The sequence below is a fragment of the Siphateles boraxobius genome, unplaced genomic scaffold, assembly GCF_051911475.1.
Source record: "Siphateles boraxobius isolate OS27281-9 unplaced genomic scaffold, OSU_SipBor_1 9, whole genome shotgun sequence".
In the NCBI taxonomy this organism is placed as follows: Eukaryota; Metazoa; Chordata; class Actinopteri; order Cypriniformes; family Leuciscidae; genus Siphateles; species Siphateles boraxobius.
This window is the reverse complement of record NW_027509219.1, coordinates 14,615,957-14,737,852: the sequence shown is the minus strand read 5'-3', so window position 1 is coordinate 14,737,852 and position 121,896 is coordinate 14,615,957. Positions and strand designations below refer to the sequence as shown.

The following is a 121,896-nucleotide window of genomic DNA, read 5'->3' as shown; positions in this document are numbered from 1 at the left end:
ATCTGTTCCAACCAAATAAACAAAAAATAAAACAATATTATCTTTTACAATTTAGGTCTTGCTGAAAGTGAACTGAAAACAGACTTTTAATTTACTCTGAACTTTTAACTTCACGTTAGTTGTAGTATTTGTTATTTTATAGGTGTGCAATAAAAGGGGATTGTTGTGTAAAGTTACAATAACTGCCCCATATTCATGATAATACAACTGTCTAATAAGCAGAAGATGCTCAAAGTTGTCCATCGTGTACTGTACTTCATAAAATAATAATAATAAATATCCTTTACAAAACAATATGTAGGCAAAAGAAAAAAATAAAGATAAACAAGCCACTCATACAGTATATTTATATCAGTCTGTTTCAATATATATATATATATATATATATATATATATATATATATATATATATATATATATATATATATATATATATAGTATAATAAAATTTGTAAAACACATTTTTAATAACCTGGACATGTCCGTTCATGCCCAAACCTTGCATTCCATTAAACACTGCCTGACAAATAAATACATTCCTGAAAATAAAACACATACTTCAATACTTCTAAATTGCCTATACTGTAAATATAATTTGTATATATCATTGCTGTGCAAGAATCAAAGGTGACCAAACAAATGATCCTGGCCCCACTGATATGTGCAATACAGGTTTGAGCAGAACTTATAAACACTGGCACACTATCTAACTCCACGCATACAGTTGCTTTAGTTTGCTTACAGTTTTCTGTGGGACCTACTGGCTTACAAGGAAGAAAATGTACAACTTTTATCAGTCTCCATGCAAGAAAATCACAAATATCTCACATATCTGGACAGGCATGCTTCAGGTCGTTCTTCATCACATTTATTTATTTTGTTCTTTTGGTGAGTATTACGTGTAGTCTCATGTGCTTCAATTCGTCATTGGTGCTAGACACAACTTTGGGTCCCTTGAAATCCATAGTTGCTTTATTCTCCTTCAAACTATGGTGGCTTGGAAGGTTGAGATTGAGTCTTGTAATGTCCCTCGTTCATAAGGCAGAAGAAAGCAGTCCGAAGTGTTGGAGACTCCATTGAAATCCATCAACCAGTGATGCACAATGTGGCTTTGCTACTTTATTCAGATCAGAAAGTTCCACCACAAGGTTGCCAGTATTTAGCAACAGGAAGTATCCCAGCCGTCCCGGCTTTTCTTATTAAAAGTAGTCCTGCTGTGAAGTACAAACTGTGAAGCCATACCGTAGGCTATGTTTCGGTCTATATCCGATTCTATGGAGTGCGGCAGGCATGGGAGTAGTGCTACAGGACAAGACAGAGAGTGACTGCTGTGCTAGTTTGGTATATAGACACGTGGAGAGAACTGGTTTGGGACATCGAGGGCTGTATTAGCTTTAGATTGCTCCACACCCGTCCTATATTACATTTTCAAAGAGCTGCATGGAGTTCATGATGTTTTCGTCCTGGAAAGCAGAAAGAAACAGTTATGACCGTTTTTTATGTTTGGTTGGCATCAACTTTAACCTTTTCCCTGCCATTGATGGAATTTTCCGGCTTTCACTGTTATATGGTAGGGGGCATGATTCAAGTGTTGATAAAAAAGAATGCATGAAGCTAGAATAACATGTTTTTGTTTGTTTATTTGTTTAAAAGCAGAGGCTTTGTTTTTTTGTTGTTGTTGTTGACATATTTAGATATTCATTCATTCATACCAACAAAATGTTCTGGAAGCCATATAAGTTTTGTGAAAATGATCAAAAATGCTGGTGTTGGCTTGCAACGACATTGAATGGAATGTGATCATTTTCATAAAATGGATTCACAAACTATTTACAAATATTTTAAAATTTAAATGAATGTGATGATATATAAAAAAAGATTTTAGAAACATTTTACGTACATTTTCACATTGAATTGGAAGCAATAATTGACGGATTAAACTGTTAACACATTTTGCACTGAATTGAATGGGATCATTCACAAAGAAAAAGTTATATGGACAATGTACTGTACGAAAAATCTGAATGAGATAATTTACATAAGAAGCATTTAACAAGCAATTAACATACATTTTCCATTGAACTGAAAGCGATCATTAACATGACACCGGTTTTATAAACTATTTACTCAATTTTCACATCAAATAGAATGTGATCATTTAAAGAATGTATTTTTTTTTAATTTATGTAAGAATGGCTACAAACATTTCAAACCAAAGTTTGTGGGTAAATACTAATAACAACTTACTTTCTGACAGGTCTCAATAAACTCCTCAATGGTGACCACACCATCTCGATTTCTGTCCATTTTCTATAAGAAAGTTATAAAGTGTACGATATTAATGCTCTAGTAAGATTGTGTTTGTTGAGTGTCTGCATATACATAAATGTGCTTGTTATTGGTACCTGGAAGAACTTTTCCACATGTTCAGATGGAGCTTCATCTCGCACACTGGGGTATGTGTACCTGCCCATCATGTCGTAGATCGACTTCATGATTAACAGCATCTCCTACATGCACACAAACACACACATGCCACTTATTAATCTTTGAGTCCGCTTGACAAAAGAATCAGTGATAGAACCTCTGGAGCATTACAGGCTTAAAGGTTTGGCGAGCACCTCTTTAGTGATGTAACCATCCTTGTTAATGTCGTAAAGGTTGAAAGCCCAGTTGAGCTTTTCGGTGACGGATCCTCTCAGCAACACGGACAGACCAATCACAAAGTCCTGCCAATGAGAGCAGCCGAGTCAGGGAAAAGGTAATAAAGGGTAATAAAGAAACACTATAGCCCCTTTCACACGGAGCGTTGATCCCAGAAAATTGCCATAGAATTGCTGGAGTGCCTTCTGTGTGAACGTGAACAAGTCCCGGGATTGATCCCAGGACGTGGACCTACAGTAGTAACATTGCTGGGATCAGTCCTGGAATTCACCCTGTGTGAACAAAAGGCAGGACCAATGCCGTAATGTCGTAGTGATGACGCTGAAGCTGAGATTGTTTGCCAGCCTATTTGGAACGGTACGCGATGCGCCATTTTATGATCGAATCAGAAAAAAATGCACAAGCATGGTTTCTCTCGAGAGAAGTTGCAGATCATACGCAAACTTAAAGTCCCCATGAAATCAGAAGTTTTTTGGCTTTTAGTATGAATAGTTTTTTTAGTTAGCCTTACTGTTATCTATAAGCTAGTGTGCTTCCAAAACAATGGCAAAATTAACATTTACAAGATATAAGCATTCAAAACAGTCTCTCACTTCCGCCAATCAAAATCTCTCTAGAATCTCAAGAGTCCCGCCCACTACATTATAAATAGACGCTGAAGCTGCGGCTGAAATCGGTCACTTGTTTGCACATTTACTATTTTCTACATGATGAATGGCACATAATGCACTATCTAGGGGATAGGGAACGATTCAGACATTGTAAATATGCTTTCCATTGGGGCAAATGAAGTTTGGTTTCACGTTAGTGTCACGTGAAATGCAGCAGCACACACAGTCTGCTCCGGTCCAGAGACACAATAGCACAGAGCGGATCATGTGATCGGGTCGGCGCAGACCAGAAAACGTATCAGACCCATTTGAATTCTACTCATAATGCTATATTTTAAAAGTGATTTGGATATTAGGAGGAGAAATGGTTAAAGATTAGGAGGAAACTGCAGCTTAACCAAGTTTAACGGCTCCGGCGGAGCTGTGATATAAACTTAACATTATTGGCCATTTTTTTAAAAAGGGGAGGAGTTGTTTGATATATCCCAGCCTGTTTTCCTGTTTCAGTGGAAATTACGTCAACACATTGAATAATGCTGCGACATTCAAGGCACTTCAGCAGGCCATAAAGACATTACGGAGACATTACATGTCACATCCTGATGTCCAGTGTCTTTACGGGATCTTTACGTGATGTGTGTGAACTCATGCACAGATTCCAGAAAATTACTGGCAGTGTGAATAAACAAAATCAAACGATCCTGGGACAAATCCTGGGACACATTATCAGTGTATTTTCCGGAATCTCTGTGTGAAAGGGGCTTATGAGTAAAGGAATTCTCACCTCAAAACGAATGGAGCCATTTCTGTCAAGATCAAATGCGTTAAACAGGAAATGGGCGTATGTGGTGGCATCTGAGGGAACAATGAAAAATAGATCAGTAAGATATACAACTTCAAATTAGCCCCCAATCTGAATTCATGGTAAACCAATATACAGATTTACTGATTTAGTGAAAAACATTTGTATTTACCCCCTTGGGGAAAGAACTGAGAGTAGATGGTCTTGAAAGTTTCCTCATCAACCAAACCACTTGGGCACTCCTTAAATGGAAAGAGAGGCACATCTAATTAAACATCTAATTAAACAGATAATGGACTAATTCTCACTGTGCCACATCGGCAGCTCATGAAGGCTTTAAATAAGAGCATTGTGCTAATTTTCTGCCCTATATTGTACACATCTGCTTATGCAAACAGAAAGAACAACATTTTCAATCCCAAAGCTTTTCTTTAAAGATAAACTGTCATTTTTTAAAATGAATTATACTCCTACTGTTTGTGCTGCAGACATGAATGATAACTCAATCTTGCTCCTTGTTGAGGATAGGTGTGCTAATACCTTTTAAACAACCTGGTTGAGTTATCACCTGTTGGACAGTAAAGTGGGTGAAAGAAATGCACTTATGTTAAAGGAGGAACTCAAGTCCATAGTATTTTGGTGTAGACTCTATTGACTTAATGGGTCAGTGAGAAATCACCTAGCAAGCAACCATCCAAAATACTTGGGAAACAACCTAGCAACAAACCATCAACCACCCACAGTACCCAAGGAAATACTTGCCCTGGCAAAACCCTAGAATTTTCAAGAAATAAACCACCTAGCAATGCCCTAGCAACCGCCCAGAATACTCTAAAACACATAGCAATCCCCTCGCAACCGCATAACACACTAACAACGATCCAACACAAACACCCTAGCATTGTGGTCATTAGTTGAGTGGTTAAATTAGAAAAATCTGGATTTTTTGCAGTTCTGTTCAGAGTTAGTCATACAAAAATGAAATCATTTTTCTTTAAATTTAGTGCTTTGTTAAAATTCAGCGCTAAACACATCACTTTTTCCAACATTCTTCTAGTAACATTAATAGAACATTCGTTCAGAGTTATTTGATATCTTTAATAATGTTCTCAAAAAGTTAGCAAAAAAAAAAAAAAACATTATTTGTGGAACATTTTTTTCTGAAACGTTTTAGTTGGACATTCATCAAATGTTTTTTAAAATGTTACTTCTGTAATGGTTATTGTTTTATAATTGAAATTGCAAAATGGCCTATAACTAAATAAACTGCAAAATGTTACGTTTTCTAATACATTTATTTCATGCATGGATTCTTTTGACGGTGCTTTACGAGCTTGCAGCGTCATCTGCGCGACAGTTTGCCAGGGTTCAAAGCGCCAATTTCGAGTAAATTTTGCCATTGAAATGTGTTACTCGCCAGTTACCCAGTAACAATTTTTATGAATTTTGTCAATGCATAGTTGTGAGAATGTGACATGGTTTAGTTATTGTTGTGATGTAATTATATAAATATATAGTCTGACGCACTGCATTTGTTTCAGAGTAAAGCCAAAGCACAGCACTGTGTTTATTTTCAGTTTCAATTCACATTAAATGCTAGTACCACTCTGCAAGTGTTGTTTGTTTGAGTCACTTATAATTTGCTTTTGGAAACCCAACATGCACCAACAATCTTCCCAAATTCATAATGTTAACAAAGAGCAGCGTTAAGTTCTCCCAGCGGTTTTCTGCCAAAATAAAAGCTCAATGGTTTAACGTTTGAAAGCAAAGAAATTAAGACAACCATACATTTTAGTATTACAATTTTACTGTTGTTCTGTAAAATAAATCAAAAATCAAATACTAATAATTATATGTTGATGTTATAAAAAACTATAATAATAATAACAAATCCATTAATACTTTTATTATAACATATAGGCCATATAGACCAGCGTCATTGTATTTGCGAGACATCAAACCCGCTAGATTTAAATAGCCAGTAACAGCCTCCAATGTTTTAAAACTACTTGCTTGACTTGCTTGAAGAAAAAAAACTTCCAAAAAAGAAATGGCTGAATCGTGGTCAGTGGACGAGAAGCGCAGACGTTCCTCATGTTAGTTGCCGAGGAGCGGATAAACTATAACGATCAGTCATAATCCCACCCACTTTGAAGCGGTACTAACTGGAGTGGAAAAGCAACCGAGCTAAAGCGAACCGAGCCGTGCCGCGCCGTGTCGTACATCGCAGTGGAAAAGCGAAGCGAGCCGAACCGTGCCGCGCCGAGCCGAACCGTACTGAGCCGTACCGAGCCGTACCATGCAGTGGAAAAGCGCCAAGAGTTTAGATTAAGTCAGGATTAGTCCTTACTTTAATTAGGGCATCTAAGTAGTTTTTATAAACACACCTTAGAAAAAAACATTACTGGTGTGCATCTTGAGACAAAACAATGGAAGTGACATATTTTAAGATATGTCAGTGTAAGTTGCTTTCCGTTAAAACAGCTCAAACATGCATTTTAGTCTGGGACCGCATGTCCACTAAAGTGTTTTTAGCCAGCTGAAAACGCTAAGCGTTCTGCTGAAAACGCCTAGCTGTGGGCGCTTGAGAGCATTTTGGCAGTGGAGCATTTTTTTCAGTTGAGACCCTTTCTTGCTATGATACGGAATATCCGTGGAAGTGTTATATTTCTCATTGCACAGATAGTTTGTTCCTGTGTTTCTATATAAAAATGTCTATACAATGTAAAGTATTTGCTTTGGCTCTTGTTTTAAATTATTTTTTTCCGTTATTAAGCTTGTTGTTGTCATCTATTGACGTTGTACAAGCAGGATGTGGCGGTTGGTTGGTGTTGTATTTGTCCCGCCCCACCTCCACAGTGATTGGACGGCTGGGTAAAAAGTGACAGTAATGAGCATTGCGTTTTACCCAAAGTTGAACATTCTTCAACTATCGGTGACCGGTAAACCGCTCAGCGTATGAACGTGAAATAGATGCTCAACCTAAAAAACAGGCACTACCATTGAAAACAATTGGAAAAATATGCTAGCCTCGGGAAATACGCTTTGGTAAACACAATGCCTAAGCCTTGACTGTGAAACCGGGCGGATCAAAAAAGTTCAAAGTTGTAAGACAAGGACGGGTATTGTTCAAACATCATTTACAGCTTTGATGAAAGGTTTTGAATTGTCGCAATCCTCAGTCACCAGACCAGTCACCTCGCACTACAGTTCCCATAATCCCTCCTGGCTCACACATGCGCTCACTAATCTAATCATCACACCTGTTCATTTTCATTTCATTATCTCGGTGTATTTAGTTCCTCTGTTTTGAGTCTTTGGTTGTTGGTTGATGTTCGTGAATGTTATGTTATGGCTGTTGGTTGATGTTCCTGAATGCTATGTTATGGCTGTGTGCCTTTTTGCAGGGTTTCTTTTTGTTTGTTTTGTCCTTAGCTGATAACATGCCTGTACCTTGCAGCTAGTGATGGGAAACCAAGGCTTTTTGAGGCTTTCATCAAATTGTGCCCAAAAACGGTTCTTTACTCGAAGCTTTTAGCATATCACAATTGTTGGTGCATTTGTGACATCTGGTGTTCAGGCTTGTTTTGTCCACCATATCTAACAAATCCCCTCAGCACCAATTTTTTTCAAATCAGTTGTTCAGACCTTCTGATACTGCATTACGTTCGAAGTTTCAAACGTCATTAATCGCGTGGTATTGTAATTTTGATGCAAACATCGGTACAGTTTGTAATACAATAGTTCTTTGAAAACTGTGTCGGAGCCCCGGTATCAACCGCCCCATCACTACTTGCAACGGTCTTGATAGTTTGACCGCTGACCAAACACAGTAAATACTGAGCTACCTCAACAATAACCCTTATTTTCTCCCTCTCATTACAGACACTTACATTTTTGAAGCCCCTATAAAGCGACTGCAGCTCCTTCTTGGTGAATTTGGTCTGAGCCTGCAGCTGCTCCAGACCCTCAGGCTGATGTCTCACCGTGGACAGCTCTAGGTCACTGTCACTGCTGTCTATGGGAGCGAAAGAGGAAAAAAGAGAGAGAGGAAGAAGGGAAAAGCAGAGAGAAAAAGAGGGTAGGGGTCCGGAAGGGGTGAGTGTATGGGATGCAGGATGAGATGGGGGGAGAGCATTTAAAAGTGATTGCGAGGAGAGGGAGAAGAGCACTTTCTTTTTCAATTTGATTGACTGCTGATGTCAATGTGAATTACTTTAATTTAAAAGTTTCCATACTATGACACTAAAGCAATTATAATGGGTGGATTTATAATTGGTGGGTTTAACTATTTGTTTGTTCTCAGCTCTGCTAGTGTCTGGCTACGACTTCGCATACAGTCATCAATCACATAATGAAGAAAGAGCTAAAAAAAAGAAGGTAGATAACTAAAATAATAGGCCGATGCTTACACTCACCGTCTTAACAAAACAGACAAAAAGTGAGATAGGGTGGTAAGAGAAGGACAGAAAGGGAGAGAAAGAGGGAGAAAGAGAGAAGCAGTCAAGTCAGCCACAAAAATTAGAACAAGAATCCCCAAAAAAGATGGAGGTGTTCAAATAATCAGTGTTATTGTTAACAAACTATTAAAATAGATTTTGTTAATTGAAATAAAGTTGACATAAAATAAAAATATTAAAAACTTGAAAAGAACTTAAAGTTGAAGTACTAAAACTGAACTAAAAATAAACTAAAGCTAAGCATAAACAAAAAATTACAAAAGTACTAAGTACAAAACAACACTGTAAAAACAATCTATGATCAATAAGTTTTGACAACAATTATCAAAATAAGCAATTTTTTTAAATAAACTTTTTTAATGTTATACAAGATTTAACATTTTTTTTAAGCCAGTTTAATGTAATTTAAGTTAAAATGATTAATTTCCAAGTTGACTGTATATAATGTAAGGCAGCAACCTTTTTTACAGTGAAAATTACTAAACTCATTCAAAATATTAATAAATACTATAAAGTATATAAATAATACTACACACTAAATAATACTAATACTAAAATCTCACTGCAAATAATGAAGCTTTAGGGAACAAAGGATATTAAAATTAATTACACAAATATTAGCTTTTTAAGCTTCAATATAACAAAAAATTTAGATTTATGCTTATTACAATAAAAAAAATTGTTATGGGGTAAGAAAAATCAACTAAATTCAAGGTAAATTATCTGAATATTACATGCAATTTTGCCTCTCAAAGTAATTCTGTTTTAAGGAAGTTTAGATATTTTAATAAAATGCCAAATTTAATCACATATAACCTATAATATTCTTTCAAAATGCCAAATTTAATCACATATAACCCATAATATTCTTTCAAGTTCATGTAAATATATGACTTATAAACAATATCAAAAGGCTTCATTTTCAACCAACCCCTGAAATGACGTTTGCTAGTGACTCTCTCTCTCTCTCTCTCTCTCTCTCTCTCTCTCTCTCTCTCTCTCTCTCTCTCTCTCTCTCTCTCTCTTACCTGTCTCAGTTATGTCTATGAGTCCGAGCAGATGCATGAGTTTGAGAAACATTAAGACCAGGCAGACGATGCCCACGGTCTGTAACCCCTCAGTCTCCCACCTCACACTCATCCTGACACTCTGTCCCTCAACACTCACTGCACGTCTTCCAACACTTGTTCTTCCAGGTTAGTCCTGTTTTAGACCGTTAATTCCACACGCTTCATGAATGAATCATAAAAATCGGGTAAAGCCGATAACATGTTTGAGGTACAAAGACGGGCAGAAGTCCCGTGTCGATAAATATCTGGTCCACCTTTACAAAAAGTCAAAAAAACATGGACCATGTCTCAGCCTTGTGTCCAAAATGATTCTGAAGTCCAGATATATGCTGGTATCCCTCCTCTCTCATTATTTCTTTGCCTCTACTCTTCTCACATCTATTTAAAAGTTCACTCTGACACAATTTTCAGAGGGAATTGAGAAAACTCCCACTCAGGAGACAAGTTTGTCCCAATTAGATTTAGACACAACCTTAACGTGAATCTTGAACTTGGAGGTGATGATAAAAACTATGCTTTAAATGAATAAATAGACTACATACATCTTTCAAATGTTCCCTGACACAAGTAAAAAGATTTTATGCTTTTAATAGGGTTTTATTCTGGAATGGAATTTAATATTATTCCCTTTTACAAAGTCTTGATTTTGATTTGGGGACTACTAGAATAGTATACCCTGCTTTCATGCTTGAATGTTCAAAAACCACATTATTTTTCACATATTTTACACTGTTGCAGCACCTCTGTTTCCAATCTGTCTGTAATGCTCTGGGATGCATTTCCCAAAAACTTCGTTAGCCAACTATGATTGCAAGTTCTTTCATTACCAATACATCAACGATTTGGTGTTTCCTGAATCCATAGTTCCAATGAACTATGAGCTACAATGAACTATGAGTTCCAATGAATGTAAACAACATCACAAACTTACATGGTTGGAACTACAGCTTTTAAGCTGTGGTTAGAAGCATACTGTATTTCTTGTTAAACTGATATATGGAGTTAAATAGACCATGCTTTTGGACACTAAGGAAGGAAGTCGTACTATGTTTGTTAGGCAGTGAGTTACGTTGTTGTATGGGAAACGTAGCCCTGTTTAGTTCCTGTTACTATGAAGCCCCTCCTTTTGAAAAGCGTAGTGTGCTCTGATTGGTGGGCTGGATCAGTGTTGTGATTTGGTCTATTGCTTCGAGCGTGTTTTGGAAATGTCACATGGAAATGTCTTATGGTAATGATTTTAGGAAATGTCTCTACCACAAGACACTACTACCGCAACTCAAACTGGCCTCATTCCCTTTATGTTGCACATTACTTGGGCTGGAATTATTCAAACGAGGAATATTGTGAAACTAACGTTCCCAGAAGAAAACTCAAGGCTACAGTCGAGGCATTTCAGGGAGTTCAGAATCAGAAGCAGTGCTTACTGATATAGAAAATAAAGCCCTTTGTAACTTTGCAGAAAATGAAAGTTGAAAATTTAGAAAAGCACAATAGGTTCTCTTTAATATATTTGAAAGTAGTTGGAATAGATACACACTCATAAGGTGCCCTAAATCCTGCTTCCCTTGCCTTGTGAACCAGTTTCCCACGGCTAATTGTTCTCTCTGTATTTCAGCCTTTGTGATATGACCGTGATCTACAGAGACTGTTCTTCATTTATCCTCCTACCTCGCAGCCTTATTCACTGCTCACTTGCCAAGTGCGAGCTTTAAGATTTTGTATTGCACAACAAATTTATGACAGCAGTGCAGAAATTTTCAATTTTCAGAGGGAATTAAAAAAATACAGCTTCTAAAGTTTTCAGTTTTGTAAGATCATGAACAGTGTAAATGTATTTTAGAAGTCAAAGGTCAATTAATCTTTACCATTAAGGCCCATTAACACCAGCTGATGATATTGTTCTGTTTATTCCGAGTGTGTTCTTGTCTTCCACTTCAAATGCTTGAGCTTTTTATAGCAGGATGGATTCTGATTGACTGTCAATGATTTAGTTGTTCATCAGCTGGATAAAATCGTTCTGAAAGTGATTCCAATGATATCGTTTCTCTGTACCGTTATTGGTATAGCTGTGGTGTGAACTCTGCTATTCTTTATTGAGAATGATTTTTAGAACTGTATCTTTATCGTTATCTTTACAGTTACCCTTGAACGGGCCTTTAGAGTGCTTGAACTGAGTCCTTCAAGTAATGTCATCAACTGTGATATAGGGGTCTTTCTAAACAGAAGGGTTTACAAGAAGGGTTTACAACCATGAAAACCAAAATATCTTTAGAGAGTATGAAAATTAATCAAATTAATCAAAATTAATTCAATTTTAAAATAATGATATATTGCATTTGTAATTATTAATATAGCCGCAAACGGCAATCATCAGGGTCCAAGCAAATGGTCTACAACTCTACTTTATTTAAGCCACAAAAGTACAAACCATAGATTTTCATTGTTTTCACTTGCCAACTTAATTGTATTTTGCAAATATAATTTTTTTTTTAATTTTGATGGCTGCAACAAACTGCAAAAAAGTTAGGACAGAGGCATGTTTACAAATGTCACATCAACTTTCCAACACTTTTAAATTGTCCGGTAATTTAGGATAATATATGTAGCAGTTTTGCTAGTTACATTTTTGGCCATCTCGTCTGATACAAGACATCTGCTCAACAATCTGTGGTCATCATTGTCTGTTTATCCTTTTTACGATGGGCCATACATTTTCAACAGGAGACAGAAATGGACTTCAGGCAGGCCAGTGAAGCACATCCACTCTATGGTGCAGTTTCTAATAAACCACTCTGTAGTAGCACATGCAGAATGAGGCCTGGCATTATCTTGCCTCCCAGGAAAGATGTCATCTTTATGGCAGTCTCTGTACAATCCCAATATGTGCCTCCACGTCAATGATATCTTCACAATTATGCAAATTACCCATGCCGTTTGCAATGATGCATCCCATTACCATGGCAGATGTTTGCTTTTGCACCAGTCGCTGAAGAAAGTCTGGATGGTTCCTTATGTCTTTGGGAACATACACCATTACATTATCTATTAATCATATATGATGAAGTCAAAGAGTGCTACAATTTGTGATTCCTATACTATAAATCCCATTTGCCATCAATAGAATTTTTTTCAGAATCAGACTTTTCAAACCATTCTTAACCAGCCAAACCTTAACCCCTTGGTTTCAACTCACAACTTGGTAAATTTTCCTCATCTGAGTTTGAGATCACATAAAGAAACATCGCCCTCTGGTGGCTGATGGTTCAAATCTGCGGTGCACTATTTGCATTAGGCCTATATACTATGAACAGACACAAGGAAGTTGAATAAATAAGAGTTGACAGATCAAATTCCTCTCATGCAACAGAGCCGGCACATATTGATCATTAAGCAGGCTTCCCTTCACAAGTAATACTTCACCGTCTCTGATTGCGTATTAGATTTACACAACCAGAAACCCAATCAGAAACCCAAAATAAACTTCACCGTCCTGAAACACTGTGTTCAGGAATAGTCAGAGCTGTAGTAAGTGATGCCACAGAGCTAAAATTAGTCCCCTGCTGATCCGTTGGGTGGTCCGGCTCAAGGGCCAATAATGGACAAAGATTTATGTATAGATTACTTGAGGCACTCAGACCCTTCCAGCTGATGAAGTGTTTATTTGCATCAACAACGGGCGACATGTTGCATCACTGGATGAATATATGACCTTCCTAGTGCCTGTGCTTTATATCCCTGCAGAAAAACCAGCCTACATTGGTTTGCTGGTCTCAGCTGGTATTATCTGGTCTACCCTGATTTCCCAACCGGACAGCTGACCAGTCGCCAAAACCCCTTGAAAATAGGCAAACCATTCCAGCCTGATATGGTTTGGAGAAAAGCTAAGATCTTATTTTGGAGCTAAGGGTCTTATCTAGCGAAATGATCAGTCATTTTCTTAAAAATAAATAAATAAATAAATATATATATATACTGTAAAGTTTTTTGTAATGAAGGGAGAGCTGGAACCAAATGCAAATTAGTTTAATAAGAAAACAAACATAAACAAAGCCATAACAGAGACCTGGGAACTGAAAACAGAATGAGACACACCAAAGTACATTCATTTCTTTGTTTCGCCAGATAAGACCCTAACTCCTCAGCTGGGATCGTGTAGAGCCCTTTAAAGCTGCATTGAAACAACATTTTTTTGTTGAAACTACTGAAGTGAACTAATCCTTTAAGCCACAGAAAGTTATTAAAATAATTATTGTAAAATTATGTTTGAAATTAATCTAGTTTTATTTTTATCAGGACATTGATAAGACAGAATTGTTCTCATATGTTCATGATTTTAATCAAAAGTGCAATTCAAAGCACCTTTCAATAATGCCATTGATTTCATTTGTAATTTTTTTTTAAGAAAATAAATTACTGAGCACACCTTTAATAACTAAAATTGTAAATAAGTTTAGGTTGATGCTTGTCAATAACAGTGACCAATTACTTCTGTTCCTGAAAGTCAAACAGAAGAGACACAAATGTCAAGACCATTTAAGGATATCGATCAAAGATAAACAACTGTACCAACAGATTAACCAGCCAATAATATGAATGTTAAAATATGACAAACAGATGCTAAATATTGCACATCATACTAGGCCAATCTTTTCATTCCTATTTATGTCTTGATAGTTTGAAGTAATTCAAGACAACAAAAATGCGACATGACACAGAGCACGTCCACCAGACAACAGAAGGAAATGTGGAAAACAGTGTAGAACATAAGAATATCTCCAATCTCAAACTTTGTGACTGCAGAAGAATTGCATCTACAGTATATGAAGGCACAGACTCTGATCCGTATACTTTAGAAATGTATGATTGGATATGATCTTGTGATGAAGCAAGGGGTCAGAGGGAAATGGACAATGCCCTTCAGGACCAGAGTCCAAAGGACCCATTTTTAGGTAACCGTAAAGAAAGCCTATTCGATAAAACATACATAATGAATGAAGGGTAATGTTAGACTGGGTTTTGATTCAGGGAGAGAGAGAGAGAGAGAGAGAAAGAGAGAGAAAGAAAGAGAGAGAGAGAGAACGTGTGTGTGGGTGTGTGTGTGTGTGTGTGTGTGTGTGTGTGTGTGTGTGTGTGTGTGTGTGTGTGTACGTGTGTGCGTGTGCGTGTGCGTGTGCGTGTGCGTGTGCGCGCGCGTGTGTGTGTGTTCAGGTATACACTACATTATGGGGACAAACTATACCCACAAAGATGGCAATATCGAATAATCCCTGTCCTTGTGGGGGAATTGTTTTTTGTTCCCCATGAGGAAAACAGCTTATAAATATGTCTTTTGTAATTGTTAAAATGCAGAAAGTTTTCTGTGATGGGTTTAGGGTTAGGGTTAGTGTAAGGACATGGAATATACAGTTTTTACAGTATGAAAACCATTATGTCTACGGAATGTCCTCATTAAACATGGAAACCCAATGTGTGTTTGTGTGTGTGTGTGTAAGAGAGAAAGAGAGTGAGAGAGAAATAGAGAGATAGAGAATGAAGTATTTCTTACACCAATATAAGAGTCTCAATAAGTTCCTTGTCTTTGAGTATGTTTTAAATAAGAAAAACATACTAGCACATCATAAACCTAAATAGCAAAACTCGTCATCAATAACGGACAAACCCAAACATGTGTATAATCTATTTGTTATAAAGCAAGTCCATGAATACATTTTCAAGATTTTAGTTTACATTTTAACAAATGTATAAAGGGAAATCTGTATTTCTTATATATATTTTTTCTTATTTAACTGGGCACCATCTTACAGTTTTTCCACCATTTTAATCACCATTTGGCCATCATTATTTAATATGTTATATTTTAAATGCATTTTAAATGGTCAAGTGCAACATTTTAAGCACAAATAAGGCCATAGAAACAGAAAGCATATTAATTATGAAAGAATAGACAAAATACTGTTTAAATTTTTTTTAGATGTATAGCATTTTCACTTTTAAAGTCAAATACTAAAACAATATACTACTTAAGTGAGGACATGTGACCTTCAGTTATTTTTATAAATACAATAATATAATTATAATTTATAATTAGCAAATAAGATGAAGTTACCTTTTATTTAGCATTTAGGAATTATTTCTGCATTTGAGAACATCCCAAAGGGGAGGTTTTGTCAGATTTGAACACATTTAGGAAAGTGCCCACAGTCCCACTTTAACACATGATGTAACAGGTATGTGTTGTGCTCATATTTGCCATACAGTAGAGCAAAAATTGTGATAAAATGCTTAAAACTTCAATTGATCTTCTACCAGCCAAATAAGACCCAGTGACCTTCAAAACTCACAAGCAGGAAAAACTCAACAGTAACAATCTATTATTGCATGATGTGAGAGTGCAATACCTTTCCTTTACTTTAGCACAAACATCACAACATCGGATATGTTAACGCTATCTATCATCGGGGTTCACCTGACGCAACCCCGGCCCCAAGGGCCTTATTGGTCAAGCATATCACCATGACAACAAAGGGGAGGACCCCAGTTCTAGAATGCTCCTTACCTTCCAGCGACATGGGCTCCAGAATGCCGAACTGTTTGAGAACAGCCACAAACAGAATGATGACCACTCCGATGGCAAACAGCTCCATTCCCTGAATACCCATGGCTGCGATGAATTACGACTCTTGGCACAAGAACTTCTGGAACTACTGGAAGTGAAAGTATTAATCTCTGTACTAACACAGGATAAAGCCAACTGGCCGTTATAGCATTGCGCCAGATGCAGGACGTCTCAAAAGGAAAGATTCATTTCAGTAGTTCCTCTGAAAAATATTTAAAAGAAAAACCAGGGGATATTTTTGGCAGAACGTCAAGCTAGCATTGTGTATGAGAAAAAGAGTCCGGTCTAGTTACACTTATTTTGGAGGTGAGAGGAGAAGTCAGTGTTTCCATGTTAGGTCATTTTTTTCTTGAAAGCCCCATCGAATAAATAAAGAGCTGGATTGCAGTTCTCGTACACAGTCCAGATGTGTAAAAGCCATCCTTGGCCGCAAATGTTATTTGCAAGTGTCAACAACAGACAAGAGCATTTTTGTGACGAAGTGCTGCAGCGATGCTGTGATATTCAAGATTGTTGATCCAAAGGTGTAGGTTTCGGTGTAAAGCAAGAGGCACAAGAGAACGGAGATTCATTCCACAGATCTAGACGAGTGCAACGTGGAATTGTGACTTGGGAGCAATGGACTAATTTAGCTGTTAAAACGATCATATTTCATTTCAAGTCCTAAGTAGCTCTTAAATCCGGATTTTGTCGATGCTGACATGGAAATACGAGACTAATGGGCACTCTAGTGCATCAAATATGAATAATAGTCCATGCAGAAGTCATTAAAGAAATACTCCGTTTAGTTATATGCAGGATCAACATCTGGCACTGCCTTGGTCAATGCGACAAGAACTAAGGTGGCATCTCGAATCCTGATCCAAAGCATTCGGCGGTCTCCTGCGTGTTACGCCAGGTTGGTGCAAATCAGCAAAAAAAAGAAAAGAAAAGAAAAGCTAGAAGTTACTTCCAGTGGCAGCAGTAAAAATACCCCATTACTTAGCAAATTGGGTGGATCCGTCTTTAAATAGGTGCAAATCCAGTGAAGTTAACCTTAACGAAACCTTTCAAATGGCCCATTAAGTTCGGTGATAAGTCTTGGGAGTGGTCCCGAAGAATGCGGTCTCTCGTCTCTCCTCCTTTTCGGGGGTTCTGCCATCAGTCAAGCGCCCTCATCTTTTCCATCATCGGTTTCCTCAGAGTCAGCATCAAGTGCTTTTGTCTCTTCTTTCAACTTGCACTGTACAGTTCAGGTTCTTCCTCCCTCCCTCCCTTGCTTCTCCTGCCCTCTCTTGTCCCGTAATAATCTGCAATGGGCAGTTTATTTTCACCTCTCTGTCCATCCCACCCCTCCTTCCGTATCTCTTCTTCTCTGCTCATCTATGACCACTCCATCCCTTCTTTTATCCATCGCTCACTTTCCAAGCCTTACTAACCCTGACTGCAAAGTCAAACCCCTGTGACTACTGGTCCCCTTTCCCTGACCACAACTCCCTCTCTCTCTCTTTTCCTTCCTTGCCTTCTGTCTGGGGACTTGGGGAAAAGTCACATTTCCAAACAGGGCAGAAAGCCGAAGAGAGGGAGAGATACAACGGGGATCAGATTCCAGGGACGCCCACCCCTACCGATTTCCCAGCCTCAATCCACCCACATATCTGTTCCATCTGGAGCACTTTCCCCCTCTCTCTCCTTCCTCTCGAGTGAAGCAGGGCAAGGCCTCTGCATGGAATGGGACAACAGGAGGAGACAACATTAGCTCACAGGTTTTCCTGTTTATAGCATAGCGGGAGAGAAGAGGAGAGAGCTATAATGGCTCAGTTAGACAAAGGAATCAATAAAGTCTTAATGGTAGCTTTAAGTCAACCAAACACAATGTGAGATCAAATACTGTTTCTACTGCCAGCATCAGCCCATCTCTCACACCTCCCCCTCCTTTTTTGCCAAATAGATGTTTTTCTAGTTAAAAGAGCCATAAAAAGATTATAAATGTCAGACATGACAACAGGACCAGACAAAAAATAGGAACAGGATGCTAAAATGTAAATATTTAAAATGTAATGGTAATCTCTGGGGGAAATCTAAATATCTGAAATGTCATCTTCAGATTATAATGAATGTTACGCCTCAAACTGAAATACACCCTCCAGATACAAATTCATAAAAATCCTAAAGGAATGCCAATGAATCATGATTTGGAAACAATAATCAGAGACCAACCAACAACAAAAAAACATGAATTTACTGCATCCAGTAGAATCCTAGTGGATTATTATTAAATGTACTTTTATTTTTGGATTAGTTCCAAATTATGATAGAAATGACATTAAGATTTTGATAAGAGGTTACCAACATAAAAATACCAATTACATTTCCATCATAATTTGGAAACAATAATCTGAATTAGTGAATTAATTAGTGAATGAATGAATTTATAAATTAGTGAATGAATGTTAATACTTGTTCCATTTTTACTTGTTCCATTTTTACACTACATTTATTCATTTCATTTAGCAGACACTTTAATCCAAAGCGATTTACAAATGAGAACAATAGAAACAGTTAAACTAACAATAGGACAACAATATGCAAGTGCTATAACCTTTCCAAGTTTAATCTAACGCAGTATTTTTTTCAATTTTTTAATATTTATAAAGAAAATAGATATAGAATAGAAGATAAAGTGTTAGTATTAATGGATCAAGTGTTGCTGAAAAAGATTTGTTTCTTGAAAATGGCCACGGACTCAGCAGCTCTGATTGAGTTGGGCAGGTCATTCCACCAGCATGGAACAGACCAGAAAAAGGTCTGAGAAAGAGAGACCTTTGTGCCTCTTTGAGATGGCACCACAAGAAGGCGTTCATTTGCAGAGCGCATTTCTGGATGGCACGTAAGTCTGAAGTAAGTTTAGGTAGGAGGGAGCAGAGCCAGTTGTTGTTCTGCAGGCAAAAGTCAGTGACTTGAATTTGATGCGAGCGGTAAATGGTAACCAGTGCAATTTTGTGAGAAGAGGAGTGACGTGTGCTCTCTTCGGCTATTTAAAGACCACTCTAGCTGCAGCATTTTGGATCAGTTGCAGAGGTTTGACAGTGCAAGCTGGAAGACCTGCTAGGAGAGCATTACAATAGTCTAGTCTGGATAGAACAAGTGCTTGGACAAGGAGCTGTGTAGCATTCTCTGATAGGACGGGCCTGATCCTCCTAATGTTGTATAAGGCAAATCTGCAGGATTTAGCAATGTGGTCTGTAAAGTTCAATTGACCATCAATCACAACTCCAAGGTTCCTGACTTGACCTTGAAGGAGATGGATGACGAACCTAGCTGAATGGAGAAGTTGTAGTGTTGTGTTGGGTTGGCCGGGACCACAAGCAACTCTGTCATCGCAAGGTTTAGCTGAAGGTGGTGGTCCTTCATCCAGCCAGAATTTTTCTGTCAGGCAGGCTGAGATGCGAGCAGAAAGCATCGGATCATCAGGCTGGAATGAGAGGTAGAGTTGTGTGTCATCAGCGTAGCAGTGATAGGAAGCCATATTTCTGAATCACAGATCCTAGTGATGTCATGTAGATGGAGAAGAGAAGTGTTCCAAGCACTGAGCCCTGAGGCACCCCAGTAGCTACAGTAGATGTGCCTCAGATAGAGAGGTAAGACTTGAACCAATATAGTGCAGTTCCCGAGATGCCCTTCGTCTTTAAAATTAACAGGAGGATCTGGTGGTTAACTGTATCAAAGGTAGCAGACAGATCCAGCAGGATGAGAACTGAGGATTTGGAAGCTGCTCTTGCCAGTCTCAGAGCTTCAATTACTGAGAGCAGGGCAGTCTCAGTTGAGTGTCTGCTTTTGAAACCAGACTTGTCATTGTCCAGGAGGTTGTTCTGTGTAAGAAAGGAAGAGATCTGAACAACTCGTTCAAATGTTTTTGCGACGAATGGAAGAAGGGATACCGGTCTGTAATTTTCCAGGTGTGCTGGATTTTGAGTTTTTTTTTTTTTAAGCAGTCAGGTTACCCAAGCCTGTTTAAATACTGTGGGAAAAGTACCAATGTGAAGAGAGGTGTTTATGATGTGCGTGAGTGCGGGTACAACTGAGGAAGAAATAGCTTGAAGTAGATTAGTGGGGATAGGATCAAGCGGACAGGTAGTAGGGCGATTGGAAAAGAGGAGTTTTGAGACTTCTGCCTCTGAAAGCAGAGAGAAGGAAGGTAGAATGTGTGTGTTAGCTGGTAAGATGTGTCAGTTTATGGTTTGGTAAATTGGCCGCTGATTGTGCTTGTTTTATTTATGAAGAATGTGGCGAAATCATCTGTTGTTAGGGTTGATAAAGGAGGAGGATGGTTGAGAAGACAGGGGAAGGTTTTGAAAAGCATGCAATAGTCAGAAGAATTGTTAATTGTGATTGTCATTTTAGCAGAGAAGGAAGAGAGGAGGGATTGATAAAGAACAAGGTAAGTAGGATCTTTCGATTTGAGCCACGTCCTCTCTGCACCCCTGAGTTCAGAACAATGTTACTGTTAGTATCTAGTGTTGAGAGCTGATCAGGTGGAGGAAGTGTGGATGAGACCAAAGAGGATAGGCGAGAGGGTGAGGGTGAGTGTAGGTTTCGCCGAAAGGTGACCTGTGGAGGAGTTTTTGTTGTGTTCTGAGGCAGGTTGAGGATGAGAGTGAGGAGGAAGTGATCTGAGGTGTGCAGCAGAGTGACCAGTGTATGGTCAATCGAGCAGTAGCGCGTGTAAATAAGGTCTAATTGGTTACCTGATTTGTGAGTAGCCGCAGTAGATACTTGTTTAGGATCGAATGAGGCAAGCAGAGTTTTGAAATCAGCAGCCTGAGGTTTTTCTAAGTGGATGTTGAAATCCCCAAGAACTATGAGAGGAGTACCATCCTCAGGGAAGGATGAGTAGCACATGAAGCTCCTCCAAGAAACTGCCAAGTTAACCTTGTGGACGATAGCCAACTACAAAATGGATTTTAATAGGCCTAGTGATGGTAATTGAATGCGATTCAAATGAGCTGTTGTCTCACAGAGATAGAAAAGGATAAAATTTCCAGTCGTTTGAGATGAGAAGACCAGTACCTCCACCCCTTCCGTTTGATCCAGGTCTCAGTCAAGGCCAATAGGCTGAGACCTGAATGACTAGAAATAGATATAATGAAATCAGCTTTGTTTACAGTGAACTGGCAATTCTTAAAAACATTTTAAACTGTGGATTAGTTCCAAATTAAGATAGAAATCACATTAGGATTTTAGATAAGAGGAGAAAAAATATGCAGTAAAATCCTATAGGACTCTTATTTGACCCATTTTGACCTTGAATTTCGGAATAATAGATAAAATCAGATATAAATCATCCAATCTAAAAATTCTACCAAAAACAAATAAACACACATATTTTTTCCCCACTATGTCTCTAATGCCTTAATTTTCACTGTTATAATACATACTCTGACTAAGCACTTGTATTAATGGCTGGCGTCAGTGCTTGTTGTTTAGGAATTAATGTTGAGCTTTTAGGAGGACGGGGCAGGTTCCAGTAATGCCATTAGAAGATGAACACTTCTTAACAGGAGCTAAAGCAGGAGGCTTTTGCTGACAACACACTATGCAGTGGCGTCATGCCCATTCAAAGTGGGCACGTGCCCCCTCAGATTTTTCCTCCCTGATAATTTTTTGGTCTGAACTTTATTCCTATTATGCTCCATAATTACCAGAGCCTATAACGACTCAAATGTATTCTTCTGGATGTGTAATAAATCGGTCAGCATCAGCCCGCCCCTTTTTCCTAATATGGTATCTGCGCGTGTATCGCTCTAGAATCTTTGCTGTGTATGTGCAAGAAACTCGCTCCTCTCGCACGATGAGCTGGCAATGTTTTACAGATGGTCTTGAAGTGGTAAGAGGGCAAAGCAACAAATCGGCATTGAATTAGTTATCGGATGATATTAAAAGGTAGTGGGATTATTTGTGGTTGACCTGGAAATTTTAACTTGATCAAAAAGTTATGGATTTGATATTAGCTGCGAATTCAGAGCATTAACTTAAGTTGTGTCAGTGTAACGCTATCGATAGCTAGTCTAACCGTAAACTAGTTGGCTAACGTTACTGCCTGCCATACAATTTGTACTCTTAACAAGTTCCTTATTTAAAATATAATAATGAGCAGTGTAACTACAGTATTTCTATGATTTTACTAAAGTAATGTTACATATTACATTGGATTTGATTACTTTTTTACATTTCTGTCAAAGATTGACCATTTTCAAATAAACAGGGTAGTGTTAACCTTATTCAGCACTGAAATATGTCAAACTTCTTTCAAAGTCCTTCATCACATATTAATATTAAAATAACTTATGTTCAGAGCACCTCAGCACCTTTATGTACCTTTAATGTGAGATCGTTCTTAGGTCACATACCAATTTAAAATCATAACATAAAAACTGCAATGGTACTGTTTTTAAAATCATGTGTAGTAGGCCTAAGTGTAAAGTAAGTGTGTGTGTAAACATGCTTTAATGAAGTAGACTTCAAAAGCTTTTGAATTTGAGCTTACAGTTCTTTCATCAACCTGTCTTTTACATAAACTTACAAAATAGATACTTTAAGTTAGTCCTCAGATAGAGGAGGGTTGCTGCTAGCTCCGTTAAGGTATTTCTGTCCCTCCCAAACTGCATTGAAATTGTATGTTTAGCAGCCAGAATTAAATTTTTTTTAAACCCCTCATAACATGATCCATATCACCCGTCAGAAAACAATTGCAACTTCTCAGATTGTGCCCCCCCAGAATTTTGGCTTGCACCACGCCCCTGACACTATGGACTAACATAACTCATAATTTAACCTAATCATGGACATCAGGAAAACAATGGTACGATCTGAAATTTTAGCACAGATACAAGGGAAAGAAAATCTAAACCTAATTTGAACAAATCCACCCATCTCTTTTAATTTCATGCGTTAAAAGAAGGCGTTCTTTCGAGTATTAATCTAATGCACTCCGATTACAAATGGCAAAATCTGGATTTATCCATCAGTGCTGTAGTATTCAATCACAGCAAACAAATCAGCATAAGGCTATTACTACGGAGGAATAGTCTGGCAAAGCGATCCGTCAATGTATACAAACACTGCACTTCCCCTCTACATGTTCAGTAACTCTGCACGTACAGAAATGAAACCTGATATAAGGCAGCCGGTCCTCTATCTAATACATAAGCACTCTGAAGCCAAACCCAGCCCTGCTCTATGAGTCCTCAAACTCGACAGAAGAGCTCTCTCTGTCTCTCCATCTCTTTTAATGAGGTGTGATGGATCGACTTTTTAATGATAAAAACACTCTGGAATGCACTGACGAATAGGGTGAATTCAGGTTGATCGAGACATTTTTCCCCAGTCATCTAAATGACAAAAACAAACAAAGTTCAGGAAAAGGGGAACTTCCAACCCATTATTACCCTGTATTGATACTGTTCTATCATTGTGTTTATTGTTATAGTAACTTACTGTTTTGTGACATCTGGAGTTCTCTCAAAAATTACACATTCATACTCAAAAATGATCCAACAAATTTTACTGTTATTGTGTATTGTGTACCAAGTATTTAGATCTCTGTGTTCGGGTAACATATTACGTCTAGATATAATGTCTGTACAGTATCTACTGTATTAATAACTTAGATGTTTTAAGTAAAGCATGCACTTTAAAAGCATGGTTTAATTAAGTTATATTGTTTGAGTTAAATGTGCTTGAAACAGAGAATTTGCAAAGTACACTTCAACTCTACAAACTTTAATTGGCCAAGTTAGTTACTTATTTTCTTTGTTAATTTTACTCAACTTAGCTAAGTAGATTTGACTTAATTCCATAAGTGGAATTTACTTAAAAATATGCGTGCAAAAACGTAAAAAAAGTAAATTTTACTTATTGATTTTTTCATTGAATAATGTTAGCAGATGGTTGACATTCACTCTATTGCATTAACAGAAAGCCAGTTAATATAAAGATGTTTAATACAAGGTCTTTTTCCAAAATTAAGTTTCGATAGCATTTTTATGCCGTGATCACGGGGTCATGCGCACATACTAGACCGTCTAATTCTATTGTTTAATTCTGAGGAGAACTTCTCAGCCTTCCGTTCGAGAAGAACCTCACTTCAGATGACTACGTACGTACAGGGCCCTCTGCTGGACAATACACATCACTGTGCAAACCTTATCTATCTGTCTGTCTCTCTGTCAGTCTGTCTGTATGTATTCAGTGAGAAGGAGTGCTCTGAAAGTTTAAGGTGGAGTCTCTTTTTGCTCAAGGGTAAAAAGCCCCATTGAAGCTTTTAGAAGTAAGAAGCATTGTCAACATTACTTAAATTTCCTATTGCAAGTGAGTAGCAATTATTTTTGTTCAATAATAGTTTTTTTTCTTCTAAATATCTTCTAATGAAGCTCTAGTCCCAAAGTATTAAATGCTCTATGTATGCTTGTTCTCGTGGTTGGTTTGAATATGCTGATATACTTGCTTCCGTATAATTTCGTTGATTGCTATCTACAAAATATCCAGAGGATTTCTTACGTTTCAAGAAATAAAGACCTAAAAATACAAATTCTGTCATGATTTACTCACCTTTATTTTGTTTCAAACCTGCCTTTCTTTCATCTGCGAAACACAAAATTAGATATTTTAAAGAACGTTAGTGTCCAAATGATATTGACTTTCAACAGCAAAGGGAAAAAACAACAACATTGTTTTTCAAAATATCTTATTTGTTCAAGAGAACAAAACAAATGTCATACAGGTTTGGAACAACAGTAGGGTGAGTAAGTGATGACATAATTTGTATTTTTGGGTGAATTATTCCTTATTAACATAATACATTTTTGTTCTCAAAACGTGATATTTGCTTGATTATTACTGAGAAAAACTGTCCATTTAATTTTTGTTTATCTTAATTTTCCTCAAGTGTTTTGGACAACAGAGGCACCAGCATCCGCACACAATGAAGCTTTATTAGGGATACGTACGTACAGCACATACTCATACGTTCAACCTGTCATTCTCAGCTTAAAATAGTCTATAGTCATTCTGCAGTATTTCAAGAGCCACAGTCTTTTGAAATAACACTTAACTATGGTGAAGATGTTGATGCACTATGAGAAAACATACAGTAGGGTACAAAAGTCTGAGAACAGGCCTACTTATTCATCATAATGCTTCTTTGTTTTACTTTTTAACGATTCAAATACTGTATATTGAGTGTATAACAAGGCCATGAGGTTAAAATCATGACTGCAATGATAATCGGTTTTATGAATTATTCTTTCCAGAGTGGATCAATTATGTGCTATATTGCATATGTGCTATGGTGCTGATTGTACTTTTGTATCATTGCTTTCATGGATATTGCAAGAAATGCAGGCAAACAGGTAAAATATTATTATAATAATTACAATGATTAACGTAAATCTTAACACAGAAAATAGTAACTATTCTTTTGAACAGCAGAAGACACATGGGAGGAGGGTGGCACTTCTAATCCAGACTGCAGCACAGAAAACACAAAGGCAAGAGTTCTTTAACTTCAAATTCATATAAACTAGAGTCTGTGGGATTGATCGGTTCTTTTGTGTTTAGGATTGGCGCCACTCATCGTCAGCCGTACTCCAAGAAAATAACAGTGTTAGGATGAGCTCCGTCTACCAGAGCCTCATCACCTCCTCCTCTGAGAGACAGTCAATCTATGAGAGTCTTGGTCAAGAGGAAACTCCATTTACAGACATTTATGCGAATTTTGAGTAATGGCAATGCACAGACCCAAATGGCTTATTGCTTTCATAAAACTGAAGCAACAGCAAACATAGATAAAAGACATCAATGTTCAACTAATAGCCAAATGTATCAAAGAATTATTGACATTTAAGAGTCCAATGTGTAATGTCTATGTGTGTCCTATGTGTGTGTTTATAGTCATTTTACAATTGACTGTGGCTCAAAACGACCAGTTTTATAGCTAAATACGCATGTAGACCAATTTTAATACATCGTTTTATATACAGTATGTGGCGAACAGGACGGCCGAGGGACGTGAGAGAACGGCGCGAGGCCGGTGGTGTGATTGCTGATGAGCAACACCTGTGAAGCACACCGGTCTCGCATCTCTCACGTAGGAGCGGAAGCATAAAGGAGGAGCGACGACGTTGATGATCGAGAGAGGAACAGGCCTGTATTTTAGTTGTGTTTTGGTTTTTGTATTTGTGTTTTATTTTAGCCAGCAGTCGTCCGCGAGGGGCTGATGGCCGTTATGTTTATTTTGGGTAAGCCAGCAGTCGTCCGCGAGGGGCTGCTGGCGGTATTTTAGTTTGTTTATTTTAAATAAAGATTATTTTGATTGTTCGCCGGTTCCCGCCTCCTTCTTCCCTGAACATTGCTACATAGTATAAAATTAAAGTGTTAAATTGAAAGCCTAGTTATGACCCATAAATCTATTTCTAGAAAATGCTACTTCTATTTGGGAAGGTAGACAAATAAAGCCTGGAATTTTTTTTCTTTTTAAGAAACATTTTTTAGTCCTTTTCTTCATTGATAGAGGGATAGAGGCTTTTTTAAATCATTTCCCTCTTTTGGTCTACGCACCTCACATGGACAGTTTTGCTTTTTTATAACTAAATGTCCCCAGCACTTGGGCCAAAGTGAGTGTGTGCTGAAAATATCAAAAAAGGAACCAAAAGCAGACAGCTGTATATATATATATATATATATATATATATATATATATATATATATATATACACAATTATTTTTTTATATAATTAAATAAAATATCATAACACTATAGCAATAAAATTTGCTTTTACATAGTAACAGAGAATTACACATATGAAGAACCAATCATATTACAGGAAAATGATTTAATAATTCATGTCACCTTTGCCATGTACTTATTTAAACTGTTGTACTCTTTTGGTCGGTAGGATTCGCTAAGGTCTTTCCGGCCATTATTGAAGCAAATCCCAATGAGTTGTCTGAAGTCTGTTCCACATATTTTAGTAATAATCATATTTTTTTAAGATGCTTCACTTCTGCAATAATCAGTGTCTTATTTAAAAAGGTCTATATTCCAAACCCTTCATGAATTACATTTAAGCATTTAAGTTAAGATCTAAATTAAACTAAATTTAACTAAATAACCCAGTGGTTGCATGTGACAAAACATTTTTTCTCAATGAATAATTCTCTCTATTAATACTAGTTCAAACAACTACATGCATAATAATAATATTAATAATAATAGTTGTTATCTCAACTTATTTTCTTGTGTCAAATCAACTTAAATAATTAATGTGCTTCAGATAAAATAATATGTTGAGTTCTATTCATTAAGCCAATCTCCTTCATTGGATTAACTCAAATTTTTAATTTCAATGAACTAAAATGAAGGCAACCAGGTAACTTACTTTTTTAAGTTAGACCAACATGTTTCATTTTTTTTTTACAGTGAGCAAGCATGATATGCTGCAGGACGCTGCTTGAGTCCATGCCAGCTATGTATCTGCATTTCATCCATATTTATTCTATATAATAAACTGTATACATTTACAATGAAAACCAGAAAAAAAACTTTTGATGTTTTCTAATAACTTTACAATGAAAGTAACAATAATGGGTCTTTAACATGCCAAACTGAACGGGCTTTGGGTATCAAACGATTAAAAGTGACAAAACACAGACGGCTCAAAGACAGAGTATTGTTTTGATAAGCGTTACCTGAGCGATGATAGCGAGCCGTACTGTGACGACAGTCAGCCAGGAAGCTGGGTCGAGAGAAACGCCGACGCGCTTCTAAAGAGAGCGTTGCCATCACGCTCCCCATTATAGACTGATACAGAAACCACACTAGATATGCTAAAAACAGGAACCACAATGAGCATGAACCAACAGCTGTTCTCCAAGAAACCAGATGACAACCTGTGTGTGTGTGTGTGTGTGTGTGTGTGTGTGTGTGTGTGTGTGTGTGTGTGTGTGTGTGTGTGTGTGTGTGTGTGTGTGTGTGTGTGTGTGTGTGTGTGTGTGCGTGTATAGTGTGTGTCTGGTGCAAAGGCACATTGAGCAGTCTGTTTGGTGACTATGGGTCAGACACTCAGATAGATACATGTGAGGGAGAAAGACACTTCAAAGACAAAGTGCTACAATGACCTTTCACTTAAAACACAACACACACTCTTTCTATCCTAGCTGTGGCCTGTGTTTGAAAATTTTCCCTCTCCCACCATGACCACCCCACAGAGGTGAAAATATTAATATGAGTATATGAATAAAACAGATGTGCTTCAAGACCCCTGCGTTGAGCACAGATCAAAGCGTCTTTAAAAATGGGCATGGGCAGTCAACAACAGTGATAATTAAAGCACTGTAACTGCAGTGGTAGACTATATACTGCATACCATGCATACAATGAATAATATTCTGAATGTTCCAATCCAATCTGCCTGAATCATAATCATACACTATTCGTTCGTTGGCCAGAGGAGAACTGATTAAAGTTTTTAAAAGTTTTTTTTTTTCCCAAAAATTTTCAGCATCATTCCTCCAGTCTTTGATGTCATATGATCCTTCAGAAATCGTTCTAATATGCTGATTTGGTTCTTAAGAAACATTTCTTATTATTATCAATGTTAAAAATAATTGTGCTACTTCCCAGCAAACAATTTTTGGTTTCAGGAATGTTCTTGGAACCCAAAACTAACTAACATTCTGGCAACGTTCAAAACATGCTAGGAAAGTTTTCATTATGAAAATAGAATGTTTTGTGATTTAATACGATTGATTTCAGGGTTTAGATTAAGCCAGGATTAGGCCTTAATATTTTAGTGGAAACCAAGATACATTTTTTAGGATTCTTTGATGAATAGATAGTTAAAAATAGCAACATTTATTTTAATTTTATAACATTATAAATGTCTTTACTGTCACTTTTGACCAATTTAATGCATTCTTGCAGAGTAAAAGTACTAAATTCTTTCAATTAAATCTTACTGACTCCAAACTTTTGAATGGCAATAAACTCTTGACAGAAATAGTGTGTAATGTAATGGACTGCACTGTCCACTGTGAGGGGCTAGTGGATGCTGGTTTGTGATACATTTACACAGTCACAAGTCTCTTTCCTGTCTTTTGTGTCCTCATTGGCTGACCTGGCTGAAGGCCACAGAAACATGAGACAACAGATTGAGTCGATCTGACTATTTAAGGCACATATAAATGCTTAATTAGCAAGACTTATGATCATATTCTGTTACTAAATCTGCACTGCCCCTGCTGATGCCGCAATTTATTTTCCTGTCGCAGTCTTTTTTAAAAGTAGACTTGCAAGCAGTCAAGACAATATAGCTTATTTCAAACAGATATTTGTTGACAGATTTCAGAAAATTAAAATATTATCAAACTGATTCTTTCTAAGATTGTCCATTACTCTATTATCTTTCCATCTTGTAAAAACCAGACTCTTTTTATGCGAACAGAAAATCCTTTAAAAGCTATTTTTCACTCTTTATTAATTACATTTTCAGTCAAATAGTCATGGGATTTTAATGGTACGTTCTCAGAACTTTGGCTAACGTTCGGGCAAGGTTCTCTCAAAGTTCTTCCAGTAACGTTAATAGAAAGTTCCTTCAAAGTTATCTGATCTTTATAATGTTATCAAAACTTAGCACAAAACATTATTCATACATCAGTTATGGAACTTTTCTTTCTGAAACTTTTTTAGTTGGACGTTCATCTAACACTTTTTAATGTTACAACTTTGTCCAGAACGTTTGCATAACCAAGAAAAACAAACTTTTAAAAAAAGTGATTTTTGAATGTGCAGAGAACATTCAGAATGAATGAGTTCATGACTTAATGGCAATGCTGGCAAAACATTCTTAGAACATATTTTTGTTTGTTAGCTGGGCCTGATCTATACAGAGCTTAAAGACACCAATGTGGAAGATTTGTGAAATGTGGCTAACATTTTCTGAAGATTTATAATAATAAGGCCCAATATCATTCATCTCCATTTAACACATTTTACCATGCTAAATCCATTCCACAGTCTTCTGCAGATTTTCAACACAAAATCAGAGAAGAAATTACCAGTTTCTGTCTTGGCTTGGAAATGATTCATTCCCTCCTGACCCCAGAGTTCACATCTCTATACGACATGTGCAAAATGGAAATCAAATAGAGGGATTTTTTTTTTACATAATGTGTTTTCTCTGAGCTGGTTAGAACACTCTGCCAAAATGTATCTTTTTGTATTCCTCAGAAGAAAGAAAGGAACCGGTTTGGAACAACATGAGGGTGAGTAAGTCTCAGTAGTGTCAAAGGAAAAGACAGGACAAATTGAACTGGACTAATTCGATTATTCACCTGGAAGACTAGAGCATCTGTCCTTTGACCAACAGTGAGACAGAACAATGTTTTGGTACTTAGTGAAAGTTAAAGGACTCGTGTTACACACACACACACACACACACACACACACACACACACACACACACACACACACACACACACACACACACACACACACACACACACACACACACACACACACACACACACACACACACACACACACACACACACACACACACACACACACACACAGCCAGACTGTTTTACACTGAATCAGAGTCCAGTGAAGAACGGACCAGCACAATTACACCATTAGCAGATGAAAACATCCGATAAAGTGATTATAGACCTGCCTGTCCAAAAATAATGTGTTCATTTTATCTCATGCTGCAACTACACCCACCCTAAATGAAAAGCCCTGATCAGTATGTTTTCCACTTTTAAAAAAACAAAACTATGTGGCAAGATGGTAAAAAACAAATTATTTTTTCTCAAGTAAATGTATCTCAAGGATGTTTAGACATTTTCACTCGAAAAAAAGAAGAAGAAAAAAACAAGATTAAACACGGTCTCAGATCTGTTATGAGAAACAATTGATAGCTCCTAACAACATAAACCTTCAGTTGTGCAGAAACTTCATAAAGTTCAGTGTAAAAGAGTGAGGAGTCAAAATAATTTTAAAAGAATGTAAAAAGACAGATCACAGCAAAGGAAGTACCTTGGGCAAAAGAACCGGTGACCAAGCCGAAAAAGCAGCTCAGCATGCTGGTCAACTCCTTCTGACAGTCATTCTTAAAGTCGTTCACCGCATCCATGTCTCTCGTCCTTCAGTAACGTCTCTTGAATGTCTCAACAGCTGATCGAACAGTCACTGTTAAACTACTGTAACTCACACAACGGAAAAAGTCTATTAAACCATCACCAGAAGACAGACTAAAAACTTCACCTCAAAAACAGTATGACATCAAACTTCCTCCTCACTTAAAAGAGAGTTCCCAGATCACAGGTTTTTCCCAGTCAAGATCAAATTTAGAAGAGGAGTTTCCTTTGGGCTGCTGTGATTGTCAAATTAGTCTTTACCCATTTCTTTCTTAATGAATCAACAAATCCATACTAACTTCCTGAGATCCAGTGCTGGAGGGTTTTGCTGCGAAGTGCAGAAAAGTCTCAATGTGACCCAATGTAGAACACACTGCTGGTTTGCTATCTGGATAACGTTACACCTCCCAATCCAGACGTGGACAGTAATCCAAACCAAACAGCTAGTGAGGTCTTCAGTGTTCTGACGGAGTTCTGCTGTATATATCTGAACATATCCTGGACTGTCTAGGAATTAAAGCTATGAACAGGAAGTGTCACTGATCAGAGAGAGAGAGAGAGAAAGAGAGAGAGAGAGAGAGAGAGAGAGAGAGAGAGAGAGAGAGAAAGAGAGAGAGAGAGAGAGAGAGAGAGAGAGAAAGAGAGAGAGAGAGAGAGAAAGAGAGAGAGAGAGAGAGAGAGAGAGAGAGAGAGAGAGAGAGAGAGAGAGGGGATGACAAGCAGAATGCTCAAGTTTCGCAGGACGCATGTACAGTATGCTGTACACTAAGAAGACATCAAATAATCTAACAAAGTGGAATTTAAACAAATGATGCTACAACTTCTCAAAACTAACATTTTTTCAATTACTTTTAAGTCAATTTCCCTGAAGTTCAAACAGGTGTCCTAGCAGAGTTCACATTAAAAATGAATTTAATCCACAAAATGTTGACATTTTGGAACTTTCCGAATACCAAATACTTATATATATATATATATATATATATATATATATATATATATAAACAAACATGAATCTTACTTTAAAGAGGTCCTATTATGCCCTTTTATGAAGTCTTGTTTTAGGGTTGTCCCTGAATATATTTTCATGCTTGATTGTTAAAAAAAAGCGCATTATTTTTTTCACATATTTTTCATTATTACAGCTCCTCACTCCCCAGTCTGGTTTAACGTGTCTTTTTCAAAGAAGTCCCTCATTCCGTAATACTTAATGTCCGTTGATTTGGTTAGCTGGCCCAGTGTGCAGTGCTTCAGCGCATGTTCGGGAAATGTCACACCCCTTTTTAACCGCGAGCTCTACTCAGATGTAAATATTAACGATGACATCAATTTCAAACCATTTCGAGCCCGATTCAGACCCTCACAATGTTAACAAACAAGAAGATTGTGCTGAACGTACTTCAAGCATGGACTTTGCAAGCACAGATTACACAGGACATTTCAGAGTGGTATGTTTTTTTGTAATTTTCTTATAGATATGTTGTAATCCTCCATTTCATCATATTTGTTGGAAAACTGTGGTAATACAAACAGTAATCGATCACAAAATCATGGATAATGTTCCTAAGGGGCGTTGAACAGTCTTACAAAAGCAAGAGCTTACAAAAGCTACAGTGTACACTACATCAATACTGTAATGTTAGCTAGCAGGCTAGCGGAGGCAAAGCTTTACATCATAGCTATCAAAGCAACTACATAACTCTTATAGTTAGAACTGTTAATAGACAACACAGCTACAATAATAAGACATACTTGCAAGTTGTGATCCATAAACAACAGATTGTGTCGACAAAATGGGAATTGCTCCGTCTTTCAGGAGAAGCTTTTGTGTGTATAGCCTGCATAGTACTCTCTTCTGGAAGCTGTTCTCCATAAAATGTGCAGCACACAGACAAACTTTGAGGTTCACTGTTCATGTTCAGATGTTCAGGGTGTAAAAAACAGTGACAACTCCTCTTCATCTTCTCTAAAGCAGCCCAACATGGCCCAACCCCCTTTGTTGCATGTTCCTGTGGGCAGGGTTTATGTAAATCTGAGGATTTGTGATGTCACCAACCCGGGAAGAAGCTCGTTGTAATTCTTACCAGCCGTTCCAGCTAGTCCTTAAAGGGGGGGTGAAATGCTCAGTTTCACTCAATCTCATGTTAATCTTGAGTACCTATAGAGTAGTATTGCATCCTTCATATCTCCAAAAAGTCTTTAGTTTTATTATATTTATAAAAGAAAGATAGGCTGTACCGAGTCTTTCCGGAAAAACCCGAGCGGGTGGAGGCGTACCGTGTGGGCGGAGCTAAATAATCACGACACGAGCGCGCGAAGCTTTTGCGTTGAGAGCGTCTGGAAGCTGTGAGTGACATCCGAAAATAAACCATGCCTAACAATCAGATTCAGCCATACATTTTTGATCCAGAATCAGATCCTAGGGCTGAGATTGAAGACGACCAGCAGCATCAGCAACGACTACAGCAGGACGTCTCTATGTGGTGTGTAGGCCTACTGGAACGGTATAACTTATAACTTATAACTTAAACAATATAAGGGCTCGTTCATACAGAACGCGTTTTTGCTCACAAAAACGTGAGATGGGCAGTGAAATGGGTGAAAAACATAAGGTCTCGAGCGTTTTTTTAAAAATAGAAATGATTTGAACTTGAGCGCAGTGTTTTTAGAACACCATGTCATGCGCGAGTTTTACAACATTTGTGTGTTGTAAACAGACAGACTGGTTTATGAGGACATGATTTATTTTTACAATAAACAAACTGACACCTACAGTGGCCAGCTAAACAAATGTATTTAAACACACACCATACATCGCATGCTCCATAGATACATTAACTGTATGTGATCATGTTGTTTACTTTCTGTGCTTACACGCCGATAGTTAACAACTCACAGACATTTGAAGCAGTTTTACTCACCGCCTGCGGTTCCAACGCACGACCGTGAACCTTTATCGTTGGGACTGCTCCATCTTTGAGTATTAGGCGATCTGCAAATCCGGCGTTGAACTGGGCCTTGTTTATAAAACTATTACTGTCGAAATGAAGGGAACAAACAAAAACACTTGCACAACTCCGTTGCTGCTCTGGAAGAACAAAATCCATCCACAGGTCCCTTAACGCTGGGTTCTTTGGAAATTTGTGCAATGTTGTCTTGCCCTGGCCTTAAGACCCGTATAAGGAAATTCCGGCGACTCTGACGTCACACAGGCCCGTATTCGAAAAAAAACTTTCCGAAACTTGTGACAAACCGGAAGGAGTATTTTTGGAACAGAATTACTCCATCAAACTTACAACTTCATTTTTGAAACTTTGTCCATGTTTAGCATGGGAATCCAACTCTTTAACAGTGTGAAAAACTCACTATGCATGAAACAGCATTTCACCCCCCCTTTAAAAAGTGATTTCTGTAAAAGAAAATATCTCCCTTTGCATTGAACTTTGAGCGTCATGCTCAAACAGCAACATTACACACTAACAAAAGTAAAAAAAAAAATCAAGGACCCCTTTAATACTTTCACTTGATATTACGTTCTCTTGCTTTAATAACTATTTCATGATCCGATGTATTGATACATTTTTAAGTGTGGTTTAAGCTTTAAATAGTTTTTAGAGCTACTGTAGATACAAGGCCACTAGTTTGATTCTGAGACACTTCTCATCCTTCGTCTCTTATTTCACTCTTCCAATAGCCCTCTCTGATTTCCCCATTTGCAAGCCAATCTCTGATTTCCTGATCCTGCCTATAGAGAGCCACTTTCTTTTAATGGTGCCACAAACTGTTTCAGTGTCTCTTTCAACACTCGTATGAGTGATTCTCTCAGCTCTTTCAGCAATCTTGAGAGCAAAAAAAAAAAACCGATTAAATCAATATAGCATAATGACTTACTAATATATCACATATTAACACTTCATTAAATATTCATAAGCATTCATAAAAGCATTGTCTTCAAAAAACGATGTGTACAACATGATTAAAGTCTTTGTTCCATTTGAGCTAATGCATCACACAAACGTGTTTCCTCATATAACCACCAGATGACACCAGCTGAGCACATTGAAGAACATAATGAAATGCAACATCTGGGACTAGGCATGCTACCTTTAGTGGAAAAATAAAGGACACCCTTGATTTTACTGTACATCATTTTAAAGTTCACATTTAATGACTCTGAAAATGTAACCATCAAGTAAAAATGAATAACATATTTTCCTTACACCTTAAATACATGTGAGTATCTTACTAATTTTTAAAAATGTTTTTTAATAGTTTTTTCAATGTAAGTTTTTTTTTTACAAATATCATAAGTCATATATATTCAAATAATCTAAAATTATCTAATTCAAGACTTGTTTTTGCAGAAAAAATATACATTTAAATATTTATTAAAATATATTATTTCTAAGAAATGCCAACCTTTAACTTTACCTTTACCTTTACCAAACCTTTACCAAAATGTATTTAAAATACATTTATTTTTACTAAGTATACTACAAATCCATTAACATAATTACTGACATATCACTTGAGACTTATACATATAATTACACTTTATTTGGAGTATTTCTTTATTGCACAAAGTACATTTGTTAATATTAAGCCTACAATGTGTTTTAATATCACTATTAGTAAGAATAGTATGACCATTGTATAATATCAGTCTTTAAATGTAAGATATGTTAAGTGTACCTAAAGTATACTTGCAATAGTTCCACTTTAGCACAATCAAATATACTTAAGTATATCTTTAGTTGAACTTCAGCACTATTTCCGGATAACTGAAGTGCATTATGTAAAAAATTAGTTGTTCCAATTAAGCAGACTATAAGTATACCAATTTAGTACCAACAGCAGGGTTTTTATATTAAGTGCATAAATATGTAAATGTATTTGTAGTATACTTAGCATAAAATAAATGCATTTCAAATACTTTTTAGTATATTTATTTTTCACTAGGTAAACCATTTAAATTACATGTTTGTCTTTATTATGATATCAGGACTTGTTTGACTTTATGTCCCAAAAAATATAAAATTATGTTTCATCAAAATTCGTGAGGAGCCCGTTTAGATAATCTACCCAATCAGCAAGAAGAGGCCAATATACAGTATATATAGCCGACTCATCTCTGTCCCTCGACAGTTTTCCAGCATCCCTCCACCACCCCAACTTCCTATCCCAGCCTCGGATATCGGGGTAGTACTCTGGGTTCGGGCTAAAATTCTGAGCCCAGACAGTATGCCAAATGTGCATACTCTTTACTCTATTCAATTATGTACTCGTGAAAATTACATAGAAGAGGTTAGAATAGTCACTGTAGAACTGCATGCCATTGACCCATAATTTAAAATAGAACTACACATTCACATTAAACAGATTGAAAAACAGAACTATAACCCATATTAACAATAACCAACTTACAATATCTAAATACACAAAAATACAAAAATTGTATACAAACCCTACTGTCAATCATGAAAATCAGCTCCAGATTATTGGAGCCATCAAGAAATGTAAGATAACCTAACCTGAACTGGCAGTATTACTGTATAGAAGCCGGACAACTTCTCTGCATTCAAAGCTGACAGTGCTAATAAAACCAACAACGTTTGAACAAGCAGTACTTTTTAGAAGGTTGGCTTTTACCTCTATTTTGATACAATCTCATTTATGGCCCACAGAGGGCTAGCTTACGTGAAGAAAGTGGTAACAGATCGATCAAAACTGAATCAACCTGAATCCATTCCCTGTGCCATGTTCAACAGAGACACTTCTGCTGAGGTCTATTTGATCAATGCCACCCCTCTTGAGGTCGGGGCTCAACATCTGTGGTTACAAGCTACCTCGGAACTCATTTACTAATGGAGACAAAGTGATAAGCAGGTGGATGATGTCATTATATAAAGATTGCATGCATGTATTTGTATGGATTCTCTGCTGGTAACAATAAAAACGAACCATAAAAGTATAATTAGTGGTTCGTATGACTCATGTTCCAAATATTTTGAAGCTTGAGGAACAGACTTAAATGAAGTTTGTACTGAAATGAAGCCCCGCCTTGGCTTAATATGCTTTTGGGAAACACAGACCTGGATGATTTGTTCATGAATCAGATTGATATGGATCTTGAGATCACAGTTGCAGCAGTTCTCGAGTTAATATCTCACTGGAAAGGACGATTTTGAGTGAATTTCAGCTAAATGTTGGTTTGTTAATCAATTGTTTCTCAATTGACAGTCTCGTATCTTAGGCATGGCCATTTCTCTATCCATTCAGGTCTAAATGGACAACGTTTCTGTTTTGTTGTTTTTTTGCAGGGGAAGCGACGTGATCAAAAGGCTTGCGACTACTGTTTACCAGATGGCTGGTAATGATATAAAAAATGACGTTATTTGATTAGAAATTGTTGTATGTCCCACGCAAGCTTACAGATAGGAACTACGTATCAAGGATGTAATAGAGAACCAGTCGGAGAACATGTTACAGGAGAAACCTGAAGGTTTTTTTTTCGTAGCCAGGTCTAATGTATGTCATCTTTGTGTTAACATTGCACCTGACAGTTTTTGATTTAATCAGACACTTAGTGTTCTTAAAGACTGAATGCTTTAGTCATCATTCATTGTTACTGCATTGAAAGGGGCAGTACAAAAGTTAAAAATTGTGATCAATCTAGTAAGTAAAAGGATGTGCTCAAAAGTTATTGTGCCGAATCTTAAAATATACCATCAATTTCTCTGCATTTCACTTGCATTTCCTCTATGTAATTCAATTTATGTTCTTTTTTGGACCGCTTGTGTCCAGCGTATCCAGCATATGACGTGTCACACCGTCAAATATGCAGAAACACTCCATCAGCAGGCCTTCCTAAAACCTCATTTCCTCCTGTAGCTTTTTCGCCACTTCTCTGTCTCACCTTGCTCTTTGGGTCCGGTGCTGGCGATGATCCATTTGACCAGACAACACCTCATGAGGGCTTTCCGTGTGAAGCGAGGCCTCTGCCATTTGCCACTCGCCTTCTGTCGGCCTGTGCCAGGCTCCAGCCCATTGGCATCACCCAGCAGACTGCCATCCCCCAACTTGCCATCCTCCTGGGTGAGAAACAGACAATCACAAAGAGCCTATTTCTTCTCACTCAGCTGATCCAATCTTGCAAGATGTGTGTTTGGGTTAAATTAAATTCTACACAGCAAATGGTAGAATGTGTCTTGCTTATATTACAAGCAAGACAAAACTAAGTGTTGAAAGTACTTCAGAGAAGACATAATTGTCCTCAGGGGTGTGAATATTGCATACAGTATATAAACAGATGGTATTGCGTTCAGAGGACAGATTTTGAAGATGACATCACTCAAACATTAACTGATTTATTCGCTTTTGGGTTCCCTGTTTTTTTGGTTACAACTGCCAACAAAACAAATAAACAAAACTAGATTTTCAGTTGCTAAAGAAAATACTAGTGCTTGCAAGGCAGCCAAAGCATAAGGGAAGATTTTAAGGGTGAAGGGGAAGATGTTTTTTGTAACCTAAAGCACAATAAGCCTACATATTTTTCTTTAGGAAGTTGTCATGTTGTTGCATTGGAGAAGTGAATAAATTAGGTTTATGTCAGTCTACGAATAAAATGAGCTTTTATTGTCCTCAGGTTATTTATTTGGTAAAAAAATAAAAAAATAAAAGCGAAATGACAAATTACACGTAGAAATGTTTCATATCAGCCTCTGAATCTAAACTTAGTCTGCTGCAAATATATAGGCATGAACCATAAATTATGAAAAAGGCCATGCAAAACTCTCTGACCTGCCATCAGCCATACTGACATCATCACAGCCCACAGGCTGACTACATAATCAGAAATTATGTCACAAGATGATCTGTCATTAGAGATTATTATGCCTTCTTAGAATCCTGTCATTAAGAACAAGAGTTAATATTCAAATCAAGATATAGAGGCAACATTTTTTTGATTTAAGCCTTTTAAGATTATTTTTTACAATAAAACTGTGGTAACTTGGTATCAGCATCAAATGTTCATATAGTTAGACAGGTTACTAGTTAGACTAGTAACAATAATTGCAGTAACACTATGGAGAAGTAAAGTATTGTTACACTATAATTCAGTTTATGTTTCCTTCTTGCACAGCCTCTATTTCCTCACTAATACCAACTCAAGTCAAGACTCATTTCAAACATCTCGACAAGTGATGAAAACCAGTTGTTTCTGAAGCCCATATCAGCATTGCTTTGAACAATGATTTCATAAAGCATTGGGTCACATGGCCCTGGTGGAGGCCATGTTTACATTTCTCACTGACAGAGGAATATCTTGTGACATACCCCCATCCATACTTGTGAGCATACTAGTTTCTACACAATGATAAGATCCACAAATTCAACTGTCAAGCTGACCATTATCTACACACTGTTGTTGCCTGTTTATCTAGGATTGGACAATCAAAAATTAATCACTCAGAACAATACAGAGGGATTTCAGTGTTCCAAATGATCTTAACTATGAATCAAGTATTCTCAACTCTTGCTGACCTTTCCACTGTTGAAGAACTGCTCTACGTCTTGTTTTGAAATAACTAATGTTTTCTCTCATGCGGGTGCTGTGTGAAGATGTCTTATTTTGTTATCAATCGCGACTCATTGCTTTGTGTTTGCACACATAATGCACTTGTGGCGCTACTCACTCTTATTGATGGTTTGTGTAAAGCTGAGAGAAACAAATGTAGCCTATCGCTGCATATTTTGTCATGTTTGGCTACTCAGCTTAGTTACTGAATATGTTTTGGTTTTATTGTTTTGAAAGAATGGATCATCATTTTAGGAAAAGTACTCGCATTTTCTGTGTTCATTAGGTTTGATCTGTCTAACCGTCCTGTCTAACACGTTATTAGATAGAACTGTTATACGTAGAAAGTATGCAGTATATTAAATGGTATTGGCATATGCCGTGTGGTTGATGTCCAATGTCGCTAGCTGAGAAGAAATTCACGATCATGTTTTGCTTGATCCCCTCAAAGTTGCGTTGGATTTTCTCCTTAACGTGAAGATTAAGAGGCCCATCTATCACTGTTTTCCATGTGAGGTTATAAACAAAACATAACAAAATCAGTCCAGGGCGGGTCCTCTCTCTTTCTTCATTGTCGTCGCTCCTCCTTTCATGCCTCCGTAGCTCTTCCGTGAGGTGCGTATCGCAGGTCTCGCTCATCAGTAATCACAACACCGGCCTCGTGCCGCTCTCTCACTGACCTCGCCTTGTCCTGCTCGCCGCAGGCGGGTGTTGGTGTTTTTTGAGTGCGTTTGGTCAATCAGCGTACACTAATGTCACTGGTAATTACTTTAGCGCTGATTTAGACCCTACTCTGAAATAGAAGCTTAAGTAGTTCCTCCAAAAGGAGTTCCTAGAACTAAAATCGTTCCTAGTTCCTGTGGTGCGAATAGTTTCCGCCAATAGTTCTAGAAACTATGAAAAGGTTCCTCCGGCGCGAAAGCCCCTATTGTAACAAACAAAGCGGAGACATGATGTAAATAAAAGATTCATTGTGCAGTTTTGACAGATTCATTGATTTATATGGGAGTTTTTAAACTCAGTGAGTTTGTGGTGACCTGACTGACAGCTTCAGGGATGGAAGCACTCTTTACTCGCTGTCTAAATTCATTCGCAATTTGAAGAATTATTTTTTTTCATTAGACTGTGATTTTGCCTACATACATTTACATGTAACATGGTAACATTTAAATTAGTTAAAGGTGGGGTATGTGATTTGGAAAACGACCGGCAGATTTTGAAAATACACAATTCAAATGTTCCTACCTTCTTTCCTCCAACGCTGGCCCTGACTCCACCCATTCGAAGAACCATGGACGCGCAATCATGCACGAGCGAAAACTCAGATGCGCGAGAGATTGTAATGACGATTTACTACTAATCATGGAACCGGCTTTACTGACAAGATGCGCATGCGCCACGAGCTTTGAGTATGCGCACGAATGGGGTCACGCGCGCTGGGGGGAGGGGGGTGTGGTACGACCGTTTGATTGACGAACTTACTGTCCAATGATTCTAGGTGGTCTCGGAAATGATTGGCTGGAGTTTTTCGAGTCCTGCCGCTTCCACAGATGATTAAATTGCTTAATTTTCATTTCAGTGCTTCTAACTCAGTGCTGTAAGTGGGTTAGGAAATAGGATTTCAAGTTATTTTTAAAAAATGGACAAAAAAGAGAATCACATACCCCACCTTTAATATTTAGACTTTTGAGTTTGAAGTGCTGTAAAAAGTTGGAAGTTGAACTGTCACACCGAGGGAGTAAAATTGGATGATGTCATCAGAGTCTACCATACCTTGGCTTTTGGTGAATTGACGCCACAGGAGTAAATTACATTTTAAAATAGTAAAATAGAAGACAGTTCTTATAAATTGTAATAATATTTCACATTTTTTTTTTTTATATTTTACTGTATTTTTCATCAAATAAATGCAGCCTTGGTGAGCATATGATTAGTAATGTATTCAGCATGGTGAACTGAATTAAACAACAATGTGTGCCTCTTGTACAGTAAGAAGAATCAGTGGCGGCTCCTGCAAAATCTCTCAGGGGGGGCAAATGTTTGGATGATTGATAAGGATAAGGTCCACCCATGCAATGGATAAATTAACAGCTTATCTTAAATTTCAAAGTACAATGCTAGGAGTAAAAAAGACTGCTACCATCCTTTCCTAAACTGATTGTAAAAACAAAGTGAGATTTTCCACACCTCGAGTATTTAAATGGTCAGCAATAAATACCTCTTTAGACAGCCTCTGCTTGTCTTCTTCTCCCAAGGCCCTCCTAGATCTTGTTGTTCCTGTTGCTACTTGCTCCTGAAATATCCTGATTACTACGACGGCTGAATTAATGACACGATAAAATTAACTGTGTTCGCCATGACGTTCAAGTTCAACTGGCCTCAACAACTCGCGAGATGTCCCAACAGTCTCTCTCACTCTCGTTCTCTTTTATTTTTTATTTTTTAATCACATTTGATAAATAAATTAAAGTAGTGTTTCATTTTTTCTTGTTGTTCAAATTCAAAATTGTTTTCAAATATTATTTGTCACTTAATCTTAAAGATTTTTAATAGTGTATGTTTGTTCCCACCAATCGCTGCACAAGTTAAGGATACGTATGATGACGTAAGCACGTTAGTGCGAGCCCTCCCGGAAACCATAGAGAATGCATTGCAGTGCCTGCAGTTAAAAAAAAAAGGTCTTTGAATGTAAGTCTATGGGAACACTCTGGGCGATTCTCAGCCAGAGTGAAATCGCCCAAAAAGAGGCGGGACTCCACAGAACGTGACATGACGCTGGTTGGACTATATCCAGAGGCACAGTGACTGCTGGCGTAACCTATTTTTTTTTTACGGTCTGTGAGCGTAACTCTGTGGTTGAATGAGATTGTGAATGTGATTGAAAAAGTCCCTTTCACACTTTGGTGGTGCGTCGCCCAATCGCCCTATTGAAGAAACCGCCCCTGAGAAGAATATTTCTTATGGAAGAATAGTGACCGGAAGAACCTGTGATTGGGCCATATAATACTGAACATACCGCTTTATTTCAGAATGACCTTTGCCAAGTGAAGACATATGGAGAAAGATGAAAAATACCAACATTTGAGCAACCTAATGGGACAATGTGGCATTTCACTGCTCCCAAGAGTTATTTCAGCCCAAGAGTTATTACAGGATCACCTGTATGGGAACCAACAAAACCGGGACTGGAGCAAACACATATGGAACAGATTGGATAAACAAACTCCCAATAATTGTAATTTGGTGGCGGAAGCGTTTCTGGATCATTCCAGGTAATTTTAACCCCTGCCTTGTCTGTCATCGTCAAACTTTAAAAAACAGGACTGTTCTTGTTTACTAAAGGAGTCCCCCTGACACGCACTGTACTACACCTCGTTCCTGCACAGCAAAGCTTCACTCATTTGTCTTTCAGCACTCAATTATTCAGACTCTAACTCTATAAAAACCCCATCAATAAAATATCGGCAGAGGGAGAGCGAGGAGGAAACAGTACGGCAAAAGTCTCTTTTACTAGCACACACAAAAGCATGGCAGGTAGAGGTTGGACGGCCGCCTCACTCTTCATAAACTTACAAAGGAGCCCGTCATCATCCTGAGAGGGCTTTTATAGAGATAAACACAGACATTGATTAGGCTCTCAGGGAGAGGTTGGTTTAGGCCAAGCTGTAAATGCTGAGCAGCATGAGCCGGGTTGAAACACAATCGCTAGAAACGGAGCTAAATACCAGGTGAGAGAGGGACTGTCAAAGAATATGACACATCAGACAGCCAGTACGTTGAGATGCTGTAAAGGGGGAAGGGGGGCTCAATCCTGACAGTGAGTGTAATCGGCTAAATAAAAAATGGAAGAGCCACTGCTCTTGCCGCATAAAGTCTAAGGAGACTGGATTAAAAGTATGGTTGGGATTAATGACTGGGAGTGCGATAAAAATGGCAAATTAGGTATTAGAACGACTTTGAAAACAGGGATGAATGTGTAACAATTCACAAATATATAAATAAATAAACAGCAAATTTTACTTACTAAAACATTTTAATACATGAAAATATACCACTTGGTGATTTCTGTGAAAATATTTGAGTGATGAACCAGTTGAAATGATTCACGGAAATGAACTGAACTCTCACTAATTACAGTCTTTTAATAAAGTGCGGAACTCACAATATTATTCATGATATTGATTAATTTAATACCAGCAGTACAATCATTGTGAATATATTGAGAATATGTGAGGTAAAAACCTTGTATGTCCAAAACTTTTCAGGAAATGAAAAAATAAAATATTTCTAAAAGAGTTAAATGTTATTATTAACATTTTACCAACATCAAGCTCAAATGGAGTTACAAGGTTTTTGACCAGCAAATGCAGGACAGTATGTGTGTATTGTTTGTCACTAGAATGGCCACATCTGCGGCAGCAAGTGCATCACATTACGTGTTCATCAACTTACATGTAATATACATTTTACTGTAGCTACTGTATGTTGGTGCTCAGTTTCTCTCTCTCTCTCCCTCTCTCTCTCTCTCTCTCTCTCTCTCTCTCTCTCTCTCTCTCTCTCTCTCTCTCTCTCTCTCTCTCTCTCTCTCTCTCTCTCTCTCTCTCTCTGTCTCTCTCTCTCTCGCTCTCTCTCTTATTTGGCCAAAAACTCATGTTATAAAAGATGAAGTGCTTCACACAGGCGATTTAGTATACAGTATGGCTATGCATTGACGACAAATGCAAGACTAAGACACTAATTTATGCTCCTCAAATATATAAAACAATAGCCTTAATATATAAATTGTATAGTGTTTGTTGAGTAAAGAAAATGCTGTACATATTCAAACAACCAGTTCTTTATTTACCCTTGCATTACAACCACACAGTCATGCCAAAAAGCTCATTTGTGTTTGATATGAGACAAATCGACAAGAGAGGCTAACCCATGAAAAATGTGTGGGCCATTCAAAGCTTATTGTAGCTCCATCCACATATTTTTTCCCAAACCTTCCCATGATGTCTCAATCATGGAATAATCGTAGAACTACTTGCCAATGATAATCTCTCTCGATCCCTCTAATTGACCCAGCACTGTCTGACTCAATCCCACACACTATTCAGTTCATACACATGGAGTCATGCTGTCAAGCATAGACATGCGTATATGGGCAGTGGGCAAATGTTTGCACACACACACGCACGCACGCACGCACGCACGCACGCACGCACGCACGCACGCACGCACGCACGCACGCACGCACGCACGCACGCACACACACACACACACACACACACACACACACACACACACACACACACACACACACACACACACACACGCGCTTTAATTCCACACAGATTGTTGATCTAGCAGCATTTGACAGCTCCGGTGACCACCGGAAATGGATGGAATGCAGAATACACTCGTGTAAACGAGAGGATGAAATGAAAGAGCAGGAGAGGAGGATCCAGGTTTGTTTTTTCTAAGGGACAGGAACTAGGATGAGAAATATGGAGAAAGGGAGGAGACAAATAGAGAGTGTAAACGTTCTGACCAAACACTCCCACCACGCTGAGATATAAATAGAAAAGGAGGGAGAGAGAGAGAGGGGGAGAGAAAGAGAAAGAGAGAAGCAACATAACAGATATAGAGTAAAATAAAGAAAGATAGATAGATACTCTGACACCAATTAGCACAATGAGCACAGAAATATAATAAAAGAAAGGGAAGACAGAGCGGAGGAGGGGAAATGAACGAAGGGTTATTGGAAGATATAGAGATGATATGAAATCATTTTGGAAGGGGGAAAATCTGCATAGCTATTTCTGTGCATTTCATTGGGGAGGGAGTGAAAGAAAGAGACGGAGACAAATAGAGAGCAGGGAAAGAAAAGTAGAGAGTAATGAGAAAGAAAGCGCAATAGATTCACTGAGGAATAAAGTAAATCTAGAATCTAGTTTTGTCAAAACTAAAGCAAACAGAAAGGAAATGTGTGAAGTTCACAATGTGCTTTACTCTTCTATTATGCCTTCAATTGAGAACATTCGTCCTCTTTTCACTGTAAAAAGGAACAGCCATTTAATGTTTAAAATGTTTGTCTTTCTCAAGGTTACATAATTGCAGTAATAGGGACTCTTTCGTGCGTTATAAGGTAGTGACTGTATCCTTTAATTAAATTGTATGTTAAAATACGTTGTCGGTCACAACCTTAACAAGTCTTTTTTTAAATGTGTTTTGACAGAAAAAAGATTGAGTCCATCAACACCCCCAAAGCTTGCACAGTCGTTAACCTCTTTGTGGGTTCGATATTTCATTCTGTAATGATATGCAGTTATTGTTTTATTATGCTGTTGAATGTTTGGTTATCACGTTAACTTACTTGTGCATAAATAACTACTATTAGCCCCTTGTGGTTTTTGGAGCTCTTCTGCTTTTGAATTTTGCGATGCTGTACTGTTTTAGAAGTTCTGTAGCAGCGCCCCCTAATATAAGATTGAAAACATGGATTGCCGGAAAAACTCGACAATGGCGAGGAAGCGTTGTGCCATAAATGACGGGAAATCTTGTCAATGGCAGGGCAAGAGTTAAGAAGAACTGTTCACTGAAAGGTTTTTTTGGGAACCCAAAGTGGTTCTTCTATGATATCACTGCAAAAACACACACACACACACACAAAAAAACACACTTTTAGACCCTTTATTTTTAAGAGTGCATTTCTACATTTTTCTTCCGTTTTGTTCAACTGCAGGGCATGGCATGGACAAATTCACCTAGTTCATGATCAACAGTCAGTTCATGAGCAAGATGGGTTTTGTTCAGAGTCAGAACAGTGACTCGGTTAGTTATGATACCACATTCATTCACTAATGAAATGCACTTTCACAGCCTGCACTGGAATGCTATTTGCTCACACATTAAACATGTTGTTCACTTAATGAACAAGTTGTTCACTTAAAGGTTAACTCGAAAGCTATGATTCGTTCATAAACAAAATTAAACTAATAGCACTCTGCTGGAAACCACCGACAACAGCATCATGCCAGCAAGTTGTGTACCTCATCTCAATTTCTTCAGAAAACATAAAAATGTGTTTATCCTTGATACCTTCACTCAACAAATACATGCACATTCCAGCCACTCTTCCATTCAGTAATTTTACAAACATACAAATCATGTCCTTGTTTAGCATTTAATGCCAGAGAAGCAGACAGAGCTGTATAATTAAACCCTGAGGGAAATTATTTATTTTCAGATGGAATGGAAGATCCATGTGTTAGATCAGGTACAGTCTCACAATAATAAAACATGAACTGAACAAACTAAATCCGCTCACGATCCCACACACAAATACACATATAAAAACAATGTTCCTGATGTAGCTCAAAGAATAAAGCATGGCTCTAGAAACACCAAGCTCATGGGTTTGATTCCAAAGGATTATAAGTTAATTAAAAAAGAATGTTCCCTTTCCCATAACTTTCACTAAAGTTATGTAAAAAACTTTCCTGAAATAATGTTTCTAGAACGTTCTTATAATGTTTATAGAGTTAAAATACATTCTCGTAACGTTGAGAGAAAAATGTTCTTAGAGCAAAGTTTTTAGAACTTGCTTGTGATGTTATTTGTTCTTGACTGATGTTCTCATAATGTTGAGTGAAAATGTTCTTAGAACAACGTTCATGGAACGTGCTTGTGATGTTATTTGTTGTTGACTGATGTTCTCATAATGTTGAGTGAAAACATTCTTAGAACAACGTTCATGGAATGGAACATCCTTGTGATGTAATATATATTAAACTTTGATTGTCTCTGAACTTTCAAAAAAATCTTTTTTTTAAGTATTAAATATTAAAAGTTGTCTTTAAGTAAACGTTAGAGAAACAGTCCATTTGATGTTCCCTTTCAAGGGAACTCGAGCTGAGTTGAGACGCGGTGGGAACGCTCTGCGTGATTGCGTCGTGAAGCACGTGTATAATCAGTCCAATGGAAGAGCGAGACGTCATAGGCGGTGACGTCATAGACCAGGAAGCTATAAAGCACACCAGAAAACAGACCGCGACAGCTTCTGCGCCTTCAGCAAGCGATCTGTGTATTCTGTCCTTGTCATATTTATTGTTGTCTGTCAAGTTGCAATATATATATATATTATGGCAAAAGAGAGCAAGCAGCTTTTGTGTTGTTCCCTGCCCACGTTATATCACGGGTGGGGACACACACATCAGCTTTTTGTTACTATTTGGGAGTGGAGCATGCCACAGTCAGTTCTCGAGGGGGCTGACTGTGAGCATTGCGAGAAGCTGTCCGTGTGGACGCTCCGCTCCCGCGGGGCGTTCTTCGAGGAGGACGGTTCGGTTCGCGCTCCCCGCGCGGGTCCCGCTGTTGCCGAAGCACGGCGGCAACTCGAATTTTGGGGCTCGCAAACGGATCTGACAGCGGGGGTTGGGACGGGCCCCGCCCTATCTCAGCTTTCACCTGCCAGATCCAGTGCTGGCGATTTCCAGTTCCGAGGAATTGGTATCGTTAGTGTTTTGTTTAGAAAAACAGAACAAAACAAATAAAGATATTAAGAAAAAGGCAGATGTTTGAGTTTTCAATAAATGAATAAATAAGTCAGCTAATAACTCTGTTGAATAAAGAGGAGCTTTAAAAGGAGGTTTATCTAGTGCTGCTGCTAGTTAAATATTTTCTGGCCAGCTGAACATTATGAGAGTGAAAATAAAAGAGTTTATTACATGAAATATATCTAAAAACAGAAAAACTCTGTATCTCAGCCTCCTCGTCGGGGACTGCCGTTTTTTCCCTATCTCCACACTGAGGTGTCGAGATCGTGGAATAAGCCGGTTTCTATTTTATGTGTTTAATGCCCAACGCCTAACTATAGTAATGCTATGGGTATTAAGTATCATGGTATGACAGTGCCTCGGGTTAAAGAGACGCTTGCTAGCTTTCTCTCTCCCGAGTCGGCGTCATCATTTTTAACCCCGACGTTACCCACCAGCCATCTTAAAAAAAAAATAATAATAATTTTATTAGGCAGCGCTGGTGGGTAAATTATAAAGACATGGATGAATGTGAGCTTGTCAGCACTGACGCTATTCGAGAATTGCGTCGTGCAGAAACAGATAAACTATACTGTGGAGGGACGGTTTCGAGAAATCGTTTCTCCTCTGCGTCCTCTGGGTGGCGACTCTCTGAGGAGGGTCGCAGCACGGCCAGTTCGGTTGTTTTCCTTCTGGTGGCCACGGAGTGAGATATATATATATATATATATATATATATATATATATATATATACGTTTTTCTGATTTAAAATAAAGAAAAATAAGATAAAATTATGTCTGTTCTTCTGGACGCTCCGCTTTCAAAAAAACTAAGAAATAAACCATTCAGCGGCGTTCCAGAGGTTTCTTCCTCACCAATCTAATGTTCCTGAGACTGCTGGGCGGAGCAGTCTCAGTCTACTAAGCTCCTCGCAGCACAGAGTGCAAAACGAGCATCGCCATTTGGACTCCTCCACAATCGAGGCAGACTTGGGTGGCGGTAGCAGTCTAGCCAGTTAGAGATGTGCAAGATCTGAGGACTATTTTATCTCTAAAAAAGCTTGGACAAATAGGAAGCCCTGACACCGAGGCTATCAGGCTTCTAAAGGGTGGTCCCCTCCGGGGTAGGGATGGTTTTGAGAAATCGTTTCTCCTCGGCGCCCTCTGGGGTGCGACTCTCTGAGGAGGGTCGCATCGCTGCCAGTTCGGTTTTCCTGCCGGTTCGCCGTTCAGGGCACCAAGGTGTCAGTGTCCCCAAACGATCCTCCGAGGGGGGTTGTAGAGCAGTCAGTTCGGTTTCCCTGCCGGTTCGCCGTTTCAGGGTAACGGGTTGCCTGCTTTTTCCAATGATCCTCCGAGGAGGGTCGTTGGAACTAAGTTATTTAGAGGTAGGCAAGATCTGAGGACTGTCGTCATCTCCAATAAAGCTTAGACAGGAAGTCCTGTCGTAAAAAAAAACGAGGCTATCAGGCTTCTGAGGGCTCCTCCGGGGCAGGGACGGTTTTGAGAAATCGTTTCTCCTCGGCGCCCTCTGGGGTGCGACTCTCTGAGGAGGGTCGTAGCGCTGCCAGTTCCCTGCCGGTTCGCCGTTCAGGGCACTGAGGTGTCAGCGTCCCCATACGATCCTCCGAGGAGGGTCGTAGAACGGTCAGTTCGGTTGTTCCCTGCCGGTTCGCCGCTTCAGGGCACCGTAGTGACTGTTCAACCAAATCCAGAGGCCAGTCTTGAGAGACTGGTTCCCCTAGTAGAATTTTTGGCAGCGTGGAAACTACTGCCACATATTTCTCGGTGGGTCCTGCACACTATAGAAAAGGGTTCAGAATTCGGTTCTTATCCGCCCAGATTTCTAGGGGTCCTCCCCACTGTGGTGGACCCCAAGCAGGCTTTGGTTATGGAGCAGGAAGTACTGACACTTCTGCAAAAGGAGCTGTAGAAGGGGTTCCTCCTCCCGGCAGACAGTCAGTGTTTTACTGCCATTACTTCATTGTTCCGAAAGAGGATGAGGGGTTGCATCCTACTCTAGACCTGCGTCAATTAAACAGCAGGTTTCAGAATCTTAAGTTCAAAGTATGCTTACGCTAAATATGATTGTGTCACAGACTCAGTCCGAGGACTGGTTTGTCATAATAGACTTAAAGGACGCTTACTTATCTATCCTCATCACAGGAGGTTCCTAGGTTTGCTTTCAGGGGCGAAGCATACCAGTATCGGGTTCTTCCATTCGGCCTAGGTTATCACCCCGCACCTTTTACAATATGCGTGGATGCAGCTCTGGCTCCTCTGAGATTCCAGGGCATTCGCGTATTAAATTATATCGACGATTGGTTGATTTTAGCTCAGTCCGAGCTTTTGGCAGTTCAACATCGAGATGTCGTTCTGTCCCACATAAGGCGGTTGGGGTTGCGGCTCAACACCAAAAAGAGTGTACTCCTCCCAGCTCAGAGGACCACTTTTCTAGGTGTATTATGGATTCGACAACAATGCAAGCACGTCTGTCTCCTGCACGTATTGCTGCGATTCTCACAGCCGTAAAGAATGTAAAACTAGGTCAGTCACTCACTGCAAACAGTCTCTGAGACTGTTGGGGCTCATGGTAGTTGCGTCCAACGTAGTTACTTTTGGCCTTCTGTACATGAGACCCCTGCAGTGGTGGCTCGGGACCAAGGGGTTTTCTCCGAGGGGAAATCCGTTTTCGCATGATCAAGGTCACGCGGCTATGCCTTCGTGCCTCGGTCATGGGGAAGAAACCTTGGTTCCTCGCCCAGGGCCCAGTGCTGGGGGCTTCTTGTCGACGCGTCATGATATCGACGGATGCTTCCCTCACAGGATGGGGGGCGGTCATGAGTGGCCGCTCGGTGAAAGGTCTTTGGTTGGGGTTCATGGCAGTTGTGTCCAACGTAGTTACTTTTGGCCTTCTGTACATGAGACCCCTGCAGTGGTGGCTCAGGACCAAGGGGTTTTCTCCGAGGGGAAATCCGTTTTCGCATGATCAAGGTCACGCGGCTATGCCTTCGTGCCTCGGTCAAGTGGAAGAACCTTGGTTCCTCGCCCAGGCCCAGTGTTGGGGGCTTCTTGTCGACGCATAATGCTATCGACGGATGTTTCCCTCACAAGTCGGGGGCAATCATGAGTGGTTGGTCGGCGAAGGGTCCGGACAACACACTGATGGTCTCAGCAGAGCAGATATCCTGTTGAGCAGATATCCTGTTGAGGCAGGGGCTGTGGCCCGGGGAATGGAGACTTCACCCCGAGGTGGTGGAGCTTCTTAGGGAGAACTTCGGTCAAACTACAAGTCGACCTTTCGCATCGCTTGTACAATGCATTGCCCTTGTGGTTCTCCCTCACGCATCCAGCTCCGCTTGGACTGGATGTAATGTAATAGGTGTGGTTGCCGCTACACCAATACGCTTTTCCCGATATCTTTGCTCCTGGGAGCTCTGGAGTTGTGGATACTGTGGGCTCGGCCTCTGAGGGGGCCCAGCTCATAGATTCAGGTCTCTCGACCGAGGTCGTGGAGACCATACTCCAGTCTAGAGCTCCCTCCACGAGAAGACTAATATGCTGTTCTCTGCCTGGTGCAGAGAACGCCTTCTGAATCTCGTTTCTGCCCTGTTGGTACAGTACTTGATTTCTGTAATGAATGTTTCTTTGCTGGGTTATCTCTGAGGAGAGATCCTTAATTTTGTCTTCTCCGTGGTACATGAGGCTGAGGCCTGCACGTACTTGGATTTGCACCTGGTTTGGTGGTAGTATTTCTTCACCCGAGGTCGGGTTGCATTTCTAGGTCCCTACTAAATGTGCGGGTCATTTGTGCTCCAGGCCTTCTGTCCTCCACCTTTAATACCCCAGATCAGGAAAGTCTTAAATCTGTTATGCCCTGTCCGGGCTTTGGATGCTTATGTCCACAGAGCTGCTCAGTGGCGTTTATCAGAACAATTATTTGTCTGCTTCGGGTAATCTAAGATAGGTTGCCCTGCATCTAAACAGATAATGAGCAAGTGGGTAGTTGAGGCTATCTCACTTGCTTATGAAGCGGCCGGACAGCGTTCACCTGTGGCTGTTCAGGCCCATTCTACAAGGAGTATGGCTGCCTCTAGGCTTTAATTTCGGGTGTTTCCCTTCAGTATATTTGTAATGCGGCAGGCTGGTCCTCACCACATACATTTGTCAGATTTTATGACCTACACCTCTCCACTCCCGGGGCTGGTTGCTTGCTTCTAGTGTGCGCAAGGACTTCACACAGAATGGGCATTTGTCTTATGGCGTAGTGGGTATTGGGTTCCCACCGCGTCTCAAAGCAGCTCGAGTTCCCTTGAAAGGGAACGTCTCAGGTTAAGTATGTAACCCTGGTTCCCTGAGAGGGAACGAGACGCTGCGTTCTCCTGCCATACTTCCTGCATGCCCTGATCGACTTGCTTCTGGCTTTTTCTGAAGCTGTCGCGGTCTGTTTTCTGGTGTGCTTTATAGCTTCCTGGTATATGACGTCACCGCCTATGACGTCTCGCTCTTCCATTGGACTGATTATACACGTGCTTCACGACGCAATCACGCAGAGCGTTCCCACCGCGTCTCAACGCAGCATCTCGTTCCCTCTCAGGGAACCAGGGTTACATACGTAACCTGATACGTTTTTAACATTCAAAATATCCAGTTTTTTAAAAATGTTTTAAAGAAAGTTCTGGGAATGTTCTCTTTAGGTTATAACATAAAACATAAAGCTAACCTACAGAGAACGTTCTTATTTGGTTCCTCAAAAAATAACCAAATGGGAATGTTAGCAAAACATTCTGACAACTTATTTTTGTTAGCTGGGTACTGCATGTTATGTTCAGAATAGGACACTGAATACTGTGCAGTTTATACAGTACAACCAGCTATTGTTAACAATAGTATGTGAAACAGAATGTATTATGTAATACAAATGGTTAATACTTCTAATTCAGTTACTCTGAAAATGCAAGGTGAAGTCGAGCGCATGACATTGTCAGAGACTGTGGTTTACTGCACATTTGGTTTTCTAAGCATACAGAATATTAACAATATTAGCATGGTAGTTTGCTACTCTAAACCAAAACCCAAGACACTGCTGTTTAACCTCGTGTTGTAACCAGTGCTTAGTATTGATCACAGATAGATTAAATGCTGTGAAAGCTGCATAATTAATGAGAGTGGAGCCACACGTGTTCTGGGGAGGAGGACCAGAATGCTAGATAAGACCGTGTTCTCCATTAAAACACCATCAAACATGTTTAACACTCTCTGCCCTTGAGTCTGCTTCCATGAGCAGAACGACAGTATAACTAAGAGCATGTGAGAGGTTTCCTTTTCCTTTCTCTTATGATATAATCAAATATAATATCATTATAATTAGTGTTCCTTGGGCCGACATTGCTGTATAGAAGGAAAGATTAGCTTTAAGGAAGCAATTCATACATTCATTTTCTGCAAAGATAGATTGATAAACTATAGTGTAAACTAAATAATTTTTTTTTTTAGTTCAGATTTAATATTCAATTTCCAGGTGGTAAAACTATATTACCCATAATTCTAAAAAGACCTCCATCAATCAGACAAGATGGCTGCATCCGAAATCGCATACTTCCCTAATACAGTAGTAGGCGGAAAACAGTATGTGACAAAAGAAGTATGTCTGAATTCACAGTACTCATAAAAGACTGAGCAAAAAGTACCCGGATGACCTATTACTTCCGCCGGGATTCTGACGTGCATACGATGGACACTTTACAATCCCAGAAGATTTAGGAATGGCAGTGAAGCGACGTAACTGTGGTTGGTAGGTCACGTTATAATAACAACATGTCAGATAGTACATCCGGATTTATATTCATACTAAACACAATCATACTATATAATATACTTTTTTAGTGGTTGTAATTACTTATTCAAAATAAGTACCTACTCAAGAGAGTATGCGATTTTGGGCAGCCACTGTTACCATGGAAACGTCCACCCACTTCCATGAAGCTCCATAAATGACTGAGGTCACGGGCACACTGCAGCTAAATTCGGTTGTCAATTCATCCTTTAGTGCTTAATCCTGTTCTGTACACACACCGTTCAGAAATTAAAAGGAGTGACAACCGCATTTTGAAAAGTTCAGGTATTTACAACAGCATTAACAAAGTTCTATGCAGTGTGTTTATAGAACGAAACTAATCAACTAGTTGTTGAGCGTCAAGTTCCATACACACAAAACACTAATTTAGGCAAGTCACTCCCATATTTAAATGCAGTTTTCACTCCTGAAACAAACCTGAAAAAAGTGAATAGTGTGTGTGTGTGTGTGTGTGTGTGTGTGTGTGTGTGTGTGTGAGTCTGTGTTTGTGTGTTAAAAGCGATTAATACACTGTATAGACCTTATGCACCAGAGAAACGTGGGCGCCGTAATCTTTAGAATATTGTCTTTGAACTTCCGTTTTTGCGGTCGCTCTGTATATTTCTATGCCATCGCTGTCCAGGAGTAATTAGCTGGTGAAGTGGATTTACTTATTGTAGAGTTAACAAAAGTTATCATGAGCATTGTAATGTTTATCATAAGCATTGTAAAGCAGATGTCTTAACAAATGTTGACCGGGAATTTTTTTACGAGCAGTTCATTAATACCTATGCAAGATCACTGTGAAAATACAGACCGGAAGTCAAAAGACAACGAGCGCAGCGCTTAAAAGGGGCGGGGCTACATAAGGTCTATACTGTAGAACATAAAAAAAATAATGGCTGGATGACAAAAGTTGGTGGTCATTATTGGCCTTCAGAAGCCATTACTGTAAGATGTTGCATCAAATGTAATCATGTGTGGCGAACCTCATGTTTGAGCATGGGAAATTAAAGGTTGTGATAAACCATGTCCTTGAGAGGAAAAATCAAGCCCTTATGTAACCACTTGTCAGTTTGTTTATATTTGTACAGCAAAAAACAAAACAAAAAAAACCTAAAGATGGGCAGAGGAGGGTAAAGAATACAGTGGTGAAGGAGATAAAGATATAGCTCTACTCTGCCAGGGGTTATCAGTCAATGTAGCTCGTAAGAAGGGGGTGGCTTTTATGTTCTGTCTTAATGCACAACAGCCCCTTGACTCAAGACAAGCCTAAAGGCTTCAGTCTTCAAAGAGATGCTATGACTTTTACCTATTAACTACTGAGGAAGAGAGACACAGAGGAATGTTGCTAGATGAATCAATTATTCAGTACAAGTCAAGGGACCTGAGATATACAGTAAGTGCTTCTTCAGATCATGCATGAGATATTTACCACCCCCACACAAACACGCGCAGGCATCCATACAACACACTATTCCTCAAACTGTACTATAAGAGCTTGTCCTGCCGCTAAACATTTTTTAAGTTGGCATGAAACAGAAGTTAAGATAGACTTTTCTTCTCAATTGTGAAGTATATCAGAGTGAAACAGCTTCTCAAACTATAGAAATGTAGAGCGGGATTTTGTCCATCGGGAATTGATTGGATTGTTGGATCATTGTGGTTTTGCTATTGCTGTGATCTCATTTGATTGACAGGTTGTCCCGCCCTCACGCCACACTGTAAACCCTAAAGCTCAAAATAATTAATTGGTTTGAGTAGAGAACACTTAGATTAAACAAAATAGTTCAATCAAATCAACTTTTATGAGTATTTAGAACTTTCTTTTACTTTTGAGGTCATGAAACTGACACATTATAAGTAATTTTTAAATAATTTTATAAGTAACATTAAAATGAATGTTTCATTTAATTTAGACTAACTTAAATCTAAATGAAATGGGGCTGGAATTTCTATTTCCCTGCCTGTTTTGCCATGGCGGGGAGAGTAAATGATAAAATTAAGCTTTATATAAATATATTTTTTGACAGATTAAAGGGTTATTTCACCCAAAAATAAACATTTCCATCATTAATTACTCACCCTCATGTTGTTCCAAACTAGTAAGACCTTCGTTCATCTTCAGAACACAAATTAAGATTTTTTTTATGAAATCCGAGAGCTTTCTAACCCCCCCATAGACTACAAAGTAATTGCCACTTTCAAGGCGCAGAAAGGGAGTAAAGATACGTCAAAATAGTCCATTTGACTACAGTGGTTCAACATTAATTTTATGAAGTGACGAAAATACTTCAGAAAAATATCTTAATTTATGTTCTGAAGATGAACAAAGGTCTTACGCGTTGGGAAATACATGAGGGTGAGTAATTAATGACAGAATTTTTTTATAAAAATTTAGGAGATTTTTTGTTATGTCGGGTTCTTGGGGGGTTTCCATCATGGTGACAAGTGGAGCATGAGCTTAATTTGAGAACAGGTAAATGTAAAATGTTCTATATTGTCTTACTCATTCAGCAATTGAAATGCAAAATCAAATGCTGTGCTAAATCAAAGCATTGTGTTACCAATTAGCATGTTAGCATTTACGGAATTAGCTAGTTCGCCGCCTTCAGCCTTCCGTGCCTGCTACGCCGTCCGGCGACGAGTATCCTTTTAGTACTATTGCTTTCTGTGAGTGTTCGCCGCTGCGACACTCGCTTTCTAAAAGAGCGCGAGGCGTTTTTCTAAAAATGCCTCGCATTCCTGTGGCTCGTGAAGAGCCCCGCCCAGCGCCGGAGACTGCCATGTGATCTGCGCTCTCTACCTGGGCCCGGAACATGCAGCCCTCGCCCTGGATTCGGGAGGCTGCGTGCACTGTGAAGCGCCTCCACTGTCGACCCTGCGGGGTCGACTCGGGGCCTTCACTGTGGATACTGTCACTCTGCCCTCTGGGCCGTGCAAGAAAAAGCGCCGTTCACAGAAGCAAGCGGAGCCTGAGGTCACACTGAAGAGCTCGCCGGATTACATCCCGCCAGCTTCTCTCTCTCCTTCTCCGCCCCTCCCGGATGCGCACCTGCCGGCTTCGGCCCTCACTGCCGCCGCCTCAGGGGACGAAGCTGAAGGAATGGACCCAGGTAACAGCTGTTCCATCCTGGCATCGGACAGCGAGGAGTGGTTGAGTTCTCATCACTCATCACTCATCACCTCCTCCTTGATCCGGGAAGGCTACAAAGGCTACTGCAGCGGTGTATTCGGCAGCCAACGAGCAGGTAATGCAACCTGCTCGCCTGCACACATCCGCCGTTGCTGCGGCGACCCAGACACATCTCTCAAACGATGGTTTGAGTCCCGCCGCGGCTGGACCACCATTGAAACATCTCGCCCTTTCAGTCACCTTAGAAAGGCTACTGCAGCATTGTATTCGGCAGCAATGCAACCCGCTCACCTGCAAAAATCTCAAGAGTATAACGTCTGGCTATCCGGCTCATGCCGTAGTGCTCTAAGTGTAGAAAATGTGCCCACATCTCAGTGTTCACCCCTACACGCAAGCACTATACCCCCGTGTCTCTCACACTCACAGAGCCCACTCTCATGAAGCTGGCAAATGCCGCTCGAGTGCTAGATGTAGGAAATGTGCCCACAACTCTGTGCTCATGCCTACTCTCTTCTCGCTCTGTCACACGGCCAAAACAGCCTCATATAGGTCAGGTTACGATTGTAAGTTACGTGTCCGCTTACGAGCGCTCACGCTTACTAGTAAATGCCCGGCGCTGCTCGCGCATCACAAAGTTATCTCAAATCGTTCCCCGTTCAAAGCAACCGGGACGTCACATGTGAAACAGCCAGCCTTCGCTATCAGAGAGGCGCCGAGTTCATGCACCGAGGGCGCGCGCGCCCATACCTCTGGTTCAGTTTTCCGAGCCCACGAAGCGTGGCGATCGGAACCCGGAGGCTATTCTGCCCATGACTATGAATGTAAGTTACGTGCCCGCTTACGAGCGCTCACGCTTACTCAGAGCTTTAAGTGGCCCAAAAGAGGTGCCGGTACTCTATTATTAATTTTTTTTTTTTTTTTTTTTTGCTGACTCCCCTTCTCCCCTGAGGTAACAACAACTATATTGAAGTGGTTTTATATATATATTAGGTCTGTCAGTTAAACGCGTTATTAACGGCGTTAACGCAAACCCATTTTAACGGCGTTAATTTTTTTATCGCGCGATTAACGGTCTTTTTGGCCTAGCAAACTTTGTAGTTTTTTTTCACATTCTTTTGCAATAGGACGCGGCATGGACGTTTTGAAAGCGCAAGCGGATCTAGCTAGACCGGAAACAAAACAACAGGCACGCCGCACACACTTGTTTGGGCTTGCGAGCCGGATGCGCGAGCGCGAATCTCTCTGCTCGCGCGTGGAATATAATGTGCCGAGCACGAATCTCTCTGCTCGAGTCGCGCGCTCTCAGATACACGCTGCTCTTGTTAGAATTTTCTCTGGGCTCGCTAGGACAATATGTGCCTGCACTTAAAACGTGTTCAGTGCAATCGCGAATCTCTCCTCTTCCCCAGCTAACAATTTTAGGTTATAAGAACGTTTTCATAACGTTCCCATTAAGTTATAAAAACGTTATTTCTGAATGTTATAGGAACGTTCAAAACGTCCAGTTTTGAGTGGATGACGAGCGCGAGACACCGAAATGGATGCCAATAAGATTCTGAATGGAACGTTTACTTTTAAAAAGTTGCCAAATGGTTCCATTGACGAGACCAAAGTGATCTGTGTGTTTTGTCGTTGTGAACTGAGCTATCATCATCGCAGCACGTCCAGTCTGAAATACCACTTGATGATGGCCAAACACACACACACACACACACACACACACACACACACACACACACAGCTGATGCGAATTCTCCGCCCCCTCGTCAATATCAGGACCTCGTCAGTATTTCTTTCACCCTTTTATTGATGGACAGTGTTACATTGTGTGAGAGATTATTTGCTGCAAGTAAGAATGTTTTATTGTGAAATTGAACACAATATATGCCAATGTTGTTTTCAATAAAAAACATTTGCACAAAGCAAGCCGATCCACTTTTCCATGTTGATAAGAGCATTAAAATGAGAAAAAATAATGGGACAAAAAGAAATCAAGAGACATTTAGAATAGATAAAAATGTGCGATTAAATGTAATTAATCGCGAGTTAACTATGACATTAATGCGATTAATCGCGATTAAATATTTTAATCGTTTGACAGCACTAATATATATATATATATATATATATATATATATATATATATTTACAGTCAACAGACGACCTTATAAAAAATAATTTAACTGTGGATTTGCTTGAGCTAGAAAGAGCTACTGAACATAAATAAAATGTGCAAAAGGGTATTGATACATTTTGAACAAAATGTAGGCTACATAAAATAAATTATAAAACATAATAACATAATAACCATAGAACAGTAGAACATAAACATGAGTCTTGCTATGGTTCATTCATTTCTTTACCCGTTTCACACACCCTCTCCGGACCACGTTGAGTTGACACCATGATTGACACATGGAAACTTATAATCGGATTGACGAAATGAGCGTACCGGTACGCTAAAAGCACGTTCTGGGTGCACGGAGAGGTGGCGGTACGCTCAAGAGCTATATTTGGAAGTGGCGGTACTGAGTACCGGCGCGTACCGGCCCACTTAAAGCACTGCGCTTACTAATAAACGCCCGGCGCTGCTCGCGCATCACAAAGTTATCTCAAACGTTCCCCGTTCAAAGCAATCGGGATGTCACATGTGATACAGCCAGCCATAGCTGTCAGCGAGCCGCCGTATTCAAGCACAGAGGGCGTGCGCGCCGCGCCCATACCTCCGGTTCAATTTTCCGAGCCCACGAAGTGTGGCGATCGGAACCCGGAGGCTATTCTGCCCGTGGCTATGAATGTAAGTTACGTACCCACTTACGAGCGCTCAACCTTACTAATAAATGCCCGGCGCTGCTCGCGCATCACAAAGAAGGGTATAATGTCTGGTTATCTGGCTCAGGCCGATGGTGTCATAAGTGTAGAAAAGGTGCCCACATCTCAGTGTTCAACCTACACAAGCACTATACCCGTGTCTCTCGCTCTCACACAGCCCACTCTCCTAAAGCTGGCGAATGCCGCTCGAGTGTTAGATGTAGGAAACGTGCCCACAACTACGTGCCCACGCCTACTATCTGCCCGCTCTGTTGCACGGCCAAAGCAGCCTCATATATGTCAGGTTATGAATGTAAGTTATGTGCCCGCTCACGAGCGCTCACGCTTACTAACAAACACCTCGCCCCAGGCGCCGCTCGCGCATCACAAAGTGATCACAAAACGTTTCTCATTCAAAGCAATCGGGACGTCACATATGAATGTAAGTTACGTGTCCGCTCACGCTTACTAACTAACTTTTTGCCCAGGGCGCCGCTCGAGTATCATAAAATCGTTCCTCATTCAAAACAATCGGAACAAAACAAACTGTCCAGGAACAACGTTCCCCCAGGGGAATGGTCCCTGCACCCCCAAACAGTCCAGTTACTGTGGCGCCTTTTCGGCAAAGCGGAAGTTGACCTGTTTGGGTCAAAAGACAACGCTCCGATGTTCTTTTCAAAGAACGAGGATGCGCTGGCCCAAATCTGGCCCAGCCTCCCACTCCATACTTTCCCTCCGGTCTCTCCGTTACCACAGGTAATCAAGAGGATCAGGGAAACGCACCACTCGGTGCTCCTTATAGCCCGCGATGGGAGAAGCGGAGCTGAAGCGGCTGTCACAGGCCGATTCCGGTGAGGAGAGATCTCCTCTCTCAAGCCCGCTGCTCAATCTGGCATCCCCATCCAGAGTGCTGGTCTTTGCATGTATGGTTAATCAACGGATACCCGTTGTCTTGCCAGAAGGAGTGATGAACACGATTACGCAATCCAGAGCTCCCTCTACGAGGCGGCTCTACGCGTCTAAATGGTCTGTGTTCTCCAAATGGTGTGCCGATAGAAATCTGGACCCACGGACATGTGGGGTATCGTGGTTGCTTAGTTTCCTTCAAGAGCTGTTGGACAGGGGCAGGTCCTCCTCCACGCTTAAAGTTTATGTGGCGGCCGTTGCAGCATTCGCTGAATAAACGCACGCCCAGTCAATAGGAAGGAACAAGCTGGTCATCCGCTTCCTTTGGAGGATGAATCCCCAGGAGGATGAATCCCCCACAACCCCCGTCGGTTCCCATGTGGGGTCTTTCCTTGGTCATAGAGGCCCTGAAAGCTTTCCCCTTTGAACCGATAGACTCAGTGGACCTAAATTACCTCTCGCTCAAAACCGTTTTTTTGACAGCTCTGTCATCAGTTAAACGTGTGGGGGATTTACACGCGCTGTCTGTTAGGGCTGCGTGTCTTGAGTTTGGACCAAATGACTCTAAAGTCATCCTTAAACCAAGGCATGGCTACGTCCCTGAGGTGATAGGCACTCCCTTCAGAGCGCATGTCATTTCTCTATCGGCTCTGCCAGCATACGATAGTGAGAGCGATGTTAATCCCCTATGCCCAGTCAGGGCTTTGAGGGCTTACATTACGCGTTCCGCCCCTTTCAGGCGCTCGGAGCAGCTCTTTGTTTCGTTTGGTGGGCGAACCAAAGGTCTCCCCGCCTCGAAAAAGAGCCTATCAAGATGGATAGTGGATGCTATTGCATCCGCTTATGTGTCTAAAGGTCTGCAATGCCCGTTGGGCGTCAGGGCTCATTCCACCAGAGGTGTGGCCTCGTTGTGGGCTTGGTCCAGCGGGATTTCCATTCAGGACATTTGTGAGGCGCAGGCTGGGCCTCCCCGTCCACATTTGTTAGGTTTTATAACCTGGAAGTTCCCGCCCTGCAGGCTAGACTTCTGTCAGTGTGAGCGGTGTGTATGTCCTGCCCAGATTTATCATGCGCAGACTACTCTCACAAGACCTTAGCTCTCCTGGTCGAGCTGCACTGTATGGTGAATATTTATATAGACCGGCAATACCGCTCTGTATACCCTATATGTGCTTATAACATGTGCTGGCCCGCATTGCTGGCCACCTGTTTCCCACTTATCTATGTTCCCCGGGAATCCCTGGGACTCATGAAGTGGATGCTGGGCGCGCACGGCGTTGACAATTGGTTCCCGTAGCGTAAGCAACTTATGCAATACGAGAGAACCTCTCGTAAGAGAACGTACTCGGTTACACACGTAACCTCGGTTCTCTCTAGAAGAGGGAACAAGTATTGCGTAACCCGACCGTGCAGGCGCCACAAGCGATTTTCACTTCAGCTGATGAAACCAGTGACGCAGCCTCCGAGCCTGACTTTTTTACGCTAAGCCAACCCCATTTTGGCGGGCTGTGACGTGTAGAGGGCGCGACGTCACGCGCGAGGCTCAGTGGTAGGCTGTAGCAGTTGCCGCAGGGCAGCCAATGAGCGCGCAAGATAGCCTGCTCTAGGTCTGATGGCTGTTGCACTGCGTTGACAATAAATGGAAAATTAAGGATAATTTTGGGCTTCAATATCTTGAGAAAAGATGACTTTACCCGTAGCGTAAGCAACTTACGCAATACTCGTTCCCTCTTCTAGAGAGAACTGAGGTTACGTATGTAACCGAGTACGTTATAGTCCCAGCCTCAAACGGCATGCCCTCAGATCATTGGCTGAAGGTTTGATGCATAAGCCACACAAAATAGGAAACACTTCAGGAGTTTCGAAGTCTCCATCTGATTGGTTGTACAGGATTTCCGGGAGATGTGTGTTGCGTTCTTTAACGATGATGCCATGGAAGAAGAAAGCTGTCACGTTTAAAACTGTGACAATGAGCGCTTATCAGAAACTAATTGCACAAAAGTATGTGAATTATTATGTGAAGTTCGAATCATATACTTTTAAAAATTTGTCCAAGAGTTTTACACACTGGTCTGTTATTGTAGGGACATCAACGTTTTCACGCCCCTAAACACGATGCTGAACAAAACAAACTGTGATCGATTGATTTACATGTCAGTCAGACGTCCTATTGGGCGGACCTTGGCCAATGAAAGCAGTATTGGAGTCCCTACCTTCTGCCGTTACCGAGACTAAGCTAGTTATAGTTATTTATTTTTCCACTACTAAAAATATTTAAGTTGAGGTTACATGATAATTTTAAGTTAAATGTATGAGTTAGCTTACTTTAAATACTAAAAAGCAATTAACAAGCAATTGACAATTAATTTTTAAAGAATTAACAATTAACAAGCAATTAACTTTAAGAGCAATTAACATGTATAGTACAACATACAAATCTGCTAGTTCTCCTTAAACTTTGTTTTTCTTAACTTAAAAAATCAGAAGTCACTGATTAAGGTTTGTCAACTTATTTGGGTTTACAGTGGGGTAAGCATGTCATCAGAGAATAGAAAAGATGTCACTGCAAGAGGCTGGGAAAGGTATTTTGATTAAATTTGATTTGATTAAAGATTAAGAGGGTACATGAATGTTTAAAAATAATGATGTGCATGGATAAATCATTTATAGTAAATACTGTAATATTCCATTAAAAATAAAAGAATGGTCAATTTTGATTTGACTTTAAAGGATGCATGGTGATCAATTGATGAAATACTGACTCAGTCATTACTGTAACACCGTCACTTGTCTCCACATATTGGCGTAACAATGTAACCTGCAGAAAGATTCATTGAAAAATCTCCACATCTAAAAAGCCCCAAAGTCCCAAATGCTATTAATCTAATGCTGACTTCACATGCTATCGGATGTTTTCTACATCTCACTTCTGAAGTGCTTTGTTGTCCGAAAGAATCCGAATAATGGAGGACACCAGGTTTATTCTTGCCTATTTCTGGAGGAAATCTTATTAAATCCAAAATGATATTTAGCATTCAATGACAACCATATAAACATCCACTGCACTATCTACAGTTCCTAGCACAAGTGAACACACCCATGCTAAAGTTAACTAAAAAGAGGAATAAAAAATCATCTTTTGGAAATTGATCTTAATGCCTTAATTTAAAAAATTAGGGAAAATCCATCCTTTAAGGACACCAATTTTCTTTGTGAATGAATAATGTATCGTAAATAAATAAATGTTCTTCCTTAAAATACAGGTTGCATTAGACAGGACACCCCTATGTTAAATTCCCATAGAGGCAGGCAGATTTTTATTTTTAAAGGCCAGTTGTTTCATGGATCCAGGATACTATGCATCTTGATAAAGTTCCCTTGGCCTTTGGAATTAAACATCATCACATACCCTTCACCATACTTAGAGATGGGCATGGTGTTATTTCAGTTAGGCTAATACCTGGTTTGATTTGCATTGAGAGATAATCTTATGGAAAGTTCCCCATGCCAATCTCTAGGTATGGTTATTCATATATGTAAATGTGCACTACAAGGCGATCATTCTCCATTCTGCTATATATGTTTATATACATCCAAAATAAATTATAGAATTGACACATTAATTCACACATGAATGCATCTAAATGTGTTTGATTTAACTACAAAATGTCTCTGGTTACGTATGTAACCCTAGTTCCCTCAAGGGAACGAGACGCTGCGTGACAACGCTTTGGGAACGCCCCTGCGTGAGTGTGTCATGAAGCACGTATGAAATCAGTCCAATGGCGAGACGGAACGGCATAGGCGTGTGACGTCATCAACCAGGAAACTATATAAGCACCCCAAAACACAAGCGCGTCAGCTTCTGATAAAACTGAAGCAAGTGCTCACGGGCATGCCGGGAGTATGGCAAAGACACGCAGCGTCTCGTTCCCTTCAGGGAACTAGGGTTACATACGAAACCAGAGACGTTCCCTATCAGGGAACTCGAGCTGCGTGACAACGCTTTGGGAATGCTAATACCAACGCCGCCATACGAGCAAGTGTCCGTCGTGTGAAGTCAGAGCGCACATTCGGACGAAAGCACCTGCGCCCCTGGGGCCTCATGTACAAAGACTTGCGTTGAATTCATACTAAAACATTGCGTACGGACAAAGCGGTAAATGTGCATACGCACAAAAAAAAAACCAGATGTATGAATCTCTGCGTACGAAGGATCCCACGCATATTCTCTTTATACATCCCAATTAACGTAAAAATCAGCGCACATGCACGAGCACAACGCCCCACCCAGTCTCCTCCCTTAATTAAATACATTTAAATATGGTAATGAGTCCACTTTGGCAAAAGAAAGCAGTACGAAATGGCTAAAGCAAGCGGCAAGAAACAAAACTTTACAGAAAGTGAATCGGAGGTGCTACTATCGGAGGTAGAAAGGAAAAAATATGAGTGGGAGAGTTTGTCTGATGCTGTCAATGCGGTGGGATCTGAAAGTCGCACTGTAAATTACCTTAAAAATAAATGGTCTGATATAAATCTGGACATTAAATGGAGAACTGCTGCGCACTGACAAAGTGTGGACAGAACAGGCAGTAGTAAAGGGGTCGATGAACTTACACCCTTAGTTGCCTCAATTATGGATGACACCTTACTCTCTGGAGTAGCCTAGTATCTGCTGCTGTGGGAGACTCGGATTTACTACAGGACTGCCACGAAGGTAACCAATATTATCTGCACATTTATTGAATGGAAATGTTTCCGATTCACATATGCAAATTATTCTTCAGATGGCGCCTTTATAGCAATGTGTGTGCAGTCGATCGCTCCAATTACATTAGGAAAACCGGCTATCGCTGCAATTGCATTTTAATGTTTGGCTGGTCAACTGCATCATATGGGAACCTTATATACCTGGTAGACATGCGGATGATCCGGACCCATTCCGCTGGCATTGCGCGGCTCAAAGACGACTGGCTTATTCCTGAGCGGTCTGCCAGTTCCCTTTGGAAAGAAGCAGTTGCCAGGAAACCAAGTGTTGTCAGCACCTGCAAGGGAACGGGTATTGCGTGGCTCCTCGCTGTCTCTCTCTTTAGATTCGGACCCAACTCCGCACAGAGCTCCTAGAGGATAGCCCTTGGAAATCTGAAACGGCTGATAAGCCAGTCATCATCCTGGGCCAGAAAATCATTGTGGTCCCTAAAAACTCGTTCTCTTCGGATTCTGCCATTAGCAATGTCCTCTAATAAGGCCAAAGCTGCCATTGCCATAGACTAAGGGTTCTATCAATTTGCATATGCTTTTATATGTTCTTACTTAATTGCATAATTGATAGAATATTCCCATAAGGCTCGTGTGACAATATGTAAATTATTTTACAAATTGCAAATTAATAGCAATGCTTCCCACAGGTGGTAGTGCGATAGACTTGTAGAACAATTCGCTGTGTAATGTTTGCAACTTAACTTCATTGCCTGTAAGAGTCGCCAACGGACAAAAACTATGAGAAATGTACGTACGCCAGACATGAAATTGGCGTGGAGGAACGCACATTCTCACGTTAATTTCGCTGTTAGTACATCCGACCGTGAGCGTGAAAGCTGGCGTAAGGAAAGTTTTTGTGCGTACGCAAGATTGATACATGAGGCCCCTGGAGTGGAGCTGAAGTCAAGATGATAAAACTTAACGAATGTATGCGGTGATGACCATCCTGCCGCATTGCAAACATCCTGAATAGATACTCCTGACAAAATAGCCTTAGAGGCAGCCATACTCCTGGTTGAATGAGCCAGGACAGCCAAAGGAGAAGGCTGACCGGCGGACTCGTAGGCAAGTGAGATGGCCTCGACCACCCACTTGCTCAACCTCTGCTTAGATACTGGACAGCCCTTCTTAGGGGGTCCGAAGCAAACGAACAGTTGTTCACTCTTTCTCCACAGGGCAGCTCTGTGGACATACGCATCTAAAGCCCTAACAGGGCAGAGCAGATTTAGTTTCTCTTGGTCCGATGTCAAAAATGGAGGAGGACAGAAAGCCTGCAGTACAATAGGCCTGACCAAATTAGTTGGAACCTTGGGAACATACCCCGGCCTAGGAAGGAGGAAAGCCTTAACCATGCCGGGTGAAAATTCCAAGCACGAGGGAGAGACCGACAGAGCTTGAATATCTCCTATTCTTTTTAATGAAGATATAGCAAGAAGAAATACAGTCTTTAGAGTGAGGAATTTCTCAGAAACTTCTTCAATGGGCTCGAACGGTGCTAGAGAGACCTTCTAGAACAACCGCCAGGTCCCAGGTCGGCACCCTCGTGCGAACTGCTGGCCTCAGCCTCAGAGTGCCACGAAGGAAACGGGTTACAAGTGGGTGTCTCCTAAGAGAGCTCCACTCAAAGGGACGTGGCAAGCAGATAAGGCCGCCACATAGTGTGGAGTGGGATAGTGTGGAGTGGGATAACCCTTTGGAGAAACGGTCCTGAAGGAATTCCAGCACTGCACCCACTGGGCAGTTAACTGGGTCCAGCTGGTGTTCTCCACACCAAGAGTTGAACATTTTACACTTCAAGGCATATAATTTCCTAGTGGCCGGAGCTCGGGAGTCGAGGATGGTCTCCACGACCTCAGTCGAGAGACCAGATTCTATGAGCTGGGCCCCCTCAGAGGCCAAGCCCACAACCTCCATAGATCTGGGCGGGGGTGAAGTATCGACCCGCTCGCCTGAGAGAGAAGGTCCCTCCTGATCGGAATCTCCAGAGGAGAGCCGTCGAGGAGAGATATTAGGTCCGCAAACCAAACTCGGGCTGGCCAGTACGGGGCTACCAACAGTAGACTGACCCCGTCCCGGCTAACCCTCTCCAGAACTCCTGGGAGCAGAGCAATCGGGGGAAATGCGTACAGGCGTGACCTCGGCCACTCCTGTACCATAGCGTCCAACCCCAGAGGGGCTGGAAGACTTAGGGAAAACCAAAGTTTCCATAGGAGCTCCACCACCTCGGGGTGGAGTCTCCATTCCCCGGGCCTCGGCCCCTGCCTCGACAGGATGTCTGCCCCCTGATTTAAATACCCCGGGATATAAATCGCCCTCAATGAAAGAAGCTTCCCCTGGGACCATAGAAGGATCTGGCGAGCCAGCTTGTATAACGGGCATTAACGCAGACCCCCCTGATGGTTTATATAAGAGACCACCAATGTGTTGTTTGACCGGACAAGAACATGATGACCTCTCAGGTCTGGGAGGAAGTGTTTCAGAGCCTGAAACACCGCCAGCATTTCTAGACAATTTATATGCCATTGAAGATGATGGTCCTGCCACAGACCCTGAGCTGAGCGACCACTCATGATCGCCCCCCAGCCTGTGAGAGAGGCATTCGTCGTTAGTGTTGCACGACGACACGGAGCCCCCAACACAGGACCTAGGGACAGGAACCAAGGTTCTTTCCACATAGCCAGGGCACGGAGACACCTTCGCGTGACCTTGATCTTGCGGAGCGGGTTTCCCCTCGGGGATAACCCCTCGGTCCTGAGCCACCACTGCAGTGGCCTCATGTACAGCAGGCCGCAAGGTATAACGTTGGACGCAGCTGCCATCAGACCCAGAATTCTCTGATACTCTTTTAAAGTGAGTGACTGGCCTAGCTTTGCCTGTTTGACGACTAAGAGAATCGAAGCTATACGAGCAGGAGACAGACGTGCCTGCATCGTCGTCGAATCCCAAACCACGCCCAGAAAAGTGGTCCTCTGTACTGGAGAAAGTGCACTCTTCTTGGCGTTGAGCCTTAACCCCAACTTTTTTATATGGGCGAGAACGACATCTCGATGCTGAATCGCCTGATGCTCCGATTGAGCCAGAATCAACCAATCGTCGATATAGTTTAAAATGCGGATGCCCTGCTGTCGCAGTGGAGCCAGAGCAGCATCCATACATTTCGTGAAAGTTCAAGGAGACAGTGCTAGGCCGAAAGGAAGAACCCGATATTGGTACGCTTCGCCCCCGAAAGCGAACCTCAGGAACTTCCTGTGTTGTGGTAGGATGGAAATATGGAAGTATGCGTCCTTTAGATCTATCGTGACAAACCAGTCCTTGGACCTGATCTGTGACATGATCTGCTTGAGAGTCAGCATCTTAAACTTGAGCTTCCCTACTGAGCGATTTAATAGGCGCAGATCTAAAATTGGACGCAACCCCCCATCCTTCTTTGGAACGATGAAATATCGGCTGTAATAACCCAACTCTCTGCTGGTAGGAAGAACTCGTTCTATAGCCCCCTTCGGCAGCAGAGTTTTCACCTCCTGTTCCATAACCAGAGCCTACTCGGGGTCCACCACTGTGGGAAGAACCCCTCTGAAGCGTGGCGGGCGTGATCTGAACTGAATCGCGTACCCGTGCTCGATAGTCTTCAGGACCCACTGAGATATATTTGGAAGGCTCTTCCAATCCGCTAAAAGTTCTACTAAGGGTACCAGTCTCTCGAGACTGGCCTCTGGAATATTTTGAGTGGCAGACACAGTGCCCTGTAACGGCTCACCGGCAGGGAACAACTGGTCTAACCGCTCCACACCGCTCCTCGGAGCGAGCGAGCGTCCCTCGGGAAAGCGCTCGCTGGGACCGTCTACGCCCCAGCACGCAGGCGGGGTTGGCAGAACGGGCCCCTGAGGGCACCGAGAGAGAACGAGCGCCGTGTACTGCGGCGAAAACCTTTCTCTCTAGGTGGGGACCACCCTCAGATAGGGCAGAGCCCGTCTCAATCCCCGCTGATAGATCCATCTGCGAACCCCCGAACCCCGGGGAGAGCGCACCGAACCACTCTTCTCGAAGAGGGCTCGGCGGGAGCGGAGCGTTTTCATGGACAAACGCTCGCAATGCACACAATCAGCTCCCTCGAGAGCTGACTGGACATGCTGCACTCCCATACAAACAACACACAGATCCTGAGTGTCCCCACCCGTGATATAGCGTGGGCAGGGATGAACACACTTTCTGAACTGCTGTTCGCTCGCCATTTTATATATATATATATGTGAATATCGTCTCTTTTATAGTTTTTTAAATGTGAAAAACTCCTGCCTAGCAACTTCTAGGGACAGACAAAAACACTTGAGACACAGACTGATATAATTCACACACAGAGCGCTTGCTGAAGACTCAGAAGCTGACGTGCTTGTGTTTTGGGGTGCTTATATAGTTTCCTGGTCGATGACTTCAGCCGCCTATGACGTTCCGTCTCGCCATTGGACTGATTTCATACGTGCTTCATGACGCACTCATGCAGGGGCGTTCCCAAAGCGTTGTCACGCAGCTCGAGTTCCCTAATAGGGAACTTATGAATCGCAAATATTGATCTATTTGCAGCCCTAGTTTCATCAGTCGCTCAACTCTGTTTATTGGTTGTCTAAGCTGGCATGAGTATCAGCCAATTTTTTTTCCTTAAATTAGCTAAAAACAAGCCTTGCTGATAAATCAGTCTATCACTACTCGCTGTGATTGGCATCTAGTCCTGAGTTGTTGCAGCTTTCAATGAGAGGTCTTTGAGCTCCAGAACGAGTCCCAAAGACACGGGGGAGTTTATTTTTAGCTGACACCACCCTGTGCATATTCTCCCCTGAGACGGAGAAAAGAAAGAAAGGCCCCGCAATCAGCTCACACACCTGCTGCTCCTCCATCCCTCCGTCAGTCTCTGTACTGTAAATGATACACTACGCTCATCTTCTTTCCACAGAGACAAACTCTCACACACAAACATATAGCTGAAAGTAAAGTATAATCTCTCTATCTTCCACTATCTATTTCTCTCTCCTATATTCCTCCTGATACCTGCTCCAACTCCATCTTTCTTTCCCACTCAATATCTTTTGCTGTCAATCTCTCCCTTCCCATACTCACTTCCTGTCCTCCCACGCCTGATGTCAGATACCACATCTCTCCATCTTCCCCTCTTCATCCCTCTCCAGTAGTTTCCCTTTGTATTGCTTTTCCTAAAAACAACCTCCCTCTCTCCTTTCCCTTGTTACAAAATGAGAGTGACACAGTGTTTCTCGAAATATCAAAAGCAAAATGCGTGTTGACTTGTTACATCCCATCTCTTATATAATCCCTATGATCTACCACAAGCACGCTGCCCTGTCAATCATCCCGGCTCAGGACCGCCCAACCAGTAACATATATATCATCCTTCCTGAGAATAAAAATGAAATGGTGAGATCTTCAAGAGAAATGCACTTTAGAATCAGTTTCCCAGAATTCCCTAAACAAATTAGGGGAAAAAAATTGCTGAGCATTTTCATCATGGCTTTTGCAACCTGTAAAATCCCCTTACGAAACATTCGCTCTGTTATACAGCACAAGTCTATTTCACTCTGCCTCTGTCCTTCAGGATTAGACCAAATTAATCGACATGGAAAGCCTCTAAATCCTGGTGGTGGACTTTACTGATCTTAACTGATCACTGATAGATTGGACTGAGAGATGTCTGGCATTGTTTCACAAGCATAAATGAGAGACTGATTGAAAAGTTTGACAGGAACCAGAGAAAACAGGCTCTGCTGATCACAAGGTGAAGATTCAGAGGCACACAGATGGGGACAAAGGGACAAAGGCTAGAAAAGAGGATTGATTTCAAAGCTTCCTCTCCTTTCAGGAAATTCAAACATTCGGATGCCTTGGCGTGCCCCTGTCTCTGGAGAAATGCCTCGTCCATGATTCCACACAATGGGAGTAATGACCTTTTCTGAGAGGATCCATCTTGACGTTCCTCCGCTCTTGTAATAATGGACTGGCGTGTCTACAGTAACCCTTGATAGTCAGCAGGAGGGGTGTTAAGGTGCCCGAGATGCTATTTATGGCTGTGTCTCTGTGAGAGAAAGGAGAAAGCGCATGCTTCTCTGTGCTTTATGGAGCTGGTTCAACTGTGAGTGGGTGGATGGCGGCTCCATATGCATGTCTGGGTAGGGCGGCAGGTCTGCTAGGGGAGCACATCTATTTAATACAGTGTGTGTGTGAGTGTGTGACTGACTGTGTGTTGCTGCAGGGAACAGTGGGGGCAGTGAAAGCAATTGTTCTGGGCAGTGTATCTTGTTTGTAAGCACAAATGTCTCCAAGCGATTTCATCCATTCGTGCATGCATGTAATCCTCCAACATGTTTCAGCTTCTCATTTATGTCTTTTAGAGATCGACAATATAGTGCAAAACAAATTCAATGCGCATGTGTGACCTGTGCGTACAAAAATCGTGTAGCAATGGGTTGATATTGGACTGTTTTTCATTAATTGTGTCGGTTTTATATTTTACATGTAGATTACCTTTGCCATCATAACACTCACTTAAAATTACCCTGTAGTATGACTAATTGTTGGTTTTAACACTATTTGTTTTAGTGTTGTAATTTTATTATTCAGATTATTATTATTTAAAAACCGATACTTACCTAAACATTAGTCTATTTATAGAATCAAGAATGCAGACAGACCATGGTGAGTGGATTCTAACTTAAACACCTCTAATTGGCCTTTGCGTTAAAGGAAATCAACAGATGTGTTTGGGATTGTCTACATTACTCAATGCTGCACAAAACATTTTGTAAATAGAAACCTTTGACGCTCTCCAGAGCTCTCCAAATCTGTTTTGCCAATATGCTAATATATTACAGAGAAAACTGATCCTAAACCAGCAGTTATGGTTAGCCAGAGCCAAACAGCCCTATACGCACACTACGCAAGTTGCGTAGGGCCCCACAAATTACTCAAGGCCCCGCCTCCCCCTCGTGTCAAACCGCGTCAATCAAAGTTTACAATATTGATGAGAAAATTAAGCAGAACTATATCCTTCTGGTCATGAAAAGAGAGAGAGAAAAAAACACCATTAGAGTGAATTGCTGGAACAGCAATCAGGTAGACTTGTGCAATAAAGCAAGATGGAAAGCAATGCATTGACATTGACTTTGATTTATAGGCTATATTGCATTTAAAATGTTGATTGGCTGGACATAGCCTACTGGTCAATATGGATGCACATCTCTCAGTAAATAATAACCATCAAGTATCAAGTATTGCCTTTATCATTTAAAACACTGTGGCATGCTATGACAAGCCATTTTAGCTTTTATTCATTCACAGGATGCATTTTTTTATATCAATAATCAGATTTGTACTATTTAAAATGTGAATTCTTGATATTAAGAATGTACTTTTTCTAGTAACAATGTCTATTTCTAATATCAGGAATTACATTTTCATTAGTACTAGTTAAAGGAGTGGGAGCACTGGGGTGTCAGGTGTGACTGTATGGCAATGGCAAATGGTTTACTTTACATGGCTCGTGGGTCAGATAGGAGGGCCCCTTAACAGAATTTAGCTTAGGGCCCCAGGGAGGTGAGGATCGGCTCTGTGGTTAGCTTTTCTCTCTCTAAAAGCAATTAGAAGCAGCAGAAGGCAGGGTATGGCTAAAGCCCAGTGTTGTGCTAGTTACTAAGATATAGTAACTAGTTACAGTTACTAGTTACTTCATTCAAAAAGTAACTCAATTACTTTGTTGATTACTTACACCAAAAAGTAATGCATTACTGTTAAAAGTAACTTTTTAGTTACTTTAAAAAAAAACATTCTTTAATGTTCCCATTAATGTTCTTTTATGCATTATGGTCCACACGAACACAAAACTGACTTAAACAGAAAGTAATTTTTAAACACTATTTTATTTAAGTCAGACCAGCACAAACTGAATATATCACAAGGATTTCTGAGGTGACTCGCTATGCTGACTCTCGATCTTCGGAGTAGACGCGCCAGAGAGAAATGCACATTTCATACAGATTACATAAGCAGAGAGCAGTCTGTAGTCTGTTTTCTTTCGTTTTGAATTGTTCTGTTTATAAGTAGACATGTCTGTGAGGCAAGTAGGTTACCTTATACGCCGAGTTTCGGTTCATTTATGAGACGAGCTCCAGTTCACGCGCTGGCGCCTCCGTTTCGTGATTATCAATCGTCTGCTATATTTACTTCTTATTTATTAAATCCAGGTAATTGGTTTATGATACATTGATTAAAATTAAGATACAATTAATACAAAACGAAATTCACTTTAAAGAAAGGTTTTGTGCTTTCTGTTTGATGTCTCTGTGAAAGTTTTAAAGCATATTTTAGTGCCGCTTTCAGAGAGCTCACGTACGAAGAACTATCACGTCCGTAACATTGTTTCTTCCTCATAAATGCAAACACTAAAAATAAAATAAAATAAAATAAAATAAATATTTTGTTCTGTGGAGACTGAGAGCCAACCCTTCTCCATCCGGTGGGTAGTATTACTTTGGTTTGTGCAGTGTAATTCACAGAATTACTAAACAATATTTTAGGCCTATAAAATTCAGCCCATATAAATGTGCATTTTCTAAGCTTAGACAATGGACAAAATTCATTTGATTCTAATCATAATGTAACATTATTGTGAAATTGATTTCTTTATAGGCTATTTGCTATTATTATAATAAATCCTTATGTTTTTATCCAACCAGGCTTTGTGTGGGCCTTATGTAAAATACGGGACAAATCGTTTCCCTTATTGATTTGATACGGGACGCATCATTTTACTTGTAAATACGGGACAATTCCATATTTTAAGGGACGGGTGGCAAGCAATCCTAACACCAATCCTACAATGCCTTGCTGCAGCAAACAGGTTAGGCTGTAGGCTACACTTCAGCCAAAATTAATTCATTTAAAAAAGTAACGGACAACGCACCATATGGTAACGGTAACGGAGTTAATTTATTTAAAAAGTAATGCGTTACAGTATGAGTTACTGTCAAAAGTAACTGCGTTACAGTAATGCGTTACTATTAACGCGTTACTGCCCAACACTGCTAAAGCCTAAAGGATACTTTGAATAGTATGAGCGTACTGTACATGCGTCACCCGAATTTGTACGCGCAGGTCACATGCGTATTGAATTTGTTTTCCACTAATCAACTGTTCCTCAAGGTGGCAACACTTTAACAGTAGCAAACTAAAGACACGGAAGAATACAGAAAACAAAGACATTTTTATCGGGAAAAATTGCACAAACACTAGATAAAGATGAGACTTTCTAGAGCGCATGTGTCGTGTGTGCCTTCACATCTATCAAATCTATCAAATGGAGTATACTTTGAGTTTACTTTGGGCTTAAGCCATTCCCAGCCTTACACACACTCCGACTATTCTTGCACATGTAAATCGTTTTTATTTTATTTTAGTTGTTCTTATTGCTCTTGTGCAATAGATGAATAACAATTTATTTGTTTTTTTATATTTTAGTTTTAATTATTTCTATTTTGCATTGGAATATTACTAAGTCGGGTACCACGGAAGTGGTGTGTGTGTGTGTGTGTGTGTGAGATTGATTGATTGATTGATATATTGATTCATTGATAGATAGATAGATAGATAGATAGATAGATAGATAGATAGATAGATAGATAGATAGATAGATAGATAGATAGATAGATAGATAGATAGATAGATATATTGTATTTTGCTTATTGGCTTAAGGTATTAATATACAAGGCAGAAATTTTAATATTAGTGCATCCTGAACGTCCGTCATATTTGATCACAAATAAGTCAGAGCACACATTTTTACATGAAGAATACAAAATGTGCACATCAATTTGAACTCTATGCATGTTTGATGCAAAGCAAACGCTGTATCTCTGAGAAATGCTGTTTATTGAATAACAGTAAAAAAAAACTGTTTTAATAATGCTTTTGGCTTACTGTTTCTGCCTAGCTGTACTTGCAGGTCTGTTAATAATGGGTCTATGGGGACAGTTTAAAGTCAATGGAGAACAAGCACCATTTCTCCTCTGCTGCTAACAGCCGGCAGGTCGGTCCTCCTACATTAAAAGTCTACAGACTATGGAGATTTTTATGTAACTTGAAAATATGAGACATTTGACTTGTTTGATCCAAGTACAGTAGCAATTTTTCATAATTAGTGACACATGGCTTATAAAGCTTTTACTCATAGATCTCTGTCAGACCATCTGGATAGGGAAGGAATATAATAATGTAGTTGCAATATTAACTTGAGCATATACTGCATTGTATTTGCCATATGCATGCTCTGGCTGTGCAATAAGCACATTATCATCATTACTGTCAATTAACGGTGTGTTGCATCTTTACTGAGTTACTCTACAGTATTCCACATTGAATAAATCAGCATTAATTAATGAGGCCCTCCGTACTAAACTGCACAAGCTGATACTACTTTTATTATTCCGTCAACATTCTTCCAATTTATGTTTCTTGTTTAATTCAGGACGGTGTGTTTCGATGTTCCAGGTTCTAGGCTTACACTGACTTAAAATTCAGAACCACAGCCTGATTAAAACTCAGAGAAGCGATGCCAAACAGTACACTGCAGCCAGCCAACTCAGTTACGGGTGAAGCAGGCCAAAAGGAAGTTCTCTTTCAGTTTAATCAAAGGACTACAACATTGCTCTCCTACTTTGTGACTCTCAAATAGCAGATTGCAATCATTTTCGCTGCTGCTACCTCATGACCACATGTGCTTGCATATAAACAGAGGGAAAAGCACTGACCTCGCACTGAACACTTTCAATCACGCTCATCAGAGGATAAATGAGACCTGTTGGTGTCGGTAGCGCCAGCTCTGGTTCACTGCAACACTGTGTTATTCTGTTCCCCATTTTCCAGGCATTTCCTTTCTCTTTCACTTTAGCAGTAGTGTGGATTACACACCACCCCAAATTATTTATTATTCAGCTTCTCACTCACCTGGACCCTATTGAGACCAGGCCACTGTGCAGTTGTGTGTTAGGGGACATTGAATTACCCTTAATGAAAGAACCTATCTATACCAATTGATTTGGTGCGATTAGCTGAAGAATGGTGTTTAGTTTCCACATAACTGAGGGCACCACGGCCCTGACATCCACTTTGTTTAAATTGAATGGACACAAACTTAAGAGGTTTTGATTATCGATATTGCTATGAGAACATAACCGTTATGGAGAAAAGACACAAACAAAATCACACAAGAATCACTCACAAAAAAGTTTTATATATTTAACCAATAGCTGGATATGGTTTAACTCTTAAAGAAACAGTTCACATAAAATTAAATATTCATAATTGGTGCCCTGAACAAATAGATGTTGGCATTGCTGATGTCAAACCTATTTTTTTCTTCTTTTTTCCCTTTCCCTTTTTGTGCGTATTTGATTCTGTAATAATGCAGCATGGATATTCTTCAAAACATCTAATTTGGTGTTTCAAAGAAGTCACGAGGATGAGTAAATGATGACAGAATTTTAATCTTTGAATTTTGATCTCAAATCCAGTCAGTGAAGTAGGCTATTGACGAAATCAGACAAGACAGAAACATAATAAAGGAGTAATGATATTATTTAGAAAATGGCCATACTTGATGACTCACACTTGGTTTAATATGAACATTTTGCCATTAATGCACCCTTCAGAAACAATACACATGTTTCAAAACATCAGGAAAGCATAACACTTATTATCATCATGCAAAGAACAATGAGCAAATCTAGTTTTTACTTTCAGACCAAGCATGGTTAGATCAAAGCTCTGGGGAAGTGCACCGGACTTCCTCCCAGAGAATAACCACTCATTTGTCAAAGTGAGGACAGGATTCAATCCATGTAATTATTTAAAAGCTGACATAAACTAACATGAACCATTTAAATACCAAAACTTTCATGCGGTAAGTGAGAAGGACTCTCACAGCTTGAAGCCATCATGCACAACAAGGTTCAAAACTCACCATCTGTCTCATAAACATGAGTCAAAAGCATGAAGCCACCTACTATCATATTAGATATTGCCCCCAAGCTAAATCTGCAGATCACCCCAATAGATTAACAAATTTGATTTTAGTCTCGTAAAACGTTCAAATCATTAGGTGTGCTCAGATTCACCAAACCAAGAGGAGATGAAAACAAGAAAAAGGGGGAAAATAAATAAACAGAGAATAAGCCTCTTATCTCCAAAGGCTCGCGCGCATTGCTCTCTAAAATTTACGCGACCTCACTCGACCTGGTCGTGCGGTTGTTTCTGCACAACTTTTCATCCCTTCTTACTCCCCGTGTTTTTCCACTTCACTAAAAGACCATGTCATTTCATTTGAAGAGGTTTTTCACCCATGAGTATTACATCAGTCTAAATTGCAGGCACTCAGCGGATTTGAAGCGCGCGCGAGAAACATATATTCTGTAAAGGTCTCTAAGTGCTGTGGAGAGTCCGTCATTGTCACTGCCCGAACTGGTAATGATATATTTATTATATGTAATAATACGCATCATATATGGCACATTAAGTCACAACAACGAGGACGATATGATTGACACCACGACCTCTCGCGCTCTAAGGACGCGCAATCTACAGTTCGAGTGAAATTATGTAACTATCATTAACTCTGTCTCTTGCACAGCGAATGGTCGTGTAGAAGACACAATTATGTATGCAAGCTTATAAGGAATATAATTTTTCACATTTATTATATGCATTCCATTGTATCGTATTAAACGTTGTTTGTGATTCATAGGCTCCTTGTGGCACCCTTGATGCAGCGTTTCTTTTTCATTTTTTTAAATGCATCCGTTAAGAATAAAGGTGATGTGATCGATTCCTCACCTGCATTGTGTTCTTGTGATGAATCCTCCTCAAGCGCTGAGGAGAAATGTCTGTCTTGCACTCACTACAGGAGCAGCAGCTTCAGCGCGCAGATCTGTCAAGTGGAATGTGAGGGAATGCCCAAGCCAGCCTCTCTCCTCTCCTCTTGTCTCCTGAGTGTGTGTGTGTGTGTGTGTGTGTGTGTGTCAAAGAGAGTGGGCGCCCAGACATATTGGATCAAATGTGTGTCTGTGGCTTTAGCCATTTTAAGTAATTTATTATCTTGGCAGATAAAAAAAAAAAAACTCACATAAACCTACGCTGGTAGATTAGGATAATATAGAAGCTGCCATGTCGAGACCGCAAAGTGCCAATAAAACGACCTCTAAAGTTAAAAGAGCTGTTTTTTCCACCTTGCGCATTAGCTCCATTAGTTTTCCTGTAGATTGATCAGCATGGTATTAGCAACGCCAATGTCATGGTTTCAATTCTCAGAAGGAACTGAAACAATATTATCTTATGCAGTTGCTTGGTTAACCATGAAATCAAAATGGACAACTCTTGTTTTTTTATGGAACGTTGCAGTATTTAAAAAGATTTATCCATGCACATCGTTTATTTTTTTTATTTGTATTAATGTACCTTCGTAATCTTGATTCATAAATCAAAACATCTTATCCTCCCTCTTCCTGCGCCATCTCTTTTTTTCTCTGATGATGTGTTTACTGGCGTGAGGGCGGGGCAACCTGTCCATCACATCAGATCACAGCAATAGCGAACCACAAAAATACAATAGTCCAATCAATTCCCGATGTTCAAAATCAAGTCCCGCCCTATCTTTTTTCTAGTTATAGAGTTTCACATGGATTGCTATAGGCTACATCACAATAGGGAAGAAAAAGCGATCGCAACTTCCTTGTCATGTTGACTTTGAATAGAGCTTGCTAGTAGCCTACTGCACAGTGTGGCCTACTACAACAAAGAAAACGTCTCAGGTTACTATTGTAACCATAGTTCCCTGAGAACAGGGAACGAGACGATGCGTCCATCGACGCCATGGGAACGCCCCCAGCGTGACTGCGTCTGAAGCATCTATGTCAACTAGTCCAATGGAAAGAATGAGCGTCACGGGCGGGTGACGTCATGACCAGGATATGATAAAAGCACATCCGGTGCAAACCGGCATTAGCTTCAAAAATTGCCGAAGCAAGCCGATCACAGGGATGCAGGAAGTATGGCAGGGTGACGCATCGTCTCGTTCCCTGTTCTCAGGGAACTATGGTTACAATAGTAACCTGAGACGTTCCCTTACGAAGGGAACTCAACGATGCGTCCATCGACGCCATGGGAACGAGAATACCCAAAGCGCCAGACTTTCAAATGCCTGAGTGTCAGCCTGTTGTCACACTGCACCAAGCACCTGGGATCCTGGGGCAGCATCCAGGTCCAAGCTGTAAAACCTCATAAATGTGAGCGGTGAGGACCAGCCCGCCGCATCACAAACGTCTTGGAGAGAACTCCAGATAATACGCTTAGAAGCCATACTCCTAGTGGAATGAGCCCTGACCACCAAATGGTTGGCCAGAAGACTCACAAGCAAGAAGAATAGTCTCGACTATCTATATGCTCAATAGGTTGGATTTTCTCGACAAAGAAGTCCGATGAACATAAGTGTCCAGTGCTCGCACTGGCACAAGAGGTTCAGCTTTTCCTGGTCCGAAAAATGGGGGAGGACAGAAACCTGCAGCACAATAGGCCTCGGAATAATGGTAGGCACCTTTGGAACATATCCATGTTTCGGGTAAGATTGCCTTGGCCATCCCGGTGCACTCAAGGCAGGTGGGGACCGAAAGGGCCTGAAGGTCTGACTCTTATAGGGACGAAATAGCTAGCAGAAAATAGTCTTAAAAGAAAGGAACTTCTCTGAGACCAAATCTAAGGGCTCGAAGGGAGCCCCAGATAGGCCTTCTAGAACTATTGCAAGGTCCCAAGCCAGCACCTTAGTGCAAGTTGCATGCCTCAGCCTCAAAGTGCCACGAAGGAAACGAGTCATCAGGGGGTCTCGACCCAAAAATGTACTACCCACTAGGGCGTGGAAAGCCGCAATGGCCGCCACACATATTATACCTTAAGCGTGGAAGGACATAGACCTGATACAAAGCGTTCTTGCAGAAACTCGAATACTGTGTTTACTGAACAGTTAACCGGATCCCACTGATGCTGGTAACACCAAGAAGTGAAAAACTCTCGAAATAGTGAATATAGTTTCCTCGTAGCGGGAGCTCTGGAGCTTAGAATGGTCTAAACAACCTCGGTTGAGAGACCACTCTCTATGAGTTGGGCCCCCTCAGAGGCCAAACCCACAGTTCCCAAATCCCCTGCCGGGGGTGCAATATTGCATCCCCTGCCTGAGACAGAAGGTCTCTCCTGATCGGGACCTCCAAGGGAGGTCCGTCGAGGAGAAAAATTAGGTCCGCAAACCAAATTCAGCTCGGCCAGGGTGGTGCTACTAAATAGGCTTATTCCATCCTGGCGGATTCACTCCAGAACTCCTGGGAGCAGAGCAACGGAGGGAAATGCGTACAGACGTAGCCTCGGCCACGTCTGCACCATAGCATCCAGCCCCGAGGGGACTGGTTGAGTGAGGGATAACCAGAGTGGACAGTGCGTCGTATGCTGAGACGAGAACAAATCCACTTCTGCCTGGCCGTAAAACTCCCATATTTGCTCCACCGCCTCGGGGTGGAGTCCCCTGGCCTCAGCCCCTGCCTCGACAGGGTGTCTGCTCCAATATTCTGGCCCCCCCCGGAATATACACTGCCCTCAGACAGCGTAATTTCTTGAGGGACCAAAATAAGAGGCCACCAACGTGTTGTCTGTGGGTCAAGAACCAGAGTTTCCTCCATATAACCAAGGCGCGGGGATACTGCCGCGTGATCTTGATCGTAAGGAGTGGGTTTCCCCTCAGGGAGAACCCTCTGGTCCTGAGCCACCTCTGTAAAGGTCTCACGTACAGCAGGTCAAAGGGTATCACATTGGACGCTGCTGCCCTGAGGCCTAACAGTCACTGTTCCAGAACAACACATGATGGCCCCTCAGGTCTGGGAGGAGATGTCTCAACGCATTGAAGACGACCATCATCTCTAGGCAATTCATGTGCCAAGAGAGATGATGACTCCTCCACAAGCCCTGAGCTGAGCGGCCTTCCAATACCGCTCCCCAGCCGGTGAGGGAAGCATCTGTCGAGATCACAACTCGATGGCAAAGAGCTCCCAACACCGGACCCTGGGTTAAGAACCAGTGTTTCCTCCATATAACCAAGGTGCGGAGACACCGCCGCGTGATCTTGATCATACGAAGTGGGTTTCCCCTCGGGGAGAACCCTCTGGTCCTGAGCCACCACTGTAAAGGTCTCATGTACAGCAGGCCAAAAGTTATCCCGTTGAACGCTGCTGTCACAAGACCCAACAGTCTCTCTAACTGTTTTACAGTGCGTGACTGGCCTAGCCTCAGCTCTTTTGTGGCTGTTAGGATAGCAGCTACACGAACGGGCGACAGAGTGGCCCGCATCGTCACTGAATCCCATACCACACCAAGGAAAGTGGTTCTCTGTACTGGAGAAAGCACACTCTTCTTGGCATTGAGCCTCAACCCCAACATCTGCATAGGAGCGAGAACGACACCTCGGTGCCGAACCGCTAACTGTTCTGATTCCGCTAGAATCAGCCAGTCATCTATGCAATTCAGAATGCATATGCACTGCAGCCTGGCGGGGCCAGAGCTGCGTCTACACGCTTCGTGAATGTGCGGGGTGATAGAGCTAGACCGAAAGGAAGTGCCTGATACTGGTGTTCTTTGCCCCAAAGAAAACCTCAGGAACCTCCTGTGCTGAGGGAGGATGGAGATATGGAAGTATGCGTCTTTTAGATCTATCGTGACAAACCAGTCCTCGGATCTGATTTGAGTCACGATCTGTTTGAGTGTCAGCATTTTGGACTTGAGTTCCAGCATCAAACACTCCAACAGACGAAGATCTAGTATGTGACGCAGCTCTCCATCCTTTTTTGGAACAATGAGATAACGACTGTAAAGACCCGACGCAATGTCGGGTGAGTACACCTGCTCTATAGCTTTCTTTGCTAACAGGGCCTTTACCTCTTGCTCCATTACCAGAGCCTGCTCGGGATGCACTAACGTGAGCAACACCCCGTTGTAGCCTGGAGGACGAGAACCAAATCTGCCTCTTACTACTAACTGCAGGACCCATAGAGATATATTTGGCAGTAGCTTCCGCGCTGCCAGAAAATCTACCAAGGGAACCAGCCCCTCGAGGCTGGCCTCTGGTGTAATAAAGACAGCCAGTTCGGGGACCTGAAGCATACTGGCAGGAACCACCCGAACTGACTGTTTTCGAACCCCCCTCAGAGGGCGCATTCCGACGCAATGTCGAGTTGACGCTGCGCCAGAAGCTCGCTGGAGACCGCTGCGCCCCGAAGCACCAAGGGTGGCGGGGTTGGCAGAACGGTCCCCTGAGGGCACCGAGATGGAAAGGGCACCGTATAATGAGGTGTACACCATTCCACCCCGGTTGGGGCTGCCCTCACCGGTCTGACGCCGGTGGCGCCAGACCTTTTCTTTTGAGCCGCAGCCTTCTCAGCGTGAAGAACGGTCCTCGGATCCGGCTTCTGCTTTGAAGGCTTTGGCTGCTGTGTTGTGTATGAGAAACTAGACGGCTGGAGCTGCTCACGCCCAGCAGCCCCAGGGGGTTGGACATAGCGAGGGAGAGATTATCTTGTATCTTTCTCTATGATTCCCATCAAATTGAGCCAGAGGTGTCTCTCAGTGACCACAAGGGCTGCCATCCCTGAGAGATAAATCTGTGGCCCGACGGAGTTCTCAAACCCCATCGGGCCAAACTCCCTTACTTCTGTCCAAATACCGCAGCAGGTCAGCCTGATATGCTTGTAGCACTGCTATGGTGTGCAAGCAGGCCCATGCTAGACCCACTGCCATATATGCTTTTCCCACTAGATTAAAAAATAGTTTTCTTTAATGGTTTAGTGAGAGAAGCCGACGCCTTCAGGTACGATACTGAACCGGGAGACAGATAGCTCGCAAGCGTCTGTTCTACCCGGGGTATTGCCCCATAGCCATACCCTCTTAACCCCCAAATATCTGAATATACATGAATGTGGGGGCTAAAAGACAAGAGGAGTAAGGCTTTTTCCATGATCTAGACAGCTCGCTGTGCAGATCGGGAAAAATGGAAGGCCCCGTGATGGAGGTGGAAAAATAGAGGGAAGGAAACTCGTTTAATCTATTTTATTTTTAGGACGAGTGCCCCCTTATTTCTGCTGGCCATAAATATTTAATTTATCTACAGCCTTAGTAAACACTTCCACCAGCTTATTATTTTTTATATATATTTTTTATATATATTCATTTTATTTTATATATAATATATAAACTATCATATATATATATATATAGGCTATATATATTTCTCATACGCTGGGGAAAGAGATGGCAAATTCACTTCCCCCATGATTGTGTCACTTTCAATGCCCAGCACATCTACCTCCTCGGAGGTAGAGCACTGAAGCATTGATTTCTCTCTCTCCCCGGGCGGAAGAGACCGCAGCGCGGGCTTCCGAGACCGGCGAGAGAGCACTGGATCCCTCGTGGAAAGGGAGGAGATAAGATCCGCGGACCCGTCTCCAACCCCGTAAAGAGATCCTATCCGCGATCCACAGGAATGCATTCTCCGCGCTGCCTCGGCAGACGCGGGACCTGTCACCCTGAGAATTGCGAGCCCGGCCACTTTCCTCGAAAAGTGACAGGCGGGAGCGGAGCATGCGAAGCGAAAGCTTCTCACAATGTTGGCAATCAGCCCCCTCGGAGGCTGATACCGCATGCTCTACTCCCAAACCCATCACACAAAGCTCGTGGTGTGTCCCTACTCGTTAAATAGCGCGAGCAGGGAGAACACAGAGTTTGTGCAATTGTTTAGTTTCCATAAATATATATATCAGACAGACAACAGTAAATATAACAGACAGTTTGACACAGATCGCTTGCTGAGGCAACAGAAGCTAATGCCGGTTTGCACCGGATGTGCTTTTATCATATCCTGGTCATGACGTCACCCGCCCGTGACGCTCATTCTTTCCATTGGACTAGTTGACATAGATGCTTCAGACGCAGTCACGCTGGGGGCGTTCCCATGGCGTCGATGGACGCATCGTTGAGTTCCCTTCGTAAGGGAACAGTACGCCATAATCTTCAATTAACTTCAAACAGCATAGTGTTTACATATCTTCATACGCTTGTCACATGACTGATTTTGTTGCATGTTTAATTCAGCAAGCGGCCTCCAGTTAACATCTTGGAAATAATAATATCTGTTTCCATTTTTTATCTTTTGTCCAAACGTTCAGTAGTCACATAAATCGTCTAAAAATAACAATATTACTTCTAGTTTATTTATCACACTGGAAATGGAAGATCAATTCCATTTTGCAGTGTGTTCATTCATAACACTGGAAATGGAAGAGTGCATTGAAGGATGCAGTTAGTAATATACTACTCATTTTTGGCAAGCCATCAAGATAATATGTGCATAAAAATTAGCCTACATCTTGTGCATACTATACTCCAGCAATGTATAAGGTGCTATTCGGTGTTTCCTTTGTTAGGCACTATTGACCAAAACTACAAGTGGCAAGACCAGAGGCAGTTCTCAAAATGTAATTTAAAGTCTTGAGGAGATTCCTCTGAGCAGTAATGAGTCAGTGAATCAATTTGCACTGGCTCCTCTAATAGCATGTCTGGATGCTTAGACGTGGCTGTGGATCTGCAGTCTCTCTCACACACACTCTGTGATGTTACATGCACATTCCGTCCTCTGGGACATCATATGCACTGTCAACCCCTGTGACATTACTTGCACTTTCTGCCAAGGACCAAGAAGAACATTGCAGTCAGTTCTTGTTTGCAGATGAAAAAGCAGTATAATGGAATAGCAGAGATATCTACAGTATTTTAGATAGAATTATATACAAATTAACATTCATATTAAATTAATATTTGGTTAGAGAAATATGTTAAATGTTATATGGGTTATTTAGTTATCCATCCAATCATCAGCATCACATTTTCAGCAATGTTTTGAGCTGAAATGCCTGACTAATCCAAAAATGTCACAACCCAGTAATCTATGGCATAGTCTAACCCGCCAGTGTCATATTTTGATGTTACATAAGATGGGAGCTGTATAACACATTCAGCATGTTTCTAAGTATAGGACAACCGGAAACATGTAAATAAACTTCTATAATCAGAACATTGTTATCATAATTTGGCAAATAAGCTAATACTTCGGGGCTTCTGCACCAATTAATCACGTCCTCTCTCTGTCTCATCACACACAATCACAAACAAACAAACACACATCAAAATAAACTGACAAACAAGGCAAACGGAAGAGTGTAAGGAAGTAGCAGTGCAGGTGTTAGTTAGATTATATTAAAAGATTTGGCCTATAAACAAAAATGTTGCTGAACACAATTCTGAGTTACACAAGGCACTATAGTTTCAAGGGGACTTTTCAAGTTAAAAACAATATAAAAATGTGAAATATCAAGGAATTACATATTGCCCGAAAGTGTGAAGCCTTTGCGGCACTAAACTGTCACATTTATATGTAAATTCCTGTTAATGTTGAGCTTGATATGCCGTTAACGCCTTGAGATCAGGTAATCACTGTGAACCCTATATAATGTGCTGCACTAGTGGTTATATTAACTTACATTTTCATGATTAGTTCTAACTACGTATTGTACAGAAGTAGTGTATACTGTGATTTGATATGTAGAGAATTCTGGTCGAATCTGACCAATCCTGACAGTTTCCCCCCTAAATAGTAAATAGCAACATAACAACCACATAACTTTTCTAAATAGCTATTTGTACCTAAACTGCACAATTCTCCTGTTCTATGAGATCAGCATTTGCAAAGTCCAAAAATGTATGCCCTAGCTAAAAAATCTGCCTGCAGAAACCAATGAAATACAGGCATTGGATTAGTGTAGATTTTTTACAATCGGCTTGACAAACTCCTTTTAACTTTTAAGCTACATCCACCAAACTCAGCACAGAGCTTCATTCTGTTCTCACTCGAGTTATTTGATCTTTAGATCAGACTTTTTGGAGTGGAAGATCAAACATCCTATAGACATTTATTGATGATTTCTGACTGTAATTTCTCAAGCTATGTCCATCTGTCTTACCCAACTCTTAAAGTTTTAATTCATAAGCTTAAGGCTTTAAAAACTCTTTAAAGGGGGAAAAACTGTTTCAGGACTTTCTCAGCAAACATCAAGGTTTGTCTTGACAAACTGTTCTTGTCTAGTTCTGGGTTAGACTTCTATAGACAGATGGTTTTATAGTTCTCAACCAACTGCATAGACTGCTCAGTTAATACATTTCTTTGACAGAAACAACAGATCCATTTCCAACATTTAAATTTCCCCTCAACAGATATTATATAAGTATATTTATTTGTAAATAGTTCTCAATTGTTAATTGTACTGAAAAGGCACAATGAAGAGGTACCTCCTGTTCTGAGTAAATCTATAGTGAATTGTTCCAGCAAATCCTGTTTGTCCTGTATCTGCCAAGGAGGCCAGATTTTGATTGTTTATGTGTCCAGTGTCGGCCAGGGAGGCCATTTTGTAAATCCCTACCTACACTAGAGTTCTCAACGGGCCGGGTCGGCCCGACAAACCCGACGGGACCCGCGGGTTCGGGTCAAAAATATAAGCAAATGACTCGGGTCGGGTCGGACCTCGGGCTTAATCTTTTCGGCTCAGTGAAAAAAAAATTTTTTTTTATTAATCATCACTCCTGTTCACCGTAAAGAAAATCTGGCTGCTGCGTGCAACGTGCAAATGTCCTGTTAAAAAAAAACAGGAAAAATCATATTTGCTTAAAACATTTAAAAATGCAATCAAAATACACTACCACTCAAAAGCTTAGGGTTGGTAAGGTTTTATTTTATGCTCACAAAGACTGCATTTATTTGCTCAAAATTTTATTAAAATCAGTTGATGGAAAAGCTGATGACAACCACGGCGTTGCCGCAGACCCCCTGGGCAGATCTGGTGGAACTGGAGACCACCAAGGAGGAGCAGGAGACAACAAGGCTGACAGGAAGTTTACGGGCTGGAACCAACACAGGACTAAACTCTGGGGCAGGACCTGCCTCTGGAGCAGACTCATGGGCTGGAGTGGACTCTGGAGCAGACTCATGGGCCAAAACACACAAAATGGCTGCTGCCATGAAAGAGAGTACTGAGGACAAGGGAACGAGCTCTAGGACAGGCAGCGTAGAGAACGGCGGGCTTGAGAGCAGTGAGGCCGGTGGGCTAGATGGTGCTGGTCTTGGGATGCCGGCTGCTCAAATCGACATCAGTGGTGTGTCCTCCAAACTAAAAGCCAGTCTCAAACTCATCAAAGAGTTTAGAAGAACAAGAGGCGAAACTCTGATGCTTTTTTGGAAACAGCCACTAGGTGGCGCTTTGGTAGCGCGGCCGCCATTTTGGTGTGAAAATTCCAACTGGAGTTACTGGACAACAGCACAGATAACAGTATTTCCATTTTATGCAACTTTACACATTTATTACTATTCTTAGTTACCAACTCCACTAGGCCTGAAATATATTTTGTACTTTTTAACCATACAAAAATGTAATGTATGGCCATATATGTTATATTTTAAATAGCATGACATATATCTATACATATATTTGATTATCTGAGAACACACTATAGCCTATGCCTGCAACATATATGAACATTTATGTGTCCAAACATGTGAAGAAAATATTTGAGTTAATCTACTGTATATGATACCATATATCTGCATATATTACAGAGTATAGTATATAGATGGACAACATTAAGTATAAATATGTGACATACATATTTGTTTCACACATATTTAATAAATGTATGTAAACATACATGAATGTGATACTGATGCATTGAAAAAAGTACATACTGTATATGCGTTTTAGGCTACATATATTTAACATTTATGTGCATATACGGGAAATATATGGCACTTACTGGCTGTGTTTTTTTGTTTACATTGTCTTGCTTTAACGGTCATTAATATAAGATAGTAGCTACTGCAAAAAAACAAAAAAAAAAACAGTTGACTGTAAAGCTATTCTATTGCTGTTATATATAAATATCGTCCAACATTCCCAATTATCTGATATAGCATACTGTTATATGTTGGTATTAATTCAGTGTTTGTAATGCTAATACTAAAGGTTTTGTGGGAAAAAAAGTAGAAAACTTGTTTAAGTCTGTGAAATAAACTGTTAAAAGGTATTTGATGTAATATTCTAGTGATTGTACGTTATTCTGTGTTGTCATCATTCAGTTTGGATTTGATCTTTAATGTAGGCTACTTTAAAAAATTTTTACAAAGCAGCAGATATTGCCATAGCGACAGCAAAAAGCTAGTGGATAGTGATGGGAAGTCCGACTCTTTTCAAAGAATCGGCTTTTAGAGCGTCTCTTTCGCGAACGACACATCAGAACTAGCGGACTGGCGAGTCGCTTTCACCCCAAAATGGCGGAAGCGTAGCACTGCTGCTGGGCGCTGGTGTTGCAATGGAACGTTCTATTGAGTTTCGCCTCTTGTTCTTCTATACTCTTTGAACTCATAGGGACTGCCTTGGTAGCTTCAGATACAACATTCATGGCGGCTATAAATACTGTAGTGGCGTCCGTAACGGCTGAAGATTTTTGCGTGGTGTCCATGATGGCTGTAGACTCTAACATGGCGTCCCTGATGGCTGGAGACTCTGTTGTAGTGTCCAAGTTGATTGAAGACTTCAGCATGGCGGCCATGATGGGATGAGGCTCTGGAATGATAGCCATGATGGGACGAGCCTCTAGAGTGAGGGCTACGAATGCCACGTTCCTCCTTAGCGACTTCCACAGTAAATGCAGAGCTGCTCAACAGCAGTGCAAGATTGATGTAATATACTAGCGTCCAGTCAGGGTGCAACAATGACATGCACGATCTGAGCAGCTCTGATAATCAGCGTCTGGATAGGTTTCTGAACTCTACATATTGCCCCTTTAATGCATCTTTACTGAATGATTTCCATTACACGAGAGTAGATGTTGAACCAAGTCAAACTTCAACTCTAGGGTCTTCAAGTGGGAACTTCCGTCCTCAGTGTTTCGTCGACTAGCCCACGACACCCCAAGAGGGCTCGACAGTGACTCTGGCGTCCCAGAGTCACCCCCCTCCGTCCCCCACTCAACTCAGCCCAGCTTACTGACCTTTACATCCCTCCTGCTGCTGAGGTTGCTCCTTCCTCGTAGTTCACATGTGACCTAACCACAATCTCTCACAACCTCTCCACAACCTGACCATACGCGCCAACCCGTTTGACTAAGGCTGTCGAGCCCCACTGCGGACGTTAAAGCGGTCAGTGGCAGCGGTTCCGTATGGCATACTACCCAATATCTGTCCAAACACAAATCCTAATTCACGCAAAATACACAGGAACGTAATAACTGTAATTACTATGCAAACTATACAAATAAACCAACAGACTCTTCAAATTTTCAATAATTTTTCAAAACTGTAGCATGGCGGCCTGTACACAGCCAGCCAGACTCTTTCCGTCTCAACCACAGCCAGTTGCTGCTCCTCTCTGCTGCTTCAGATAAGTTCTTAAGTGTGCGACGCAACTCTTGGCCACTGAATCCGATGTCTCTGAGGAACCGGGTTGTGGAGTGTGCCACAAATCCTCGACAACCCACTTCCACTGGATAAACCCGAACTCTCCATTCTCGCTGTTCTGCTTCAGTGGCCAGCTGAGCATACCGCAGTTACTTCCTCTCATTTCCTCTTCTTCCCATGGCACTGTTAACTCTATCAGTTGAACAATGCGTGCTGATCCAGACCACAAAACAATATCTGGTCGGAGGTTAGTGGTGGCAATCTCAGGTGGAAAAATAAGCCGTTGATCAAGATCAGCCAGCATTTTCCAGTCCCTAGCAGCTACCAGTTGTCCTGAGCGAGAATTGGTTTTAACACATTTTCTTGGTGGTTGCTCGCTTGGGCGGAGGAATATTGGTCTTCTGTGTGTAATGTTTTGCTAGAAAAGGTGGCAACTTATTGGTCATGTTACGCTTGTCTACCAATGCTAAAGCCAAACATCGGAGTACTTGGTCATGGCCCCAAGTAAACCAACCCTGGTTAAGAGCCACCTCACATCCTGTCAAAATGTGCCTTAATGTGGCAGGTGATGAACACAAAGGACAAGTGGGATCCTCTCCTACCCAGAGGTTTCGGGTTCTGTGGTGATGGGAGAACATCATATGTTACCTAATAAGGAAACTGATCCTACTCTCTTCCATTGACCAAAGGTCTTGCCAGCCCATCTTGCATTGTTCCACACTCTCCCATCTCATCCACTCTGCCTGCTTGGCCTGGGAAATGTCCTTTCGCACCTCGTTGACTACTAGCTTCCTCCTTTGAGCTGGGGCTGCCTTGTGCAATTTAGGAGGAGCTAAACTGAGCCCAAACCCTCTCTTCCATGCTGTACCTGCCCCACAATATCACCAATTTGAAGGGCAGCCTTTGCCTCTTCCACAGATTTCTTTGCTGACCACTTTCTACCAGTTTTTAACACATGTGCTGCCTCCCTTACACATTTGTCACGTGACTCTACTAAGGTCATTTCCAGTCTGACCTTGGCGCACTTAAACTCCTCGGTTAAAGCAGAGACTGGCAGCTGCACTATTCCTTTACTATAAAGTCCCAGTCTGCTGAGGCAGTGTGGAACTCCCAACCATTTCCTGATATAAGAACTTATTAACGCTTCCAGGTTATCCACTGTTGTCAAAGAAACCTCGTACACAGTCAGTGGCCACAGTAACCTTGGCAGTAGACCAAACTGAAAGCACCAAAGTTTTAGTTTACCTGGTAGAGCGCAGCTGTTTATGCTCTTCAACCCTTCCACTGCTTGTCGTCTAACTTCTCCCACTCGAACTGTGTCCTTTCGATCCTGTCACAGTGTTGGGTTTGTGTTCCCCAGGTGTCCACTAGATGTCTTCCTTCCCCACGGTGTCATTCACTTCATGAACTACATTTCCCACGATCCTTGCCTTATCATTGCACTCAGCTGTTCCTCATCACTGATCATTGCACTCAGCCATTTCCCCATTATCTTACAATTCCCTGTGTATATAACTCTGTCTGTTTCAGTGTGTGTCACGGAGTCCTTGTATATTGTCACACCACTTCTGGTAGCCTGTCTTTGCCTGTTCGTGTTTGGTTTCTTGTTTTTGGATTGCCTTTTGGATTTTGACCCTTGCCTGGACTGATTATGATTTGGATTACCCGTTTATTAAAAGACTACTGCGTTTGGATCTTCTGTCCACTGTGTGTGTTTCCGTGACAGATCCCCATCGTACCATCTCCCAAGACTCTTCACTGGCTTCTCAGAAACTGTTGGTATTGCCTCACCATTAATGAAGAATGCTTTATCTACCACCTTGCCTTTAATTATCGAGATGCTCCTTGATTTAGATGGCTTGAATTGCATTCGTGCCCATTCAATGTTATCGGTTAACCTACCCAATAACCGATTAGTGCAGGCTCCTGTTGTATTCATGGTTGCCATGTCATCCATGTATGCTCTGATTGGTGGTAGTCGCATCCCAGAAGCCAAGCGCTTTCCTCCTACTACCCATTTTGATGCACTAATGATTACTTCCATTGTCATGGTAAAAGCCAGTGGAGAAATTGTGCATCCTGCCATTATTCCAACCTCTAAGCATTTCCATGTAGTGCTGAATTCTGGAGTTGAGAAACTAAATTGCAAATCTCCAAAATAGGCTTTCACTAAATTTGTTATCGGCATCGGTACCCTGAAAAAATCAAATGCTGCCCAAAGAAGCTCATGTGGCACTGAACCATATGCATTAGCCAAATCCAGGAATGTCACATGGAGCTCCTTCCTCTCCTTTTTAGCTGATTGAAATCGTTGCCAGATAACATTGATGTGTTCCAAGCATCCTGAGATCAATGGAATGCCCGCTTTTTGAACTGAAGTGTCAATGAAGCCATTCTTTAATAGGTAGGTTGACAATCTCTGAGCAATAATGCTGAAGAAAATCTTACCTTCGACGTTTAATAGAGAAATAGGACGAAACTGATTGATGCTTGTAGAATCTTTTTCTTTAGGTATAAAAACTCCACCTGCTCGGCGCCATGCTCTAGGTACAACCTGCTTTTCCCATGCCACTTTTATCAATTTCCACAGAATTCGTTGAACTCCTGAAGCACTCTTGTACACTCTGTGCGAACTCCATTAGGGCCTGGAGATGATGAAGCCCTTGCCTTTCTCACAGCCTGCTCTATCTCTTTCCACCTAGGTGCACAGGCCTCCATTTGGTATTCTGGTGAATTAATAGGTGGGATGTCTGACGGAATTGACATAAGCTCATGCCTTTTTGCATTTGTATGCGTTTCCTCCAAATATCTCTCTAGCTCAACCCTAGATGCTTTTAAAGTGCCATTCTTCTCACTGGTGAATAACTTGTTTATGAATTTGAATGGGTGAATTAGAAGAAACTCCTTCTTTTTGTACCGTTTTCGTAGGCACTCAGCTCTGCGTAATGTTGCAAGCTTATCTTTTATGGCCCTTTGTAAGAGATTGAGTCCCTCCTTCTGACCTTGTTCTGCTCTTTTCCATTGCTTCCTCAGCTGCCTCCTTTCTCTAACTAACCCTTCAATTTTCTGCTGCCATCTAGACATTCCAGGAGTAGTTTTTACTTTTTCCTTCCTTTTTTCCACTCCAAACCTCTCACTTCCATATGCGTAAATGATGTCCCAAAATTTATCCAGCTTCTTTTCAACTGTACCAGTTCATCTTTCCAATGCAAAGCATCGATCTGTGTTTACCGTGTCCCATGCAGTTTTCTCACAAACTCTTGGCCATCTATCTCCAGGCCTATGCCCGTTGAGTTTATTTTCTCTCTTTTGCTGGTTAATCTGTTCACAAGTATCAATGTGTTCATCACTAACTGTGCAAACCCTCCTCTCCTCTATGACAGGGGTGCTGATATCCTGCGAACTGTGGTTTGCTTCCTGTCGCTGGATTTCATTCGACTGACTTGAATGACTTCGTAAGAAGTACTGATCAATGCGAGGCCCTTGTCCCTTCTCTCTCAAGCATTTCATTTTCCCTTGATGAATCTTCAAACCCCTGACTGTTGTCGCCTTGCTCCAGCCACAGACACAAGCTTGAAGTTCAATGACTTTGCTAACTGCAGAACCTGAACTAGTCTTTTGTGAATTACTCTCCATACTCATATCCGTTTCCATTCCAAAGTCATTAACCATGTTGTCAAACATTGAGTCATCTTCCGCCCCCGCTCTCGCAGACTCTAGGGTTATTTTCCTCTTTAATTTCTCAGAAGCCTTGGGCGGGTGTCTCCAGCATCCTGTAAATGCAGAGCTGGATACTGCCGACAAGGCTACCAAAAAAAAAGGGTCCATTACACGAGAGTAGATGCTAAAACTTAATGTTGATTTGTACTCGGCTTTCGCCAAGATAAGCACCAACTAAGACGTAGCTTTACAGTAACCTATGCTTCTCCATCCATTTACGCTTCTTTCCAAATGGTGATTTGAATCTCCTTCTGTCTGGTGTTAATAGCTGCAGTGTATTTGTACACACAACGGCTGCAACCACAGTGCGGTCCCCTCATGACAACCGTCTGGATTGAGCAGAGTAGGGGACATCTCTAAGGTCTTCAAGTGGGCACCTTCCGTCCTCAGTGTTTCGTCGACTAGCCCACGACACCTCAAGAGGGCTCGACAGTGACTCTGGCGTCCCAGAGTCACCCCCCTCCGTCCCCCACTCAACTCAGCCCAGCTTACTGACCTTTACATCCCTCCTGCTGCTGAGGTTGCTCCTTCCTCGTAGTTCACATGTGACCTAACCACAATCTCTCACAACCTCTCCACAACCCGACCATACGCGCCAACCCGTTTGACTAAGGCTGTCGAGCCCCACTGCGGACGTTAAAGCAGTCAGTGGCAGCGGTTCCGTATGGCATACTACCCAAAATCTGTCCAAACACCAATCCTCATTCACGCAAAATACACAGGAACGTAATGAATAAAAGTTTTGAACGGTAGTGTATTCGCAAAAACCCTTAATAGATCTTAGTAAATTGATCTTGTTTTAAGTATGTTTTGATTTTTTTGTTGTTGTGAAAAATACGACAGTATAATAAATTGTTTATGAAGTGCAATATGATCATAAATGTGCAATATGATCATAAATTTGTTCTCTTCATTTGCTAGTTGCGCAATAGCAGATGTAAGCTTTATTGACGGGGAGATTGTAATGAACATTGTTGTGGCTGATGCCTCTCTCTCTCTCTCTCTCTCTGTCTCTCTCTCTCTTTTTTTTTTCTCTCTCTCTCTCTCTCTGTCTCTCTGTCATTATTATAGGAGCTTTAGTATGCCCATGTCCAGCTGAGGACAATAATCACAATGATGAAAGATTCTATTGTTCATCCAGCCTGTGTTACAGTATGTGTTAAGAAGGTTATTTCCTTGAGTATTCAGTACAATATTATGTTGTGAAGGAAAATTAAATGAAAATCAGGAGAAGAGCTCTCTTGTTGCTCTAATATGGTAAATGCAGTGATGTTTGTCACTATTATGATGATATAACTAACGTAAAAAGTCAAACTACGACTCAATTCAATGTATGAAGCACAGGTGCTGCATTGATATAATTTGTTTTTAGGGAGAGCTGCACATCTAATTTTAGATACATTTAAAAATAGCTGACTTTTCACAGCCACGATTTGCATTCCTCACACTTGATGGCTGATTTGCTTTCTCTCTGCAGACATAATCCAAAGAAAATAGATCCCCTACATTGGAGATGACTTTATCAGTTTGCAAACCAACACTGTAAACCACCATAAAACTTTTTACATCAAAACACAAGGTTGAGGGTTTGATAAACCCCTTATAGCTAAACAAAGTCTTATAATAATGAAGAAAAGGAGAGGCAAAGTAAAACAAGACGAGGAGGAGAGGGCTGAATTTGTTGTCTTGGAGACTGTTGCTAAGTATCAATATCAGGGAAGCGTAGTTACAGTGTGAGCTAAAAGGGAGAGACACTTTTTTGAGATTGTGATTTTAAAAATGTGCAATGCATTTAATAATGGTAACATGGCAGGAGTGGTTGCACACTTTTAATGAAATGTGTAACTCGAGTGCACTCATGAGGGTGGGAGTTAAGTCTAGACTTGAATGACCAAAATTATTTTTAGCCCACTCCAAGCAGTGAGACCCCTGGAGAATGGGAGCATTAATTATGGCAGAGTGTGTGAGGAAGAGAGAGAACAAGTGAGCAAGACTGATTTAATCAAGACACACAATTAGCTCAAAGGACATATACAACTGTGAATTAATTTGAAATCAGAGAGGTTATATTCACATTAATTGATCCAATGGTGGATTAGATTGCTTAAAATATGTAATAGAATACATAATATTGTTGTGTGTTCAGATGTGACAGTCATTCCACTTCCACCCAAAAACCATCCCCAGGTTTATAAGTAATTAATGGCACACCTGGGGATATTTCTTAATAGAAATAGACACTGATGACTCAGACATGAATTGTATATGAACTGACATGCAAATCACAGACTGTGTAGTTTCAAATAAATGTACTTTCTTTTTTGATTGCTGTACTATTCTATGTATACTATACGCTATGTTTTGTGAAAGGTTTGGGTGGTAGTTCAAGGCACAAGACGAAGACTAGGGTAAATATAGTCTTTACTGAAACAAACTCGGGCAGGACAGAGGGGGTGGACGGAACCCTGGGACCGATCGGTGGAGGCGTAACCATGGTGACTGGCGGAGGAATTGGCGGAACAGAAAGGCTAATGCACCAGGGCGAATTCGCAGGCCTGGAAACTTGCCGCTAAGTAGGGGGCTCACGGTATTGAGGTGGCAACATGACCATCAGGGTGATGCTGGAGCAAGTGAGGACAACAGGGAGGTTGGAAGAAGAGAGGAGTCCGATGACGTCATTGTGGTGCAGGGTGTAGGCGCAGCCAGAATCCCGGAAATCCGATGCGGAAGCTGGGCGTCGATCACCGGAGGCTTACTTGGAGAGACGAGAGAGCACAGCGGAGTTTCAGGGCAGACGGGCCGCGGAGGCGATGAAGGAGCGGTAAGCTGATGGTGACGGGTTGACAGGCCAAGGTGGAGATATGGCCCTGGAGGCCCGAGGTGCAGCCTCACGCCAAGCTGGTGGAGGGGAAGCCCTAGGCGCAGAGGATGATCCACACGGAGTGATCGGCGGAGGCAGAGCCAAGGAGCTGGACCACACCAGTGGTGCCGACAGATCCAGGGAACTGGCCGTGACCAGCGACTGAGACGGAACTGGGAAGTCAGGCAGGAATACAGGCATTCCAGACGGGACTGCTGAGGAAGATGAAGACTCGAGGGTGGGGACTTGGGAGGTAATTGGATCCGCGGACCACAGGTCTATTAGGTCCAGGTCCACTCCTGACTCCGAGGTGGACTGAACTCTGGTTCCTCGCTGATCTCAGTAGGTGCCTTGGGTAATAGTGGTCCCCAGGCCAGGTACTCCAGCCACTCATGATTTTCAGAGAGGAGAAGGAATCGCATCGCTGGTGAGTCCATTCTCTTTTCTCGTTTTTGAGAGGTCATTGCTTCTTCTGTAACATCAGGGTGGTAGTTGAAGGCACAAGATGAAGTTGAGGATGAGGATAAATTTACAAGGGACCGACAAGGGACTGAACAGAACAGGGAGTATAAATAAACAGGATGAAATGAGTGATCTAACTAGACAAGTGGAGGAAGATTAACTAATCAGGGACTAACAAGACAGGTGCAGACTAGACAAAACATAATTGTGACACCAATATCATTGACAATGAAATGGCGGCCATCCTTTTTACATTTTTGTTCAGTGTTTGAAACAAAAACGTAAGGATAATGCAATTAAATCACCTGTCTGTAAAGAACAGTATAAGATAAGGTAACTGCCGTCACACACACTTTTGTATAGGTTGTACAGTGCTTATACATGCTTTTTACCTTGAAAAATTCATTTCATTCAAGAGAATCGTCATTTTGAGGACATAAACCGACGTCTTGCTCTCTCACACACACACACACACACACACACACACACACACACACACACACACACACACACACACACACACACACACACACACACACACACACACACACACACACACACACACACACACACACACACACACACAGTGTCATTATATTCAGTTTTGACAATGTTTCGTTGTGTTTTGGGTCTGTTTTCTCTGTTTCCTAGTGTTTGATTAATGATTCTTTTCACTTGTTGTTTCATTAAATATCTCATTAGCTCTTTTGTTTGCTCTGTGTATTTAAGCCCACAGTTCGAGTTGGCTCCTGTTGTTTCCTAAGTGTTTAATAAATAGTATTTTGATTATTCAAATAATTAAATGTTTAGTACAATTTAAATGTTAATCTAACAACAAAAGACAAAGAGAAAAATCACTGACTGCTCTTGACTGAATAACTTTAGTAGCTTTAATAAGAACCAATGTATATTTAATTCATATGCAGTGTTTTTTGTGTGCGTGTTTGTGATTATCCAATTTCTGTATAATTTCTTACTTACTCTTAGTGTAGGCCTACCTACTCACTTAAAAAAGTTGGGTTAAAAACGACCCAACAGCTAACCCAATGGTGGGTTGATATAGCACCGACCTATTGTTGGGTTATTTTAACCCAATAAATTAGGTTACTAGTTTTACCCAATAAATTGGGTTACAAAAAACTAATCTGTTGGGTTATTTGGCCAAAATCCTTTAATCAACCTATTATTAATATTAATTATAATTACTATTATTGCCATGTAAATAAATAACTCACAACTTAAGTATATTAACAATGCTTTATTTACATTCAATTAGACATTGCATTCAAAAGTAATTGTTGCAATTGTTTTGATGTACTTACCTAAAGGTAAGAAATTGTTTCAATAAATAAAATAAAAAAAGTAATGCAATTATAAACTGCCTCATAAGGCGACGTGTTGAAGTAACACCTCCAGGCACAGAATATTAATGTTAAAATTAATTTAGAGTTATGTTTTAAGTTCTAAGAAACATGGAGCACAAAAACACAAATAAACAGTTGTAGTCAAGTCAAGTCACCTTTATTTATATAGCGCTTTTTACAATACAAATTGTTTCAAAGCAGCTTTACAGAGATAACAGGAAGGTAAAGTTGTAATAGTATTGTTAAATTCAAAATTAAATGTTAAATGTCCCCAACTAAGCAAGCCAAAAGCCAATGGCGAATAAAGGCAAAAAAAGGCGACAGTGGCAAGGAACCAAAACTCCATCAGGTGACCGAGTTGAGAAAAAAACCTTGGGAGAACCCAGGCTCAGTCAGGGGGCCATTCCTCCTTTGGCCAACAAACGAACAGTGTATGATTATGATTTAGGCGGCATAATAGGTCAGAAGTCAGATTGGATCAGAACTTTCACAATATTTATTCAGTTCATCTGGTTAGTGGTCGGAGTCATCACGCCGGTATGGAGATGAGTTTGTTGAGGTGTCCATGAGGCCTTCACAGTGTTGATGAGGCTGGCACTTCAGGGATGCGTTGTCATCGTGTCCATGTGATGGTCCTTGCTCAGATCTGGATACGGCCTGGATCTGGCAGTTTGCGGTAAACCTTGGGATAAACAGAGAGGCTGCGTCCGAAATCGCGTACTATGCGAGTAGGTACTACATTTAAATTAGAACGTACTTCTCAACCGTTAAAAAAGTACGTTCTATATTGTATGAATCCGGTTAGTATGAATGGAGTCCGGACGTACTACATGCGCCATGTTGAAATAGTCACGTGACATATCCTGTCATAACAGAGCGTCACGTGACAGACGCTGTCATAACAGCGCGAAAAATTAAAGAGCCCATTCCACTGACTGCACTAACTTCGCGCTATGTTTTTAGTTTTGCTGTCCGTTTTCATCTGCGTTTTTACGTCGTTTGAGCTTACAGTCCAGAGGCGGCGTAGGTCAGCTACTCGCAGATCACGCCTTCGTCGAGAGCTTCTCCGGAATTTCTCAAACAAGTCAATAGTTTACTTAGATGATGTTAAACAAACACAATTTAACCACAAAGAAACAAAAAGTGTTTATAGTACTTACATTTGAAAACAGCCGCGTCTCCGTTTTCCGCCATTTTTCAAATATAACGACAACAACTCCGCTCCCGTGGCATCATGGGATAGTAAAGTGTCCATCGTATGCGCACTTCAGAATCTCAGCGGAAGTAGTAGGTCATCCGGGTACTTTTCGCCTACTGTTTTTCGAATTCTATGATTTCGGACATACTACTCTGCTCGCGTACTGTTTTTCGCATACTATATAGTAGGGAAGTACGCGATTTCGGACGCAGCCAGAGACTAATATTAGCGTAGACGCCATCCTTCTTATGATGTACTAAGTATGTACCCGACAGGCTGATTATGACCTTGACGTGAAGCGGAGCTTGAATCAGCCTGAAGGGGTTGTATTCGCTATAACAATCGCCTCGCAATATCCTGCTTATTACATGGCTACCTACCAAATAAATCAATAATTTGACACAAAATATTGATTTAAAAAGGAGTTTATTGATTTAAAAACGATTGTATTGCTTCCGCTAAAGAAAATAGTCTGTTCTGTATCTACGGTTAGAATCCTGCGTCCATGGCAACGCTCTGTTTTTCATGGCAACGGTGTGTTATACTTAGCAGCGGTCTGTTATCAAGAAATAACACATCACATTCTACATTAGAATTCAACCAAGCCATGTAATAAGGTGCAGTAACAATGAAAGTATGGACATCTGTTTATCAATATAAATATATATATTGTTATATTTTTTATTATTTATATTATTATAATTATAATATAGAGCTTCTGCAATTGCCATGTATTGTGGTAAATGACCTACATTTAAAATGTCCTTTTACTACTATGTGTCATTTAAAAAGTAATAAGTTAAAGTTTATTATAAAGCAATAAAGTCTCAACCAACCGTCATTTTATTTAATGGGCATGGCGATCTGAAAAGTGTTATGTAACTCAACTGACTATTGTAATAACTTATCTTATTGAGTAGTTATCTTTTTTAAATTTTAATCTTTATAGAGTTGTCTAACGTTAGATAAAACGTTTTTTTTTAAGGAGGGATCTAAAGCAATGGAAAAAAAGCACACAATGAGTGGCGTCCCGTCCGGCCGCATTTTCTTTAGGTCAGAAAAAAAGGACATGTCCGGGAAAAAGAGGACGTATGGTCACCCTAGTTTAACACTTTATAGTATTTTAAATTCACACTGTAGTTGGGATAGCCCCATAGTGTTTATATCTAGTAAACATTTGCGCTACAATGTAGGCCTTTATATAACACAGCATACCTTCTTCCTGTAAGTGACTGCGATACTGGATGGATGGACCAGGCTTCCGCTGCCTCTTGAAGCCGAGCGCGCCGGTTAATATCTGAATATATTAATAACTTTCCCAAAAAGTATTGGAAAGAACATAGAAAGTTAGGAAGAGTATCACAACCGAGTAGGCTACTAAGAAATTGGCTGGCTATATGGCCATATTGGTGTCGTTAGTCGCAGATAGCGGACAAAAAGCAGTCATACAGGGGAGATATAAACATAAAAATAATTGGCCGAACATTTAGAACGAAAAACGGCAATAATACTATGTAAGAGCTTAAAGTCATGTTATAACGAAAAAAATAATAATAACATATGCTACAATATGCATACTGTGTAGTGTAATATTAACTCACCCGTGTAACGTTATCTTCTGTCAGCTGTGGTGGTCAACCGTTGAAATTTGAATTTCAACCTAACGGGCTGCGTTGTTATAGAAACAACCCAATAAATGTTCCGAATAACCCAACAGAACGACCCACTATTTTAACCCAGCTATTGGGTACACAAAATAACCCAAAGTTTTTTAGAGTGTAAGAAACTTTATGTTATTTCAACATTTGAAAAAATAACGTAGGCCTACCTGTTAGTATTATTTTTTGGAACTTAGCATAACATTAACCAACAATGGACAGCTGTATTTTTATTAACTTAAATTAACAAACACATGTATCAGATGTGTTTCTTTAATATATTACAAAGTGCATGAGGTAAAAATTATGCTAAAGGTATCTTAACATTTAATGAAGTTCTTAAACGTAAATTAGGGAGGAGTGAGCCAATCTAATCTTTCAGTCAACAGCCTGAGTATATAAGCAGCCGCTTACCTCTCTCTAGCATTAAACTGTTCCAGCATCCCTCCACCTCCCCAAACTCCACCTTTATCTTAGGTACCTTGCCCTCCGTAATCATAGGTATAAGATCTTTGGATTAAAATATCTACTAGAACAATGTTATATTTTGTTGATTTGTGCACTTTATCCCAAATGTTTCTAAGAATGTTTAAAATAAGCAGTTTTAACCATTACATGGGGGTGTGCTTATCCATGTCATCATACCCTCAATTTACAGTTTTATTTTGTAGAAACCATGGAAACACCAAAAAAGCTTTAATATATTGTAATAACTTGTAGTTATTCAATATAACGTGGGACTGACTGGAGCTAAGCTATGCTATTTTACTTTTACTATGCTAATTACTAACACGAGATATAAACACTCGTGTCCCATACACCGCACGACCAGGAGTGTTTCAGCAGGTGAAGCATTGGTAAATTAGACCAGAAGGAGGCAGTACTGCTGTCTTTCTCCTCTTTTTATTTTAATTATAGAACGTACACACATGCAAGGCCCTATCGCCAAGTCACTCCTTTACACATCTCTCTCCATGACTGTGAGAGACACATTATTACATAACAAGGCAGTAAATGAACCAAGAACACCTAACCTAACTTGAACATAAACACACATAGCTTGGCGAGGATGAGTAAATTATCAGAGAATTTACATTTTTGGATGAAGTAAGCATCCCTTTAACGGTTGCTGTGGATGGACACAGAAACTTGAAATGAAGATGGAGAAACTATCTACAGCAGCAAATAGCAGGAGATTTTTTTTTGGCCAATTTATTAATTTAGCTTTTACATATAAGATGTTTTTGTGATGGCGCAATGGACAAGACACATGCCTTTGGTGTGAGAGACCCGGGTTCGAATCCACTGTGAGACAACAATGTGTCCCTGAGCAAGAGACTCAACCCCTAGTTGCTCCAGAGGCGTGCGACCTCTGACATATATAGCAATTGTAAGTCGCTTTGGATAAAAGCGTCAGCTAAATGAATAAATGTGAATGTGAAATTTAAATGTTTACAATCTTGACTTTACATTCTTGATTTATATGCAAGTGAATGCAAATCAATGTGTCCAAATGTGAGTGAGTGACTGACAAATGTGAGGAATGCCAATATTTTATTAAGCCATGTTTTAAAGCAGTTTTCTCTATTAACTGTTGTAAATTCAAATGAATTGTTCCTCAAATTTATATGCAATGTCAATGTTTTAAAGCAGTTTTCACTATTGACTGTTGTAAATTCAAATTAATTGTCTAAATTAATGATTAAAATTCAAACTCAAATTTCCATGCAATGTTAAAAGAGGAATTTGTGTCATTGAGTAAAAAAAAAATAGCACTGTGATGTAATGAACATTGTAAAATGTGTGACCATCAACTCAAAAAGCTTAATTTATTCAAAACACTAATTCAACGACATTTCACACAGTACAATTGTCAGGAATCAATCAGATTCATTCCCATCCACCACTCAAAGATCACTCTCTACGGAATACTAACCACTCACACCTGTGCACCATCAATTACCTCAACACCCAGCTCTACAAAACACCCATGCACACTTCAGTCTTTGTCAAGCCTCCAACAGGAATAGACCATAACCCTCTGTCTCCTGAAGTCTCCAAGTCAACCTGAAAACCACCACATAACGTATACTCACCTTTGAAATACTCACCTTTGTATCCTTGTCCCGCTGTTCCCAGAAGTCCTGCCTGGTCCCATGTTCCCCGAGTCCTGGAGATTCGTCTGAGTGTCCCACGTTCCTGCCGAGATCTCCGTGTCCGCTACTGTATCTGAAATAGAAAAGGAGACGTATCAATGAACAGTGTCTGCTCACGCCAAGCTAACTAAAGGAGGATCTGCTCACCTGGAATCTGCTCTGCACGTAGTGATCGTCACCGCACCTTCACCTGAACCTTGCCTATTCACCTTGTCACTTGAATCATTGTAAATAAACTCACGTTTGAATTCACTTACCTCCGCCTCTGTGCCTGTATCCTGACAACAATCACAAATGCTTAATGCATTGAATTGTTTAATAGTCTTGGGCTAGAGGGTGGTATGGCTGTGGCTGATTAACAAGCCTTTTGTTTCGATGGAGAATTTGTTTTGTATGGAGAACTGTAATGGTTCTCCATATTTTCAGCTCTTCTTCCAAATAAGTTTGCACATACATGCAAGACTATCTCTCTCCTTTCTTTTGCTTTTTCTCTCAGCTGCTCTCTCAACTGTATTTCCCCAGTTTTTCTGCAACTCTTCCCAGTCAGTCCGCAATTCAGCTGTAATGGTTCCCAATTTTTTAGCCAACTTTTCCCAATCAGGCCCATTTCTCTCGTTGCTGTTGGAGGAGGGCATTCTTTCTCAGGGCAAGGTCAGGGTTAAGTCCTCGCATATATAGCCACCGATGTGGTGATGGGTTCCTCTGCAGCAGAGAGAAATTCAGGGTCCAGTGTCCACGATGGTGGTCCACAGATTGATGTCCATTGGGTGTTACATCTCTCTGGCCCACATTTCCATCTTGTCCTTGATTGATCTTCTTGAATTTCCTTTTTCTATGAAGTAGAGCAGTTAGCCTCAGTAAACTAAGTAGTACCATTTTAAATTGGTTTACTACTGTAGGCTGTAATAATTTTGATTAAGTTAACAATTGCAAAGTGAACACCACTAAAGCAACAGCAAGTTGTGGTTGAGCAAAGTGAGCCTTTTAATACATGCATATTACTGTGACATCACAATCCAAATGACATTCCAATGCTGCTTGCAGAGTGCCATTGTTGGGTGGGGCTTCTGCGAACCCGCTAAATAACTCGTAGCTTTTGTGTTTTTTACTGTACTTTTAGGAGGAACAGATTAAAAAGATTTATTTAGGAAATCATCATACCTGCTATTTAGTGAATCAATGCTTTGTGCTGATTTAAGTAGTAGTACAGCTATAAGAATGGACTAATATTGGCATGTATTTTGCGCTGTAAATTATGTTGTGTAGCCTAGTCTCTGAATACATCATTCATTATTAGCCTACTGTTATTATTGATGATATACTTGCTTGATTAGGCTAATTAAACAGTGCACAAAGACTCACATGTGTTTTCATTTACATGCATTTTATTTCATTTAAAAAAAACTTTTGAATGTGGTTACATAACTGCAGAATTAAGCCTTTCAATTCACCTGATAACACTGGTATCAGACAGGAGCGTGAGCCATGAGGCGTCTACAGCCTGAAATTAGGCCTACACGTGGCAATCTCTTTTGTCATCATATTTTTGTCCGTTTATTTTAAGTTAAAATCATTTAATTATCGTCATGATCTATATTTGTTGTTTTGTTTCCGGAATCATTGATCAAACTTTTTAAAAAATAAATAAATATGACCTCATGCGGTACTGAAAAAATAGCAATATTTACACATGATTTGACAGTTTATTTAATTAAATATCAAACATCTAAAAGGTGTGAATCATGCCTGACAACACTTTACAGTTGGTTTGATGACTTGATGACTTTGATGCTATTGAAGTTAGAAACTTGCACTTACCAATGTCATATGTAACTTTAGAGATGGTCCCTAAATATGCAAATATCGGTGAAATATACAGGTAGGTGGAGCACCTGCTCGGCATTGCTGCTGTTCACACCTCCTCCGGTGCCCATGGGTCAACTGCAGGGTCATCATCCAGGAACCACCATTCACCAACGTTTCAATCCTTTAATCCTGGAATGTCTCCTGGTGGCAGAGCAGTGACAGGGACAGCTGATAGGTGTTACCCTCTGCAGCTGTTGTCGGGGTTAGTTGTTCTTTCCCCAGCTCTTGTCTTTCCTCCTCATCCAGAAAGCTCCTCTTCTCTGCCTCCTCCGCTAGCTCTTTGGTTGGCTTCTTTAGGTTCCCTCCGGTCACTCCTACGTCCCTCAGAAGACGTGTGGTTGACAGCCCCATGTAGCCTCGGCATCCAACTTCCACTGGATAGATGGTGGTCTTCCAGCCAGCCTCCTGGCACTCAGCAGCCAGCTCTGAGTACTTGGCCTTCTTGCGTTCGTAGGCGGCCTCCATCCCCTCCTCCGTTGGTATTGTGAGCTCAATGAGGAGCACGGATTTTGCCTTGGTAGACCACACCACTATGTCGGGGCGGATAGATGTAGCAGTAATCTCAACCGGGAAACGGAGCTGCCTGTTGAGATCAATTCTCATATTCCACTCCTGGTCAGGAGAAAACGGCCTAGATGTTTCTCTTGGCCTGAGGTTTCTTCTCGCCCATCTTCCGTGACAAAGCTGATGTGATTGTGGTTCTCTACTGGTGGTACCCCTTTGCTGCCCTGCCGACGCCCCTCTATCACCTCCGCTAGCTTTTTTAGAACCTGGTCATGGTGCCATCTGTAGCGTCCCTGGGAGAGCGCGATCTTACAGCCTGACAAGATGTGCTTGAGGCTTGCGTTAGGGTTATTGCAGAGTGTGCAGCCTTTCTCACTCCCGAACCACTGGTGAAGATTCCCCGCACAGGGAAGCGTGTCGTAGGTTGCGCAGATGATGAAGCTGAGCCTTGCCTGCGGGATTTTCCAAAGGTCTGCCCAGGTGATGTTTCGGTTGACAACTCCCTCCCAGGTTTTCCACCTTCCCTGTCGGCCCTGCGACACAGCCTTGATCTCTTAGTGCTCTTCCTCCATTATTTTTACCTCCGCCACCACCATCTTCTTCCTCTCTTTGTGGTGCTTCTGACCACCTTAGCCCTGCCTTCCTGTCTGGACTCTGCTTTCAATCTCTAGATGTTGCAGACGACTGACGACTTGGTCGACCTCAGTTTGGGCGTTCCACTTTCGGCCTGTCAGAACCTTAGGGTTCGCATTCCTTACAGCCTGGTCATCGAACTCCCTCAACTCGAGAACAACACTGGTCGTTTCCGAACTGATAGATTGAAACGGCAGCTGCAGGGTGTTCCTTCCAAAGAGGCCCGTTTCAGAGAGGCACCGTGGCAGCCCCAACCAGTTTCGGATGAATGCGTTGGCTTTTCCATCCATCTTGCTTGCGGTGGATGAGGGGATCTCACTCATTTTTAATGGCCTCATCACCCTCCTGTAGAGCGTAAACTGGTAGCACCAGACCTTGTACTTCAGTGAATCTTTTCCAGTCCTTCTCAGAGCTGTTTCATCACGGTTCTCCCCATCTGTTTGTCTGTAAGCTCTGCTGTGTACTGCCTCCCCAGGCTTTTAATGGTTTGCTCAGAGAGGAATGGGATTTTCTCTCCCCCTACGACTAAAGTGGTGCTGTCCTTTCTGACTCCTCTTCTTAGAGACAGACTCCGTGATTTTGATGGCTTAATCTTCATTAGTGCCTACGACATCAACTCATCCATCCTTTTCAGCAATCTTGATGTGCATGCTGCTGTCTGAAGGAGGCTGGTGACGTCGTCCATGTACGTCTCCAGTTGGGTAGTCTCTGCCCAGATGGTAGCTCGAATATCCAGTCAAGCCAACTTTATGCCAGTATTTCACTGGTAATCGCTTAGCGTGAAAAGTTGCGCGTTACGTTCATATTCCTAGTCTGCTTGCCTGCTCCTATATCTAGTATCTACATCCCCAATAAGGTGTGAGTTTGGTCTTTTATATCACTGTATTAATCCATTAAACTACGTTAAGTGTCCTGACCGCAGGGGAATCGTGGAGAATGAGTATTGAGGGAATCCCCAGTTTTGAAGCACAGCAGCACGTTATAAAGTTAAGAAAACTAAACAACCGGGAGAAATATGTCAACTATCCCAGATTTAGCGTTTGATCTCTGTTTCACACATAAGTTCTGTCAGGTCCATTAAGTCAAGAACACACATGACAAAAAATTATTTAGGATTTTTTTTATTGAGTAAATTGCAATTCAAGTTGATAAAAATTAATTCAGAATTTTTTTAGCGGTATGGCTCTTTTCAGGGAGTCCTCTGGCCTTTCATGAGCATCATGAAATAGCAGAGAGTCAGAGGACAGCAGCAGCATAAGGGAACGCACACACAGTTTCGGACTGGGAGAGCTCAACTATTCCCCCCATATGAACAGAGCGGCAACGATTAAAGAATAGCAAATGCCACGTTATACACGACAAGGAGGAGTTGGGGAGGTGGTGGGCTGCAGAGAAGCGAGCAGCAAGCATTTAGGAGCGAACTGAATCTGCTTAAAATAGGGCGCCCTGATTTGAGCATAGCTATTAGCAGCGAGGGGAGTTGAACAGCTGATGCTCTGATGCAGATCAGCTGATGAGACCATGTTGTTGGCTAAATAGCGTTACCAGCGTCTTGACTACTTGGCCTGACAGAACTGATGCTGACGCTCAATTTACTCCGTTTGCTGTGCGTATTTTTTTCCGGACCCATTATACAGGTTAGAGGTTTCACACTGCACACGGATGCGGTCCGGCAATGTGTATACAGCATTGCACTCAGCGATCGCCTCAGCACCGATCTATTTTTGCTGTGCTGCACGCACATAATTAAAGTGACAGCGCATGGTTCGTGGTCAAAATGAACACAGATTGACATGAAAATGTAGTGTAAAGGGATTTACAGTTAGGACCCAAGGACCAGATGTTTGAATGAAGACCCCGGAGTCAGAATTATAATAAATTAAAGAAAAAAATTACTGAAGATAGTTTGCAGTTTCATCAGCAGATGTCAGCTTCAAGACTCATACAGTAGATCGTAGTCCGCCCCACTTACAGTTACAAAGATCACAACAGTTATATAATTTACAAGGTCTAAGCTACGTCATAGCTTACAGGTTGAATGATTCTCATTGGCTAAGAAATAGATAAACTGTAATTTTCCACACATATACAGATAGACTGAGGAATATCTCCATGGATTATGCAGCTGACACTCAGACCCTGAAGTTAGGCTAGTCATGACCTTCCAGGTCGCAGATTTGGGTTGCTGGGCGCTAGCCTGTCTCGAACAACAATTCAGTCAATCTCCAATAATGCCTGATGTTCCTTAACCTGCAACCAAGAACACTAACACACACACTGACACACAGCTTTTCCAAGGTTGGATTTGGCCAGGTTCTAACTATAAACAGTAGAGTCCTCTCAAAACATCAAGAAAATGCGTTCTTTCTCTCAAGGATAGCTAAACTTTAGTCTAACTGGAAAGTAAGGCTTTAACAAAGAAATGGTCCCTTAAACTATTGGCTTCAATGACCCCTATATGTTTTAACACGTTGAATACCTTTCTCAAACACAAAACAAGTCCATATTTAATTTCTGGAAGCTGGGCTGAATAAGCAAGCACTGTTACTGCATTCAGATATCAAATGCAGACATTAAAGAATACATGAAAAGAACATTTCTGTAATCACAGTGGTAACTTCTATAACAAAGTAAAATCTCCAGAGAAGTCATTCAACTCATTTGATGTTTAGAAGTAAACATATCGATTAATACCTTGATTATAATCACTCATTACATATAAATTTAAGCAGCAGTGGATTCCAATCCACCCCCTTCAGTAGTAATCTCACCATAAATGCATTTAACTAGATTATACTACTATGTCACACAGTCATCTTTTTAATTTAAGCCCTGGGGTGAAGCAAAGAAAGCGACACCTTACCTCAACAAGGAGACAACTGAGCTAATGGATGGCACTCATCTCTTAAGGTGGCAGGCTAAACTGTGCGATGTGTGTGCGATTTCAGCAAGGTTACCTACTCACACTGAACAATTAGATCTCAAGCGTTTTATGTTGTACGTGTGAAATATGTGCAATAAACCGCCGTGCCGGGTTGCGCCAATAGACCATGATATTGTGTATCCAGAGATATTGTCAAAACAAGCATCAGCTATAGAATAGGCTATTTTGCATTTCCAATGCATGTATTAAATTATTATTAGTATTATTGTATTATTATTATTCTTATTATTATTACTATTAGGGAAGGCCTTGTATTATTAAATTGTTAGGCTATTATAATTAATTTGCCACGCAATAACTTCATAGCGCATCACTGCATAACTGACTGCGAAGATTAGAAGCTTACTTCTCCTCATTGAAAATTGCCTAAAAACATTTAGGTCGATTACAATGAATATACGTTGACATGCAAGCCGTTTTAGCATATAAAACTATGTTTTGACTATCCATAAATAGGCCTATATTTTGGATAGTCATAAATGTGTTTCGGCAACTAAGGGCACTTTTAAGTCCCAGCACTGAAATTTTAGATTTATGTTAAAATTTGTCATTTGATGATTCATAAATATATTCACAGTGCCATTACACACCTTGACAAAAAATATAATTACTGATTAACCCTCTGGGGCCAGTTGTTCAAAGGTAAACTGATCGGATTTTGGTTATCGGATTGGATCAAATCTTGAAAATGGGTTGTTCAAAAGGGAAAGAATGAGTCTGAAATCAGATTAGATCATGGAATCCAATCCTAATTTGAATCTGGATCAAACCTTCAGTTTGTGTTGTTCAAAACTTGTCAGTATGATTTGGATAACTTTGATACAAAAAAACAGTATTATCCTGATCCCAACAGGGGGTAGGATTTCAAGGTGGATTCCAAGAAGAAAATGTAGTAAAACTTTTAAATTGGTCAAATAATACTTTTGTATCATTTAGTGTATATATACTTTTATTTATATTTTGCACTTGACTTGTGTAACCCGTTGTAACAGTGATAAAGTAGACATAGGCTACCAATAAAACTATTCAGTAAAGTAAAGTAAAAATAAAAATGATCTTGTCCCCATGAAATAATTTCAATAACAAACAAAAATAATATAATTCCATTTTTCTGTCATTCATCACCGTATATTAATTTCAAAGAAACAATCATCAGAGATGAGCCTGTCAAAAATAATTTCTAACAATTGCATACTATACATCCAGTCAGTCCCTCATTCAAAAAAATGTTTTAAGACGTTTTCAAAATATCCACAATGTATGTATATATATATTTTTTTGTGGCTCAGATGAGGTGTCATAAAATAAATTTATGAATGGAAGTGGATGTTTTTGTTATTTTTGTGTTTTTGTCTCAAAATAAGAAGCATTTACAGTGACTCCATGTTGGCTCTTATACCTGTTCTTTACATAGCTAAAGGATATGTTGTCCCATTAAGAACACTGGTAATCCGGATTTGGTAATCTTTAAAACTGTGTATCTGGATCAGGGTGATCCAGTCCAATGTTGGTTTGAAAAAACGGCATAAAAGTTAGACGGATTACCTGATCCTGAATAGGAAAAAATGGGATTTCAAAATCCGGATCATTTTGATCCAGATTAAATGTTTTGAACAACTGGCCCCTGGGGACTAAGCTCTTTTTGATCTGTTTTCTCTATTTTTACATTTGGGCTTATAAACTATATGTAATGGAGATGGGAACACTATGTGTTTGGTATCTATGGATTCAGAAGACCCTAAGCTAACATAAGCACGCATGTAATATGTTTATAAAGGAAGTATGAGTAAAAATGTACAATTCGATTTTTGGCATTTATTTCTGAAAATCAAACATCACACAACAATAGTGAACAGTTTTTGAACAAAAAATATATTTGTCAAAGCCTTTGCTTGACAGACATGTGTTATTGTTAAATAAAATGTGTAAAGGACAATGAAAAATGTAACTTTATTTACAAATAGTCCCAGGCATTTTTCTTAGGAATGCTTAGAATGTTCTAAGCAATGCTTTCTCCTCGTCACTCTCCAGTAATTGTTCCAGAGCTTGTTCCACCGTAAATCGTTTACTGCTTGCCATCATAAAAGTGCTAAAACAATAAATAATGCTATAATTGTATGTATGTATATACATATACAGTGATGTGAATAAGTTAGGACACCCATGCTAAAGTTGCCTAAAAAGAGGAATAAAAAATCATCTTTTGGAAATTGATCTTAATGCTTTAATTAAAAAAATGAGGATAAATCCAACCTTTAAAGACACCAATTTTCTTTGTGAATGAATAATGTATCATAAATAAATAAATGTTCTTCCTTAAAATACAGGGTGTATAAGTCAGGACACCCCTATGTTAAATTCCCATAGAGCGGGGCAGATTTTTATTTTTCATGGATCCAGGATACTATGCATTCTGATAAAGTTCCCTTGGCCTTTGGAATTAAAATATCCCCACATCATCACATTCCCTTCATCATACCAAGAGATTGGCATGGTTTTATTTCAGTTAGCCTAATAGCTGGTTTGATTTGCATTGAAAGATGATCTTATGGAAAGTACCCCATGCCAATCTCTAGATATGGTGAAGGGAATGTGATGATGTGAGGCTATTTTAATTCCAAAGGCCAAGGGAACTTTATCAGGATGCATATTATCCTGGATCCATGAAATAACTGGCCTTTAAAAATACAAATCTGCCTGGCTCTATGGGAATTTAACATAGGGGTGTCCTGACTTATGCACCCTGTATTTTAAGGAAGAACATTTATTTATTTATGATACATTATTCATACACAAAGAAAATTGGTGTCCTTAAAGATTGGATTTTTCCTCATTTTTCTAATTAAGGCATTAAGATCAATTTCCAAAAGATTATTTTTTATTCCTCTTTTTAGGCAACTTTAGCATGGGTGTCCTAACTTATTCACATCACTGTATATATATATATATTATAATTGTTCTGTCTCTCTTTCATATCTCTGTGCGCTCTCGCTCCGTAAAGCCTTGTTTATACTCGACGTGTCCGTTCGCTTTCTGTCGTCTCTGCCACTCAACGCTGTTTGCGTTAAAGTATCTAGTACCACCCCTTGCAAGGCTACAGAGTCTTCTGATTTGCTAGAATACGTCATGGTAACCTTCCTCTGATTGGGTAAGAAAAATATTCCTCCATCGACAATTTTTACATTGGTTGTTGCTCCTGAATCTGCCAAACAACATCGATTTCATTGGCCTTTGACGTAGTGGTTTTGCGCAACAAGGAAGGGTGTATACAAGCCGGGTAAGTTTGTTATCACTGTTTTCAGCGGAATCTGAGGAAGCCGGCAAAAAAGACTGCACCTCTCTATCATTAATAGTTTTTAGGATAATTACACATTTGTAAAAGTATGCCATTTTGGGCGGTACCGCCCAATCCGTCCCCAGAGGGTTAATGTGATTAAATATAATATTATGAAGCATTTACAGGTGCTGGTCATATAATTAGAATATCATCAAAAAGTTGATTTCAGTAATTCCAATCAAAAGGTGAAACTTGGATATTATATTCATTCATTGCACACAGACTGATATATTTCAAGTGTTCATTCCTTTTAATTTTTATGATTATAACTGACAACTAATGAAAACCCCAAAATCAGTATCTCAGAAAATTAGAATATTGTGAAATGGTTCAATATTGAAGACACCTGGTGCCACACTCTAATCAGCTAATTAACTCAAAACACCTGCGAAGGCCTTTAAATGGTCTCTCAGTCTAGTTCTGTAGGCTACACAATCATGGGGGAGACTGCTGACTTGACAGCTGTGCAAAAGACGACCACTGACATCTTGCACAAGGAGGGCAAGACACAAATGGTCATTGCTAAAGAGGCTGGCTGTTCACAGAGCTCTGTGTTCAAGCACATTAATAGAGAGGCGAAGGGAAGGAAAAGATGTGGTAGAAAAAAGTGTACAAGCAATAGGGATAATCGCACCCTGGAGAGGAAAGTGCAACAAAACCCATCCAAAAATGAACCACCACGCACATACGTATGCAAGACATGGGTTTCAGCTGTCACATATCTTGTGTCAAGCCACTCTTTCAAGAGAGACAGCGTCATAAGCGTCTCGCGACAAAAAGGACTGGGCTGCTGCTGAGTGGTCCAAAGTTATGTTCTCTGATGAAAGTATATTTTCCAAGGTCCCAGAGTCTGGAGGAAGAGAGGAGAGGCACAGAATCCACGTTGCTTGAAGCCCAGTGTAAAGTTTACACAGTCAGTGATGGTTTGGGGTGCCATGTCATCTGCTGGTGTTGGTCCACTTTGTTTTCTGAGGTCCAAGGTCAACACAGTCGTCTACCAGGAAGTTTTAGAGGACTTCATGCTTCCTGCTGCTGACCAACATTATGGAGATGCAGATTTCATTTACCAACAGGACTTGGCGCCTGCACACCAGCACCTGCTACCAGTACTTGGTTTAAGGACCATGGTATCCCTGTTCTTAATTGGTCAGCAAACTCACCTGACATTAACCCTATAGAAAATCTATGGGGTATTGTGAAGAGGAAGATGCGATACACCAGACCCAACAATGCAGAAGAGCCACTATCAGAGCAACCTGGGCTCTCATAACACCTGTGCAGTGCCACAGACTGATCGACTCCATGCCACGCCGCATTGCTGCAGTAATTCAGGCAAACGCAGCCCCAACTAAGAATTGATTGCTGTACATGCTCATACTTTTCATGTTCATACTTTTCAGTTGGCCAACATTTATAAAATCCTTTTTTTGTATTGGTCTTAAGTAATATTAAAATTTTCGGAGATACTGAATTTGGGATTTTCATTAGTTGTCAGTTTTAATCATCACAATTAAATTAAATAAACATTTGAAATATATCAGTCTGTGTGTAATGAATGAATATAATATACAAGTTTCACTTTTTGAATGGAATTACTGAAATAAATCAACCTTTTGATGATATTCTAATTATATGACAAGCACCTGTATAGCTCAAAACACCATTTTTGTTAATGTCCCACACCTGTGGTCTCAATGTTGAGATACATAAAATAAACTAATTTAATTACAATTTGACATTATTTCAAATGGAATTGTTTAATAAACAGATTCATTTACAGCATCTTAAATTTCTTTGTATTATTTACTGATAATTTTTATGATTTTTTTAACTAAATGTGCCTGTCCCACACTTTTGAGTCCTTACTGCAACAATGAAAAAAAACTTTTATTATAAAATTTTATCGAACACAAACAAGTTTAGTTTCTATGGAAACAGAAATTATCACTTGAGCACATTACTGACAGACTGGGCCACCACACTACCTCACTCACAAGATACCCAAAAAAATAAGGTAAACTGCATCATCTTTTCTGCTCTGGTATTTATTGTGTGTCCTTACCATTCAGTTTAATAATTGTGTATTTTGAACTACATTTGAAAAATAAATGTATATTACTATTGAATTCATGTATATTAAGATGCTAAGAGTCAAAACTAATGTGCTAGGCCTTGCTAGCTGCCAATTAGCTAAAATATTAGCAAAAATTTCATTTCCGCAACATTTCTTTACCGCAGCAAATTTAGGTGTTGCGTTCGAGACAAATTCAAGGTTTACTGTATATTAAATTACAAATATTCAGTATATTATTAGTACTGAAGTATATATTAGTATATACTGTTGTTCTCTACAGTAGCCTTGTTTTTGATTTCGTGGCAGTTTAACATTGTGTCCTTACCGACACAAGATGTCATTACCGCAGCACTGCTCTATTTTCATTTTTTTTTTCACATTTTCATTTGCAAAAAAATATTTTTACACTAAAGCTGAGATGATTAACACATTGAAATTGCAACATCTGTCATAAAAAGTTAAATCTGTTATCTTTTGTGTGTATGGAAACAATTGACATCTAAGGTTACTTTAAATTTTTTACATGGCATAGAAAAAAACATGAAATTCCCTATTTTGTATATATATATATATTTTTTTTATATCAGTATTTACAAAACTGCATCAAATTTGAAAAAGCTATTTAAATATATTAATTTTTTTATAGAAATTACTAAAGAAAAATGTATAAAATTAACGTTATTGTAACGTTGCGGTAAGGACACTTTTTAAGAAGATGACCAGAAAAACATAAAAAATAAACAAGTTCCAAATTAAAATCTTAACGAATACATTCTATTTCGTGTACATTTTTATATACAGACTGTGATGGTTAAAATTGAAATTCATAGAGGTTGATTTTTTAAAAAAAATTGGGATAGTCAAAAGTTCCCCCCGCGTTGCAGAAAAAAAACAATTATAATTTGACTAGTCAGAATACTATTTAGAGATATCTGCAACTATAATTGCACTATGACTAGTCAAAATAACATTGTAGATATCTTAATTCCAATTACGAGTCAAAATTCAAATTAAGATATCTGGAATTTGAATTTTGACTAGTCAAAACTAAATTGAGACTATAGCCTACAGCCAGGGGTATTTGAAGGGGTGGTCAAACACGATTTCACTTTTCTGACTTTAGCTAGTGTGTATGTTGCTGTTTGAGCATAAACAACATCTGCAAAATTACAGCGCTCAAAGTTCAAAGCAAAGGAAGATATTTGCTTTTAAAGAAATCAATTTCTAAGGACTACAGCAAACGGCCGGTAGGGACTACACGACACAACCCCACTAAACCCCTCCTCCGAGAATTCTAAATAAGGGGTCGAGGCCATTTTATATTGCGTTGGAGAAGAGTTGTTGTGGTATAGGAGGCTGCTGTTGCCACAATGCCGTCGAAACGCTGTTATTTTCATCCGGATTGCAGGTCCACTTTGTTCAGCCTTTCATGGGTCACGGGAGTTAGGTATCAATGGTTAATTATTACCCAAATCTCGCTCTCTGTGCTGCACATTTTACGGAGGAAAGCTTCCACAATCTTCGCAAGCTCAGTGCAGGATTCGCACAACGGCTTGTCTGAAAGATGGAGCAGTTCCAACTTTAAGAACAGAAGCTGTTGTTTACGGGCCGGTAACACTTTAGAATACTGTATCTTACTTAATGCATAATTAATACGGAATTATTGCAGAACTAATAGGTAATTATTTATGAACACTTCAGTCCCTACTATTAACTAAGGAAGACGTGTTAACTAATCGGTAAGTAATATCATTTTTTTATTGGGTTAAGTAACAATTAACTAATCAATAACTACTGAATTCAGTCATGCCTCCTTAAGAACTACTATTAAGTATCTACTAATTAAGGTTCAACAAAAATAAATATGAAGTAACTACTAATGAACAGTCACACAATTAGCCATTACAATAATCAGGTTGGTCTTTTTCTTTACTACCAAGTATTATTATTATGTATCATTATTATTATTACTAGGGTTAGTAAAATAGTGTCCCAAATAGTGTGCTTGAACTTATTCACAAATCAATTTTGAAATTCAAGAAATGTATTTTAAATATGTAATTACACAATACTGAATGCTATTTGAGAGCAGAAAGAACTCTTAATAATCAGGAAAATCCAAGGCACATTACATGTCACACAAAGGTTTGTCATTTTTTTCAATATCAATTTAAATATCAATATCATTCACATAGAGCACATAGGCACTGCCACAGATGTAACGACCCCCAGTGGGTTCTGATCCAATCATTATTGAGTCTGTTTTTACATGAACAAAGCTAGTTACACCAAATATTCATTTAGCTTTCTATGATGTTCATTGAGAAGTAAAAACTATTTATGACTTTGTTTTTGATAATGCACTTACTAGACAACATTTTACGCTAGTATTTAAAACGTTTTCCCAGAACTTTAGGACACCATTATAAGTATAACCTTCATGATGGCATAGTTATTACGCCATTATGACAATAAGAACCTACCTTTTCTGCTTTTTTGCACTTTTTGTCCAGCTTTCTTTGATTTTTTCTTATGTTTCCTTGATTTGTGGGGTGAAGACGAAACAGATGAATCAGAGGTGGAATAAGACACTGATTCATTGGAGTTACACCAAATTCATTGGAAGAGGATGAAGAGTCAACTTTGTTTGACTTTTTTTTCTTTTCCTTTCTTGCCCTTTGTTACGACCCTCCTATGACTCATACCCATCTAGGGCTTTTAGGAGGGGAACACATAACCATCTCAGACACGTCACACTATAACACTGAATGAAGTGAGAAAACACGAGAGACCACTGAATAAAGTGAATAAGTTTTAATAAATATGATAATGAATAAAGATATAACAGAACATAAACTACATAAATACATAAATACAGCGGGTGGCACAATTCCCTAACTAGTGTTTTAATACAGACAGATTGCACTATGTGTGCACCATGTATGTCACGTGACAAACTTACTTAACCCCTTCTTCTCTGTAGACCGCCACGCTCACAAAGGAGAAGGTTTTGGACGCAGCCAAAACAAAGATCAATGAGCATACATGTGAACAACGTACAAGGTTCTCTCAAAACAAGGTTCTCTCAAGACAAGGCAAGGCAAAGTTCTCACAGGACAAGACAAGACAAGGTTCTCTCTCCCAGCCTGCAGCAGCATGGTCTTTAAGTATCCACTTCACCAGGTGTCACTCATCACGCTAATGCCGATCCCGCCTTCCAAGGCGCGGCCACTCATTGTCTTAACTAACAAGCACGATAGCCAATCAGCAACATCCTAAGAAAAGTGAAAGTGAGAGACAGATAGAGCGGAAAAACAACCCCAACACACACACAAGCGTTCCTTATGGACGTAACGCCCTTCTTTTCCCATTTTTTCATTCAGGTTGTCTACTTCATCAGAAGAGTCAGGGTTAACAATCATATTTTTCATTTTGGAGGAAGCTCCTTGCATCTCATCCTTTGTTGACAATGCTGACAAGAAATACAGAAGAAAAAAAAGTCTCAGTTATGCATGTAACCTTAGTTCCCTGAAGAACCGCTGCATCATCGCTACTGGTTCCACATGTGCTTCACAAAGCAATCACGCAGAGGCGTTCCCACAGCGATGTAGCTCAACCACAAGTTTATCAGTGATGAGAATACATTTTGTGCACAAAAAAACAACAAAAATAATGACTGTATTTAACTATTCATTTTCTTCATTGTTATTTTTGCGCACAAAAAGTATTTTCTTCACTTGATAAACTTATGGTTGAGCTACTTTAGTCACTTGGACTATTACAAACATTGTCTTTTCTAATTGCCTGGGCCGTCATGTTTCAATTACAATAGAAGCCTATGGAGGAGTGAGACAGCTCTCAGATTTAATCAAAAATATCGTAATTTGTGTTCCGAAGATGAACGAAGGTCTTACGGGATTGGATCAACATGAGGGACAGTAATTGCTAATTTTAATTTTTGGGTGAACTATCTCTTTAATGGCCAATTTGCATGGGATAAGAAATCTCAGTAAAACTATTTGCACGGGATTAGTATTACCTGAGGTGATTTTCCCGGACCTTTTTAAAGAAGGTAAAAGTCGCCGTAATCTTTACTGACATTGTCCGTAGTTATAACTGAGATTGCACGGGACTAAAATCACTGAGAACCTCTGGTAATAATTGCTTTACCCCCCTTTCCATGATTAAATAGTCTCGTCCAAATAGGGCTTAAATCTGTCATTGTATATTGAATGCATTTGCAGCCTTTCACATTTACGGGGTTCTCAGAAGCGGAAGTCATCACAGTTGGGTAAACTTCTATAGCAAAATAAAAAAATCTATGATAGAGTTTCTACAGCTTTCCAAAAGAGGGAAAACACAGATGATTATGTTCATAAAAAAGAGAAAGATGTCACTTTTTCTGTCACAGCCGTTGTATTAGAAACACCCTCACAGCAGCGTTGTTTTGTTTTTTGTCATTTACTAACAAGGTAATATTACAAAATATATAGTTATAAATGCGTATTAAATGTTTTAAAATGAAAATATGAAAAACCTAACTAGACTTGCGATGTTGTTAACTGTGGAGATGAAAAAGGGTCCAGTCTCAGTTAGCCATGATGATTCATTTAACTCGTTAACGAAAGGGTCCAAAACCACGAGTGTACCCTCTCCATAATGTGACGTGATTGAAATGTCAAGTGAGTCCTCAGAATTTTAAGCAAATTTGTATGCTCTTTATTCGTTATAAAGATTGACTTATACTTTATTTTTATGTTTAAATGAGTGCATATTAAAAAATGTACAGTACTTGCTTTTTATTAGACAGAGAGCATTTTACCATTTGTCAGACTGCTGCGCAGGAAATCCCTCTCGCTCTCTCGATCTCTGCATTTGTCCTCAAGTACTTTGATTTTTGATAGCAAAAATATGTTTTCTTCCTTAATTTTCATTAAGGACACCTGCAGGGTTGGTGCAGGTGGTATTGGTGGTGTTGATGCTTCTGCTGAAACAAAACACAAACATTTTATTTATGTTAAGAGAACAGCCAAAGTTGATTGGATTTATTATTAGATTAAATATAGCATGTCATATGAAATCTAAATTTCATAAAAAATAAAATTCGCCTTGATGTTGTGATATAATAATTTATAATTAAAAAGTTACAGAGCTCTAAGTGTTCCACTGCCCTAAAAAGAGCATTTATTGTTTTCACCCTGCGAAAACAAGTTTTAAAATGTAGAATTTGATAATCTAATGCATGTAATCTAAGTAATAGTTCCCACAGTTTTCATTGTACTCATTAAACCGATAATCAAACAGAAAGTTGCCCAGTGCTGTAGTGGTTACCAGGGTAACCGGTCTATAGCCATTTCCTGTCAGGGAGTAAATTAGAATTTCATTCGGCCCATGCTGGTCATGGGCAATCATTATCAGAATTATTTAGTGTTTTAGAACGCACTTAACTTATTTAACGGTATGCCATTTGGTGCCAAATGGCATACGTAAAATAAGTTAAGTGCGTTCTAAAACACTAAATAATTCTGATAATGATGTACTATACTTATTTGCGGTATTTTGAAGTGGCCACAAATCACGTTAACAAAACCGCTTGTTCATTACAGCGATATCGCATTACAGAATACCGGTGTTATGCCGAATTCTGTGACCTACCTAATTATGTGACCATATACAATGTAATGTAGTGATGGTAAGTTTAGGATTAGGATTAGCTCAATACAGTTCAATTACTGCGGTCACTTTGGTGGGCCACAGAATTCGGCACAACACAGGCATATGATATGTCTGATTAAGACGCAACGTTACATACTAATATACTGTACAACTTTAAGAAAACATATAATGAAATATACAATTACCTGCTTCTTCGTTATTCTCGTCGATCAGACGTTGAGGTCGAGCCCTTTTCCGCGGATTTTTCTTCTCCATCGACATGCTTTCTTCCGAGCTAGAACTGTATGTCATACGGTTCACCAATCCTATTTGCGTACAACTCCCATCTCGGCTAATGAATTCAATCATTTGGTGTGACTCGTCGAGTTCACTCGTGTAATGATATTAATGGCTGGCTTTATCCCAGTTCTTTTAACATCTACCAACATTTTAATTACGTTTTTGTTTTTTATTCTGTCTTGCTTTTAAGCTGTGTACATGCCATTTTGGTCCGCTAAATGGCTCTTAAATGAAACGCTTCTTTCCGGATCTTTTCAACCGGTTCGCAAATACTGATCCGAAATGGGCAAATGCATCCAAATCCCTTTTAGGTATATGCTTTAAGATTTAGATAATTTTGTAATCGTCCTGGGATCATATGCACTTTCCCTGAAATTTCAAAAGTAGAAAAATAAAGCTTCTAAATGTTAAGTTATTATAATACTATCACGAAAAACTCAATTGTCCAATGAGGGCATTGCTTTTTCAGATATTAAGTGGCTTAATGGTATTACGTAACTTTTCCAAATAAGGACAAAAAGGCGCCTACTGAACCGGATATTGTAGGTCTCCCTCCCCCCTTTATTTCATATCCCCTTTCT

The 121,896-nt window shown here is 40.4% G+C and overlaps 1 protein-coding gene across 4 annotated transcripts; it reads right to left on the bottom strand.

Moving 5' to 3' along the window:
* Positions 1–442: 442 nt before the first annotated feature.
* Positions 443–79,000, bottom strand: kcnip3a (Kv channel interacting protein 3a, calsenilin). 4 transcript variants are annotated; one of them, XM_077224519.1, is made up of 9 exons: positions 78,836–79,000; positions 38,304–38,491; positions 7,971–8,091; positions 4,250–4,319; positions 4,060–4,130; positions 2,622–2,729; positions 2,406–2,510; positions 2,248–2,310; positions 443–1,463 (listed from the first exon to the last, which is right to left on the bottom strand). In XM_077224519.1, exons 1-9 carry the CDS (start codon positions 78,839–78,841, stop codon positions 1,416–1,418), a joined length of 780 nt encoding a protein of 259 aa, XP_077080634.1. In that variant the 5' UTR covers positions 78,842–79,000; the 3' UTR covers positions 443–1,415. The 4 variants fall into 4 exon arrangements, with proteins under 4 accessions (XP_077080634.1, XP_077080635.1, XP_077080636.1 ...); XM_077224520.1 differs by having other exon boundaries at positions 7,971–8,095; positions 38,317–38,491; XM_077224521.1 differs by lacking the exons at positions 38,304–38,491; positions 78,836–79,000 and adding an exon at positions 16,164–16,352 and having other exon boundaries at positions 7,971–8,095.
* Positions 79,001–121,896: the final 42,896 nt, after the last annotated feature.

Bases quoted from the DNA above. Each gene is read 5' to 3' on its own strand.
- kcnip3a (XM_077224519.1), bottom strand. The intron at 4,320-7,970 runs GTAAGTGTCTGT...TTTCCATTTAAG, and splicing joins TTTATAGGGGCTTCAAAAAT to GAGTGCCCAAGTGGTTTGGT. The intron at 4,131-4,249 runs GTAAATACAAAT...TTGTTCCCTCAG, and splicing joins TCAGTTCTTTCCCCAAGGGG to ATGCCACCACATACGCCCAT.